Source organism: Streptopelia decaocto, assembly GCF_964273445.1.
Source record: "Streptopelia decaocto genome assembly, chromosome: 16".
Lineage (NCBI taxonomy): Eukaryota > Metazoa > Chordata > Aves > Columbiformes > Columbidae > Streptopelia > Streptopelia decaocto.
Window position 1 is genome coordinate 3,135,561 of NC_138671.1, and position 144,179 is coordinate 3,279,739.

At 41.3% G+C, this 144,179-nt stretch overlaps 3 protein-coding genes across 12 annotated transcripts in view; 1 reads left to right on the top strand and 2 right to left on the bottom strand.

Moving 5' to 3' along the window:
- Positions 1-1,577: 1,577 nt before the first annotated feature.
- Positions 1,578-74,865, bottom strand: HELZ (helicase with zinc finger). Of its 7 annotated transcripts, none has more exons than XM_082066922.1 (31): positions 74,358-74,377; positions 59,337-59,564; positions 57,639-57,675; positions 54,334-54,458; positions 51,134-51,190; positions 50,304-50,352; positions 49,808-49,883; positions 48,322-48,520; positions 47,447-47,554; positions 46,836-47,133; positions 43,573-43,840; positions 39,697-40,030; positions 34,954-35,084; positions 32,381-32,560; positions 31,742-31,846; positions 26,560-26,738; positions 24,927-25,045; positions 24,473-24,618; positions 22,762-22,909; positions 21,069-21,252; positions 19,912-20,140; positions 16,666-16,870; positions 15,130-15,181; positions 14,100-14,293; positions 11,573-11,783; positions 11,031-11,107; positions 10,337-10,904; positions 9,726-9,966; positions 8,070-8,583; positions 6,638-6,890; positions 1,578-3,152 (listed from the first exon to the last, which is right to left on the bottom strand). In XM_082066922.1, exons 2-31 carry the CDS (start codon positions 59,544-59,546, stop codon positions 2,827-2,829), a joined length of 5,823 nt encoding a protein of 1,940 aa, XP_081923048.1. In that variant the 5' UTR covers positions 59,547-59,564; positions 74,358-74,377; the 3' UTR covers positions 1,578-2,826. The 7 variants fall into 7 exon arrangements, with proteins under 7 accessions (XP_081923048.1, XP_081923049.1, XP_081923047.1 ...); XM_082066923.1 differs by lacking the exon at positions 74,358-74,377 and adding an exon at positions 70,687-70,730 and having other exon boundaries at positions 31,742-31,843; XM_082066921.1 differs by lacking the exon at positions 74,358-74,377 and adding an exon at positions 70,687-70,730.
- Positions 74,866-80,295: 5,430 nt separating this feature from the next.
- PSMD12 (proteasome 26S subunit, non-ATPase 12) lies at positions 80,296-89,179 on the bottom strand. Its single transcript, XM_082066702.1, has 11 exons — positions 89,022-89,179; positions 87,053-87,112; positions 86,716-86,844; positions 85,508-85,615; positions 84,629-84,733; positions 84,062-84,211; positions 83,763-83,897; positions 83,170-83,282; positions 82,643-82,817; positions 82,043-82,120; positions 80,296-80,738 (listed from the first exon to the last, which is right to left on the bottom strand). The coding sequence occupies exons 1-11, from the start codon at positions 89,127-89,129 to the stop codon at positions 80,529-80,531; spliced, it is 1,371 nt and encodes a 456-aa protein (XP_081922828.1). The 5' UTR covers positions 89,130-89,179; the 3' UTR covers positions 80,296-80,528.
- A 2,769-nt stretch (positions 89,180-91,948) lies between these two features.
- The window catches only part of PITPNC1 (phosphatidylinositol transfer protein cytoplasmic 1), a 64,363-nt gene continuing 12,132 nt past the window's right edge, over positions 91,949-144,179 (top strand). The window contains exons 1-6 of one of the 4 annotated variants that reach the window (XM_082067413.1): positions 91,953-93,081; positions 119,990-120,138; positions 120,946-121,034; positions 121,488-121,495; positions 130,163-130,234; positions 137,161-137,256. In XM_082067413.1, the coding sequence (XP_081923539.1) occupies positions 93,034-93,081; positions 119,990-120,138; positions 120,946-121,034; positions 121,488-121,495; positions 130,163-130,234; positions 137,161-137,256 (462 nt within the window). In that variant the 5' untranslated portion in view covers positions 91,953-93,033. Of the gene's footprint in view, positions 93,082-112,669; positions 112,778-119,989; positions 120,139-120,945; positions 121,035-121,487; positions 121,496-130,162; positions 130,235-137,160; positions 137,257-144,179 lie in introns of those variants that run through there. The other 3 variants (XM_082067412.1, XM_082067410.1, XM_082067411.1) reach the window with 3 other exon arrangements.

The following is a 144,179-nucleotide window of genomic DNA, read 5'->3' on the forward strand; positions in this document are numbered from 1 at the left end:
AATATTCCAATATGGTGAGCAGAATTAAAAGACTGCTCCATATAAACAAAAAGGTCTGAAATCCCAGCACCGACGGGGCGAGGCGCATTTGAGCCCTACCTGTGTCTGGCACAGATCCCTCATCTGGGAGCAGAGCCAGGAAAACCGGCCCATATCTACCGAAACCAAAAAACCCGGAGAACTTCCACGGCGCGCACACCTGGCCCTTGCAAATGAGGCTCCCACGGACTTATTTCTGCAGCCGTCAGCTCGGAAAAAACCCATTGGACAGTAGTTTTGCCCGATTCGAGGTCGCAGAATTTGGCCTCTGCTCGTTTGTGGGTCCTCTTGATTCGATGCCATATGCCAAGTGATCAGAGTAACTCGGCAGGGGCTTTTCCCTCCCCCAGAGGCTTTTGTTTGGTATAGACACTAAGAAATAAATTAACGAGTTATGTGTTTTTCTTTACAGCAAAAAGACAGAAGAGTTTCTTAGATGAGTTTCTGAATCATCAACCGGCAAAGGTTTAGAATAAAAAATGTATATGCAAACCGCTGCAGTGTACTGCGTTTAAATCAACCCGTTATCTAAAGACACCTTAAAACATGAAGTCAAATGCAAAATAAGAAGGAAAAACCTGATTGTGACCAGAGCAAAAATCTGATTGAATAGAGCAGCCACTGCTCATTGGTGCAGTGTCCCATGGACAGCTGGAGAAAGCTGAAATCACCCCCCCCCCAGCTCTATAATTTTAATTCTTGTGTGTAATAAGTGGAGGAAAACCGTAAATACCCCCAGCTCAGTCCCTGTAAAATATTTCACAGAATCCCAGAATGTCAGGGGTTGGAAGGGCCCTGGAAAGCTCATCCAGTGCAATCCCCCCATGGAGCAGGAACACCCAGATGAGGTTACACAGGAAGGTGTCCAGGCGGGTTGGAATGTCTGCACAGAAGGAGACTCCACAACCCCCCTGGGCAGCCTGGGCCAGGCTCTGCCACCCTCACCAGGAACAAGTTTCTTCTCAAATTTAAGTGGAACCTCTTGTGTTCCAGTTTGAACCCATTACCCCTTGTCCTATCACTGGTTGTCACCGAGAAGAGCCTGGCTCCATCCTCCTGACACCCACCCTTTATATATTGATAACCATGAATGAGTCCCCCCTCAGTCTCCTCTTGTCCAGCTCCAGAGCCCCAGCTCCCTCAGCCTTTCCTCACACGGGAGATGCTCCACTCCCTTCAGCATCTTTGTTGCCCTGCGCTGGACTCTCTGCAGCAGTTCCCTGTCCTGCTGGAACTGAGGGGCCACAACTGGACACAACATTCCAGGTGTGGTCTCCCCAGGGCAGAGGTTTAAAGCGATTTCTTCATGGAGAAACAACGCAAACGCCCCTCTCCATCTCCCCAGCTGCACGAGTGTGACCAGCGCACGAGACCAGAACACTTTATGGACAAAGTTTATCTTCTGAGTTTTCATCCACAGTTGTTTCTTTAATTGTTAAATATTCCTTTTTTTGTTTTTTAGTTTGTGTTCCTAAAAGGCCAGAAATAACCTGGTAACCGTTCTTATCCCCGAAAGATTTAGATGAATTTGGATACAGTTTTGACAAACATTAAATCTCTTCTTTAATGATGTTCCTCAAACAAAACAGTTAGCAAAATATCTGAATTTCCTTGTATAATGTCACATTTTAATGTAAACATCAAATAATGTACCAAAAGTTTTACCGGAGAGAAAAAAAAAGAAAAAAAAACAAACAAACCCCAAAGCGGCACAATTGTTTGATAGCACTGGAAAAGGGGAGAAGAGCCAGATTACAAACATTTACACATGCAGAGTGGAAAAAATTAAACAAACAAAAAAAGTCTTTTACTAAATCCACGCAGTTTTTTTTAAAATAGTTATTAAATCTACTAAGCACCAACATACCTAAAAATTTCTTTTCAGCTTCATGATTCATTTAAAAAACCTATCAAATTAACTTTTCAAACAAGCTTATATTACCAGCTTGTCCAAAAATAAAATGTAGAGGTTTTTTGGGTTTTTTTTTTGTGGTGTTTTGTTGGTTTTTTCCTTTTTTTTTTGCCTTTTTTTTTTTAATAGCTTATTTTACAGTATAGCAATACCTCTCATCTGAATGGTTCCACACAACGGCAGAGGTGGCTGCAGAGAACGCCGTGACTTTACCCTACGGTGGATGGAAAATACAATAGCACATCATACGGAATCTAAAGCTAGAAAAGGCTGAGGATGCAGCATCCCTTCACAGAAAAGCTGATCAAACTCAAAGTCTTTAGAAGATGCTGCACCTTTATTAAAAACAAAAAAGAAATTAAATGAATTTAAGCAGAAATAACATACATTTTTACATTAACTGGCCATTTCTGGTACAGAAACCCAGCATAGTATGCTAATGTTATTGAATAAATGTAAATGCTACTTACAATCTTCTTAAATACAATTTAGACAAACTTTTTTTTTTAAACTTTTTTTCTTTTTTCTTTTTTTTTTTTTTTTTTGCTTTTTTTCGAGTTGTCCCAATAAACTCGCAGCTGCTACTTTAATGCAACATATTAACATTACACTAATTAAAAATAAAGTGTGTGTGTTTTCCTACAGAAAAGCTTCCAAAAAACTGACCCACATCAAAAAAATGCAAAATAATGGAATATAATTAAAAAAAAACAAAACAAAAAGATTAGTTGCGAGTCTAGCAGCAAAGCAATTAAGTGAGGATATATTTACTAATATAAACAAAGGGAATATTTGCAACTACAGGTGAAGCCCCGACTATCTTAGACCTACCAACACAAATAAAAATTAAATTCTCTCTAAAAAAAATAATCTGGTTATTTAAAATAGGAGTAAAAGCCATTGCTACCTGATGAACTACCTAGGCTAAGTTCCTGAAACAAAGACAAAGGGTCGCTGTTCTTTTTCGCCTGCTCGGGGGGCGGTTTGGGCTTTGGCGGGGCCCGCAGGGCGCTGGCGTAGGACATGGCGGGTTTGCTGGCGCTGGGCGGGCCGGTGCCGCTGGACTCGGCCAACTGCTTGTTGGGCATGAGAGGAGGGAACTGGCCCAGGTGTTGGAGCACGTTGTAGTTGAAGGAGTTGGAGAGCGGGATGTTTTCGGCCTTCAGGTGTTCCTCGGGGGGCTTGACCGTCTTGGGCGGAGCTGCGGAGGAACCAGAGTTTGTCTTAGTGAAGAGAGGTGAGCGAGGAAATGGGTTTATAGTGATCCCAAAGCAGGCGCTGAGGGGCACCAACATGGAACCTTCCCCCTGACACCACCAGCTTTCTATGTTCAGTCACTCTTGGTCACGGAATCCCAGAGTGTCAGGGGTTGGAAGGGCCCTGGAAAGCTCACCCAGTGCAATCCCCCCATGGAGCAGGAACACCCAGATGAGGTTACACAGGAAGGTGTCCAGGCGGGTTGCAATGTCTGCACAGAAGGAGACTCCACAACCCCCTGGGCAGCCTGGGCCAGGCTCTGCCACCCTCATTGGGAAGAAGTTCCTTCTCATATTTAAGTGGAACCTCTTGTGTTCCAGTTTGAACCCATTACCTCTTGTCCTATCACTGGTTGTCACCGAGAAGAGCCTGGCTCCATCCTCCTGACACCCACCCTTTAGATATCTGTAAACATGAATGAGTCACCCCTCGGTCTCCTCTCCTCCAAGCTAAAGAGCCCCAGCTCCTCACTTCCAACTATTTCATCTTGTATTATCCTGTCAGCAACGCCAAGACCACCCATTATTAAACACATTCTCCACACACGTACCCGCAGCGTTTGTAACACCCAACCTGCAATTCCGCACGGGCGGATTTAGCAGATGTACTGAAGGTAAGCGGCTTTAGAATGGGATACACTAACTTAAACACATTATCCACTGAGACAGCACAAAGACTATTTCATTCTTCTTGCTCTATAGCTTAATAGGCTGAAATTAAAATTTACAGCACCATATATAATTCATTCTCAAACAGCAATTCAGAGTCCTGAACACCAACCAACTAATTATTGATATTTTAGTCTGAATGCCTTCCTGCTAATTGATATGTTCTTGCTCCATATTTAACAACTCCTGTAACTATCAGAAAAAATGGTGCTTTAAACCATAGATGTAAAAGTGGTTTCAAGTGAATTTTCTGAATTGTAATGAGGTCTCTTACTTTTATCTGGAGAATTCTGCTGTCTTATATAGCTAGAGAAACTCTACACTGAAATGCATTATATCTAAAACAGCCTAGGAGTTGGGTAACAGATTCATTTTGTAATTATTTCAACCTTTAAATGTATATGTTAGTTTTGAAGTCCACATACAAAAATGTACCATCAAATGAGTGCAATAGTATAAAAACATAAGTACATAGTTATGTGTCTGACTGGAAGAGTCACACACAGGCTTTTGGTCTTGATAAAGTACTCAAAAATAACACCCAATAAAACCAAACCCAACACGTAGAAGAAGGAATATGGAAAGAACATAAGCAAACCAGTTTTGCTGGGTTGCTATGGTTCCATAAAAGCCCCAGAACATAAGCAAAGAAACCTCCCCAAAATAACCAGAGCACTCAAGAGAAGACAAGTAATGACAAGCAGGGCCAGAGGTGAACGCTCCGTGTGCTGCAGGTGTCTAACAAAGGAAAAAAAAATGAAATAAACATGTTGAATAAGAACTTAAATCATTTTCTTTCTATCAACAGAAAAGGCAATGCCAATCAAGCTCTCCCATCACTATTTTGGGAAGTGCCTGCATATAACACCACCGAGCAATTCACGGCAGCTCTCCTCGCATTCCATAAATCCACGCCAATATAATGGAGCACCATTTCTGATGTACAGGAAATATAAGTCCTTGAACTTGTGTGAAGGTGTCACGACTGCTCGCTCTCAGGCGACAAATACAGGCCCGGGACTAGTTCCCAGCATCTCGTTCTCATGAATTTTTATTTCATGGATAGAAATCAATAGTAAGCAGAGACACTAAAGTTTCTGGTCATTAACCCCTAGCACCATAAAACACATTTAGATTTTAAATACGACCATCATGGTCAATGAGCTGTAAATGCAGGAAAGCAGAGCAGCCATAAAAACGGAGATTTGTTTGCATAAACTATTAGATACAGGGCAATGTTGCATCTACATTTATTTACAAAACAGAAACCATACTTAACTACAATAAAAAATATTTTCATAGCAAATGCGGATACTAATCAAAACTTGCCCCATGCGTTCAGGATTTATTATTTGACAGCGAATGCATGGATATGGTACTTTTTACATACGCATGTTTCCTCTGAGGATTTTACTCCCCAAAATGTTCTCAATCTTGATATTAAAGCAAAGGAATGTGGTATCGGCTGACACAATGTAATCCTGCAGGGTTCCTGAGCTCCTATTAGACCACCAGAGAGTTCGGGGCTCGACTTGAGCCGCAGATGACACCACTGTCATCCATCCGGCAACTCCATTTGCAGGAAAAATATAAATAGATGGAAGGAGGCGCCCTGAGCTTGAAGCTTTGAACTTAACACAGGAGATGCTGCCATCAAGATGGTTTTGTAAAACATTTTCACACTTTAGAAATGAAAGTGCACATTAGCAACTTAACTCGAGTGCTGTCACTGACACAAAGAGCTCTATTTCATTCAGTCTACACTGAATGCTTCAACTTCATAATTACTATATTATGAAATGACAAGATGTTTTAGGTTTATAAAATTTGACCAGAAGCAATTAGATATTTTAAGGGCAATAAAACCAGCTAATAAATATTTTTCCCCATTATTAAGTGTTTTTAATATTCACACTGGAAGTTCATATGTTTATTATTATTTTTTTAATTACTGTTGAAGATCCTTAAAGCAAAACCATGGAGGAGAAACTGAACCATCCTGGTAATTTTGTTTTTCACAAACATTAAAAATATGGAGACCAGCTGCACAGCTGCACTGCTCCAATTCCCCACTTGCAGCTGGTTAATCACTGAAAAGTTAATTTAGTTTCTCTCTGCTAAATCGATCAGCAGTGCTACAACCACCAGGGAAACCAGGTTCCAGTGTGATTCTTCCACAGTGAGAGTTTAAACTTCATCATTACTTTGATGGAGTACCAGAACTTACTAGGAAATACACTGAGATTGCTAATTCCATTGATGTTGTTTCTCCCCCAGACTGTAATATCAACAAGAAATATTATTGATTCTGGAAACAAATGATGAATCTTGCAAATAAAACCCACCAGTTACCTCAGCTCCTTTTAGCAACAACTCAGTTGCACCTGAAACCACTGTAGGAGAACAGTGGGTTTGCTAGAACTTCTGTGAGAAGATGAAGCAGCATCATGGCTTGTTGTAGATGAAGAATACTCAACAGTATTCTTCTTTAGACATCAACGACATATTGAAATGTTAACAACGAATGAAAATAGGATTTTTCTAAGCAAACCTTTAACTACTGAAACAATGAACACTTCAAAAATCTTTTCTTAAATTAGTTTTGGGGTTTGAAGAGATGGCAGAATACATTTTGTGGTTGAAAAAAAACCAAACCAACCCAACCCAACCCAACCCACCACCCTTCCATTTAGACCTGCTCACTCCAGGCTAAACAGTCTAATTAACGCAGCAAAGAAGCAAAGCTCGAGTGCGTACCCACCTAACAACTCCCGGGCTGGAACTGCTCTGCTGGCTCCGTTGCATGGAATGTTTGGGTACGGGGCAGATGAGGAGGAGTTCACCCACAACTCAGGAGGCGAATAGTTGAAAGATGACTGGTTACTGTGGTCCTGAAGCTCTTTACACTGACCAAGACTGTCTTGAGGAGTGCTTAATTCTTCAGAACAAGCCTGGACTGAACTAGAGGAAATTCTTCTTTGGTACAACGGCCTGCCTGGTCCTCTTGGTTCATACTGGGAACAAAAAACCAAAACATAAAAAGGTCTTTTCCTCCTTTTATTCAACTGCATGCATCAAATACCATTTTTCCATCCAATAAAAATCCCCTTTGTATTTAGAACACAAATCTAATAATTTTCAAGTGATATGTTGTATATTGTAGTCACTGATAACATATTTTAATCCCACAAAACAGACACGGAATGTTAAAGGAAGAGTAGAGTGTCAACTGAGACTCCCTAATTCTTATCAACCTTTACATCTTATACTCCTACGTGGGAGATGTAACTCACAGTGAAGAGGAAGATACTCAGCATTTACAAAGGAAGCACAGAAAGATACGAGGAGCAAACGTTCAATTACAATGTGGAGAGGCAAAAAAACGGCTTTTAGTTTCCAAAGGACAAATGAGTGTTATGTATAGCAGGATTTTGGAAAGCATGATGCATTTGTGTACTGGATTTTGTGCACCTACACACAAAACAGATGCTCAGGAGAAATAATGCAGAGTGAAATCACAAAACCCCATGTCTGCAAATCACACACTTCTTAGCACTCTGGATTCCAATAGGGATTAAAAACTCCTGTTCAAACCGTGACAGAGAGGGACAGAGCCAGCTGTGGTGTGGCAGCGTTCATGCAGCACAGCTGCATCTCTGCACTGATTTCCAGCCCTTTGAGCCCCCAAAATACACAGGGGTGGCTTTACGCAGAATTAGCTTGGGCCAGGTGGGATTCATTAAATCAGGTTTTTTTACGACACAAGTGTTCTGCTATGGTCTCAAGTTCGTATGAAAAGCAACTCAACCATATTCACAGGTTAATCCTGAGCCAACTGGCTGATTCAAGCTGACTTTCCAGAGAGTCATTTCATGAGTTTTCACCTGGGGTGTGGTTAAATTGCACTCCAGATAAATGACGTGCAGATAACTGAGCAATGATTGTGAAAAAAAATGAGTAACATTCAAAAAGCTGAGGCCTCCCGTTTCATAGAGAAAATGTTATACCTGCAGCGATGAGAACCACGAATACACACAAGGTGAACAGAGAAGACTCAGGAAAAAATGCTTCCTTCCCAGAAACTGCCAGTGTGAGCTTTTAATACACGAGGTATTTTGCACTCATGCCCTCTTCAAGGCATAATTTGATATTAAAGCGACACGACGATTGCATAAGCACACAAAACCGCCTACCTCTTCTAAGCTGTGGAGCGAAGAAGCAGATACTGCTCGAGAAGTGAGTGGATGAAATGGCTCCTGACCGACTGCGTGCTGATGGTTTGGGATTTGTATAAAAGGGTTCTGTTGCGACCGGTGGGGCAGCGGAGGTATGCCGTAATGAAAGCCCTGCCCCATGAGGTGATTCTGCGGTAGGTTAGCGTAAGTCCACGATCCATCAGGTTGTAGGTATTTCAAGGGAGATGGGGTTATATGTTCAGATGGCATTGAGAAAGGGGGGTTGTATATTTGGGGTAAATGCTGCTGAAATGCTGGGTTATTGGGGAGTTCAATGTCTCTGTTGTTTTCGGTGAAGGTGGGGAAGTGCCCGCTGTGGTTGGAGTTGCAGGAAGGAGACGGGAGTGCTGGTGGGCTCCTGGGCTGCACTTGTCTGTATTGCAACAGTCTGGACTGGGGGGGTGGCATTTCAGCTAAGTCCCGACTTTCGCTTTGATCACGGTGTGACAGTTCTCTCAGCAAATCCTGGAATCTGTATTGACAGAATAAATGTATCAAACAACAAAAAGTTTTGCTGAAATCCCACTCTTGTTGAGGTTAAAAGAACTCAAAGTATAAACCAGTGAATTTAAACATACTCATCAGTGAGCTTCCCGACCCTAACTTCAAAGGATGTGACTGTGAGCAAGCAGAAATTAGACACAAGAGGATTAATTGGATGAAATACCTACCTGGATCGTCTCAAAGTTTTAATAACTCTTGAGATTTCCTTTTCAGTCAGAAGAATCAATTTGTTGTTGTCTCTTAAGAGACAACTAAGGGAAAGATTTCCTGCTTTATTATACAAAGCCAAAAATTTCACATAGTTTAAGAAAATTTTAACCCCTTAAAAAGGCAAAAAACCCCAGAAGAATCAGGGATTCGCTTGCACCATGTACTTCCAAACTTCTTCAAAAGGTGAGTACTCAATTCAGCACTTCAGAGTCGGAGAAGAGAGTGTTTAGAGGCTTTACCATGGCTTTAACAAACCCGATGGAAAATAAAGCATAGTGGGAGATGACAGTAAACAGAGGCAATTTAAAAATCCAGCCTTTCCAATACACGTGATTAAAGCTGATGACCACTGGAACTGTTTTTCTGTTTATGTTCAACAGCTTCCTTTCTTCCTCCCTAATGCTCCATCTCAAATTTAAGCATTTTTTTAAATCCTGCTTTTAAAAGCAAAGGTTTTTTAAAAAAAATAAGAAAAATTTGGGTTTATTGAGGAGCTGTGTTTGGGGAGGGATCAGTTGGTTTGTTTTCAAGCACATCAATCTGAGACTGCTAATTCAATTAGAAGAATTTACAGCTTAAATAGGCCTCAACTACACTCAGACACCTCTTTAAAAACACGAGGTTGTTACTCTCTATCCATCCCTTATCCCATAAATACAGCACTGAAAAGCTCCATAAAAGTATTTTTCCACTACAGCTTTACTACCCAATATACTAACAGAATAAAGCATAACACATAATAAAAGCATCGTTGTAAATCAGCCTGCCAACTATTTTGACCTCCGTAAACACAGCAGCAAAATGCAATACCCTTAAGCGTCTCGCACTCGATCACCGTGTTACAGACAGGTGCCCACTGCTCAATTTTACACAAGCTCTGATGACTCGATAGACAAATACCTTGAATATGTTGCCTCTGTTTCATCTTCTGTATTACTGGCAAGTTTCCAGTTTGCCCTAACTTGCTGCTGCTGATGCAATCCAACTGGCTGCTGAGGAAGATGTGGTAGATGAGGATGGTGATGGTGTTGATATGGAATAGTGCCTTGACTGAGATAGGCATTATGTTCATTCCATTGCTGTAACCTGGCTTGTTGTTGCTGCCTTATTGTTTCCAAAGCTACATTTCCATGCATACGATCTACAAAAATAGTTTTAAAACAAAAATTTATCTAATGCCCCTTCTTAAAGATCTTTATGTCAGAAAAAAAAAAGATTACTTTTCATACAGTATATTCCAGGGCCTATTATATACTAACTGCATTGCAGTGTATAACCTGGTTATTTAAATCATATGGAAAATCATATAAACATGAATCTTCTAATAAAGTGCTGAATATTCAAACATGCCTCAAGCAGCAAATTATGCTCAATGACATTACTTATGGAAACTAACCCAACAATGACCCAATTCAGAGCAATATCCCTGAAAAAGTAAATACCTCCTTCATTTTCACTTCTATGTAGTTATAATTGCACACTCTGAATTTAAATAAAGAAAAGTCACCTACCTAAAGTGTCCCCTAAGGGCATTCCTGATGGATTCTCTTCAATGAAGTTGTTCAAGTGGGTTGGCAGGACAGGGTTGTGCTGTGCGATAGGCCTCAAAGGATTATTGATTTCTTGTAACATAGGTGGGGGGTGTTGTTCTGAAATCACAGCATCTACAGCAGGAGAATGTGGTCGGTGGGGAATTGAGTTATTAAAAAAAGACTGGCTGGGGCCTGCCTGGTAAGCAGGGGAAAGCTGCGAAGGTTGCGGAGGCTGCTGATTCAAATGATTATGCTGCTGAACTACCTGGCTTTGCTGGGGTGGCATTTGGTTTTGTTGTTCGGGCAAATGGTTTTGCTGTTGACTTAAAAGGTTTTGCTGCTGTTGCAGAGGATACGGCTGCCTTGGGATCTGGGAGAGGTGCTGGAAGTGGCGGTTGGGAACTGTGTACTGGGAGTGGGGGGGGGTGAGATGGAGGTTCAGCTGCCTGGGGTTCAGATTATCTTTGCGATGAAATTTAGCATTGGGGTACCCAACGCTGGAACGTGACTCTGGGCTTCTATTCTGAGAATTTGCTTCTAAGTCAACCTAGAAAAAGAGAATGAAAAAACTTTGAGAATTCACATTAAGGAAACAAACAAAAGCCATGTCAGTAATGCATAAATTCATTAAAAGAGGGAATGCTAAAAACAAACAAAACCAAGACAAACCCACCTGCTTGGATTCTACAGGTTTCTTCTCAGGTGTTCGAATTTTACTTATTTCAGGCCCAGCAGTGTTTTCACTTTTACCTAAAAGCATTAAAGAAATTAATTAGTTCCAATGCAAAAGTGATTATTTTGAGAGTTTTTTTCCAGACACAGGAAAATTTAGACTTATTAATATCGCATTTACAGCATCATAGACATTTGATATCATTTCCCCAACTAACATTTTCCCTTTAATCTCTGCACTTTGTTCATTAATCATCACTAAGTAGTTCTAACTTAACTGGAAGTAACATCAGCAGCAGTTACCACTCAACAGCAGGACAAACCCATTATACCTCCAACATACACACCCCCCAACTTTGATTACTTCCTCCCCTGAACCTCGTAATATTTTAGTTATTCTATTTGTAATGGCAAATCACAATTCATTCTCCCAAATCTGTAAATCCCTCAGTTTCACTTAAAAGAGAGAAAGAAAATATCCATAATACCCTACTTAAAGTACAAACCCCTGCAAAACAGAACTGCGACATTTCTACAACGAACCGTTTCGACTTTGCTCGTGTTGCTCCTTGTCTGGATGCTGAAGCTGCTGCTGTGGTCCTATGCTAACTGGGGAATGATGTCCCAGGCCATAAGGTATAGGAGACCCGCGCCCATGTGCCTGTAACAGGTTCATGTTATATGCCATAGCTGCTTGATGAGTAATGAGTCGAGGGTCAACTGCAAACCTACCCTGATACCCCGTCCATGGTACCTGTATCGGTAAAAATAAAAGAAGATGCCATCTGTTAAGGTACATTAAAGGACATGAAGTAACGTGCACTCTGATATTCCAGCAGCAGTAACGAGCAGTCTTCTGTGCATCAGATGACTCGACACACTAACTTAAGACTCCAGGTGGAGCAGTAAGGGCAGGACTAACACAGGGGCAAAAAAAATTGTATCAAAACCTATTCTTGCTTCAGTGGTTTCAAAACTCAGCGAGAAATGACTGATGGACAAATTAGACTTTAAAAAACCTGATATTCATCTCCTCTCTCAATAACCAGAAGCAGGTGAAGTTCAAGAAAACAAAAAGCCCTTTCTCCTGGTAGTTAGAGACATGAGGCTGTGTCACAGGGGAAAGAGAGAAGCCTCTAACATGAGGAATTCCTTACGGTCCTCTTAGCACCTGGTGTTGTACCTCGTAGGACAGAGTGGGTGGCCCAGTGGAGCTCTGCACCACAGACACACAGTGAAGGGAACAGGACTACCGGGAGAACCAAGAGACTGCCCGCACGTTAAGAACGGCAGGGCCGCTCCAATGTGTCTGCGCTATATGATATGTATTGCAGATCATCTTCCTAAATACTGGAAGTAAAATCCACCTCCTGAAAGCATGTAAAAAAAGTCAGGAATTTTCACAACATTTTAAATGTTATTCCTAAAAGGAATGCAAAGGAAGGCAGCGCTGGACCAAATTTGTTCAATCTCGCCCTGTAGGGAATTTATTAAAAGGAGGAAAGTGTCTAAATAAGAGGAGAGTGCAGGGAAAGTCATCACCACCACTCAGGCTGCCCAAGCATCCTGTACTGATTACAGCAGACAACCTCCTCGTGGTTCTACCTTGGGTACAGAAACTGCTTTAAACAGAGCAAAGAGATCATTTTATCTTACATGAACATAACCACATTTTACTTCAGTCCCTACTTGTTTTAACTGTAACAACGTCCATGCAATTCTTTTTCTTTTTAATTAGTATTTGCCCTTGAAATGTGCACTTTGAACTTTAGCTTTAGGCTACTACTGCATCTGTGCAATCTCAAATGATCTGCAATAAGCTTCTTTTCAAAAGCAGCTGTCTCATTAGTACCTCTGTCTTCCCACTTAATTATTTTTAAAAAATCCATCCTCAGGGAAGGTGAGCTCAAAATACTTATTTTTAGTGTATTTCTTTTGATTGGAAATACATAAAATATATTAACCTTGGAACAATACCACAGAATTTTTAAAATTATCTTGGTTTGATGTTAATATAATGTGAGCGAGCACGACAAAGGTACAGCTGCTGGCTGCCTGATTGCATTTCATTTTACCCAAATGTAGATTTCTAGTAAGCTAGGAAATATTCCTTGACCTAGCACCGAAAACCAATCTATAGCTGCCAGCTGATCTAAGACATGCTACAGAAACTCCAGTTTCAGTTGTAAGTCCCCTATAGAGCATCCATAACCTAAACTACAATAGAGGACTTATATAATGAAAAAACAAACTGTGTGCCCATGTTTTGCACTACAAATGGAGTTAAACAGATCTGCATGTGTGGGTTCCACATTCTTCCCATGGTGAGTTGTGAACACTGCACAGGTTACCCACAACATCACTCCTGCAGCCTTTGTTCCCTCCTTATTCTCCTCCTGGAATATTTGACTCTGGAGGTTAAAAATAAAGCAGGGGATGCTTCCTTAATTTGTGCAAGTTTTGGTGAGACAGTTTCATTTGCGATGCAAAATTCCATACGTAAACGTTGCCTAAAAGACCCGTTTAGGGATCTTCATTGTGTTCTCAAATGCCATTGAGGAAAGGGGAAACTGGTTCACCGTGAGCTTCTGCAAGGGGAAAACATTCCATTGTGTTTATTCTTCTTATCACTTCACTTCAGACACCTTGCTCTGCAGACATCCAGAGCCAGTAATTTAAACTGTACGAAGCCAATAAAGAGAAACAAGCTCTGTCTGAATTGCCTGTGTCTCTCCAATGATTAAGAACTGGACTGGGCAATTAATCCAGATGCAGGTGTCTCAAGTCAGATGAGACAGATCCCACTGCTGTGCCTAAGCCCAGAGCTGAGAAAATACAAAAATTACATGAACATGAAATTGCTTTTAAGCTGCCTGGAGTTATCTGTGGGCACGATGTTTTTAAGCCCTCATTTTCTGGTGGTTCTCTGCACAGCCACTCCCAGAGCCAGCTAAGCCCACATATTTGAAGTAAAGCACTGAAAAAGCTTGCAAAATTTTCACTAACTGATCTTGCCATTCATATTTGTACATACAATAATTGAGTGGGGAAGAAGAAAACTAATTCTTACGGGCAAAGGCACAGACATGACCATATTTCCTCCATAGACAGCAGGTACGTATAGAATACTTGTCCCAGTGTGTGGATCTATCCTTTGAACAGGACTTGGAGATTTCCCCAGATTGGGGTGAGGTCCCAGAGGAGGAGGGGGAGGAGTATATGCCCGGATAGGATTTCCGATTAGAACAGAAGGATTGGGCTGAACTGAAAAGAAAGGAAAAAAATAATATAAATATACATATATACACATTAAAAAACCTGATATATACACAAAAAGAATATGAAGACTGTTTCTTTTTTTCATTTTAATAGCATCCACCTTTATAAAGCATGTGTGCAACTCTAACAGCATAGGGCTGATACACCAAGAGAAAGCATTAATCAAATCCTGTATCCCGTTTCAAAAATGTGAAGAGGCAGAAAATACGAGTTGAGATGTAGAGAAACAGGGAGCTGGTAACTGCGTTAATGAAAGAATGTCCCAAACCAATTAAACACGCTGACAGTCAGAGCAGCTGTTAAACACTGCATCAAAACCTAGAACCACGCTCCTCTCTTGACCAGGGAAGACAAGCTTTAAATGATTGCGTTTGCAAATGAATAACAAATTATTAAGCTGTTGCATACTACCTTGCAAAATATATGATCAGTAATATCTGGATACATGACAGCAAAATTTAAGTGCAAAGTGCATCCTAAAACAGCACATCCAGTATAGTGTCCTAACTCCTCAAGTGCAAATACACTTGTACAATATTTTACATTGTGAATTCCAAACGCAGCCATTTCTAAGGGGCCAACAATGCTGTGTTAAGGCTTTAAAGCCAGTGTGCACAGTACCCATAAAGGGACAGCCTTGGAAATACCTAATGTCCACTTTACAGTCTATAACCTGTTTCCCAAATGCACACAAGAAGTAAATGGCTTTCAAATAGAGAACAGAGCAGATACTCAATTTATGTCAAATTACTATCGGCCTCTCTGAAGCCAAAGCAGCGTGAGCTCAGAGGAATTCCTGGAGCAACAGCAGAGCCACTCACCAATTCCATCGGGTGGGAAATGGTCATTCTGGTTGTGATGATGGACCTTGCCCTTTAAAGGGAAAAAGAAGAATTGTAATGCTTCGCGTTCCTGTGCAAACAAAGCTGGTTTATTTCAAGTGAACATTATAATTCGGGTAGTGAATGGGAGCGAGGCAGAGCTGTAAAATTCAGAGCATAATATGCTGTACTTTAAACTAGGTGGTTAAACATTGAGATCTTCAGCTGAAATTACAGCGCTGGCAGTTTGAAAGTGTCTCTTCTGATTTCTACAGCACAAGTGCTTAGTTTACTAACAAACCAGGACCAAAATAAACAGAACGGTCTATACACAAGACTCTCAATTCCCCCAACTCTCCCTGTTTATTTTTTTAATATAACAGCATTTTCAAATACTTTTATTTCATTTTAGGAAACAAAAAATATGATAGTGGTGTTCTATTATTAAAGAAAACATGTTGAAGGCTGAAGCACTCATGAGAAAAACGAGAGCGCAGCAATGACTTTTTAAAGACAATAATTTTCCAATTTAGGGTTTTCTGTAAGCCCCGTGTTTTGACACATGATGATGCTTCAGAAATCTGGTGTTTGTTTCAGCACGGAATGCATCTCGGTGAAGAAACCAAATGTTCTCGCTTACAAACTCTCATTTGGGAAGGGCTGCCAAAGGGAAGCGTTTCCTTTCTGTGCTGTTACAGTTAAAAAACCTGTCGTAAAAATTTCAGCTAAATGATACAGCCTGCAACAAAAATGCAAGGCTGTGGAAAAGACACACATCCCTTCCTTCTTGTACAACAGAAATCATCACTAAGGTGACAACCTGCCTTTTACTTGCATCTCTAAACACAATTTAATTAAATTATAACTCCAATGATCTTGAAATAAACTCCTAAGAACTGTTCAAATACAATTAATTACTAATATATCACCCTCATAAAAAGCTCCACAATTTAGTGTTACTCTCTCTCACCCTATGTATTCTCATCGCTTCTTCACCTGCTTTTATAAAACCAGCTGAGGGGTAATCTCCTCTCTGCCCTCTCGATGCTAATGAAATCTGGCCTTCTGAAGGACATTCTCAGCCAGCTAACCTAAGCCATATATACTGGTTTACAACATATCTTTGATTAAATCAAACCATTATCTTCCATAAGTCCCTGAATTTTCAATGCGATTTTTAGACCAAACCAAATCACTTTTGGCTGTTATTTTGTTGTTTCCTCGTGCTCCCCACCACAGCTGTATCGACCTGTTGTATCTCGGGGTTCAGTCAGAGCACAAGCTGCTTGGGATGGGGATTGTCTCCTGTTCAGAGGGTTTAATGTGGTTTATCTAAATACTGAGGCCAAGATCAACGACTGAAGTTCATCAGGGTCATTGCAACACAGTCCACAAGCATCTGAGAGTGACCCAAGGTGTAGATTTTATTGATGCCATTTTAAAACAACGGCTAGTTTGATAAACCTTTTACATCATTTCTCGCAAGGCATTTCAACATTCACTTTCCGACAATATTCATCGTCAGCAAAACTTTACCTTTGGTGGTGACTGCTGCTGTTTGGTGGCATTCGCTGAATGTTGATGCCGAAGAGCTCGGGGGATGAACTCAGGAGCCAGTGGATTCAAGACATAAGTTTTCTTTAACTCCAAAGCTTCCAGCTGAGCTTTGATCTGTTCAAACGTGATACCGTGGAGACTTTCATTCTCGTGACACAGGGCAATAAACCTTTCCCAAAATTTCCTATGGAAACAAGTTTTCAGAAACAACAAAAAGGAGTAAGACTCGATGGCTGTTGTTAAAATTGAAAGAGATTTAACATCACCGCGTGGCACTTTTCTTTCTCCTGGACGTTCATTTGACACACCAAGCATCCTGCAGCCTGATCCAGGCAGCTGAACCCTGCAGCATCAGGAAAAGCTCCCCAGTCATTTAAAGTGGACATATGAGTTTGTCCAATATATCACATCACAGCACTGGCTATGTATCACATTTAACAGTAATGACAGGGACAGGTCTAACTTGGATTTTTTTTCCGAGAAGACCAAAAACAACGCTTAAAATTCTGGAAAGCATGTGATTTATGGAATTTATTAAAGCTCAAAGAGTCACAGGGATTATACAAATTCTCAGACCCAAAAGATGCCAAAAAGATTCTACGAATTTAGGCAGATCATTCCATTGCAGTGTCGCAAATACCAAAGTTGAGATATACCCTCAAAACCACTGCTGTGAACAGTGCGGAGCCCCGTGAAGATTAGCACGGCAGGAGGGTCCAGAGGGCCTTTGAGATCCTCTGGTGAAAAACAAATGAAACCATACATTTTATTGCGTGTCAGGTATTTCTATAACATACAGAAGAAATTTCAAGGCAGAAAGAGAACGATTAGGTGACATATGACTTTCTCTATGAAAATTCTGTATTCAACTTTTTGCAGGGTGGAGGGGTTAGTTAAACCATGTAATAAAAAGAACATTCCTACCTGTCTTCTGCTTTCTCGTGACGTCTTTCTATTGCTTATTAAAAAATCTTTGCATTTTTAACATCCACAGCAGGATCTATCCAAAAATTTTACACTTATGGTATTTTTTTTTGACCTCAAAAGAACTTTGAGTGAAGTTACTTAAGCTTAAAATATATTTAAATAAGATCTCAAGACATCTCTGTTAAAAATGCCAAACCTGATTGAGCTGTTCTCTTTCAAAAAGATCCAAAGTAATTACAGTTACTGAAAAAGAGGATTAAAAAGACAATGATCTTAAAGGCGTGCTTGGCTACAACTCATTCCAGTCCACCCTTCGGTAATAAGGTCTGCGACTGTTATTTCGGTGTTGTCTCCCCAAAACCTGTAAAATGAGGTTGCTGCCCACTGATTTTAACAGCAGTGTCATATTTTGTTGAGTAGCTGCCCTTTGTGGAAAAGAATAAGTGTCTTTCTTGCAAGAATATTGTAAAGTTACTGATTATTTAAGAATTCTAAACAGTTTTCCCTACCAGAACATCTGCTCTGGTTTTATACAGGCAAAGAAACGCTCTTTCAAAATTCAGGATGCAAGATGGGCCTTTTTCTGCATTTCACTGTAAGGCAAATGTATCTTGCAAGGTTCTAAGCGAGGATTAAAAACCAAAATGAAATACTTCACCGGGGTGCTTTAACGATGGAACTCCCTCCAATTCATCAATTCAGTCACCAAACCCGCTGCCAAGTACCACAAACCCACTGAGGCTCCTCCGCTTTGCTGAAAAGGCCCCGAGCAGCCGTGCAGTGTAAGAACAGGCAATAAAACGCTGGCGGCTCTGCCCCAGCGGGTTCTGCGCTTCGGAGGGAGCGGCTGCCAAAGCAGCGCTGTCTGCTCCGATTGCGCCGCACGCACCGCGCTGATCACCCTGGGCACACTTCACAGAGTCGCTACAAGCGCCGCCGCAGAGCCCTGACTCATCTTGACAGGGATTAGAAGAGTTAGAAAATTCCAGCGCTCTCGAAACTTTTTTGAGGTCTGTTTTTCCTACCGAAATGTCACTTCTTTCTTTCAGACTTCCCTACTCCTGTTGTACTAAAAAAGAATCGCGCCTGAGCCCTCCAGCGCTGTTTTCAAACAGCGAACGTTCAATTATTCAGTGAAACAAGACAACGGTGTATTAAAGCGAAAGCTTGACGTACATCTCAATAAAGCTCCAGTGCTCCTTGTTTCTTAATTATCTTTTTGTTTTATAATTTGGAACAGCTATACATTATACAAACAGCTGCTGGCCTTCAAAACGCAAACTCAACTCCCAAGTGTCAAGACTATCTTACGTACCGTGCTGATAGGCTGTACTTTTATTTTACTAAGTTTTTGTAGGCCCTATTTCATATATTTTGAAGGAGCTGTACTTGAAGAAACTGCTGAGCCCCCACATTTGAAAACCTTTTGGGTTTTTGGGTATTTAATTTAAAACCTCAACATTCAGGTTTATGTGGAAACTCCAATCCTGCTGGGATTTAGAGACAATAAATGATGTGGTCATTCTCCAACGAAAACTGTATTTTGACAGATAGTTAGAGAACCAATACTGGTCCTAGGTGGTAATTGGACTAACTAGGGATTAACTAATTCTCCAACTTACTCTCCAGGTAACACTGCACATCCCAAATTGGGGTGTGTAGAAGCCTGTACAGATACTCCTGACATAATCCCAGCAGATAAGGGGTAAATTTAGGTTATATTTCATAAACAAAGGTTTGGTTCCTATTTGGGTTTTCAGTTCTAATCTTTGAAATCACATCCATTTTCAATACAGTAGAAGACGACTGCTCAGGAAAGCAGAATACAATGTAGATAGGACAACTGACTAATAGGTATTTTTAGCTGCATTATAATAATTTAGTCAGTGCAGTGTTTCCTCTCTTGGAGAAATAAGCCTCAGGGTTTATCTCTGATCATCTCAACATTTCAGCTCTTCCATCAGAAAAAAACAAACCTTTGAAGAACAAGAACTTGTTATCCTCAACATCAGTGTTTACATCACTCAGCATTTGCCACATTTCTTCATTTAGGTCTATAAAAAGTAAATTCACTCCAATCTTCATGAGTTTTTTCTTAGTGTCATGAAGACATACAAAAACACAAACAATGGTTTTCAAGTGTTCTACCTCCAAACGACTGCCATAATATTCAACTTAAAATGCTACATTACATCACAGCACCTCAAAGAACATCCAGAATTTTACTAAATCAGTCACGACTAAACACATTTTCTACTGTCCTTAGCCCTGATTAACTGAAGAATATATATAAAGTACCTGCATCTCCCAATGGAACATAAAGCAATAGGATCTCCCACCACAGCTACCAAGGATTGTGCTCTTGTAATGGCAGTGTTGAGAAGTTTGTAATTAGACAGAAAACCGTAATCCAAGTCTTCTGTGGAATCCTCCAGTAACTGCTCTTTCCTTTTAATTGGCGTTTGCTTATGTTTGCACGTATGCCGTGTTCGTACTGTGCTGAGAAACAACACTCTAAACTGTTTTCCTAAAAGGAAACAAAAAACCAAATGTCTGAGAGAAACGAAGCTATTTCTGCTTAGTAACACAATCAGAGCGCTGCACTTGCAGCCAGGCCGCACACCCGGATATTCTGAAGACCTGATGGGAACCCCTCACATGCAGAGCTTTATGCAAGAATAATAACATTTAAAAATTTTAAAAGATGCCCTATAAATAGCATATTCTATCACAAGAATATTTCCTCTTTAAAAAACTTATTTTTCATCTTGATTAATCACTCCAGAACTTTCTGAAATGCTAATTCTCTTTAGAGCTTTGCCAACCAGCCGATAACAAAACTTTTATTTTGTATTCAACCTTAAAGAAAGTAAGTTCTGGACATTCTTTATTTTCAATTGTCTCGAATATAGAAATATCTACCATGGAAAAACAGAACACACCACTCACTGTCACTAAGTTATTTAATTACTGACTGAAAGTGCAGCCTGGCAATGGGTTTTGCCTACACAACATTCCTGTTATCAATGTGATTCCAGGAACAAACACCTACATTTGTGGACTCCTTTTTACAGTCTATGCTACAGGTGCAAAAACCAGGCAAACATTTTGAAGCTAAAGCCTTGTTACATTTGTATTTGTAACTGGTTTTCCCCTTACAATAAAAATCCATCAGTTTTCACATTTTTTGCTCTATTTTTTAAAAAAGCTTGAACCTAATTTTGAAAAAAAGATAAACCTTACATCCATGAGTTTATTGCTTTGTTCAATGTTAGAATAACATCTAATCAGCATAATTACCCGTTTCATGTCGATACATCATTTTTTATGGGTTAAATCACAGCTCTCCATTTGTTCTGATCCCTTGAAGATTATTTTAGCAAGTCTTACTTGACTTCACCAGTCACATTTGTTACTTCCTTAGCGTATCTTTGAGACGTAGAACTATAACTTACCCTGAACGTTTAGCACTCGCTCCACACTGACATCAGAGAGTCTTTTTTTCCGAAGCTCAGCCCGAATTCTGAACACTTGATCGGCGTAAGGCGTCACGACCCCGATGCTGCCGTCGTCCAACTTGCCCCAAGCAACAGGCCATTTCCTTCTTAATTCTTCCACGCGCTCGACTACTTCAAACACCTGGAAAGAAAGTCAGAATTATTAAAAGTATGCTTCACTGAAGACCATTATTTGATATGGAAAGAGAATTTGAATTTTAAAGCTCTAAAACACTGATGTGGCACAGTATTGCATGGCCTTACTGAACATGCAATACTATTGTATTCTACAGTGATCCTCTAAACTACCGTGTATTAAAATAATGCATTTACTATGCAGTACCTTTTTTTAATCTTGAAATAAAAGTTTTCCCACAAAAATCTCACCTTTAAAGTATAAGCTGGGAAATTCTATTAATAACCTTCATTTTCACGCTTATGTTCTTGCAAAAATGTCAGGTGCAGCAGGACCTTTCTTATCATACTTCATCCAGTTTCCATACGTAACTATACTGCCTAAATAGGGATGATTTTATTCTGAATTGTATACATGTCACATTACACCCCGATACAAATGTCCATTAAGGGTCAAACAGAAAAGTCTCGCTCATCATCTTCATTTCAGTTTGTCATGGTGGTGCTTGAGCAGCTGTTGTCCTTCATTTCTGCCCGTAGCTACTAATGACCCACGATTTTCAGACAGTTACTTGGCCACTGAAAATATTTTTAGGTTTTTTCCAACTTTTTTAAATGGCAAAGCAGTCCAAGTAGATTAATCAAAGTAGGCAGGTGCCTGCCGTTTTTTTTTTCCAGTGATGTGTCCAGAAGTCATTGGAGCTTTTTATTTATAACAACAAAAAGGTTAAAAACTGTGCATTAGATGAGCTGCACCGGGATCAACAAGGGGAAACGCAGCTCTGCAGAGCTTCATAACAACAACGTTTTATAACTGTCACCCAACCTCCTGAAAAACTCCTCCTAAGCTGAAGAAAATTAGCGATATTTCTTTGTTTTTCTTTAAATGTCAAGGACAATTTTTTAAGACATCTTTTTGATGGGAATAAAAGGAGTTGGGTCAAGCTCTCCCTAACTTGTGACTGGAAAAAGGCACCTTCCACTGCTCAAAGTGTTACCAGGTTGGGGGAGGATGGAGAGATGAATACAGATAAATCTACATGAAACATATTAAGTTTTCACCTAAAAAAATCTCATCTGCACGTGATCAGTTAGACACTGATCCTAAACATATTAAAGCAAATATGAAACGCTACTCCAGAGCCCTCTTATCTGAGTGGGAACATTTCTACAACACTCAAAGAAATCTAAGTTTTACTTCAAATTGCAGTTACTCTCAGTTGCTAAGATACATCCATCAGAATGTCAGCAAAATGATCAGGAAAGACATCCTGAAGAAGGAGCCTGGGAGAACTATCAGCAGCTTGAAAATCACAAGGAAAAAAGGACGATAAATTAGTGGAAATGTTTACTACAATTGCAAGGTTCACTATTTCATGTTTAGCAAACTCCATGTTCCCCTCCCCTAGCAGAGGGGACAATTTACATCTTCCACCTACACTGAGCACAAAGCAATAAATCTGGGGGGAGGGAAGTTTCAAGCAAACAATCAAGAAAAAAGCCAAGGAAGAGTTACCTCTGCATTATTGTAAAAAGCTGTACTGTTTTTTTCTTGCACATCTTCTCCACGTGCTGTGAAGAACGTCAAAGGGTAGAAATCTTTGTGTGCTGGCTGCTTTCCACTTGCCATCAATTTGCCTTCGTAGAAAAGTTCAGATGTATAACTGGAACAAGGCAAAACACAATAAAATGCAGAGTCTACATATGAGCTCACTAATAAAACATGCAAATCTCACCGATAAAATATGCAATCACAAAATACTTCATAAGGAAGGCAGAACCACTGATTACTAATCGGTGTCTTCAAATGATTTCTCTGAACTCATATTTCCATATGGGAGATGGAGCAGAAGGCACTAAAAATATGCTTTTCCAACACTTTTTCTACAAAGGCAATATTTTCTTCTGATCTAAAGCTTGACAGAGTTACTAACATCCACACTCATGTTTCACTCAGTTCTGGTGGCTTGAACCTGGGCAGAAGGAAACTGGCTGTCTAGGACTGGTCCTTCCCTGGGTTTGCTGGACAACAATTAAGAGTTGTTGAACTCGGAAGATAAATTTACTAAATTTACTAAAGATTTCCTGCGTGCTGAGCACAACGCAGGCCAAGCGTTCAGTTTTCAAGCAAGCTTCTCCTCTGTGGCTTCTACTCAAGAGCAATCTATGTTGCGAGTGGGCAGAACCACAAAGAGAACACACTTTCTCTGCTGCCAACAGGCACTACAGACACCGGCTGATTGAAGAAAGAAATGAGGCAAGAACAACCTTCACGGTGAAAAGCAGGAGGGAAGGAGGCAAGTTAAATGCAACAAGACAAAAAGTCAACATGAAGAGTCATCTTTAACTAAAAGCTGAAATGATTGCTTTCCTTTCAGATTCTCCCTCATTTTGAACTTATAATTTCAAGAAATGTGTAAGAAATCACTCGCTCTGTAATTACAGAGTCCATCAAATGAAGACAGATCAAGCTGTGTAACAAAATATGTTACATTCTCACTTTGATTCCCCAGAGCACTTAAATATTTCTGCTTTTGCTTTGAACACAGTGATAACCTAATTAGTATGACTGGATACCAACATAATATTCCTCAGTACATATTTGAGCCAGGATTTAAACTTTAGCATTTTTCCCCATGATTGCACTTAATTCTTTCTAGCACAGCTCAGGGATGAGCTCATTATACTGGCAGCCGTTAGTTTATCACAGCATAAAAATGTAAACCCACTGATTAATGTGTCTTGAAAGAAGTAACAAAAGAAGGCAACAACAAACATGCCCAAAATTTGACCTATTTTTTTGTTTGTAGTCACATATCCATACATTCCCGACATTGCACACAGCTTACCGTTCCAAGATCATCCACCCCAGTAATTCTAGAATTAAAACAGTTCAAAGAAACACAGAGTCTGTATAATATAGTGTGTAATGGTTAGAAAGGGACAGCGAGCTCTTCTTTTGCTTAGTGTTCAAGTCTTGCAGCCAAAGCGTCCCCACTGGAATGAAGGGTCTGTAACTGCCTAACCCACCCCTTGGCGTCTGTTCTTGGAGACGGAATTTCAACCTAGTAACAACGAATTAATCTACTAATTAACACTGAAACAACTAAGACTCCATTACAGAAACAGGTAACTCTTCTCCACGCAGTTGTGCTTGGCTCGGAGTTGTTTTGTTTGCTCACACCGGTCAAAGAAAAGCGTGATACAGTGAAAAAGTTCACACCTACTTGATGATAGCTTCATGGGAGCGATAGTTCTCACACAGCAAGATCCTGCACGGAAATTCGGCAGGGTAGTGCTCATAGAGCCGGTCGAGCAAGGAAACGTGAAGGTTTCTTTCCCTGGCAAATTCACTGTAGACAAAAGGACTGAGCTGTAATAGACACACACATACAAAGAAAATGTAACTAAATGTGCAGACTTGGAATTTCATGCTCCTAACATACGTATTTTGCATTGCAACAAAAATGAAACCTTACTTTTACTGTACATTCATAGTTGGAAGATGCAGACCATGGCTATTCCAAACAAGCACCTATTCCTACTGTAAAAGTGACAAAAGACCCACATGCTCTTAAAGGAACAATAAGACATTTAGTAAAAGGAGAGACAAACCCTTAAATATATAAATACAAATATTATATGTATGTACTTTACATTCCAAAACTTAATAGCTCTTACCTGCATATGGTCTCCAGCCAAGACAATTCTTGTGTTTTTATTAGCTAATGCTAGAGGCATAATAGTTTCACACTCCATAGCTTGTGCAGCTTCATCTAACAGAATGTGTGTAAAAAAACCTGTAAAACAGAGAATCAGCCAATAAATGAAACTGGAAATATGATAAAATAAACAGCGATAACAATACAAGGCATTGTACTGAAAGTTCTGTACTCTGGCAGTAACCAAAACTAGAAAAAATCCCGTATGGCTTATACAAATTAATTTCTAGCAACTTGTAGAAGCGCACAAACAATTTTCAAAGCCATCAAACGACCAGCAGTGGTCACCTGGTGGCCAGTGACATTAGCAGCACACAGATCCGCCTCTTTCTGCCGCTATAGCTGAAGTGAAACGTGTTTTATTGGAGCTCTCCTTATAACGAGAGGAAATGTCACTGGCAGAGCTGCCTCCGCACACTTCTCAAATGTGACAATCTTTTCATCACCATGAGGCTTGAAGAGCTTTGGACAAGGAGCAGGATGCCTTCATGGACTTGAGTCCTATTAAATGTTTTATATACTAAATTTCCCATTAAAACTGCACTTATACCTGAGCATTTTGCTGGTTATGGGCTATAAGGAATGTTGGGGGCGGGGGAGGAAAGGAACAGAAGTTGAAGGAAAATTTAAATTCAATCTTACGATAATATCGGACCAAAAGGTTTGTTGAGTAGGGAATCTATGCACTTGAAAAAAACTGGGCCAAAGTAGACTCACATTTTATGAAAGGCAAAATCAGGATAGGTAGAGAAGTGGTTTTACACACGGATACATATTAAGGTTTAAAACACAGCATTAGAGGATTTAGTGTAACATCTAATTAAGATTATATACATAAAACTAGCAATTTTCTTTGGAAAACATGGATTTCATGCAGCTGCACACATGTTACTATGGCATGACTCTACACATCTCATTGCTAAACAAAGCAGTTACTTCCATTTCAAGCTCTCAAAATAATAACCATAAATTCCGTATTAGCTTTCTCTATTGCAAAAAATGCTTGAATGTAGCCATGAAAAATTAACCATAACAACTTCTGTAATGAAATTCCACCTTCTCCAAAAAGCAGATGGATTTCATTTGAAGATCAAGAAAGCAAAAAACCCTAAAACAGCCTCTGCCCCCTCCAAATCAGTCTAATAGTTTAGAAAAAAACCCTAGAAGTAGCAGATTAACATAGAATGTAGTGTGGGAGTTGTTTGCAAAGCTGAACAATTCACAAAACAAGAAAAAAAGCTCTCCGTGTGTATTTATGCTTCTGTGCTCCACTGAGTTATGACCTTAATGAGCAGCAGATTCAAAGTCAGAATCTCAAACAGAATTTTCCCTCTTGGATCTCGGAAAGCAGATCACAGATAGCACTGCTGCTTTCAGTAGTTATTTTTTAAATAAAGAAAAAACGGAATAAGCAAAAGGTTCATGTGAATGCCAGCAGCTTATGGCTTTGTAATAAACATTTATTCATTAAAGAAAAAGAGAAGACCATTTTAAGATGATCATTGTTCCCTTTATTAACAGTTCAAAGAACTGGGTAAGGAACTGACACCGGTGAGAAGATCATTGTCCAGCTTGGTTAGAAATGACCTTACCTGGTTCAAGATCCAGTTGACACAGATACTGTGATGTATTTAAAGTAACAACTACTACTCGCTGCTTAAGAATGTCTTCTTTCTGGGGCATCTGAAAGGTGGAATGTGTGCTTGAAATCAAACAGTACTGATGCACAACTGGGTGGACAGTCTTTACCCAGCGATTTCTGAAATATACCCTAGAAAAGAAAAAGGGGGGTTATTTTCTATACAGCTTGATCACACTGACAGCCTAACATTTCAAAGGCCAACATTCTGTTTTCTGGTAAATAAACATAACCTTCTGGAGGCAAAACATCACAGCTACGCAGAATTACATGCTAAAATATGCTAAAATGTCACAGATTTACCTTCCGCTATTTGCTGCAGTGTAATGCTACATCCATGAACAGTTACTGAGGATTAATTCACCTACAGAAATCTGTAAATGCTTCATATGTTTAAGTTCTGCCACCCTCACATCAATATTTATCTCATTTTAAAATATCAGTAAACTAATTTTAAGGAAATATTTCCTTGGCTGAAATATGAGTATAGCCCATAGTGTGGAAGTGGCGGAGCCGCAGTGACCTGCACGTTCCATCAGCTGCAGCCACAGGAGCTTACGGAATAATTTCAAAAGCCATTAATAAAATCCCGTTCTTCCTTTTACACGTTATACATCTGCCAAGTTCTGCGAACCAAACAGGAAGTATTGTCATCTTTTTATCACGCAGGGCCATAGTTATGATCCACAGTATAAAAGAACGAGAAAACGGTGCCAATATCAGTCACTGCCAGCAAAGAACTGGACTTGAAGTATCTTCCCATAACACTAAGGGAACTTTAATCACCGTGCCATGAGATAAATAATTTTTTTCTTTAAAAGTGATGAAATGTTACAGCTACATGGAAGAGGAAAAGGGAGGACACAAAGATTATGCCCTAGAACACAAATAACTGCAGCGGGGTATCTGGAAATACCCCAAACCCAACCAGCCAAGGGTTGGGATAGGACGTCAAAGGGCTTCTCCAAGGGCTGCTCCCCATCTGCACCAAGTAACTGAATCTAAAGTGGAACCTTTAAATGACAGGAAACTATTGTACAAATGTTAATTTTTAGAATTTAAATTCTTTTCTCTCCAAAGCAAATTAAGATGAAATGATTTAAACTCATGCCAGTTCTAAATATGGGGTTTAATGCCGCTTGCTTCATCTATTCATTATTTATTTTCTTCTGATTAATTTCTCCTGCGCTCATATTACAAACCCCAAATCATTAATAAAGTATTTGGAAAAGGGTAATTATGCACCCGAGTACAAAACATGATAGCACTGGCTGGATTTTGGGTATCACGTGTCCACCCACGTTGGAAAATTACAGCTCAGTTCCATATAACGTGAGAGAAGCAATTAGAAGGGCTATAATAAATTTAGTTTGTGAAAATCCAACGTCCGTTTTGGACAATAAGCACCAACTGAAATCGCACGGCAGGACCCTGAAGGGCTTTTTAAATCCAAAACCACAACCAAACGCGACCCTTGGTGAGCAAAGTAACTCCAGTGAATCCGGGGTCAGTGCAGGAGCAAACAACACACCCCGAGTCACTCCCAGAACAACCTTCCAATGTCACCCCAACAGACTTATTTATCAGCCAGCAAACTGATAAGCTTTATTTGATAAGCTGGTACTACATCAGCATAACAGCGCAAAGTCAGGGCCTAACAGCTAAAACAAGGTAGGAGGAGCAAGATAATCCCCGCTCTATTTATCCCGGCCATTCTGTCAGCTTTTATTTGATTGTTTCTCAATCTTAACTGAGGGGAATACTTACCTACCAGCTCACAGGAGCACGGGGAGGATTAATGAGTTTATTGTGAGTTTATATTTGTAAAGCACTTTGAGACTCTTGGATGAAAGGTGCTATTGAAATGCAAAATATTATGGTTATTAGACATTATTATACCATGCCCTGTCTTTTATTACAGAAATTCAACTGTGTGTGACTCACAGATGGGCTGACAGCATTTCAAACTGCATTGCTGCTTACCCGTTCATTTCTTTTATTTTGATGTGAGATCAAAAAGGTAACCCAGCACTATTATTCACCACTGGCACAAAAACACCTGACAAAAGTGACTACTTGAAAATGTCGTGATATAAGTGAGCTACACTGAATAAGGGATTTCGTTCTCAGGTGCAATTCAGGCTAATAAAATCTCCTGTAATTTCATTACTAGTTGTTTTTTTTCTTAAAGCTGGAGGAATCCATTATAAAAATAGGATTTACCAGCTTAACACGAATCATAACATTTCACCCCGCAACGTACCCTTAATTTCTGATTAAACAAGTGACTAACCTCCTAATCCTAATACTTGCATAAGCAAAGTACCTGAATGCAGGAGAGTCACGCAGTTACTAATCAAAATGTTCATTAGCACTTGCAGCACATTCCATTAGCGAGCAGCCCCAGGTATAAAAAGGAGCCAAAACTGCAGCTACAAAACCAAAACCCAGCCACAGCTCACTTGAGAAAGCTACCTCACATCTACCTTGACTTGAGTAAAGCATTTGACAGAGTCTCCCACAGCATCCTCGCAGCTAAACTGAGGGAGTGCGGTCTGGATGAGCGGGTGGTGAGGTGGACTGCGAACTGGCTGAAGGGAAGAAGCCAGAGAGTCGTGGTCAATGGGCAGAGTCCAGTTGAGGCCTGTATCTAGTGCAGTGCCTCAGGGGGCAGTGCTGGGGCCGGGATTATTCAATATATTCATCAATTATTTGGACGAGGGAATAGAGTGACTGTCAGCAAGTTTGCTGATGACACCAAGCTGGGAGGAGTGGTGACACTGGAAGCTGTGCTGCCATCAGAGACCTGGACAGGCTGGAGAGCTGGGCAGGGAAAAATGTAATGAAATAGAACAAGGGCAGGTGTAGAGTCTTGAATCTGGGCAGGAACAACCCCAGGTTCCAGTGTAAGTTGGGGAATGACCTATTAGAGAGCAGCGTAGGGGAAAGGGACCTGGGGGTCCTGGGGACAGCAGGGTGACCATGAGCCAGCACTGGGCCCTTGTGGCCAGGAAGCCAATGGTACCTGGGGTGGGTTAGAAGGGGGTGGTCAGTAGGTCAGAGAGGTTCTCCTGCCCCTCTGCTCTGCCTTGGGGAGACCACACCTGGAATCTTGTGTCCAGCTGTGGCCCCTCAGTTCCAGCAGGACAGGGAACTGCTGCAGAGAGTCCAGCGCAGGGCAACAAAGATGCTGAAGGGAGTGGAGCATCTCCCGTGTGAGGAAAGGCTGAGGGAGCTGGGGCTCTGGAGCTGGACAAGAGGACACTGAGGGGGGACTCATTCATGTTTACAGATAGATAAAGGGGGAGTGTCAGGAGGATGGAGCCAGGCTCTTCTCGGTGACAACCAACGATAGGACAAGGGGTAATGGGTTCAAACTGGAACACAAAAGGTTCCACTTAAATTTGAGAAGAAACTTCTTCCTGGTGAGGGTGCCAGAGCCTGGCCCAGGCTGCCCAGGGAGGTTGTGGAGTCTCCTTCTCTGCAGACATTCCAACCCGCCTGGACACCTTCCTGTGTAACCTCAGCTGGGTGTTCCTGCTCCATGGGGGGATTGCACTGGATGAGCTTTCCAGGGCCCTTCCAACCCCTGACATTCTGGGATTCTGTGAAATACATAGAGAACCACCTTGAAATGGAAATCCCAGGAGATTCTAGCTTAGGGACCCAATCTTCTGCAAACAAAAGCACTGAATATATCCACTGTCCTTACTAACGCTGGGTTAGCATGCACAGAACCTGAATTTCATACAGAAATTCATGTCACCTTTATTTCTACGTGTGGCATCTGGATATCTACAACAAAAGCCTTTATTTCTGGGGACCTCCAGCTAATGTGCCAAAGAACAGAACAAAGTGTCAGCTAATCTGTGTCTCCATCCATTACACCGAAAAAGAAAATGGCCCAAATATTTCCATTAAATTGAGTATTTCCTAATTTTTTGTGAAACTGGACTACCTAGTGGATGACAGCACATAAAAGAGGGCAGCAAAAGCCTTGCAACCACAATAAAACTGTATTTAACTCCGTGCTCTGTTAAATCCCACTTCAATATTCCCCAAAGTGTCAATTACACACATTACTTTCCCCACTACAAAATTAACGCACCACAATGATTTCATCACAAAGTGCTTTACAAATCATCTGAAGGCAATCTGTGTTAAAATACAACCAGATCGAAGGTAACTTTTCAAACCCAAGCTGCCTTCTCGTCCTTGGCCGGATCCTCAGTGTCTGTAAAAGGTCCCGAGGCACCCAAAGCCAGCAAACCTCGGAGAATTTACACCTGTTGTAAATCTAGCCCTTTCACATAACTTCACTGGCTATACTGACATTGCATAAAATATAAGTCCAGGACGGCTTTTAATAGCTAGCAAAGAAACACAGAGTCATTTTCTTAGTAATATAATAAACTCACACACTGGCATTCAGAAAATGATGCCCATAATTTTAAAAATATATATCAAGCTAGCAGTATAGAGCGTATATTGTCATTACTGCATCAAATATTCCCAGGAGCAGGTTTGTGCCCATTAATCAATCCTCCTTCACTATTTCTCTGCAAGTTTACCCTCGTTGCTCCTAAAATTTCCACCTCTTCTTCCTTTTTTCCCCTTAACTAATCTCCCCAAAATACCCACAGTAAGTACATTTAACCACATATACAATGATTTCAAACTGATTTATCAGAAGAGGCCAAACTACTTTCACATGATTCTCTAAATACGTAGCTCCTATGACATCAAATATTTATCCAAAAAGCGGGGTGGTTAGCCCGAGTTTCCAAAATAACATTTTAAGTGTGAGTCAAAGGTTTCTGGAATTAAAATACAATTAAAGTTCATTCTATTTTATCATAGTAGCTTTTAGAGGAGCATATCAAAAGTTTGCTCATTAGGAAAGACACATTCATCAATATAATAATAAAAGCTTAAAAAAGGATGTCTTTATTTTTATTTAACAAATGACCCAAATTATGTTGACAATATTTCACGTTCCTTTTAGTCGGTGTTTTTAAAAGCACTGCTGGTAACGCCAATATGCTTTTATGTTTTAAAAGTTCTTTAACCTCTTTTATAGACACCTTTTCTTAAGAATAGTATTTTATAGATACATAATAAGCCTTAAAAAATACCTGAGAGGTCTTGCCTGGGGATTGCCTGCTTCTACATATGGATGTAAATAATCCTTTATGTAGAGATCAGCAGCACTATTAGAATGGGTGCAAATGAGAATCCTGCTGGAATAAATGGTGCAAATAAAAAAGCAATGAAGAAACAGAAAACAATTCAAAGCAGTAGAATACAAAAGAAAGGAAACAGTGGCCATCTTCCTGCACATTTGTCTTAATGAAACTAGTCACCAACCTACCATAGTTAGCATGATTCAGCTCTCTAAATCTTTTAATAACGGAAGGATTTGAGTTTAAAGTTCAAACAGCTTTTCAATCATTATTTTCTGATTATTAATCTAGTCTCAATTTTAAGTAAGGAACAGCTTTTATTATCTAGCATACCACACAACTTCCCATGTTGAGCAAATCACAGTCATTTTACATGTTGTCAACTTTGATTAGTTTGGTTCTAAACGGAAAATACAGGCTAAGACTATAAAATTACTTGGTCATTCCCAAGAATGACGGATGGCTTGGGTTTTGTTCGGTTTCGAGCTGGATGCAAATTCCACATTTCTACTTTTCACTTAAATTCAAGTAAAAAAAATGACATCTTCTCTGCTAATGGCGTATCGCTCTACGTTTAGTGCCCCATCTCACCTGGTATCCTGCTGTTGGAGTATGTGCTTGACTGCCTGAGCCAGAGTGAAGGTTTTTCCTGTCCCATAGGGACCGATGATAAGAACGGGGGGCAGTTGTATGGAGAGCGGGGTGGTGATGGCCAGAACAGCCTCTTTCTGCTTCGCGTTCAGCCGAGGGTCCAACTGCTCATCCCATTGTCTGCACAAAAGGAGGCAACGCAGTTTAAAACCAGGAGCTGGGATAATCCACTGTCCGTCAGCAATGAAACGAGACAAGATTTCAAAAGCTTTAAAGAAATTAAAAGGCCTTTATGCTCCTGTATGTGTATGCACACAAACGGATCAACAGATCTAGAGAAATGATCACATGCTTTAATCAGAAAAAACTGATAACATTTGCAATAAATCAGTTGTGTTTTGGTTCTGTTGGCGTAGTTTTGAAACAAACTACCTTCTCAACTTACTTTATCCCACCTAACAATAATTAACCCGCACAGTACACATTTTAGGAAAAAGTATATGCTGCACCATCTCCTGATAACAAAAGCAAGTAGACATACAAGGATTTTCTACTATTACTATGCAAAATGTAACATTCGTTCTGCTGCTTCCCTGCAGTATTTACATTGTCAACTTGAAAAGTCAACTGCTACACAACCCCAGGGCTCGGTAGAAGTTACCTACAATGAAATTAAAGAAGAATTTAAAAATTAATGGCTACCAATTAACTACAAGCGTGGTTTTTTTGAGATCATTAAGGCACATACCTCTAATGGGAAAGCAGTCTAAAAAAGGAGTTTTGCTGGAAGCAGCTAGTGATACCAGCATTAAGAGGAAGATGCTTCCAGAAAATTCCAATGAACTTAAGAGGTTAAAGATTTGGAGACGCAGTTTTTAATATTCCCACTGACAGATTTAAAAGTAGACACGCGTAGTAAAAACCACCTGTCGCTGCTGCACATATGGCCATACTTCAGTAACGTGATCTGCTTTGCTACAAGCACTTTGCTTCTTACAGACCGGGAAAGTTTCTATTCAGTAGCATGAGCAACAGGGAGTAAAACCAAGAGGGAATCCACTGAATTTCCAGCTTTTAAGACAGCTATGAACAACAACCTGGCAGAAGACTCTAAGAAATACTGGAATTAATAGGGATGTAAAACAAAAATAGAAGAAAAACCAGTTTTGAGACAGAAAAAGACAGTTTTGAGTCTGTCAGAAGAACTGATTCTCAAGGTAGGGCAAACCAAGCCACCAGATGGAAAAAAACCCCGTGCTTATTACACTGACTTAAATTATAGATATAATGGTTGTAGTTCAGCTTATGTACATAAGAAATATAGAACATTATACAAATAAATATCAACTATAACCAATATGTAAATTTCTCTAAGTATACATTTCCTGACATAAACCAGAGCAGATAAAGTTGTAGCTTACTCGACTTACCTTCTTCTTATTGAAATCACTACTGACTTCCAAACTATTCTTAAACGCAGTTTCCTTGTAAGACTCGCTCAAAGTTAAGTCAGTGACCAATTGCCATTGCCCTCCATTTGCTCTGTAGTACAATTCTATACAAAAATCTCTTCCCTTCTTTCTGCCCGTTCTGTCACAGCTTTGATGCACAAACACCCTCCCCAGGACGCTGCTCCCACCCTTTTATCCTCTCTGTTCTTCCTGCACTTCCAAACACAAACTTGAATTCTTCCAGTCATCTTTGTCTTGAATTATCTCACCATCTCAGGTTTCTGGCTAGATCCCTTTCCTTTTAATCCTCGAGCTATCTTCTGATTTGTCCTGTATCACAATCGCACTCGCAATTCTCACCTTGGAGACGCCACACGGCTCCTCACATGCTGCCCAGGCTATCGGTTCCACATTCCGCTCATTTTCCTGGTTTCTAAGAACAGAAACCTCATGCCTCTTTTCTCTCTCCCTATGCAGCAAGAATACTGCCCGTATTCCCCGAGCAACACAGCCTCACATTTCTCTTTCCTCTTTGAGACCAACTATTTTCACCGCATCAGCCTTAAGTTTCCTTCACAGTATTTATATTACACGGGGGTTTATAATTTCATAAAGGAAACTGTAAGACATGTATACAAGGAATCTCAGGACTGCTTGCATGTGCAATGCTGGTCCTTCCATAACTCATTCCCACACTTTTCCTACTCATTCCCTTCAGTGATTTGTCCAAATTTGGCCTCAATGCATCAAACTCCAAAAGTCCTACTGGATTGCTCCTTGCACTCTGGAATCTTGCCCAGCAAACTCCTTGGAACTGGTATTTCCATTCCTATAAAGTATGATGCGTAACTTCAGTGAAGAGCAGAATGGCAAATAACAATATTAGATTTGTCTTCCACAGCTACAACCCAAGTGCAATGCCTATAAAACCACAGCTCAACCGCAGGAAAACCCATCAACAGGTTCTGCTCCTCGGAGGATCACTCCTCTTGTTTTATTTAGAACGTGGTTAACGAAGAGCGGGGCACGTTGCTTGTTCTAGGGCAGATTTCAGCCGCCTGTTATGAGAAATTCGGTGCAGCATCATCAATCTTGGCTACTAAAGCGTTTGTATGGCGGTACCTGTTGGGACTCCAGGGGATGGTGGGAGTCATGCTGACATCGGGAAACAAAATACTGTTGTCCTTGATCCTGTCCAAGGCATAATGCATTTCACAGAGGGGCAAGCGATTCAACTGGAACTGGAGCTCAACCTGCAGGACAAAATGAATGAATAAATGAAGAGGTGAAACAAAAAAGCAAAGATTAATTTAGAAAACATTCATTAGACTTTGCTGCAAATGATACATTTTTATCTTCCTGCAAATGACTGACTCTCAGAAGAAAACAGCAAACGTCATGCAGTCAAATGATTTGCAATAAAATTAACTTGCACGTTTTTATTTTGAAGGAAAGATAAATAGAGCATTTTCTCTAATGGGATTTCATTGTTTGACTTTTAAGATTAGATTCCGCTGAACTTTGAGAAGAAAAGTAAAGAGAATACATTCTTGGAAAACATTATTGTCCTAAACCACTGATGTTACAAATGTGAGCTTCCAGCTTCCATCCCTTATCATAAGAACAACTACCAAAAAGTGACAGGCCAGAATTTTTATGGCTCAACAGATGACACAATTCAAATGTGTGAGCAGCAGAGGTAAACCCCAAACATCATTTATTTCTAGTCAAATATTCTGCAATAATCTAACTTGTCGTTTACGTTCAATTATTAGCACTCTCCAAAAGTTAATTTCTAACAGTTAGTTGCTTATCAATACATACATTTTTTTGTTCTCTCAATGACTTGTGTTTTAATGCTAGTAAATAAAAGATAACGCCAACAAAATTCTGGTACAAAGCCAGAAACAACATGAAGAGCATGTTTGTTAACATCCCTGATTAAATTCAGAACACAATGCAGAGTGAAATTAGTTTATACACAGATATACTAAAAGAGCAAGGAGAAAATGACATTCTAAATTTGAACACAGGATAAAAACAACTCGTGGGGAAACAATTCATTGAAGCAGTTCACTCAGATTAGCATTTACACATATTTAAGTTTGCAGTTAGTATCTCCAAAACCAAATCAACCTGACCAAAAGAACTAGATGTTAACATCCCACACAGAAGCCTGTGTACAAAATTCGACACATTTGCACTAACATAAAACAGCATAAAAACCTCATTCGAAGCCATATAAACTTCCCTTATGAAGCTTCTCCTGCGGAGGAGAATTCCTCCTATGGAGGAATAATTCAGGTTTCTAGATTTAACAGCTTGTTGGGGCTGACGTTCCTTTATGGGCCCACAAAGTCGCTTCCTACCATCAGGATCACACCTGTGAAAACCCTTTTGTGCACCAGTGACCTTTACTATGCGAAGATTATCTCCTTCAAAAGGATTTGCAAAACATAGCTCTTAGCATTTTTTTTTAGTATAGTCAAATATTACACTGTGCATATTATTATGTAGCATGTAAAAGCACTTTGTTTGCTCGTATGAGTGCAGAATGCAGCCATTAACTTTCAGTCTGTGGCAGATACGAAGACATTAACTGTTCATCTTGACTATCACAGTTTTACAGCAGGATGTACAACCGTAATGCTGAAGAAAAGGGCAGTGGCCAATCTGTCCAGCGGTAGGTATAGAGTTCACTAAAGGGGCTGTAACTGCTCCGAAAAGGAGACCTTTTGCCTTTTTCTCCTTGCTAGGAGAACAGGAGGCTGAGGAGAGACCTTCTCACTGTCTACAACTACCTGAAAGGTTGCAGCATGGAGCGTGTTGGTCTCTTCTCCCAAGTAGCAAGTGATGGGATGAGAGGAAACAGCCTCAAGTTGTGCCAGGGGAGGTTTAGATTGGATATTAGGAAAAAATTCTTCATGGAAAGGGCTGTGGGGCATTGGAACAGGCTGCCCAGGGCAGTGGTGGAGTCACCATCCCTGGAGGGGTTTGAAGATGAGGTTCTCAGGGACATAGGTTAGTACTAGAGTTAGGTTATGGTTGGACTCGATGATCCTGAGGGTCTCTTCCAACTAAAATGATTCCATCCTAACTTTTTTTAAACAGGACATACGAACTTGTAAGAAATTTTGTTTCCCACTGTTCCACCTCGTAGTTTATGCCCATCCCCTGCCCAAGTACACACCCTGGTCCCCAAAAGCTGGGGTTCCACACTTATCTCGAGTGACGGAGCCACCTCGCCTGCCCAGCTCTGTCCCACCCACCTCCACCTGCTGACGATTTGTCCACCCAACATCATCCTGCGGATGTTTGGAAAAGCCTTGTGCAAAAATGGCGAGGTCCCACCCCCCACAGTTTGATCTAGAGGGGAAAAATACCTTTCCTCAGACAGATCCAAGGCTAACAAAGACCACCCAGTATAACAATGAAACTCTGATGCTCATCTGGGCGATGCTTTAACAGCTCCCAAGCAAGGAGCGTGGCATGAAATACCTCCTGTTATCTACCTGCATTCACCGCTTTCTTTAACAGCTTGGAATTTGCTTTGTTTTTAATCCAGTTTGGACTGAATTGAACAGTTACATTTGCTGTTCCAGAGTACTGAACGAGGCCATCTGTGAAGGAGAGCCATGTAACCTGCTTTAATATACATTCCACACTAAGAAAACAGTGGGAAAGGAAGTTAATCCATTGCCAGTTTCAGGGAAGAGGACACAGAGTAATCACTCCAAAAATAAAACAGTCGCATGTTAGTTTGGTCACCAAAAAGAGCAGCCAAAGGGGTTTAAAGCACCTGTTCATCACATCCCACCCTCATGAATGGTGCCCTTGAGAGCGGCAGAATTGTGTAATTATTAGACTTAAGCCAGGACAACAGGTAAATGAGTGATCAGCAAATTTCTGAGATGAATTATTAAAATAGGAAAGGAAATAAACCACCTAATTTAGCCAAAACCTACAGAAATAAAAGCAATTTTGTCAATATTTAAGAATCACATAGGGAATACTAACACCACTGAAGACAGCTGCAAAATTTCCAGCATCTTTCATAAAAATGCTATACATCCAAATTATAATATCCTCCGTTCTAAGCTAAGGATCTCCTTCCCAATTTTCAGTCAATACTTAATCAGAAAAAATTTCCTCACCATTAGAAATCATTAAAATTTAAGTAACACTTTAAGGATTTTAGCACCAGTTCACGGACCAAATGATTTTACAAATCACTTCAGGGCCCAGTTTTCAATGCAGAATAGATCTGATGCCTCTGACAAAGTTTTTAAGACAAAGACAAATAAGCCAGTTCCTGGAGGCCCCGCTCATTTTGCATTCCAGCGGAGCTTCTGATAGAATCAATTACTAAGTTTAATTATTGTTTTAAGAAAACAAACACAAACCAAGAGGCCACAATAACGTACATCTTCCTAAACCAATTATCCCTGTTAAATTAAGACATTAGGATTCTTGCATATTTTTCCCCCAAAACAAAACCAACGGGAAGAATTAACCCTTTGGTGAAAAAGCATTCACTTCATGCAGTTCCAGTGCCCATAATTAGAGCCTATTTCTATTTGGTAACGAGACCAGTCACAAGGTCCACAGAGACACACACTGGGACAGGGTGAGGAGTTTTAACTTCACTTGAGCTTTGTCTTCCATTACAGGCATTTAAACCTACTGCACCATCTTGTTTCACCCATTTCATGTTAACTGCAGAGTAAACAAAAGCATGACCTTCTGCCAACACAATTTTCCCCAGCGAAAATGCGATAAGTCCTCATTTTGTGACCAAATGCCTCAGAGACGGATAAATATCTGTCTTGGGTATAAGCGTCAGGGGAGTGAAAGCCATGGAGGCAAGTATTAGCATTCTGAAACACGGGACATGTATAATACAAGTATTTATCCACCTTCCATCTACCAACCCTCATCATCACCAAGGAAATACCGTAAGCTGAAGACCTTTCCACTGAAGGACAATATTCCTTTTGTTCTGATACAGGCTCAGAAAGCAGCACAAGGCCCATTCAAAACCTCAGCAGACCTTATTAAAAACTAACCCACAATTACAAAAAGAATGAGAAGATACAAAACGAATGGGAAGACACAAAATAAAGAATCTAAGATGCCGGTTATCAAAGACTGAGTTCTAGCTGGCTATGTCAAGAGCAGCAGATATATCTATCTATATATCTATATTTTTTTTCGCAGAAACACCACAGGAATAGAAAACTCCCTCATTGGAGTTAATTAAGAGAAGGTTCCTGAGGTGTCTGGTGAGAACAGCTATAATGGACAGAACGATGGAAGCCACATCAGAGAGATTACACTGGAGAGAAGTTTTAGAATGAGAGGGGTGAGGGTGGGTAGGTCTGGTGGAAGGAAACCCCTGAACTATTCACAAACAGCCACCTGCAGGAAAATAAAACTAACACAAAGCTTCCCTTTGCAAGTCCATAGAGAGAGAAAGGGCTTTGTGTAATATCTGAACCAGTGATGTAAAAAACAATGTCCAAGGCAGCTTACAAATCGCACTCTGAAAACCATGAGATACACAAGCAAAAATCCGCAAGCAGTTCCCAATCACCTTAGAAGAATTTTGCCAGAAATTAAATTCATTAAAATGCATTTTTACTCTGTGACCCTTCTAAAATTTTAATTTCTTTTCCAAATAATAAGACTCATACATACATAGGATATATTTCACCTATACGAAATACTCATCTGTGCTCTGCTTTCTGTGTCTGACAATGAATAACCAAATTCCTTTTCATATCTTCAAGCAATTATTTTGGGGGAAGCCAAACCAGCCACAACGCCAACAACTCTCATCCCGAAACCGCTTCCGCTCACACTCACCTGCATTTCACAGTCTGCCCGAAGGTTCAGTTCCTCACAGCATTCCCTGGATACCCTCAAGAAGATATAATCCTTCGTTTTCTCCTCGATAGCTGCTTCATAAACCTTCTCTTTGGTTCCTTGGATCTGTGCTGACTTCTCTTTAGTGACAGGCAATAAATAAACAGCATTGACTTTGGTCATCACCAGCCGTCCAGCTAAAGTGTCTTCCGAAAGCGTTTCAGTGAGCTTAAAGCGGCCAAAAAGTTGTCCGTTTTGGGCGTACTTTGCACCTCCAGAAACACCGGTGAGCATGAAGCTTGCTACAATCTGCAATTGCACTTTAATGTTGAACCTGGGTGGGAAAGCACGGAGTCAGTGTGGAAAATGCTCTGGGATTCAGGAATTTCATGTATTCACACTGCCCTGCATTTTGAACGTATAAATTTGGACCGTAAACACATATGGCCAAACTGGCCCTTCCCCGTCAAATGTTTAGACATTTGCTTTTGGTTATAGCCCACGAAACATCTATTCAAAAGAACCGAGGTCTAAGGAGCTTAAATGAACCTGCACAAGAGAGAATCAAACCCCACGTTTTCTGCGATAAAAATGAGTTTAGGGTGAATTAGAGTTGCTGTGCATGTCCCAAGGAACTAAAAATTTCTATTTAAATAGCTTGTAAGCGTATATCAGGCATTCAAGGAGAGCCATGCAGGCGAAGAACAGAGGGAGATTCCTATTTATTTCATGTATCTTTTCCAAGCTGCACATCAAAGACAGTAATCTACATCTTAACAGGTAAATGGTATTATACCTATAATGCAGAGGGACTGATTAAAATGCCTCCAAAAAAAAAATAAAATCAGAATGTAGGCATTAAAATGAGATAATTTTAATGGAAATAAGGGAACGGCCTCACAGGCTCAGCCATATAAACCATCTATCCACACAATTCCTATTAGCAGCCAGTTCCTCCTATAATCAGACACATAACAAATTCGTTCTTTATAGTGACCATTTTCTAGAAGTCACATGCATAACACATTAAAGTGACTTATTAGCGCATTCTGTTGACCCCTCACCAATACACGCTGATCTCCTCCTATAAACAGATTGCTTCAACCTTTTTTTAGAACGAACAGAAGTGGGAAAGGTCTGTCACGTGAACAATATTCAGTTCTCAGCAGCAGCTTTTTCCTGAATTCGCAACAAATCACAGAAAAAAAAAAAAAGCAAAACCCCATTTTTCTCACAAATGAAGGAAAAACTCTCGGGAAAAAAAATCTCATTTTCTCATAATACTTTTTATCCTTATACTGGGTTTATCTGATCTGTTCTTCTTACAATTTTTTATTTCACCTAATAAACTGGTAATTTATTGTTTAAGCCCTGTAGCATCAATAATCATCAGCCCGTAACAATAAAACCCAACATTTTAGCTTGCTTGGCAATTAAACACGTACCAAACCAAGCAAATATATATTTTTTTCATATCATAAATCATGAGTCTTGCACAAAAGCTCCAAGTTTGCCCCCTTGTGGCAGTAGTTGCTTCTTTACATAACACGGGCATTAAGTCAGATCCGAATTTCACATTCCTGCACCCTCAAAAAGCAAGAGATGTTTTCTTCCTGACCGTGATTTGTTCAGTTCATCAGCAACACAAATGTTACCGCACAAGCTCCAGTTAAAGCAATCGCTCAAACCCACAACTAAACCAACTCATATCTCATTCAGATGATGGTTAAAATACTATATAAAACATTTAACATGGTAACCAAGAGCTCAGCGGTATTACTAAGATACAATCACATGCTACCGTTAATTTATTTTCTTAAAACTTCTATAAAGTTGAATCCCTATGCTACTGAATGTGCCTCAGCTCATTCACAAATTCAGATTTATCAGAATGCACTGGAAAACAGTATTACTGCCATTCTGAAACAAGGCGCAAGTTCATGTCTTTCTAAGTGACTAAACTGGACCTGCTGTGCTAAAGCGAATCTGAAGATCAGAGATTATCAAGCAATTTTCTGTTGAGTAAACTGACACCTTCTGGCAAACTGGTAAACTGCAAAATCCCCTAAGGATCAGGTTTGAAAAATCCAGAGTTGTTTCTTCCATCCATTCCTCACTTGGCAGGTTCATCCTGTCATGCTGACACCATTGGAACAAACTAAACCTCACGGTTTCTCCTAAACTCCGCAAAATCCCAGCCTAAAGCGCAATGTTAACAAAACGAGCTACAGAAAAGCCTGCTGTTTGGTTGTCACCGAGAAGAGCCTGGCTCCATCCTCCTGACACTCACCCTTTATCTATCTGTAAACATGAATGAGGTCACCCCTCAGTGTCCTCTTGTCCAGCTCCAGAGCCCCAGCTCCCTCAGCCTTTCCTCACACGGGAGATGCTCCACTCCCTTCAGCATCTTGGTTGCCCTGCGCTGGACTCTCTCCAGCAGTTCCCTGTCCTGCTGGAACTGAGGGGCCACAACTGGACACAAGATTCCAGGTGGGTCTCCCCAGGGCAGAGCAGAGGGGCAGGAGAACCTCTCTGACCTACTGACCACCCCCTTCTAACCCACCCCAGGTCCCATTGGCTTCCTGGCCACAAGGGCCCAGTGCTGGCTCATGGTCACCCTGCTGTCCCCAGGACCCCCAGGTCCCTTTCCCCTACGCTGCTCTCTAATAGGTCATTCCCCAACTTATACTGGAACCTGGGGTTGTTCCAGATTCAAGACTCTACGCTTGCCCTTGTCCTATTTAATTAAATTTTTCCCTGCCCAACTCTCCAGCCTGTCCAGGTCTCTGATGGCAGCACAGCTTCCAGTGTCACCACTCCTCCCAGCTTGGTGTCACCAGCAAACCTGCTGACAGTCACTCTATTCCCTCGGCCAAATCATCAATGAATATATTGAATAATCCCGGCCCCAGTACTGCCCCCTGAGGCACTGCACTGGATACAGGCCTCAACTGGACTCTGCCCATTGACCACGACTCTCTGGCTTCTTCCCTTCAGCCAGTTCGCAGTCACCTCACTACCTGCTCATCCAGACCGCACTCCCTCAGTTCAGCTGTGAGGATGCTGTGGGAGACTCTGTCAAATGACTCAAGTCAAGGTAGATCACGTCCACCGCTCTGCCATCATCCATCCATCTTGTTATGTCCTCATAAAAGTCAATGAGGTTGGTCAAGCACGACTTCCCCTTGGAGAAGCCATAGGAAACTCTTATATTTTTCCTAACTCTATTCATGCAGCTAATCCAGTTGGGTAAAATGTACATAATACCTAAAGATACTACAGAACAAAACAAGCAAAAAAAGGCATACTGTCTGCCTTTTATTCACAAGTTGGTTTTCAGCCTGTTTAGAGAATAAATATAATAAAGTCAGCTGCCACACCATCATGAGACCAGATTTTGATCCACCCACAATTCAACCTTTGTCTCAAGAAAAAAAAATTGGTTTACACTCCCCCAAGGCCTTTTATACAAAGATTTCATATATTACTTTGCTATAATTCACTTTCACCAAGGAACAACATAGGATTCCTACTATTAATATCTTTTTGTATCAAGAGCAAAAAAACTATAAACAAAAATAATTATTATCCAGACGTTAAGAAAACATTGTACAAGAGCTGTTTTGTGCCTCCAACTGTAAGCATAGACTGATACACACAATTTTGTTTAAATAAGTTATCAGTAAATCACATTTGTTGAGCGCCAGTGACCTTTATCAAAAGTTTCTATTTCCAGATTCACATTCAACTTCATTTCCAAGAAACGGGAAGACTGAGTATCATAATCATGTAGCGTTAATGAAAAAAGTTGCATCCTCATTTTAATAGAACAGCAAGAAATACCTAAGAAGTGTTTTTCCTAAAGGTATCACTTACTTGCTGACTTCCTTATACTGTGCTATTTCCTCTATATAAAGGAGGTCGTGTAGCCGTGACTGATAGTTGGTCTTGGTCAATGATTTGTCCAGGACAGATTGTGTGAATAGCTGGTCAGCAGAGAGAGGGATTTGGTATCTGGTAAGAAGGCTCTTCTCCAATTCAGTAGTTTCATTAGGCTCAAATTCGACAATAGTCTTAGAAGTGGAATCCCAACGCTTAGCTGTGGTTAGGAGCTGTTGCCGTGCGTGCATCAGGTATTCAAGATCTGGACGTAGATACATAAGCAGGAAAGGAAATAAGTTCAAGTTCCATATGTGTCTGGTTTTTATTTAAAAAAACCCAAACCCTATTTAAAATAACCCCATTAGAGATAACCAATTAAATGTGGGTGAGTCTCCTCTGCCTACAACAGCTTTACTAAGTTCACTGCCAGTAACTACCATCCCTACTTTTCAGGTGTACAGAGAGAATAAGCAGGCTACGAAACAATACCAGAAAATACAATATTCTACGGATAGCAAATAGAATGAATACAGACGAACAAGGAATGGGCTTTTAATAATTGCAAGCAACTTTGGAGGCCTTGGCATCACAATATGCTTTCAAAGCCTAACTGCTTTCATCTCATTTCAAAAATATCAAGTAGGGAAGAACCTTAAAATATAGACTATAAAATTAAGAAGGTAATAAATACAAGTTGATAAGCTAGCTCGTAAGAAATCGTTAAATTTGCAACATGGTGAAGGGCTTTAAAAAAATTGTGCAATACTGTAAGATGTGTATTCTGCAGAGCTGCATTATAGAGGCAGTTGCCAGGCACAACCTAATGTAAACTAACATGAGATAAAGTTAGAAAATGAAAAGGAAATTGATTTTTCAGTATACCCCAATTTCAGGGACCACATAGCTTAAATGAGATACAGAAGGCCAAGCACTGTCTGGAGCCACACAAAATCCATCCATTACCACCACAAAACCACTATGACAACAATGCATCAGCCAACAGAACTGCAGCTAAATTGCAGAGCTGAAAGTATTTGGCATTTATAGGGAAGCTATGATATCTTAATGTATTATCTCTGAGGAAGATTTAAGATAGGTATCCAGGATATCACACCAACGCTGGGAAATGTGTGAAAAAGACAGTTTCAAATTCAAGTCAAATGCTTGACATCATCTTGACTGCCTCTATTCTAAATAGCAGAAAAACAGCTTTTCAGCAGAAGAAACCTCAGTTCAGCTTGGCTATGACTACAGGAACACAGCTTGTTTTGCTCGCTAATCTCATCAGCACGTGTTCACTAAGACAAAGTCAAATATCTACCTCAAGCCTGAACCGTGTTACAAGCTACAGTTGTACGGCAAGAAAAAATGCGTGTTTGTGTGGTTTCTGTGTTCGAAATCATAGATGAAGCTTTCCCTGGTATCTAACCATACTTCAGATCACAAAATCTCAGGAATTATGCTGGGATTAAGTCCTTGTTTGCTGGGAAGACAACTCCCAGGACTAGAGAGGCCTGACTTAACCAGTCCTGGCACAGGTTGCACATGCAGTGCATAGAAACTTCTCTTAGTTCTATTTTTCCATAACAAATTCAGATTTCTCAATGCATAACAGAGGCTCTTCCATTAAAATATGTTAATGCTGACCTTTCTTTCCTGCCTAGAACCCTAGACAGGGCCCTGAATCACATGCAAATGTAGAGACGTCGGGCAGCTTTCTGTTGGAAAAGCACTTCCATGAGACCCCAATCCATGCAGACCAAAAGTAGAACAACACAGACAAGCAACATGTGCAAAGGAAATACCAGTAACTCATGCCAGAGACTGCTACCTCAATTCACCCAGCGCTTCCACGTGGACCTGAACTGCCTGTTTCTTGTATCACTTGGCTTAGTTGGTAGTTTAAGCCAACAAGACCATAGACTGGTCTGACAGTAACTCTGACTTATTTGCAAATAAGTTATGGCTCGGTCTTCTTGATCTTAAACAGGTTTACAATAAAAGGACACCCATTCTCCACAAACAGAACATCTTCGGAAGCTGTGGTTCCCCACACTGTTCCATGGGGATCATTTCACAGCTCCTGAAAAGCCGGCGGCCTTCCTTCTAAGCACAGTTTCTGGCTCACAATGCAATATTCTCTGATTCAAGAGACATTCCAACTTGTAGTCTTCCTGCTCTTGGCTACGAGTACTTGGGTCATCTGGAAAGAACAGTTCATGATCTTTGGTATTTGCTATTTGCAGTTGCTTTTTGTTAATGTTGCAAATATTAACCTGTTGTATGAAGATAAAGGCCAGGAATAGAAAACTGCTGTTTTCTTAGTTTCATCTTTTTTCCTTCTTTTTTCTTTCTCTTCTTCTTCCTGTTTACATCCCAGTGCTACAATTCTGTTTCTTTGGTGTCTGCATCTCTCAGATTTTCATTAAAAATTACCATACTCTATCCCACCCCTTTGTTTGCTGCCAAGTGACAGAGTGACCTATATTCAGCACTCATAATCTTTTACCATGAATCAAAGTGCTTCCTTCTCTCTGGCACTTCTTCAAACATCTTCCCATTTGTTGACACATTTCTGATAATGGAGCTATTTCAGGTTTGAACTGAGAGGCACAGATCAATTTCATAAACAAAATACAAGCTTTACAGCAACATGTAGTTGTTTGGTATTTACTGGAACACACACACAAAAATACAGCTACACTTTCTTCACCTGTTCAAAATTCACATCAACAGCAATTTATTGAGTTACAAGCCTATGCTTTGCCTCCTGCCTTTGACAACCCTAGTCAGTTATTGCAAGGGAAAAAACAAACACACACAAACTTCTCATATAGTCTGTTTTAATTCATTAATGAATTACCAGGTCTATTCTTATACAGAAACACATAATCTCTCTACTGACCTTTTTCTACACGTTTAACATTTTCATCAATACATGAAGGATTATAAAAACATAAGCATACTTCAACTTGCAGTGCTGCCTTCAGACACGCACCAAACCAGAAATTCCTAGCGTTTTGATAAGATTTAGGAGCCGTGCCCCAACACAGAGTAACAGTCATACTCCAATTATCTGCCTTATTTAGACCATCTGAAGCTTTCGTCCACTATATATACTTGTACACATGATGAACATACCATACAGTAAAAGACGTTCACTAGCTGTTAATACACAAGTTGTTCTGCCCAGAAATGTGAAAAGGAAAGAGCATGAAAGATTTCCACTATTCCAAAGAAAAATGTTAATACATTACCTTCAGTTGAAGCAGCATCAATCATTACTCGTTGCATGAGGACCGGTTCTAATCCAAAATCAAACACAACAGTTTGGCGAAAAGTTCCAAAGATTTCTGTGTTAAAGGCTATACTGACTTTGTATACATAGTGATCTAGTCCATTCTGGACCATCTTTCCTCCTATCCATTCCTGACAGTTTTCTGGAACTTCTTGTGATACCTGGGTAGTGCTGTCTCCAGCAGATATTGCAACGATACTAAAATGTGGACGATGGGCATCATAAAGCAATGCCACTCGATACAGCATTCTTGCAGGCTATAAAAGAAATGCAAAGGTTGAAATGACTGAAAATTGAATTTATTTCAGGAATATCTTCACTTGCAATCAGATAATAAGAGCTTATAAGAACTCTCAGCTTCACAGAGCAGGTACAAGTCCTGCCCACTTTCCAGCAATCTGGGCAGTTGATACAGAATCGCCAGAGCTGCTGGGAAAAGAGAGAGAGGGGATGGTGCGAGGAAGCCTCTCTATTTTAAGAAGAGTTATGCAATTGAAATCTTAATGGCAAAAGGTTATGGGCTGCATTCTGGTTCTTACTGACTCACTTTTAAAAGATAAGTAGTCCTACCTTGCAAGTGAGAGCAAACGTCCATGTCTGATGAGACTTTTTGGTGGTGACAGTTACCGATAGCTCAGGATTATGTTCTACTCTCACTCCTTCTACACATTCACTAAGCTAGATAAAAAGAAAGAGAAGTTAACATTAAACTTCTACAAATAGTATCCAAATAAAAACACTCAGGAAAAGGGAGTATTTTGGAAACAGGAAGTGGAAACAATGGTTTGCGAGACTGTGCAGGATTGATCTAAGTCCTGTGTAAGAAGTAATGAAAATACGTGCTAGTTCAGAGACACAAGAAGGCACATCTACCACATCAAAGAACGTAATCATTGCAGGACAATTAACCATGGGGCTTGATTTTCAAAAACCAACCTAATATTAAATGTTTAAAGTAGAATATGATTTCATTTGGAAAGAAGAACCTGACACAACGAGGCCCAAAGACAGCACTTCCAGGAGACCCCAGATCCCACTGACGGCAATGAGACCATTAGAGACACCAGGAAACTACAATCAGGCTTTCTACTCATTAATGTGTTTTGCAGAGACTCCACTCTTCCAGATGTTAACAAACAACAGATTTCTTGGTAAGGAATAATTCAACCAGCTCTAAAAGTAAGGGCCAAAACCAGGCTCATCTGTTAGTTTTAAATAAGGGGAGCAAACTGGTTGGACCATTTCTTGGTAAGGAGTAATTTGACCAGCTCTAATAGTAAGGGCCAAAACCAGGCTCATCAGTTAGTTTTAAATAAGGGGAGCAAACTGGTTGGACCATTTCTTGGTAAGGAGTAATTCGACCAGCTCTAATAGTAAAGGCCAAAATCAGGCTCATCTGTTAGTTTTAAATATGAACACATAGGGAAGTAGTGTATTTTCCTTACCACTTTCTCAGGAGATAATGAGTTCATCCATTTCTCAATCAAGGTTTCCATATAACTGCCCGAACACTGTTTGTTTTCCTTCTGCTGTTTCAGGCGGATCAGGCGGGAGGCGTAGCGCTTCTGCCATTCTGTCAGCTCCTCCTGGGAATGCGCTGAAGTGCACTGCGCGCCGTACCTGCAGATCCCTTGCTCTAAAAACCTGCATACAACAGGAAAAACAATTGTGCGTTGAACTTCTCTGTGTCCAATTAGAAAAAGAAACTCATCAAAACTTTACTTTTTGAAGCCAGGACATTCTTCTAAGGCACTTTAGTCCACGTGAACTGATTTGGATATATATACAGCTGCACAGCATTTCATAGGACAGGCAGCAGCCTTTCTTACTGCAAGGTCCAGAAAAGCCTATCAACTTTCTTTGAAACAAAAGGGGACACAAGTCTTCTTAAGAAATTTCCAGTTTCAAAGAAGAATCAAGTGTTTTCACAGCAATTAACACAATGAGATCGTGGATTATCCCTGAAACAACTAGGCACTGTATTAATATGAATAAAACACTGTAAATCAGGGCAAAAAGATGATATAGCAAACTTCTTCCCATAGCTACAGTATGAGCTGATGAAGACTCATCCAGCAGTTTTTCCTGAAGCAACAGTGACATCACATGGTCCTTCCTACTAAATACACTCCACAGAAATCACCTTGCAAGGCAAAGGATTAATCCCCTTCTTTGTAAAGGGTCTATGGGTCTAAAAGGAGCTACTTTTGTAGAGGTTAAGGATTTGTTTAAGCACACGTTTCATTTAATATCATTAATTTTGATGCATTGGCACATGACACTCCAAATACTGGTATACAATTTAAGCATTCTAGTTTTCAGACTTTATTGCAAGTCTGGGCAAATGCCTGTATAACTTGAGAACTATTTTTTATATTTAAACTTTCTATTAAAATTATAAAGCGGGGCAGTAGCTGCGCCTTTATCTCTTCAAAACTGAAGCACTTATATAGATGACAAAATGAAGAATAAAGGGGGAAGAAGGGTAGATTCTGAAGGTATTAAGAAAGTATTGGATATACAGAATAAACGCCAGGCTGATGTGTTTGTTTTGCATAAGCAGAATATAAAAAGTAAATGTAAGCATCACATTTATGATAAATAAAGCCAGGCAGGCTGATCTCTGTCAAGACATTAAGTTTACAACAACTCCGTCAACTTAACTATATTTGAATTTAATATGGACACCTATGTATGTACCTGTCACTAGAAAAATGATCTTCAAACCACCCTCCTATGAAAATGGAGCTAGTTATTCCCTTTTATAAGCTGAAGTGCTTCCGGATAAACTGACTCTTCCAAAAATCTGTGAGCGAATCAACGCCCGTTGTAACAAGTACCTTAGTTTTCCTGACCTCTTAATCAGCAGCTAAATAAGAGAAGACACGTTATGATCCCTCGGAGAACGTTGATATAAAGCAATAACTTTACCTTTTACATAGCGTGTATTCTTCACTGCTCGTGACTCCCCGGGGCGGGGGGCGGAACTGCCAACCGTCCCGGGACCCTGCAGAGGAGTCAAAACTTACGTTACTTTCTAATGGGCCAGTGGTTTTGAGTTGAGTACTAACGGTCCAGGGAACCTTATCTTTAAACCTCAACCCAAAGTGCATTTGTACACAAGCAAAATTATCCACCAAAAATTAATCTTCAATCCCTAACAAATTCATTTAAAACAAAGGTCTAAAGGCTATAAGGGCAAGTTACAAACAGTTTGCAGAATGGAGTAGGTTCTAATAAAGCACTCTGATCAATAAATAGAAACTTCTGCCTCCAAACCCAGTGAGTGATGGGGTAATTCCACCTTGGTCCCCAGGGCTCATCACCGTGGTCATGCCCACTTTCTGCTTTTTGACCACAAGGCAGTGCTGAGCATTCAGCAGAATCCACGTCTTCCCACCGCAAAATGAAGAACAGAGTTACCTACCTTCTTCTAAATCTTCTACATGATATCCCGATGGTACTTTACCAGCTGCCTACAATTATATAAAAAAACCAACAGTTATAAGGGAGCGCAAAAAATTTCACCAAGAACTTCTTTGCTGTCAAAACGTGTTTTAGAACAACAAATACAAAAATATTAATCAGGAGTCTGAAATCACTTCCAGTCACAAACAGGAATTTCATATTAACCGGATTGCAGACGCTGATCAAAGGAATTCTGACAGGAATGCTGAGTCCACTCGTTGTTAGAGGAAAATTTGAGAGATTTTACAAGGCCAAATTCTACCCTGTGATCATTTTACTGTGGGCTCCAGTAAGGTTTCTGAAAGGCCAAAAGCCTAAACTATACTGAAGTGTCTTTCAGCTTTGAATCTACATTAAAAATCAAGCCCAGATCAACCACAAAGCATACGAAGAAACAAAACGAGTGGCAATTCAATCAACAGACGTGACGTATTAAATTCATACACAAGAAAGGGTGACTGAGAGGACATTTATATTTGTTGACCAATATCTTAAGTCATGTTTATTACTTCAGAATGATTACTGAGAAAAATGCAATCAATAAATCAATAAATAAAATATCTAAATGCTTTGAATTCTTCAAGAGAGTCAACAACCTATTAGCACCTTTTTCTGTTTTCTCATACGTCACGCAAGGTTGTGATCAAAGGTTCCTGAACGGGCAGGTGGGAAGAAGCGACAAACCACTGGAAACAAGCACGTTTGAAGCAGTTTGTTCACGGTGAGCCCACACCTCCTGGGACACACGAAAACTGCTCGTTATTTCCCCAATACTGTGCTCATTATTACCTCTGTTTCAGCAAGAAGTGTTTTCAGTCGTGTCAGATCTTTAGTTACCATCCCGTTCTGGGGGGAGAAAGAACATTAATACATCAAACACATAAAACTTCACTTGCATTAAACCACAGCAACAAAGTTCATTTCCCCCTGCAACAGCACCCAGGAGAAGGGCAAGAAGGAAAAATGAGTTTCACTTACAGTGCATTATTTTAAATGAGGTACTATGTAACAATGAGCAAATATTATGGTGAAAATGGGCATATTACGCTGGCCAAAACCAGCACTGGACTTACAGCAAGTCCCAATGCAGGACAATGTGGGAGAGTGGGGGAAAAAAGAGCACAGAGCACTTTGTGAGCGGCTGCTGGAAAGCACCACACATGAGCCATATGCTGAATTGCTGTTGCAGTGATGGATTAGTTTCTTCTTAAGGATCTGCTTTACAGATTGCTAACTTCTACAGTTTCATAACTCCTCCTGCACTGCTGGAGAAAGTCTATGTAATATTTGGAGTTTTCACTAAAAAGCAAAGATTAGCCACGTACCTAAAAATAACTGCATATTCAAGTACAACTGGGGCGGAGTCCAGTTGAGGCCTGTATCCAGTGCAGTGCCTCAGGGGGCAGTACTGGGGCCGGTATTATTCAATATATTCATCAATGATTTGGACGAGGGAACAGAGTGACTGTCAGCAAGTTTGCTGATGACACCAAGCTGGGAGGAGTGGCTGACACGCCAGAGGCTGTGCTGCCATCAGAGACCTGGACAGGCTGGAGAGCTGGGCAGGGAAACATTTAATGAAATAGAACAAGGGCAAGTGTAGAGTCTTGAATCTGGGCAGGAACAACCCCAGGTTCCAGCATAAGTTGGGGAATGACCTATTAGAGAGCAGTGTAGGGGAAAGGGACCTGGGGGTCCTGGGGACAGCAGGGTGACCATGAGCCAGCACTGGGCCCTTGTGGCCAGGAAGCCAATGGTACCTGGGGTGGGTTAGAAGGGGGTGGTCAGTAGGTCAGAGAGGTTCTCCTGCCCCTCTGCTCTGCCCTGGGGAGACCACACCTGGAATCTTGTGTCCAGTTGTGGCCCCTCAGTTCCAGCAGGACAGGGAACTGCTGGAGAGAGTCCAGCGCAGGGCAACAAAGATGCTGAAGGGAGTGGAGCATCTCCCGTGTGAGGAAAGGCTGAGGGAGCTGGGGCTCTGGAGCTGGACAAGAGGAGACTGAGGGGGGACCTCATTCATGTTTACAGATAGATAAAGGGTGAGTGTCAGGAGGATGGAGCCAGGCTCTTCTCGGTGACAACCAATGATAGGACAAGGGGTAATGGGTTCAAACTGGAACACAAGAGGTTCCACTTCAATATGAGAAGGAACTACTTCTCAGTGAGGGTGGCAGAGCCTGGCCCAGGCTGCCCAGGGGGGTTGTGGAGTCTCCTTCTCTGCAGACATTCCAACCCGCCTGGACACCTTCCTGTGTAACCTCATCTGGGTGTTCCTGCTCCATGGGGGGATTGCGCTGGGTGAGCTTTCCAGGGCCCTTCCAACCCCTGACATTCTGTGATCCTGTGATTCTTAAATAAAAAAAATTTCAAAATTGAATTGATCTGGAATATAGCTAAGTGTAACAATTTCACACTCAGCCAAGCCAAAACTTTGATTAAAGCAAGCCAGACCTGTGGTTTTTATTTCAATAATCTCTTGGAGAAATTTAATTAAGTGCTACTACATCTGTTAGAATTCTCCCCATTCTGCCTGTGCTACTGAGCAGCAGCAATTACTCTCTCTGCTGAAAACTTACGCACTCATGAATTCTCACATTTAGGCTTTTTTCAAACTGATTTTTCACTTCTTTCAGCAGAAAGGCTGTAAATCGAACCTGTTGAGCTTCAACATATTAGAGCATTAACATTTACCCAGAATTGTTGTCTTAATTCACTGGGGAGGAAACGGAGTGGATTCCAGCTCTCCAAAAAATTCATTCTAAAACTTGGTTTCATTTCTCCTCTCAGACAACGGCAGAAGTCAATAAATCAGTTGCTGGTTTTAATATTCCTACTGAAAACAACTGTGTCTAACAACTTAAAGCTTGTAAAACCCTTTTAAATCCTGCTTTGGGAAAACGCTCAGGAATTATCTATGAAACTACCTTTATCTGCACAACAACCGCTCAAAACAAGGGCACTGTATATTTCCTGCCATAAGGAGCTATTGGCTATTTCACTCATTTTTTTCTGAAAGGACATTTCCTTTGACCTTATCAGGATTTTTTCAATGAAAGCTTTTTTCTTTTTATTTTTCCTCATTAGAAAACACCAGCTAAACAAAGAGCAAAACCTTCTCTTTATGTAAAAATAGCCAATGGCGGGGGGGTGGTGAAGGGAATTCAGGATATGGACCAGACAGACAAACAAAAATGAGCCACTGATTAAGTTAAGCACTAAGATATGGGAGCCATGATCCAATTTCCAGGTACCAGGCTCTCCCGCAGCAGCCTCTGATGGCACCTCCACGTTCCTCCCGGGCTGACCGGAGCTGCTCTGCTCTGCTCTATGACCCTATTGCTGGCTTTAGCATCACCAGCAGTTCGGGGTGATGAATTGCATGCTATTTAATCTAGATTACAGCAATCAAAAGGACACTATGCTACATGAGTAGTCACATAAGACTCAGAACATATAATACTTATATGTAAGGGGTTAAAAGCATCTTTACATGTTTTGACATTTCACGGGTAAAACAGAACTCGGAATTCACACCTTGCAAAGCTTTGCAAGGCTCTTTTTTTCCCCCTGAAAGTCTTTTCATGGTGTCTTGAAACTTATTGTGGGGCAGTTATTTAAAAGTCCTATGAAAATGTTGCTGCTTTAATGGTTAAACTTCCTGAAGCGCCTACAAAAAGTAAGCAAAAGTTTGAGATTTACATTATTCTATTCAATTGCACAAGTATGCAAATTCTTTCACATTCCCTGAAGATTCAGACCCAACAACGACAAAAACTTCCCAAAATCATAACTACTCTGAAACAGTGGTAATGCAACAACCTAAGTAAACACCCTGATTATATACGTGTGCCCGTATACATATATTTGTCTTTTCCATACAAATCATTCTTGTTGCAACCTGCCAGTTATACGTTCAGAAGTTCACATTCTAAAAAAAGGAAATGCAAAACTGCTTTTTAAGGTATAGAGATTGCAGCAAACCCACTTACCAGTGATTCACCCATCAGTGATTTGGAAAGAACATTAGACACAATTTGCAGGTTCCCGTTAAGATGCAAGCAGCAGAGCACGGCACGGAAAGATCCATCGCCCTGGGCCAGCCCCTCTCCCAGCACTGCAACACAAACCAGCAGCTATGAGCTTCACCTCAACACGCAGCTACATCAATTATAGCCAGTTTTCCTTCACCTTTAACAGGAAAATCAAGTCTGAAAGCTGGGGTGGATCCATGGCTTCTTGGGAAGACAAGTCTTGGATGGAAAGGAATTATGACTTGCTCTTGTCTAGTGTTAACTTGTCTCCCATCATCTAAGAAATGCTGTGCATGAGCTCAAAAAAGGTTGTAATGTTTACATGCTAAAAATTAAACATGGGAAGGGTAAATTCAAATATCCGACATAGACACAAAGGGCCTCCTCTTCACAGAAAGGGGGAAAAAAACCCACAGCAACCAACAAGCTCTCAGTAACACAAACATGCTCAGGAAGATCCATTCATGCCCGCAGAAAGCCGGCTCTGGCGTTTCCAAATATAGCTGAACCTCCTCGTGCTCAGCTCCTGCGCCTTTAAAAGGGCTTTTATTCACTTACGCTGTAAAGTGCAGGATATAGGAACGATTGTTTGAGGCCAGGAATTTACAGGCTCCGGGTAACAGAAAACTTTCCTAATGCTTTCTAGCGCTGGATCAGGTCGCTGGCCAAACAGACACTGGCATTGACACTTCCAAGAGTGAAAGGATTTATTTCATGATATAGATGTGCTCCACACAAGCAGAAATAACGCTTAATTATATGTATTACTTGTCCAGGAAACAAAACGCCAGAGTGACTAGAAAGCTAGTAAGCTAAGCATTTGAGTCGAAAAGAAGGCTGGACAGTTGTTTGAAATTACGGAATTATAATATATATTACTGTCATTGCAGGCAACATCCACATTTGTGTTTACACTGCTACTCATGCAGATGCAAACAGCTCCTGTTAGTGCCAACGGGAATTTTACATTCACCACAACTTCAGGATTACATTTGGGAATAATAAATCCAAACTTCTCACTCAACAGATGCTCACATCGTTAACAGAAACGGCATGAAAGACTAAAGGAAAATAATAATAGTCCCGCACAACATTTACATAAAAAGAACTAGACACCTCTTCAAAATGAAATGGTAACTAAATTCTGTTCATAAAGTGCCTCAAAGATTAGTCTGAATTCACCACTCTGATGATACTGACCACACGTCCAAAAATAGAGCTTACTTCCCAAATTAGAAGCAGCAGCGCCAGGAATAGCTTTAACATGTCTGTCAGTGTGCTATTTTAACCTCCACGATTACATGTCCAATTATGATCTTTCACGGCATTAACTGCATAGTATTACCAAGCTAAAACATACAGTTGCATATAAAGGTTACAGTGCATTAACCAGCATCTTTTGTTAAAGATTCTAAGTTATCGTCGTTCCTCGTAACAGCGCAAGCAGCAGCAGCAGGTTTATTTTTGCAGCTATTCCGAAATGTACTTATCATTCCAGTTAAAATAAAACTGTCATAGGAATGCAACATGTCAAGTCTTGTAAAAAGACAGAACAGCAGCCTGAGGAAAACTTTGTCTATTATAAAAAATAGTGAGTATGAAGAAGTGTGAGTGTCAGGGAGTCCACACGAAGGTTGTTTCCTCCCAAGGATATTTCAAGCATAAAACTAAGACCTTTTAGGATGACAAATGCGGATACTCTAAACTATCAGAAGCTGAGCTGCCATTGATAACTGCACATCATAGGGAATCATTCATAAAAATACGACATGTGTATACAAATACATATATACACATGCCATTTTTATATCCGTAAATATGGCATTAGTAGGTTGGAAAACGTCCTCCGATTCAGATCTAGAAAAAATATTTGCAGGCATGAATTAAGGAAATTAACATTAAAGTGGATGCTATTTATTTGTTACGAATATATATTTGAAAGCTTTTTTCTCTACTTAATTTAAAAAAGCAGAGACCAGTGCTTGTGTTGCAGCCACTTCTATACCCGGCCAGTGAGAGAAGAAAACAGGGAACACGCCGGTTCCTTTGAGATACTGACAAGTGACACACACGCCAGGAAAAGCTTCAGAGATGAATGTCACCCATCACCCCACACAAACCACCGGCTGCACATTGCACAGCATCCTCCCTCCCACCTCCTTTAACCATCATTCATCTCTCCTTATGTCTCTCTCTCGCTTTTATTCAAAGATAACTGTGAGGTTAGTCAGAATATTACACTCTTGCCATATCTCAACAGTTAAAAGCAGCAGCTCTAAAAGAAAAATCCAGACTATTTTAAGAATGGTACTGATTAAGCGATGTTCAGCCTTGGAAAACTTTAATTTTACACCTATAGGAAGCAATTTTATGTCTCTTAGTTATGTTCTTGTGGACCTTCCCAAATGGGCTGGGGATCCCACAGTTCCCCACACTATGACTTGAGTATCAATGAAGATAAAAGCAACACCACCCAACTCCAGAGAGGAACAATTTAAAGGTTATCTTTGCTAGCACAGGAATTTCGGAATAGTACATCACAGTCTGTGTAACGAAACTGTGCTTTGAGAAAATGTCCTTTGAAATTCAAGAGCAGCTGAGGAGCTACAAACGGAAAGGGGGGGATCTACCCGCCTTCTCCTGCCAAATCTAAGTGATCAACTCCGATCCAGTGCCCACCGAACTCAGAGTTCTCAGTGGGTTTTGAATCACTTGCATTATACATGAATAACAGAACATTAGCAGGGATGGTGAATTCCTTTAAAAATACCTTCCAGAACAAGGCAGCGAAACATGAAAGGCTCGACTTCACCATGACACACGCACATTCAGAAGCTTTAACAAATAGGAATAAATACAAGTACATCATCTGGATTTTCTCTAAGTCCCCAAATGCAAACCAAAATATCCACGAGGAAGGAAGAGGGAAAGAGCAGGCATCTGTATCTTCACAAGGTTCCTAACGCGATCAATTCACCCGACATTTGGGTACCAAACTCTCTATTAGCCAAACAGCAGCGCTGTGCCAAAGACATGCATTCCAGTTCTGGTATGGAACACTGGCTACAAAACAGCGAGATATCTCAAAAAATAATTAAAAAAAAAAGAAGCAGAAAAAGTATTATAAAGCAGATATGTCATTTTAACTAGGAAAAAAGCCCAACATTGCCAGCAAACTAAGAAATCTGGGCATCAGTTTTAAAAATTCAGACAACTGACTGCAATTTATAATATTACGTAATAAAACAAAGAAATGAGCATACCATGCCTACAGTCTTCATCTGCTTGCCCATACTTTTTCTGAAAGGTAAAACATGAAAAGTTTAAAAATAGCATTATTCCGGTGAGCACAAACAACTACAAGTTCAAGAATCCATTACTTCATCTTTTCCTGGGTGGAACACATAAAGAACATCAGTCACATGTCAAATATCATATCACTCATTCTTAGAATGCTGACTTTTTCTCAAATGCTCAGCAAATGGACATTTTAAAAGAGAAACATGAAAAGGCAAAGGTATATGTATGTGTTTGTAGGTGGCTCACAACACAAGGGAAAAAATACAACTTGGTGCTGCTGAAATGTGCAAGGTACGTAGATTTCACTTTACTCCTTTAGTGAAACAAGAAGGAAAATTTGGATTTCTTTTTTTTAGCTTATAAACCTTCAAGTATCTATTTAATCCAAGTCTTCAACAGGAAGGTTTTGATTACAAGCCCCTGAAGACTTCCTGCCATTATTTTCGCTATGATGAACACCCGGATAGGTGCCTCACAGGATTTGCATCAGGTCAGAAATGTATTCAATACTTCTAAACATCTATCCACTTATTGGCCTATGTAAATCATTTTGAGAAGTCAAGTCTGTACTAACACAACTTCCACTAATAAAATATATATATATATATATATATTAGTTATTTCAGAACATCTTCCCCTGAGGAGCCATAAAACAGATCACATCTTAATTTAAGAAGTTTCCCAATTCTTGTTTTGCACGCTGAACAGTCCAAGTCAGCTCTTTATTTAACGAATGCTTAAAAACGTTCCCTAATCAGATGGGCAAGATTTATCTTAAAGCTGCCCCGCAAGGCCTGAGAACTTGGCCAAACCTTTTCCACTTGGGATGAAACTGTTTCTACCCAATACATGGAGATTTGGGGTGGACAACACCCCTGTCAATCTGTCATAATACTTCTAGAACAGAAAAGTATGGAAAAATGTAGGTTAATCAAGCAGGTTGTAGGTTTATTCTTAAGCGCTGTAATGTCCTTTCCTGTAAGGAACTGGAGGTCTCTGCTGCTTTAAAGGAAGGACACAAATTTGGCAATAGGATAACCTACAATTCAGCATTTACACACCTTTACAAAGACCCCAGTTTTCACATTTCCGTTAGAGATCTGCCAGAGCCTAAAAGTTACACCTTTCACCACCTGTGCTCTAGCCTAGCAATGGAAAACTAGTACATGAGCAAGTATTAAAAGCTGAATCTTAGGCCTGTGCAAAGGGATCTGAATTAGGTGTGAATCAACTACCCGAATCCCAGCATTTCTTCACTTCGTTTTTTGAGTGTTTCGATTTGCAACCTGAATTTCATGCTCTTTAAAGATAAGGTAATTTGGTATGTAACTCAGCATCACTGTACAAATGCAATATCCTAAACCCAGATATTTTGCCTTCCTGGAATATATTTTTTAATTTTGTTTTTTATTATGAAGTATCTTTTTCATTCTTTTCGAGAACTGTGATGCAGACCCAATTCAGATCCCAATCCTGACAAATAACCAGATGACGGAAAACTACACGACAGAAGCCTCATATACGCTTTAGCAAGAGGGATTCTGTGGCAAACCAACACGCCAAGCACAGGAAACACTCCGCATTTGACTTCCATCTTGCCACTACGAGGTATTTGATCGCTCTTCCCAGTTCACTAGATACTATTAAAGAGTGACACTCACAAGTTGTAAAAAGGAAGCAATTCTATACAGAAGAGTCTCGATTTTGATGCGGTCGACCTGCGCCTGGCAAGGCTCCGGGAGCTGAGCGGGGGGGCAGTGGCTGAGGGCGAGCAGAGCGTCTGTGCAATGCTTCACCGCCACTTCATAATCCTGCCGCTTAAGGGATTCACATGCTTGTTCACATGCCTTCTCTGGTCTTCTGTCTGCCATGACTCAGGGACAGAAATCCTAGAGCGGGGGCAGAGGGGATGATAAAACGTTGGTTAGCTGGGTGATGGCACTGCCGACTTGCCAACCAACTTCCAGTCCCGTCTCGAGGTGGCGTCTCGCACCCCCTTCGCATTTCACTCATTTCACTAACTCTTCCCAGCCTTTTCTCCATCGCTCCCGGCTCTCCGTTTTGATTCTAATTCAAAAAAGGTATTTAAGCCCGTGAGTGATTTTAAGAACATAAGCAGTGGTTTCAAATGTTCAAGTCAGCCCTGTGCTGCACAGAGGCTGTTGGGTCTTCACTGGCAACACCATCTTTGCTTTGCAACTCATCAGCTGCTCTTACCTCCAGCTATTTATTCCAAGACACCTTTGTCTTCAAAGCACTTCTCACCTACTCTCAGGGGAAGGAGCCCCTGGCTGGGCTGGGAAAAGCACAATGGGGATGGCCAAGGATGAATGAGAAAGGAGAGGAGATCAACAGGAAACCGCTTGTCTCTCCCTTCAGCCGCTTCATTTCCATTGATGTCTGAGCAAGTCTACATACCCACACCAACACCTTTGTGCAGGACTTCTTGGATAATTGCTAAGTAAATATTGTTTGGGGAGGAAAACTTGAAACAGTCATGATAAAAAAATCTGTATACAAGACAGACATCATTAGTTGCCAATAAACTGAGACAAATGGTTGTCCAGGATCTAAACCACCAGCAGAAAAGCAAAGCACTGCTGTAATCCCTGTCTACATTCTCCCGTCCTTGACATAATATTTAAACACGACAGACACCCCTAGAGACATTGTACTTCAAAGCTGACTCGACAAAAATGTGTTCTGATAACTGAAAGGGGAAAAAAATGGAGCCCTCATTTTCATTTTTAGCAAGCAGCAGACTATCAATATTTGTGATGATGTATCAGCTACTGTGATTGTCTAAAATAACTATCTCCAGCCCACTTTAAATGGTCACTGCCAGAAACTTCCTTTACGTTTTACGTTTGTAGGTTTTTAACCAATCTAAAACAAAGTAACTTCAAGAAGTCAACCTGAGGGTCAAATAAATGCATTTTTCTTATAAGAAAACTCATTCACTATTGCACTTTTCTCATTAACACATCTAAGCCGACATGCAGTGGAACTGTAAACAAGTTGTTTCATATATTATGTGACAGAGTGTTCCACGTGTTCCCTGCCATTCTTAACATTTTATTTGCTGTATCCATATAGAAACACTAAAAGGAACATTGATTTTTCAAGACAATTTTGACTTAAACCACCTTCCCTTTTCCAACATCTACATACAAATTTCTTACGTACAACAATGTATCTTCCCAAGGATGAAAGAAGACAAGCACCAATATTCTGCAGTTATCCTCATCCAAATCTGTGACATATGCTTCTGGCTTAACAACGACCTTGCAAAATATTCTCATTCGTGCAGATATTTATTTTTCTGCTAAAAGTAAATGCCCATTTTCAGTCAGAATAGGAACAGGCATTTCCATACGTGAGTCAATTCATTCATGGAGTAATTCTATTAACATTAAAGACACTCAGCTGGATCACTTAAACAGGCACATATTTCCAATTATATAAATGTTAGGTATTCTTAGGCTGTTTATGCAAGGATCCTTTGTAGACAGAACTAAAAATTAAATTGATTTCCATTTTACTAACATTTTAGGCCACTGTGAATTTCACAAATCTGGGATTTGCTTCAGTAGCCACACAATAGTTAATTGATGTTTTTCTCATGTACGTTCTGTTTTCCTCCTCAGGGACTGAAAAGAGAGGATTTCATGAACCCTGCTGTACTTTTGATTTCCTCACTTCCTGGCTGACATACAACCAAAATTCCTGTGACCAAAAGCCTGAGCAGAGCTTCTGTGTGTTTATTCCCCAAGAACTGTTTGTACCCAGACCCCATCTGAACCGACCCCACCAGAGCTACCCAGCCCTTCTTCTCCAACACAGCACCACGCGAAAGAAAACAACTTTATTTATCTGTTGTCTTAGGCTGGCTGGTTTACTAAATATTAAACTAGTCTGAGAGAAGCCGGGTTTTAATAAACCAGCGTCCTACTCTCCTGCAAAGGCCACACAAATTCTTTGGTCAACTGGACACAACAGACCCCAAGCAAAAACCTCTGGATTAAGTTAAGTGGAGCCCAGAGAAGTCAGGACCAGGCTGTTCGGATAACTGGCTAAACTGAGTCACGCTATCAGTATTTCAGAGTGTAATTAAAAAAAACAACACTGAAGTCACAGTGCATGGAACACAGCGCTAGATAAGGAGCCGCTGCGGTGTAATTTGTTTTTTAAAAACGAAACTATTCAGAACAAAGAAAACCCACACATGGACAATATATGGAAAATAATACACTAAGGCTCTCAGATTTCATTTCAAGTCCATTTATGTCTGTACATGTAGTCACAAACATGCACATTTACTGGGTATTGCACCATCTCCTCCAGGCTCCAACCCGGGTGCTCTGACTGTTCTTGGAGACACTCGGCTCTTCAAAAACCTACACTCCTAGTTTTGGTGCCCTGAGCTGCGCCTAAACTAGCAACTGAGACTAGATTACATGAATGTGAACTACAGCCATGCTTTCTTAAAACCTAGTCTAACCTACCCGTCTTTAAAATTATTACAGTTAATATTCTGAGAGCCAAGAATGGAGGTGCTTGTCCAAGGAAATCTGAGTTTGATAAATGTTTATTTTCAAAAATTTCAAATGTCAAACTGTAACTTCTACATTAACTCCAAGAGTAGAAATGATTACAGATTAGAATTGTAAGGTAAGTGTCACAAGGTCTGTGCTATATTCCCAATTCTCCTTCCAAAACTGAGCAAATTACTTACGCACTTCACTTTTTCTGCCTGTAAAACTGAGATTAAGATACTAGGCATGTAACAGCACAAATGTCAGGATTATTCATTCTCTCAAAATGGCCTGGAGAACTGCGTGCCAGAAGAGCTCTACATGCAAATGCGAGTAACAATTTATTCTAATAGCAAAGTTTAATACATCCTCAACATTTTGAGACAACATTAAACAGGCATATTCCTCACTAGCTAACGTAACATCTAGGTGGGACCTACCTTGGAAATACAGGCACAATGTTTTACATGAATTAGTTATCAGCGGTCAATCCAAAGCCTTTCTTAGCTTTGGCTCAGCTCACAGCAGCCCCGCTGCCTACAGAAAGGCTCCTGATTCATGTACTCAGGTAAAATATTGAAATGCAGCAGCAGTGAATTCCAGCTGATCCGCCAACAAGCGTCACGTTGACTGGAGCACAGACAGGAGTTCACCCAGCTCCTCCTCACTGGCCCATCCAGAAACCCATCCCCAGTGTTGTACTTCATACCTCCAAAAAACTCCTGACTTTAAGTAGAACTTATCTCACATTACTTTAAAGGCCAAGTTGCGCTCAGCTTAGTTTCCACAAAATACCATCTAAAAGATCTGTTTAGTTCCAACCGGTGTAACTTAAACCTTGGTGTTTTTTTCAGTGAACTGCGAGGGATTTTTGTCTTTTCCCTCCTAAAACTAAATGATTTTCAGGCTCAATATTGCTAATAAGTATCTTGCCTTCTTTCCAAAGGGTTTTTGTAAACAAACAAATCTAATCTCCAAATAAAACTGCCCATTTCCCCTGCAGAACTGCAGAGGGCCGGGCCCGGCAAAGGGACGGCCTGAGGAGGCCGAGCGATACACAACGGCATCTCCACAACCATTTATTTTCAAGTAAACACCACGTCTGCTTGGTGCACAGGAGGCTTTTGAAGAATTACCCCACAGTCTGATGAGTCCAACTTCAAACTAAAAATCAACGCAGGAGGAGAGAACATTGCAAACTAAAGTTTAGTGTTTCGCAGCAGTTTAACTGTGCACTTCCATGCTTCACAGCTCACCCAAGTATTTTATGGAAGCAAAGGGTCCATACATGAAGATAATTGTAAGTTAAAGCATGTGACCGTTCCTAAAAAACTTCAGACAGATGCTTTTTCAATTGACTGTAGAGCATCTAGCCAGATAACTCTCGCCGTACTTCATAAACAAACAGATTAGAGGGCACAATGCTGTTCCTATTAATGTTATTGGCAAAATTCCCAATGTCTGCCAAGACAGAAGGATCAGCTCCAAGGTCCCGCATGCCAAGCTGACAAACAGTAGACAAGTCAGTAAATATTTGCATATTTTAACTAGACATTAACATCTCTTGTAAAGATTTACGCTAAAGCAATGATGTTCAACTTGCAGTCCAGAGATGGGCAGGAATTTACTGTCAATTGAATTGACTTCAAGAGCCACATCCCGGGATTCGCAAACTGGAGCAAACAAATGAGACGCAAGAAGAGCTCGGCTGGAGCAAATTCGAGATGCAAGGAAAGATCTACTAGATTCAGCTTTGAGGCTGCTTGCTCTGCCCTTCCCCAGTAACTTTTGAACTTCAAGTCAATTTGAAGTGAACTTCACAGAAGTCTAAAGGGTCCCAAAGACGCTGCAAGTTCTATGAAAAATGTGTAATGAGACAGACAGAGACCCAGGTTTTTAAACCGACCCAGGGAAAGGAGAGGTTATAATTCAGCCTCTTATTGATACCAAGAGGTCAGTTACCATCAATCACTGCCATGTGCCCCCATTTACCCAGCAAGAGAGACAGCACTGTACCAAAACATCACTCATCTCTAAAAGAACAATCTTAGTTCGTTTTCTTGCCCATAATAATAAAAGCGATAAAGAGCAATTGTTAGCTTAACTGCTCAAGGATCCATCAAGTAGTTTCCAGGTTTCACTAAAGCAGCTCCCAAAATTTTCAGACTAGCACTAGCAGTTCACATTGCAAAGCGTTCCTGGTACAGATGAGATTAAAGCCATTCACATGTGAAGGCCTCAAACATGTTGCTTCCACCATACAGAAAAGTAATATTTGGGACATCAGAAAATTGGGACAGACACAACACAGCTGCGCAAAATACAGAAGCCACTTACAGACACACATAGAATAAAATGCACTTTCCTAGTGTCATGGCGTATACATTATAAATAATCCCACACTCATAAATCATTTAATAAAATGAGAGTAGACAATGACAGTGCACCACACCAATGTGAAAGACTGAACAGAGCGGAGAGAAAAAGGATGGCACGTTTTTCATGCGCAGGTGCAGAAAAGGAGAATATAAAAGGTGCTTTTGCTTTTTTTAAGAAAAATACAATAGCATAGAACTTCTGCACTCCTTCACTGCTGTTTTGGTTGAAGTCAGTAATATTAGTTGTACACAGTACTCAGCAATGTACTGCACACCTTACAGAACAAACACGAGTCTCCACCCTTGAGAGAGGACAATCTAATCAGTTTTCTGAAATAACTGAATTACTCTGGTTAATGTTATACAACTCCAGGCAAAATGACCCTACTTTAAATTCCAAAAATTATGTTAAATCTGAAATGGAGCATACAGAATAAGGAAAGCTCATTTCAAGGTTTTATTATATAGCATAATAGCAGCAAGAGCTTCTGCTACGTGGCCTCTAAGGAACACAATATGCTGGATTTCGGGACAGGAAAATAAAAGAAATTAAGAGGTTCACGATGCCCCCTACCACTAAATACTCTGATTATCCTCACACATTGAAAACCAAAGAGAGCACCATAAATCAGGAGGACAAGTCATCTCTGGCCACATAAATGGAGCCTTGAGTCTGATCCTGTAAATTTAATGTATAGAATAAACACACGCATATTTACTGAAAAATGAAGATGTGCCTGTGGGTGGTTTAACGTTCACATAACAACAGAAACAAAACTAAAGCAGCAATTGAGATGAAGAGCAAACGTTTTCCACATCTGCAGCCTCTGTGTTCTTTGAATCACTTTACATACATCGCAGATAGCAACGAGTTAGATTTTACTGTATGCCAGTTGCAACTTCAGTACAGACATTTTACTAAGTGATTATTAACACTTTATTACCTTGGCGAATCTCTTCTGTTTTCATTTTGGAAGCAGCAGCAGAAAGGACCATCTATACAGGCAGTGGCAGCGCCATTTCCCCATGGACAACCTGGGCGTCTTTGGCTCAGAATATGAAACAACTCATGGCCTCAGCACTTGTAACCACCTCATCCACCACATAAGTACCCCTAATATCTTCATGTCCCGCCTTTAAAAAACCCGTTTTGCACACAGCTGCCTGAGAACACCACCGATCTTGATGAAAATAAGTCAAATCCGTGGCAATTCAAAGCACAACATCTACCCGGCGTGTGCTCGCGTTGTCTGAAAGCCACGACTGACAAATACAAGACTCCTACTTACGTAAAGCAAATACATATGGATGGTGCATTCATTAAAATGACAGTACAAATACTAGGTTGTAAAGTTCAATACTCAAATAATGACAGAAGTACCTGTGGCTGTATTAGTCCCATCCCATGTTTCCCAAGGGTTTCCCGGCGGAACGAGCGGGCAGAGCCAACACCGCTCGCTTAACGAACATCGAGTTAAACTCTCCAGCACAGGGCCCAAGGCTTTAATTACTGCATGCAAATCCAGCTCTCAAGACTGCATTATAATGTTGTCACTAACTTCTCAATAATGCTTACAAATGCTGTGAACCAGCACTTCACAAGCATTAAGAAAATATCTTTATCCTTCTGACATTATTCCCCTTTTACAAAGAACTGAGGCAATAAAACACATTAAAGCCAAAAGTTTCTGTAAACTTCTTATGTTCAGGCTGAGCCAACTAAGTTCTTTTCGCCATTATGCTCTGCCCTGGACTGTGCAGCCCTTTAGATGATCAAAGCAGAGTGACGTACGAGTATTCAGCATTTCTCCACGTCACAACATGGGAGTGTTCGTTACAAACACAGAAAACGAAGCGCAGCAAAGACAGGGCTTAAGTATCATTTGCCTCTTTCTTTTTTCTTTGCGCTACTCCCTACTCTACTTCTTAAACACTTTCTAATTTATGCAAATAGTGAAACTGTATTCCAACAAACAACTGTATTAGCATTATAAAATAAATTATATATGTATCCACACAGCAGAACCTCCCTTCTATTTCTTTCTAACACTGTTTTCCAATCTCAATCGCCTTGGTCAGCCATCTACACATTTATTCTATATATAGGACTTAAGATTTCTTTTTCCTACTTCATTGTGAACCTAAGAATAGGTTTTTTGCCCGATTTCCAGCAAAGCCTGAACTGTTGTGGCAGATCGTGACTCCCCCTCCACTGCAGCCCAAGAACCAGCCTGGGACAGACACCTACCATGGGAAACTTCAACCCGAATAATTAAAATCTGGCAAGTAATAACCAACTGAAATGAGGAGTATGTCATAGTAACCACCGGGTAACATAATAATAGGTGGTGCTTCTGCCCCACCTAAAGTTCTTTTGGCTCTTTCATAGAAAACCTTCATGTCAACAATCTTTCATAATAACTGGTTAACAGCAGCAGTTTGTATTCCAAGTACCTATTTGTTCTTACTGCTGTTCGAGAGGAGAGTTTCTCACACTTACCCAAGATGAGGGCATTTTAATTGAAATATTGCCCCATGGCTACTGTTTTATCCCCATAACAACATCACCGATTACTTACTTGAAAAAAAAAAATGCATTAGAAAAGTAATCTAATCTTTTCTTCTCTTAATGAAATTTGCCAGAGGAAAACAAAGGGAAAAATGAGCCCGACAGGCCCAGCCGGCTCTTCATGGAGCGGCACCAACCCGCGAGTCCTAAACTCAAACATGGTTTCCAGAAGAACACAATATTCCTATTCTAAAAGCTATTTTAAACATCATAATCCACAACTTTTAAAGCTATCCTGTGGCAGAACCTTTCTTTTAAGCGCTTGAATAACATGAGTCTGTCTGCACATTTCACAATATCATGTTTAGTAATAATTTTGACTAAAAAAAAGTGAACACCATTAATCTTAAGGACTTCCACTGTCATGCAATTACCAAAATTTTTCTTCACTGAGTCATAAGATATTGCCAAAAGTCTTTTTTTGAGAAATGTCTGCTTTATCATCCATAGGTACATCTGTGTATATGTGACTAAACATCTGTCACTTCATTTTCAAAATGCCAAGCAAGTACAAAATGGTGTTCCCAAGGAATGCAAAGGGGAGTCAAAGAGGATTCCCAAGCATCGTTTCAACACAAAACAAACAGCAGGATATTTATAAATGTATTTCAGAAGTTTAAATGCAAAAACATATGTCACAGAGTTTTGCACAATGCTCAGTGAAGCTGCTTCTCGTGCAGCAGCTTTGCCTTCGGAGAGCACTTGACCACAGTTCATTTGCCAAAGTTTACCGATCTAATCAGCGTCTCGTGCTCAATTCGCAGCCTCCTCTAACACAGCCACATTTGGATTTCAGCAAGAAGAATGGTTTTTGAATTAGGAGATTATTTATCACAACATATCGCCTTTTGGAAAACCTCACGCAAACTCTTTTTCCTGCCCAGCAGTTCAGCAGCTCCAAAGCTCAGTGGTTCAATCCACATTTCCTCTTGTTAACGGGATTATTGCAGCGATGCTGGAAACCGTCTTCCCTCAAATGCCAAACTGTTGTTCTCATCCCAGACCTTTCTCCGCTCCGGCACTGCAAACAGCACAGCCCCACGGCCAGAGATCCACTGAAGAACAGGCCTTGATCACCAGCACAAATGCAGACACTACAGGTAAATACCATGACTTTCCACTTGTACAGAACAAGAAAAAAAGCCCAGGTTCATTTCCTGTTTAAGATGCAAAATATGAATCACTCTCAATCCATTCAAGAGGCAAAGTCAAAAATCTTCATGCTGAATATCAGTTGTATTGCACAGTTCCAGTGCACAGTTCAGAAACCGAGCACAGAAACGAGCCAGAAAGTTATGACACAAAACTGGAGAATTTTCTTGCAATGTTCCTCAGTCTTCACTGCAGCATTATAATGAACTTAAATTTATTACAGAAGTGAATAATACTGTGACGGAGTTTTTGTTATGCATTTATACAGTGCTTAGCACAAAAGGGTCCTACCATAAGATTTAATAACACAATCATGCCACCCACAGATCCTCCAAACACATCTTTCCCAAAACCATTCCTATTATGTAACCGTATATGATATTTTTGTGTGCTGTTTCGAAAGTTCAAAGCAATAACTAACCTCCACCACTAAAAAATGCTATCTTTATTGTAAATAACCTTTGAAATTCATTTGTTACGAGACTGTGCGTCAAATAGGTTGGCATAATATAGCTAAGTCTGGTTTGGGAAGTTGTTTTCTAACTCTGTATTTTAATGAAGTTAAGCCTTCTGCACCTGGATGATGTTTTTTAACACCCCTGTTTGCTCTCCTCGAATGCAGAAACATGTTACTACCAACAGTGTCAATTTTTAGACCTCTCCAGAGAACAGAATATGGATTCATAAGTTCTCCTTGCCCAGCAAACCCTATGGGCAATACCCAAAATAAAACACAGGGTACCCAATGGCATTCACCCTACTCATTCCTTTTGAAATGATCATTAGAGATTCAGTCACGTATCTGAAACCCCACTCAAAGAACAGACATCAGCAGGAATGAGTAACGATCCTGCTGTGGTTAATGGCATCATTCTCACAAAACTTCGGAAGAAAAAAGAGCGGCGTGCAGCCCGGCCAAACAAACACAACCACAACCACAGCCAAGTCCTATCGGTCAGTTCCAACGACCAAATAAGCGTCGGCCACCATTCCAAACGTGTGAGTGTCTTGAGATACGGCCAGAGAACAGTTACCTCAAAGCCATTAGCACAACAGCTATAATCAAAACCATCACTTCAATAAAAACACCCACAGCATTCGGGTACAACCCGGCGTGAGAAGTGAGAAGATATATAAGGAATAAGTATTATTTTATACGCTGCCAAAACCACTATGCTTTTCATTCGCGGCATTCTCCATTTATTATGTCCACACAGATTTGCTACTTTCTTGGTTTGTTGAACCATTAAATATTTTCCAGCAAATTAACTACTCGCGCCACATTATTAGCAACCGAGATTCTCAAAACCAGCTCTTGTTGTCTGACATATTTCCCTTTCGCCATGGGGTCAGAAGGGCTCTGAAAGACCTTCTCAGCACATTGAAGCAGCAGAATTTTTAGCGTTTTGATGAATGCAGTATTTTTGCTATATGTAACTATTAAAAAAAACGCCACCTCTGTGAAATTCAAAGACTGGAAAACCAGCTCAGATGAGTCCACATGCTGCTCACATTTCCACCCTTCGCTTCCTGCCGCTCCAACAATCGAAATTTCGTACCTAACATAAATCTACTCATCTTTTTCTCCCAATGTTTAGTCATTACAGCTCCAAGAAACATGAGCTTTCCTACTACCTACGAACAAGAGAGATCACGACATGTATTTCCCCAGACCACACATAAGGCAAAGTTTAACAACACCCATCTCGGTCACTTCGTTCTTCATGCGAGTGGTACTTCCTGAGACCAACAGAAACAAATCGCATCACAGTTTAGAGTAAGATCTCCAAAACATCTCTTTGCATAAAATAACTTACAAAAACTCTTGCTGCCGGCTCAGCAGCACCGTGAACCTCCTGCTCCTCAGAAAAGCTCTATAGTCTGGTGTTGTTAATGCCAAATTACCTTCTTGCTGAAGTACAAGGCTTCCAGCATCTGATGAAGACTCCGTGCCACTGAGAAAATGTGGTAGTATGTACATTCAGAAGTAGGATGGAGCGATAGCAACCACTCAAACTTTTTAGTCATGAAATGGCACCTCTCAGTGTAGTAAAGTTACATTTAAGGAAGAAAAAGATTGAAACCCACAATTTCTTATCTGGCTTTCCTGTCCTAAGTCTGCAACTTGACGTTTCGGAGGACTCTAAGAAAACACTGGGTAAATAACGAGTGCATTTCTATTAAATTTATTATAATGAATTTGCATATAAAATTGTAGAGAAATGTTTGTATTTTATGTTATAGCCACAGTAAGTATCCTTTACCCTCAACTAGCAGTGCAATGGAAATGCCACCAAAAAACTAATTCTCACCCTTGGCTAATTGCAACCTCCCTCCTTAAATCCCTAAGCACTTCTTGTCCTACAGTGATACTCACTTTTCTGTGTTTCTCAGAAATGAGTGATTGTTTCTGCTTGAAGCCTCATGTTGTAAACAGTTATGCAAAGAGAAGATGAAAGCTCAGTAAGCAAGACAGGTTTTGAATAAGGAACCTGAGTTACATATCAATAGCCCCATAATGAAATCACCACAAGCTGGCTGGTTCTGTGGAACTGTCTGACCTTGCAGACTCCTAATTTCACTATCTATAAAGTTTAGTTATTTTCTTCCTCCTCCCAAAATAAATACAAGTGTTTGCTTTCCCAGTCAAAACCTCCAGAAGACCAAGCATTCCTTCAGCTTTTTTATTCTATACCAATGCTGTGTGCAAAGTTCTGAAACAGCAGCCTGTCTTTCAATACTCTCTTTGCTTCCTTGCTGGGAGAAGAATGACAATCACACAAGTCTACCAAAGGGACTAAGAAATCAAACATACAAGTATGACGCCTTTAAATGTGTCATTGATATACATAAACACAAGTGCTGACTGCTGCCAAAAGCCACAGAAGAAATAGCAGGACAAACAAGAACAAAAAAAGGAAGGTCTTGTTTGTTCTGATGATCTAACCCACAGTACTTCCACTTAAAGAGGAAAAATACGTATATCATGCAGTGATAACAGGATCTTGCCTCAGGACCTCCACAAAAGAAGTGAGAAATTATTAAACAGCAATGATAGGTGAGCAAGAGGGGAGACCAGGAAAACCAAATTTGCTAGAGCAGAATTACACCATCCTTCCTCCTCCCTCTCCCACGGCTTTCCCTAGTTCTCCAGTGTGTACACAGCATCTAAACGATTACAAAAGACTTGTCTAATTTAGATTTCACTCCTGCTACCAGACCTATAGGTACCACCGACCTCAGGAGGGAACGCCAGCGAGGTGAAACATTCAAGGGCTTTCAACTAATAAGTTGAATCGCTCCAGCAATTGCTTCTGCCATTACTAAAATGAAAACACCGAGAATAAAGTGCAGCAACAAATGGAAGATGGGAGTAAACAACAAATAAAACTAAAAAAGCACACTGGAAGTCAGAAAGAATATCCAGCTATAATTGCAAAGAGGATGTTAGTAACGAAAATAATTGCCAATGTTGGAGAAAATATTTCATCAGACTAGTAAATTAACAGAGTTGGAAAACATTAGTAATAATACTGCCCAGCTCTTACACAGCCTCTTTCATCCATAGGCGTCAAGACTCTTCACAAGTTGGAAAGATTCACTATTGCAATTTTAAATTCCTTCAAAAAGAAGCGTAACAGGGTAAAGTGATTTGCATCCAGCTTCCAGGTCTCTCAAGCATCAGGCCCGTGCCATTTCCACTTGGAAATATTACCCGGTCCAGCTTTCTAGACACTGTCACTTGCATTTTTCAGGATGGGAATTTCCCCATGAATCTAACCTTTGAGCAGAAGTTCTCCCCAAATTACAGCCCTTCTCCTGCACCCAGATCTGCTAACACAGACCCCAAAGCCCAGGAGCAACTCCTCTGAAATCAATGAGACTTCACAAAGGAAAAGGATCCTCCATGACAGACCAAGAAGCAGAACTGTGACAAATTACAAATGAAGGTGCTGCCTCCTCATCTCCCTTTGCCTTTTAGTCTGCTGGGGAGAAACAAAAACACTTCCCAAGAAAACCCAAACAAACAAACCCACACCACCAGCTTTTACAATCCTTCAAGTCCTAGAGCCACCACTTTCATAAGCTTCCTTCATAGAAAAGTTCCTCTGGCTCGCTTAAAAAGGCAAATACTCTGTACATTCCATGAGTCAAAAAATTCACAGGGGTGAGGAGCGATAATAGAAATGTGATTGCAGCTGGGGGGGAGGGAAAGTAATTTCTGCTTTCCTAACGAATTACAGAGAACTCAATTTTATCAGTAATAACACATAAAATGTTCCTTCACTTACCAATGAAGAAAAACTGCTCTGCTAATTAAAGTTCAACAAAAAAAGCTTAACTCGGCTTTCACCGCTCGCAATTTATACGCTGTAAAAGCTGAGCCTACTAAAGTCTGATTCATCTCAGGGTGAATCCCTCGGTTTGCATCCGAGGAGGTGGAGGGAGGGTCGTGGTCACTTGTACCCTCTCCCCTCATCTAAATTTCGAGGCAGGGTCAGCATGAGCCCTTCCCTCCATCGGACCCGCCGGGGCCCAGCACCCCCGCCTGTCCCAACCCAACCAGCTTTGCCGTTTAAAAACCCCAGAGCTCTCGTTCGCAACCTGCGATGACTCAAAAGGATGGAAACAATGGAATTTCAAACACGGTATTTTAAGACCTCCTCGTTCTACCAATCAGTCTGGGAAAATAATGCAAACTTGACAAATATCCTTGAACTTGTTTTTTTCATTTTTACAAAGGAATGTGTCTTTTCTTAAAATAAATGAGGAGCGGGGGGGATATCTTATCCTTTGCCTTGCTTCAATTACGCTATTTATTAAGGATAACATTAGAAGACCCCAACAATTCAAACCATCCCAACAAGACTAGTCCTGATGCACTCAATAACAATTTTTATGACATTTTTGTGTCTTACAACTGAATTATTTTATTTCTTCAACAAAAAGGAAAATATGTCTGTTTTAAACTTCATCTCAAGCTCATTGTACCCGATAATGCAAAAATCCTATTACCTTATTATCTCTTACTCATTTTGTCACTAATTGGAAAGCAACCTCGCAACCGTCTCCCTGCAGTTATTTCTTGATTTCCATCAATGGTATGTTTAAGCATGTTGCTATAATCAAACAACAGTGTGACTAACAACGCGTTGAAGCCAAACAACTTCACCCATTTGGAAACTAATAAGAGGCCGTGTCCCCCTCCAGGAGGGGTAACGTCTGTGCTTTCCTTGCTTGGGCATTTGCCCCCAAAATATCAATATGCGCAGTGTGTGTTGGGAGGACTCTATCACAACCTGCAGCACAAACTCTCCTATTTTCAGTTTCACAACAGTCGCGTTATATGAAAGGTGATCTCAGACCTCCCAACTTGTAGCCACTGGGCCCTGACAAAGCCATTCCTGCAGAAAACAAAAATATAAGCTTATCTGCCAAGCCTGCACTGCTCTGAGGGCTCATTTCACAACAGCCGTTAAATTCTTTCAATTTATTTTTCCACCCTTCAACAAACCCTACCTAAACCTTTTTTTTTTTTTTTAAAACTTCTATTTTATTATTGTTATTTCCTGGCTGCCGCTGGCCGCCCCCTCCCGCCCCGCCCGCTACAAAAACAAAGCTGCCCCCCGCCCCTCCGCATCCCCCACCGCCCGCCCTGCCTGGACCGGACCGGGGGAGCCCGGCTGTGCGAGCACCCCCGGCTCTCCAGCCCGGCCCCTCCGCCCGCTGCCGCCGCGCCGGGCTCAGGGCCGCGCCGACCCGCCCGCCGGCGGCCGCGGGTCCCCGGGAGAGCGCGGTGGCTCCCGGGGCTCCGGCCGAGCCCGCCCGTAAACAGCCCCCGAGCGGCTGCCGCTGCAGGCCCCTCCGCAGACACAGGGCCCTCTCCAGCCGGCACCGCTCAGCCTCCGGCCCGGCCGCCGGCCCTCGCTCGGCCGCTCGGCTCGCTGCGGGGCACCGAGGATCTCCCGGGGCCTCCCGGAACTCTCTCCGGCCGGGCCCGGCCGCCCCCGGCCCCCGCGGGGGGCGAATGGGGAAGTCCTGACTTACCTGTCATTACTTTCTACGCCATCTTGGATCCACTTGTCAACGTCCCCACAAAGCATTGTGGGAAAGCCCTCCCCCGCCCTCCTGCGGCCCGGCGGCCAGCGCGGGGCGGCCGAGGGCGGGACGGGGACCGGCCAGGGACCCGCGCCGGGACCGCACGGGCACCGCGGCCCGTTCCGCGGCCCGTTCCGGGGGCCGGCGGGGGCCGCAGCTCTTCCCTCACGCAGCGGCTGGAGGCGGCGCGGCCGCGCTGGCAACCGGCAACCCCGGTTTTCTTCGTTGTTTTCGTGTTTGTTTGGGGTGATTTTTTCCCACTTTTCTCCTTTTTCTCTCTTTTTCTCGCCCCCAGCCCTTTCCTGCCAAGGCCGAGGGCCCTTCCGGAGCGCTGCGGATCGTCCTCCGTGAGGCGGTATGAGGGAAGGGACGAGGTCCACCCGTGCTGGAGAAGTTGGGGTTTTCCTCGCGGTTATTCTCCTGTTGTGGTTTGGTTGGGTTTTTTGTTTGGTTTTCTTTTTCGGTTGTTTACGTTTTTTGGGCTTTTTAGGAAAAAAAATAATAGTTATTGCCCTTAAAGAAACTTGCAGAGCCCCAAAGGCAGCAGCTGGGTGATGGAACAAGCTTGGCGTTGTACATCGCGCTTTAAACCCACCTGCTTGTGCCAAGGGACGGCTGGTGCCGCGCTTCTGGCTGCCCTGGAATCCCAGAAATGGCTTTGCGTAACAGTTTTATTTCCACGCAGGGATCCTCCCGCTTAGCTGCGTTCTCAAAAGCTTTGGCGATCAATTCTGGTTTGCAGAACGGCTTTCTCGAGGCGTTCCCGGCTTGGGTGCCCGTCGCCGTGTATTGGCCATGGTGGTCAAGAAACCAAGGGAAAGCAGCTTACTTCAGGATCTTAATAAAAATTTTAACAGGATTTTTTTTAAAAACAACCTTTTCCTTCTACTTTAATTAAAATAATTAGAAGATCCAGATCATTTTAGTATTGGATTTTCCTAAATACGTTTATATTTAAATTTACATGTAACGCCTCCTAACTCTTTGAAGAATAACCACCAGCCAAGCCTCTGATGCATTGCCACTGCAAGAAGATACTTGCGCCCAAGAATATTTTCAATATTCATCAGCAATGCATTTATAAGGGGAGAGCTCCTTGCAAAAATGTAAATGCAGAAGGAAATAAATTTAAAGAAATCCTTTGCATTTGCAGCCTCAGACTTAAATCAGTGCACTTTTTAATTCAACTTTCTAAGTACGGTTAGGAGGGTAGTTAACTGTTTCTGCGCCTTGCCAGAGGGTTGTCCCAGCCCCAACCAGGTGTTGTTTCAGGAGGACAAAGGCTCCTGGGGAGGTTTCCCTGGGCCATCAACCTCATCCCAGGGAGCTGAAGCACAAACTGTAACTCCTAAAGATGTTTTCCATGGGCACCGTGCAAGGAACATCTGAATCAGATAAAGGCAAAACCATTTTGAGGATCTAACTTTGCGTCTCGTGCAGTCCAGGTTGTTGCAGTGGAACGAGTCCTTTTATTCTGGTTGTGTTTGGTTTTTAGTGACTTTTTTGGATTACTGATAGTTTTTTTTCTGTTAGAAAATGCGAGGAAGGTTTTCTTGAAAATAAATTATATTTCTTTTTAAGTGGAAAATCACTACAGCGGAAGAGACTTCTGTGGCTTTATTGATATGTTTCAATACAGTATTAAAGGATAATTTAAGGAAATAAGCTTATGATATTAGCTGCTAGTTTGGGAGGGACTCCAAGAGATGTCTCTGTCTGTCTCCTTCATGTGTATTACCCCAGTGGCAGCTGCTATTTTGGCTTCCAAGCCCATCATTCCCAGCTCCACAGGCTGGGTTGACAAGCCAGGTCGTCCCTCAGCATGTGCTGGGCACGGAGCAGATGTGTGACGTGCTGACTACTGGCTGGCTTGTTCAGAATCGCTCCAGTTCCTGGGATCGCCGTGTGCTGTGCTCACCGATGGGATTTCATGACAAGAGGAGAGCTCGCGGTGCTGGGCTTCTGCTGCGGAATGTGGGGCTTGCGCTGGTTGCAGCACATACGCTGCTTCTTCTGCCCAAGGAGACCAGGAGCAGCCGGTCACACGCGGTCTGGGAGCAGAAGAAAAGCCAACAGTGTATGTTGCACGTGTGAGAAATGCCAAAGGCACAACAGGGAGGCATGAGATAGGAACAAAATTAATCTCCGCTCAATATCAGACTTGACAGGACTCAGATCCTCGCAAGCCTAATAGTGATATTTCTAGGGACTCGTTACAATGGTAAGATTAAAACAAAAAGCAAAACAAGCAAAAACTCAAATGCAGCCGTACCAAATTCAATTCCATTTTTATAAGATTTCCAAACCTTTCAGATCTGAAAATTGTTATTTCCTGCTGGAAGTTTAGAAAGCCCAGCCTCCCGGGGACTGTAACTGCAAGGAAACCCTGCACAGAAGGCGCTAACACCGTCCAACTGCCCGTCTCCCCACCCTGCAGTCAGGATTCTGCATTATGACTGTTCTGAGAAGCCAGGAGCCGTGCCCAGGTCCTTAGAAAATCCAGACTCCTTGCCAAAAAGCAGGAGTTTGAGAAGCTGGGGCCGGTGCGGGCTGCTGGGCGCCCCGCCACGCAGCCGAGATCTGAGCAGAGCTGCGCCAGGTGTGGCAGAGATTCTGAAGAGCTGGGAACTCTGGAACCCTCACTCGCTTCGGGGTTCATGGAGCTGGGAGCCAAAAAGCCCTGGAGCGCTGGCGCGCTCGCGAGCTGTGCGCTTGGAACCACAGCCAGAGCCTGGCTTCTACGTTTTCAAAACAAAACTAGTTTAATTATTTAAAACTTACACTACTGCTTTTTTTTTTTCCTTTCTGCTCAGACTTTTGTTTACACGGGAAAATCAGTTTCTGTTCTATGATAAAGTTCACTGCAGTTTCTGGGAAATGGCATTTCTTGAATTCCAATACAGAAAGCACAGTTGTCAGTCAGCTCCACTCATGATGTCTAACTTCAGAATACGGGAAAAAACATTACAATTAACGTGTCAAAGTAATAAGCATTCAACGTTCAGCGCCGACTTGCCTCCCTGACCCTGCAGCCTAACATCCCAGCAGGAATCCTGAGGAGTTTTCACCTCCAAGAAACGAAACACCAGGAGCCTTTCTCAACAGAAGTTCCAGACTGATCGCAGTAATAGCAGTGATGGTTTTATTGTCTTGACACACTGGACCTGTATAAATTTTTGAACTCACTCAGAAGCAGCAATCACAGGGACTAACACAAGTTAAGTGGTTTACCCTCTGCCACAATCTAGTCAGCGGTAGAGCTGAGGTCAGATAGCAAGTCATTCTTGGTCTTTCTAAACAATAAAGCAAACTGTTTCTAGGCAGCCATTAATGTTTGATTATTAGGCTGATGAGTAACTTGATTTTCCAGCATGAAAATTCCCCTGGAATTCCTCCAGAGCCCTCTAATGAACAGATGATCTCAACTTTCATCTTACTCCATAATTATCCAAGGACAACGTTTCTTCAACGTGGACTCTTCAAGCACATACGATTTCTAGAGCAAGTAATATTCAAACTAATTCCTTTTTCCTTTGATCCCCAAAATGAGAGTGTTGAGAAGCAAGCAGCAATAAGGGGATGTTGAGGGTACATTGAGGAGATAGAACTACAAAGTTCAGATTGTTGTGGTGGTTTGATCCCACACTGTCAAGATCAAAGATCTTCAATCTCAGAGCATTTTTTCAGAATGCCTTTATGTTGACCTTTAAATTGCCCATGGAGGAGTTATATCTGACATGTATCTGCATTCTTTGAGGTTAGCTAGCACCAGAGGGTTACAGCTTGTCTTTTTGCCTAGCAACCTGAATGTGGCAACCTGTTCCAGAGAGACTCAAGATACACTCCTTTCATTGCCATTAATAGTCATCGGCTAAAATGAAACAAACACCCAAACTAACTAACTCCAGGCTAAATTAATAGATTCTTTTCCACTCCCTTGGGCTTACCATACAGCCTAATAATTCTACAATTTTCTTTTAAAACTCCTCTTTTAACCTTGCGATGAAGATGGAAACCCTGAGGGATTATTGTGGCACCAAGTACTCAACACAACAGCATCTCCCGCTGAGGACAGGCAGGCAGGGAGTTGGCCTTGGGCTCTGTGTGGTCAAACCAAGATGAAGATGATGTGAGTGAACTCAGGACGAAAATCTATTTTGACCAAAAGGCAAAAAGCTTGATCATTGTGGGTCTTTGCTAGGAATACAGACCATGAAAGTGAACCCTGATAATCCTTCTGAATTGAGTTTCAAGGAGGTGTTGAAAGACAAGAATGCTTCCAGGTTCTTTCCAGTGCTGACAGCAAAAGGTAGTTCTGAGGGGAGAGAAACCATCTCCTCTCTCCAACAAGCTCATGTTCTAAACGCAAACAAGGGCAGCAGAGCGGGACAGAACTTGTCCGGAGAGCAGGATCTGCAAGAACCCCAGGATGTAGGGCCAGGGAACCCCTGAACTGTTCCACTGGAGGATAAAAAGGAAAAGGTTGGCTGGGAAAAGAGGTCCAGCATCTCTCATCTGGTATGTCAGAGTCCATAAGCTTAAATGCTTGAGCTTGAAGATTCCAGACCAGATTTGCAAATGAAATTAAAAGGTTTATGATGGGAGAGGCAAGTTGCCACTTCCCCTGATGACCCGTTGTTCCCTTTTCTGACACCTCTTGCCTGACTTTCCACTAGATCCATCCTTTTTTTTTTCAATTGACAAGGTCAAGACAGAAGTTACTTTGCTCCTTATCCTGGCAACAGGCAGTTTTGCTTGTGCTGCTAAGGCTGGCCTTGCAAGGACCAGTACACCCCATTCTCAGACATGGCTGTGACCACATTCTACACAACTCATACAATTTGGATTATAATACAATTTAGGAAGTTCAATGGTAAGTGTTCTGTGCCTTCTGAATAGTCTGCTCCTTTTTCTCCCTTCCCTCACTGATAGTTGTTTTTCTGTTGCTTAAATGCTGCAGCTGGATGAGTATGGCTTGATAAAGCTACTTGCCTCCAAAATCCCTTTCCCAAGTTTCCCTTAAACTGTGTCTAAAGTCTACATTTCAGATGCAAATCACTGCTTCAAAGCTTCCATCTTTTCCTGCCCCTTCACAGACTTCCCTCACTCAAAATCACTGTCTGAAGTTTCCTGACTTGCTGTGTATTCATATGATAATTACCTGTGCTAAGAATGTTGGTGTGAATGAAGATCAGTGTGCTTTTGAAGAGACGGGATTTATATCCATCTCAATACATCAATTACAATTATAGCCCATACCTAATTAATTATGAATACTTACTTATGGCTAGCATTAAAAAATCATTAAAAACCAGAGCAATTTCAATAGAAGTTCCATTGATTCTTACTAAACTATACTTGTTACTATTTTACTTTCTTAAAGTCCACAACTTCCCTCCATTACAAGTAGGTTAAAGCAAGTACCGGGAGATTATCTTCTCAGAATATAACACGTTCAATTATGAGAAGCGTAGCTTTGAACTACTGTCTTAGCTAACTGCATAATTGCTGTTGTAGCCATTACAAACTGTGATGACAAAACAGTGAAAATTAAGTGACTTGCACCAAGTACAAGTGAACAGTCGAGATTCAGGTAGGTTTTTCAATCAGTTCAGAATTACTTAATAAAGTCTATCTGTAGTCCCAAATCACAAGAAATAGCATTAAGCATGAGCATCCAGAATTTTGTTCAAACGATATCTTGACATAACATCACAAAACTATCGTTATGTTACCTCAGTGCACGCTACTGTAAAACCCTAGGATTTTATTATTTACAGTACATCCTCTCAATCACAGCCTCAAAAATAGCCCTGTAATGAAATAACCACAGAATTATATGTTAGATAAAGGTATACATGGAAAAGAAGAAATCACAAGACTACAATTATACAGGCAATACAGTTTTATTTTCTTTCACCAATTGTAGCAAAAGCATTTAACAACTGAATGAATAACCAAGGAAACTTAATTGTCAACAGGAATTTCAGAATTATGTTCTAAATTTTAGACCAGGAAGGCTTGACAGGGAAAAAAAAAAAACATATACACACTGTAATAATAGTCTCTATTATGAAGATTTAATGCCTTCTTTAAAAGCACTGAGATTATTGAGGCACCTTACTGCAGGTTATGTATCATCTCCTCTTTGGCAATGAGATGTGTGGTTTTGTTAACTAGGGCCATTAGTGAGTTGAGCTTGTGAGACCAGTCATTGAGTAAATTGTTTGGGTCCTTAGGCCTCTGAAAATTGATAATTCCTGCCAGCCTGTCTACTTTAGCAAAGATGGTCTTATTAACTACGAGGTTGGACAGGAACTCCTCCGATTCCTGCAAAGACAAACAGCACTAAGTCAAGAAACCAGCATTTTTATCAACAAAGCATCGCTATTCCTCCCAAACAGCACTGAACCACAGGGAATAAGGTTTTCTTTATACTTAACAGAAATACCGCTGTAGTAATTCTGTACTTTACAAAGAGCAGAATACTTTAATATTACACATGTTGACACTACTAGTACCATCAACTCAAAAACTTTTTTATTTCATTTGACCTATAGACGATTATCTTTCATGAAATTAAAGTTTAATCTGCTACACCAACACATTTTTACACCTTGGAGTACTTGGATACAGAGAGATCAGAACACGTGAGGCATAGGAAAATCCACATAAATTACTGACCTCCGTCAAAGAAGGTTTATTTAGAGATTGTGGAGAAGAGCAGATTTAATTACAAGACAGTTGGGTAAAACTTTTAATTTGCACTGGAAATACCAATATGCCACGATGCACGAATCTCTTTGGAAAGCTCTTGAGAACACAAAGGGGTATGACAGGGAGACTCCTCCACCCCGTGTTCCCAAAGTGCAACCATCTCTAAACAGGGACATTTAAAGGTGAGAAACCTTGCATGTTCGGTCAGATTTAATCACCCATTGACAAGAGCTTTTTAACATTGAAACACAAGAAGCTCCAGCATTTAAATGAGACCTTGAATACAAATGAATTTTTAAGCAGTTTTTGCCTTATGGGCACATGTACCACAACATGGGAGTTCTGGCTGGATTAAAAGCATAGCTTTCTAACTCCCATAAAGGCAAGAAAATACACTCTTTGTATTGACTAGTAAAGTGAGAAATATTTGGGATTAATGCTATTAATCCCAACAGACTTTTACACTCCTTTTCATAAAAATAACGCAGTGAACTCAAGTTCTCCCAACGCTCCCTGTCCATCCCTGGCACACACTGCGTTCTTCCCATGGGAGCTGAAAAGCACCCATAACACCAACAAGGGAACTTCTGAGGATGAAGGTACAGGAGCTCCAAGGATAATACAGAGACAGATATATAGAGGTACAACAACAGATACTAAATCCGTGAACATTCAGAAACACACAAGTGTAAACCCTGAGAATTTGGTCCCAAGCAGCGTAACGCTCTTTCTGCACGGCCTCTAAAACAAGGCGATGATGGTCTATGGCATCACTTACAGAGCTTATTGGGCTAAAAAGAGAACTCAAATTCAAAGAGAACATCACTCTGCTGAATACTTACATTTTTGGCACAAACACGTGCAAACATACACTTCCACACCCTTTAAGAAAGAAGGATATGCAAAGCAACACTTACATCAACAGACAGATCCAGGAGCTGTGCCATTCTCTTCATTGTAATTCTGGTATAATATTTAGCCATTATTCTAATATTCTGGAATAAAAGTGTTCAGAGTAGAGGGTTATGTGCAAAAAATAACTGTAGCGGGCTGCAAAAATATAAAAGTCAATGTTAAAAGCAGATTAGGAGCTGTAGTGCTCTAACAGCAGTCCAGCAGAAGGTACAAGGGAGTTGTGAACAAACTGTTTGCTTGTAAAAGGTATGAAAGTCTCTACAGGACAGATTTTTACGTTATTAAATAATTCATCAACTAATGATGAATTTGACATAAAGCAAGACTTTCAAGTTTCTGCTCCATTGAAATGTGAATGCTAAATCTCACAATTTGAGTGCAATATGCTCTTTTTTTTCTGGCAATTGTGCCAAACACCTTCCTTTATTAAAGATATACGAGCAAATAAAACGTTGAAAACATAACACGATGGAAAAGGCTTTTTATCTGCTGCTTTACTACACATTTTTTTGTTTCTCTTTGTAACTAAAATATGGCAAGCAAAAAGCATTTTAGTTGAGGCACTGAATACATTGCTAATGCTTTAAGACAGCCATACTTACATGTTCCACAACTCTGTTCTTTAGATCTTTCCATCTCTTTTCACCTTCCTCTGTACAGCCAAAAACATCTGTTGCAGGACTGTCCAGGGATCCTTCTCTCAATTCTTTCCCATATTCTTCGACCAGAGCAGTCCATCGCATCAGCTCCATGGTGGTAAACAGTTTGAGGAGGTCTCTAAACGGTTTAGCAAAGGTGATTTACAATCCTGTATTAGTAACGTTCATTTCATACTTAAACAGATCGAATAAATAACTTTAAATCTTTTCACTACTATTAATATTCATTGTTCTTCATTAATATACTCTGTAATACTTCATGCTATCAGGGGCAGCTCAAGTCAGACTGTTTCTAATAAAGATCTTTCTCTTCTAAAGAGACATTTATTTTAATGTAGAACTTGCACAACCATGGAAATTTTGCAGTATTTTTCATACAACATTAAATTCATAAACAGGTTTCACTTGCACAGCCAGTTTGAGAGAGACATTCTTTACCCTAAGAATTGTTTATTAGAAAGAATACTTACTTATACTTTGGGATTTCTTCTAGCTTTTTGTCACTACTAATTCTATGCACCAAATCAGATTGTTCATTGTCGTAAGGTGAAAGAATAACATAAAGAACAACGCTCTTCAGTGCCTGTTTAAAAGGAAAGAGTGTGGGGTTTATGCCATCATTAAGCAGAGGAATTAAAAACATTGCCCACAGAGCTTAGAATTTAACATGTAAAGGCTTAAATCCAGCCTATTAAGAAGTTAAGGTGAAACTGATGTAATCTTGCAGAAATTCACCCTCATTCACAGTGATAAATTTACTCAGGTTAACTAAAATTCTACTATTTAAAATAAATACGAGAAAGAAATATTTTCAAATACATAACATTTGTAGTGCATGCACAACAGATTTCAAAGACAATATAATGAAGATGTTAGTTATAAATAGTCATTTGAAATCAATCAACTTTCTGACATCTGTTCTCAATCCATTTGTTAATATTAGTCATTAAAAAAAAAGAACAACAGATTGATGAGCTCTTTGACCTGCTGTGAATCAATCTGGTAATGAAATAGGTGTTTGCCACATGAAAATACAGACGCTTTGCGTGTGACGTTTTATTACCTGCTGCCACTTCTCACTTTCAGCCTGGATACAGGGAGTATCGTAAATGGCTCTGTAGTGCTTGCAGATGGAGAGGTAGGAGCCTTCGTGTTGATCCAGCTGGATCATTAAGTTGTAGTATTTCAACTTTAGTTTCTGAAACAGCATCAAACAGTAAAATTAATACAAGTCCATGAATCACATAAATGAAATCCAGCTGGGTCCCATAAAAGAGGGATTCAAATATGCTTGGACCTGAAGAGAGACACATCAGATTAAAATTAGGATGGACGGGGGAAAGAAATCTTGCAATGACTTACTTCTGTATTTTCTTCTTGAAAAAATTTTGTGTTAATTTTTTTGCTGATAATTTGAGTCCGAATATAGTCTTTTACAGCTAGACAGAGTCTCATCTGCTCCAAGATAAATTCTACACGTTCCTTCTTTTCCATTGAACCATAGGTTTCCACCTAAAATGAAAATGTCACAGTTCAACACTGTCAAAGTCAAATCAAGTGAAGACTTAACTGTGCAAGAAGAGTGGGAGGTTGTCAGGAGGGAAACACAAAGTAACAGAAAAAACGCCTATTCCAGAGCAAGTGAAGGTTATTCAATTTTGAATTATAGTGCCCACTTACGCCAGAAGAATCCACCAACACTAAACTCAATGCACTACCCAGAGAACTGAAATCTGTTTTCCAAATGGGAAGTATTGTATGTAACCTAACCGTGGGACAGTTAAAACTGAATTACACTTTCACTAATAACACTTAATCTCATTCCAGGCTTTTTGCAGACATATATGACTAAGTTTCTAAACAATAACGTAAGAGCAGTCAGAATTAATTTTAATTGCTGACGCAATTTTGAGTTACACAGTGTGTTACCTGCAGTTCCTGCAAAATGGAGGCAGCCTCTTTCACTTCACCATTCTGTTCTTTTATTGTTGCAAGTGTCTTTGTCAGGCGAGCACGTTCAATTTCCACATATATCTGAAATCAGAAGTAGTAGTTTAAACACCGGAATTTTCTAAAGAGTTCAAACTCGGAGACCACAACCCCTCTAGGACATCTATTTGATGTTTTCATGCAAGCAGTTAATTCCTTGTGTATCCATACTCTATACCAGTACTATCCACAACATACACAGATAAAATACGGTGGATAGTTGACACACAAGACCATATTTGCCTAAATTTGTCTACCGTTCTTTAAGGAAACACAAAAGCATGTGCACTGTGAACAAAGTACTGTGAATGAAGCATGAGATACTCTATCGCCTAAAATATACTGAAACAGATAAGAAGACTTTAATGGTTAATGTACTAACTGCTAGCATTTGCATTATTTCACTCACTCCTAACCAGCCATAAGTCGACGATACTTGATTCCTAACAATTTAGACTAACTCTGCACAAGCAAAAGCTGTAACATTAATACAAATTTGCCTTAATCCAGAATTGTTTATTTTGTTCAAGCAAAAAGTGTATTATGTAAATAAATAACTTGGTATAATGCTTTGATATCACCTTCTGGTTACCACAACTGTACATAACACCTTCCTAAGCGCAGCAGAAATTAAACTAAACCTGCTCATTCCTCTAACAAGTTCAAATACATAACATTTTTTTGAAGCATATTACTAATTATATACTTTTGCTCTTATTTGAACAAGATAAAAAAATAATGTTAAGAAGCTATGCTTTTAAAGAAGGTGAACATTTTTATTCTACCTTTTAGACATTCAGTCTTAAAACAAAATCTTACTTTTCCTTCTGTAACCGTACGCAATGTGTCAATTAAGCGCAGTTTTACTGGTAAGTCTGTGATGTCTTCAACGTAAGTGCAGCACTGCTGGACCATTTTAGCAACTGCCTAGTAGAATAACAGAAAAGAAAAACATACCATGTTTTTATATTTCTCAAATACTTTCAAACTATAACACTCAGAAGTATTACATAGTTTCATATCAAACGAAAGAGACTCATTTCAATAAAAAGCATGCAAGACATATCTAATCCCTTTGATTCACAAAAACGCATAAAAGCATTCTAGTGACTGATCCTGGAAGCCAAATGCGATGCTGTTCTGTCATTTCTTTCAACTCAGTTTTTCTCCAACAGGCCCTAGTAAGCTGGTATCCCTCAGCACCAAGCACAGGTACTGGGATATGTTCTTCTGCTGGCAAAGCTGTTACAATTATTATTCAAATACCTAATTATTAAAAAAAAAGCAACTTCTGGAAACTTCTTCCTCAAGAAGAAAATTCAGCTGAAATGATCCAAGTCTTAAGGCACAGGTTGTCCAAGGTAGAGAGCCAAACTGTACTCTACTTTTATACAAACTCCTAATGTTTCTGCATGTTAAAAAGTAGGCAACCTTTTTCTTCCTAAACGAATGATGCCATTAAAATTACCCATTGCTGACTTCCAATGAAGTCACGCTAAACAGAGTGCAATAAACTTTGTACCTTCTTAAATGCAAGCGCTTTCAGCTATCCTGACAGCTGATTTCCCAGACAGAACTGGGAAAAATTCCAGAGTATGTGAGCCCCAAAAGCAAGCATGTAAGATATACACCTTACGTGATCACAGTAAGTTGCAATAACTCTGTTTAATGTGCACCTCCTGCAAACATGAAAAATCAAGAATGTGTCTACAATATAGAGTGCAGAAGAGTGTAAAGATGAACCACCGCCTAAAAGCGCTGCCACACATAGAAAGCAGAAGTCACAGCTGTGGTGCTGAGAACACCGAGCTGGACCACACAGAGCCCAGGCACAAGGTGAAGGCTCATTCCAGACACCAGTTTAATTATTTGCTTTCATATGTCCATCAATAAATGTCAGCAGAAGCTAATAACATCTTCAGGCAGGTGCTACAGAGTCAGGAAAGTCCCTACACACAAGGGGGAATCATATACATAATACAGCTCCAAATCTAATTTTATTTTTTGTTTCAAAGAATGAAATTCACCTGTTTTAGCTGACTTCTTCTCTTTGACAGGAGAATAATATTTTCATTAAGAGCATCCCAGTCTTTAGCTTCGTAACACATTTTCACTATAGCAACTAAGATACGGGATGTGGAGACCATGTCAGATGCCTGTAACAAACAAACAACATATGAGTGATGAGAGAAACAACCTGCAGACCTCTGTCACTTGCACTTCTATTACTCGAAGGAAAATATATATATATCTAGCCTCACTGATTTTCTTTTTAAATAAAAGAACAACAGAAGAGAAAAACTGATATACAAGGGGGTGTGTAAGAGAACCCAGCACAAATGTTGCACACTATATGCTACTTACCGTCCGTGTTTGTTTTTCCAAGGAGAGAAGGTTTTCAATTACTTCTTGCAATCTTCCTTCCTGTTGCAAGAGGGAAAGAATTATCACCATGAGTGAAGAATACAATTCAGTTTAAATTGAGAGTAGCTCTAATTCTCATGTAAGTGAAAACCACAAAATAGACTGTACATTCATTTTTAGGTATTTTATTTCTTAAAATAAGAAAAATACACAGCAGTAAATATACAGTTCTACACACAGATTAAACTGGAAAGCTACTAGTTCCATTTTTGCCCAACACATGCTATAAGTCATCTGTGTCAAGCAAGAAACCCAACACGTTTCAGACAGGTCTGGTGAGCTCACGCTCACGCGCACTCAGCCAGATGGCAGACTGATTTCTCTCCCAGCCAAAACAAAGCCCTACGTGTAGAACAGATATCCTACTAGATACCTTGGCCAAAAAGTTTGTTTGCTATTACTTTCATGCACATTCTTCATATCTTAACTACAGCTTATTAGGAAAAGCATAAGCTACATGGTTTACAGTCCAAGCAAGGAATTATAATAGTCCCGGGTTTGGGGTTTGAGAACTATATTTGACTTTGTTTAGAGGAGTTAAAGACACTGCAATGTACTTTTAGTCCTCAGTTGTCATTTCTAGCAAATATCTTGTAAATAAATGTTAACATAGGAGAATTTGTAACAGCCCAGGGCAACTGCGGGCCTGCAAAAAAAAGGGTCAGAAACTAGAAAATTACAAAAAAGAAAAAATGAATTTTGTTTCCAAAACGTACGTACCCAACTGAAATAATTTAAACCCTATACAATGGTTTGTCCATGACGTGCTCTTATTACCACATAATTTACATGCTATGCAGCAGTGAAACATGGTCACGGTGCCCACACCTATGCAGATCCCACCTGTGCGTGTGGGATCAAACACCTGTGCCTGCTCTCCATACAATACAGTCTTAGGACAGCGTAAGATGCAAGTTACTTATCTTAAGGCTCCTGCTTTCAGAATCCTACAACATGCTATACAGTGCAACGTGTCTACCACAAGACACATGGATCAAGCGGAGCATTTGCAGCCTATAAAGAATTAGGTGCTATCCTATCGGGAAAGAACAAAACAGCAAATCCAACCTGTCTGTCCTGAGGTCTGAGATGTGTAGGAAACTCTATGCTACAGAACAAATCCATAAAAAAAACCCTTAAGATGCACCATATGTGTGATTACCACTACAAAGCCATCATTGAGACTTCATTAATGTTTATCAGTATGAAAAGGGTGAGTGTCAGGAGGATGGAGCCAGGCTCTTCTTGGTGACAACCAACGGTAGGACAAGGGGTAATGGGTACAAACTGGAACACAGGAGGTTACACTGAAATATGAGAAAAAACTTCTTCCCGGTGAGGGTGGCAGAGCCTGGCCCAGGCTGCCCGGGGGGTTGTGGAGTCTCCTTCTGTGCAGACATTCCAACCCGCCTGGACACCTTCCTGTGTAACCTCATCTGGGTGTTCCTGCTCCATGGGGGGATTGCACTGGATGAGCTTTCCAGGGCCCTTCCTACCCCTGACACTCTGTGACTGCGTGGTCGCCTGTGCCTGGTTGCACAGACACGTTTGCTCAGCACGTAGGCACCCTATAGCCGGCCATTGCTCTCGCCGTCCATCCCAGTATTTTGGGGCAGGTACACAACCAAGTTAGAAGGACGCAAAGCGTGGCCTGTGCGACCTGGCACAGGATCAATGACACAGCCCTGCCCGCCCTCCCAACGACACGCCAGAGCAGCCCCTACTTGTCCCCTGCCCCAGCACGGCCCGGGAGGCTCCGAGACCCGGCCCCCTCAGCACCGGCCCGTGTGACAAGATGCGGCCACACGTCGCGCCGCCCGCCCGCCCCTCACGGGGCCGCGTCCCGAGCGCGGCCTAGAGCGCCATGACTCAGCCCATCCGCACCGCCGGGCTCTGCCCCCCGCCTCACCTGCGCCAGCCGCTCGCACTCGGGCAGCCGCTGATCCACCGTCGCGCTGTAATCCACCTCCATTTTCACGATCCGGCCGTCGGCCCGCTCCGCGCCGCCCTCCGCCATCTCCCCGGCCCCGCGTCCCCCCGCCAACACACACCGGAAGCAGACAGGCTCTGCGCGCAGGCGCGGCCGGGGCAGCCCCGCTGAAAGGCCCCCGCACTGCGCCAAACAGGCGCTGCTGAGGCGCCTCCAGCCTCCTGAGGGCCCAGGGCGGGGCCCGTGTGGGGGGAACCGGGGCCCGTGTGGGGGGAACCGGGGCCCGTGTGAGGGGAACCGGGGCCCCCTGGCACCTAGGAAGGTGGTGCTAGACACGCTAGGCTTCTCATGGAGTCTAGTCCCAGCCACCTGCTTGCCCTCTGGCCTCACAGGGACACGGGGTTTCGGTGCAGTTGCGATGGTGACGGTGCCACTCGTAACTTTTGTGTCAAGAGTTTTGAGAGCTTGATATGGCCATAGGGTGGGAGGGGATGAGCCAGTAGAATGGTGGTTTTGAAAGCACCGTGCCATGTTGGCCTGGCGGCTCACACCATGGTATGGCTGCAATGGACTCCAAGTGTGGTTCCTGATGACTTCACTGGGGATTTCAATGTATCTCACATCCCAGCCTGGAGTCACTTATCCTGCTTTGCGGGATACGTGGGGAAGAGGTAGGAGACGCTGATTTTTAAGAGCACAAGGATGGTGATTTTAGACAGCGGTGCACCAGCAATGCGTTGGGATAGTTGTCATGAGATGGTGCAACACTTGGGGTTGTAGGTTGCTGTCATCTCCCATTCCAATGCAGAATTTCATACACCACAGAAGTTTCATTCACTGGAGAAATTCAGAAAAACTTACTCATGTTTGCAAGTAAACAACTCAGAAGTATTGATCAGTGAACGCGTGTGTCTTTGAATGCAATTTACAATTCCCAGAAAAAAAGAGTTACCGTGAAATTACATGTTGTGTTAGTTTATGACCATGCTGCATATGTAACAACACGTTCATGTGGCAAAGGGGTATTTGAGATAACTCTTTTAAATTATCTGTTTATAGAATTAAGACTGAGTTGCTGCATCTGCTACACTGGTGTAAATTAAGAGTAATGCAATTAAGTGAATTCAGAGCTATAATAGTGCATTTTGCAGTTGTGCCTGATACACACTTTCTGGTTAGCACAGCACAGACTGTGGACTTCGAGTCACTTTCTGTTTGAACTCAAACTTGATTTATAAAGCCCAGTAACAATTTTTTTTCTGTTATTATTAATCAATTTTAGTTATTAATTGACCTGAAAATAGATGCATGTATCACAGAGTGTATGAGTTGTTCTTACCTAACTTGGGCCATTTACAAATTTTTACGGATCTTTGACGACTTATTTTGAATTGCAAAATCTCATTCTTTTAGCTCATCGTAACGTTAGCATAATTTTACAGTTGATGGATGGGGAGCGATGGCTTTCAAGAAGGTTAAAAGTCAGATACTAATCTAATTGAATATATCCCCATACACAGTAATTTTGGTTCAGATAAAAGAAGAAAATTAATGCATAATGCAACTGTTATGTTCCATATGTGTATGCTGGGAGACACGGAGGCAGCTTTGCCTCCAGTGTGGACTTCCCAAATGGCTCAAAACCCCTGAAGTCTTATTCAAAAGTCCTTAGTAAAATAGCTGAAGAAATAGCTTGACTTCTACTGTCTCTTATTATGAAGTGACATTTTGCTGACAAGACCATCTGGAGTTAATGTTCAGCATGATTTAACATATGGGTTTTTTTTTCGCCCCAGGTCAAAAATGAAAGATGAGTGAAAACTGTCTTATTTTTACAAGTCATCATGGAGAACGTGTTACAGAGGTAAGAGTAATGGTTTCTGACAATTCAAAGAAAACAAAGAAGCAAAATTCAGGGAGTTGTAAAGGATATTGTTAGGGTCACTGTGTTTTTTTCCTCTGTGCAGACAGCAGAAGACTGACCTGTGCCTGTGGCAATAAGTGTGGGGTGGCTGAAGAATGTTTTGCTGTGGGTATGAGAAGCAATTTTGGTTTTGAGTTTACGTAGCTTCTGGATTTGACATCCTACTTTCTGCAGATCTGCATATTTGGTTACTTTAAACAGAGCTGTAAGGTTTGGTTTATGTTGGAAGGACATAACAGGTGATAAACTATTTTGCATAGAAGTTTCAGGAACATACACTACCAACATTCTGAATTAGAGCTACAGTTTGGATATTTATAAATGGCTGTTGTCAGATTTGACATAGAAGCCTCATTAACCACATTGTTCAGACCTCAGCTGAAAACCCAGATTATTAACAGAGATGCCAGATTTTGTGTTTCTTTGTGTAGGTGTTTGCACTTCACTGGAAAGGCAGAGCGCGTGAAATATTGTGCCATTATTGCAAGGGAATGGCAAAGTTATGTTGTCAGCTCCAGGAGATGGCACTGTGTCCTCTCTGGGCTACAAATTATATGCATAGCTTGGAGATGTACATTCAGAACCAATGAAAATCTGAGCTTTTTTTGCTCTTTTGTTATGAAACACATTTCATTTTAGACCTAAATGCATTTTTAACTGTCCCAAATATATGTAATTGCTTTTATTTTTGCAAATTATTTATATTTAAACACAGATGTATATTTTACCATTATCTGTACAGTGCCTTGTATTTTCCTCTTCTGTCACAGTGCTTCCCTGTGTGTGACACTCGCTTTGTAGCCGTTTGGAAGACAGGAGACACAGCAATGGGAACATTTTATGATTTACCTGAGGTTTGGGGTTCTCAGCTAGTTTCAGATTTGGCTTCCTGTTCATATCATGTTGTAACTTAATAGTGCATAAATTTCAGTGAAAAACACAAACCCCAAGTATATAAAAAAACGATTTAATTAACAAATTGCCTACTAAGTAGGGGGAAAAAAATGAAAAGACGCCCTACTAAACCGGTTCTGGCTTTATTGTTCAGCGGGCAAGGACGCACTTTTTCACCGAACTTTCTGTGTGGCATTTCAAAGTAACGAACCAATACAAAAAAAAAAAAAAAAAAAAAAAAAGAAGAAAGGTTTTATTTGTGTTGCAAAACCCGGTGTCTGATAACGCGGAGCTGGCCGAGGGGAAATGGGTGAGGCCTCCACATCCTGCGGGGTGCGGGGCCCCGGGGCCGCCGGGCTCACCCGCTCCCCTCCCTTCCCCGGCTTGGGAACGCTCTGCAAGGTGCGTTGTCACCTTCCCCCAAAGCCAAACGTCTGCGCGGTTCAATTCATTTAAACCGGGAAGCACCGCCGGGCTCCGCGGGCCGGCCCCGCCGTTCCGGTTGCAGCCGCCGGTGGGGGCTGCCCGCCCCCCGCCCCCTCCCCGCGCTCCCCCCGCCGGGGCCGCCGCTCCGCGCCCGCGGCTGCGCCGGGGAAGCCGCGGCCGCCGGATCCCCGCGCTGCGCCCCCCGCTCCGCCCGCCCCCCGGCACAGCGGGAGCGGCCGCAGCCGCGTTGCGGTGGGAGGCGGGAGCCGCGTTTGGCACCGCTCTAGGAAGGCTTTGTTTTGGAAATCAGCATCTCCGCTTTCCTGCCGCCCGACGTGCTGCCGGCGCTGGGGAAAAGCCACATTTTCGGCTCGTTTGTTCTTTTGGGCGCCCCAGGCATGTCTTGGCGGAGCTGCGAGAGGCTGCCGTGCACTTCCGACGGATGTCTCCGGCTGTAGCGATAGCGGTCGGGCTTTGAGACTTGGGAGCGTATATCGGTGCGAGCGGGTGTGAAATTCCCGTGATCGCAGGCTGAAGGAGGAAGAACTGGAAGAAAGGAGCAGTTGTGTTGGTTTTTCCTTCTTGCTGGCTCAGCCTTCCTGGATGGTTGCGTTACTCTCTTGTGGACACATTACACAGAGAAAGAGGCTTGATTATTTTTTCCCGTGACTGGTTTTCGTCGTGATCATCGTGCAGAAAGAACCACTTTTCTCGCAGTTTGCTGGTCCGCACTGAGGCAGCAGGAATATGCTCATGAAGGAGTACCGGATCTGTATGCCTTTGACAGTTGAAGAGGTAAGAGCCGCCACTGGGAACGCTGAGGCTGTTCCTGACCGAGGGGTTTCTCTTTCAAGGCGAGTTGAGGTTGTATTTGTTTTACTGAGTATTTTTTCTTCGTGTGATGAACGTAGTCGGAGATGATTTGGTTAGAGAAGAATGTTTTTATTGGAATATAAGGGAATCCTACAGGAATGAAAGTAACTGAAGTGTACCAAAAGCATTGTGGTCAAAGTATATAAAGATTTTCCAGCCAGACTTTTAAGAAGAATCTTATCCATATTTGCAAGGGAGTGCTTTGTGCTGAAATCCTCTATCTGATAAAGCGTTTGTCCAAAACCCAGATTCTAAATATATCTTCACCTTTGCCTAAAATACCCTTGCAGATGACAATGGCCTGAAAGTCTAGCACAGGTAGGGTAGATAGGTGATAATTTATTAGGAAAACTTTTTGTCGTTTAAGGAAATGATTGAAAGTCAAACTGTCGATGTTCTAAACTCTGTGTTAGGAACATTATGTTTTTATTTATCTGCAAACATCCCACCCGTTTATTGCTTCACGGTAGTAATACCTACGTGTAATACACGTGCGGTGGAGTTCCTTGTGCATATAAATAGTGCTCGTTTCTAGGTGCAAAATGCCCGATGTAAATGAGGTGGTGCTTCTGCTTTACGGTGTCTCACACCTCTAGGAAGGGTCGGTGTTGGTTTAATTGGCCACATTGCGGGGGGGAACCAGCCCCTCCTGACCGCGCACCCCACGCCACGCTCCGACTTGATGTTATCCTGCGGGCGGGGCCGCCAGGGGGCGCTTTCCTCCCGGCCGCCAGGGGGCGCGCTGCCCGACGCCCGCACGCTGCCCCGGGGGGCGGAGCCTCGGGCTCGGGGGGCGGGGCTGGGGCGGGGGCTGCACCGGCCCGAGGTGGGGGGAATGTGCCCCTTCCCCAGCCCTCTCCCCCAAGGTTAGAGGAAAATACATTCCCTTTGCAAGTTAATTTACACGGGGTTTTGTTTAAATCTATCCAGGTGAGTGTTTTGCTGCACAGTTTTAGTTTTTGCAATATGTGTGGAGGAGTCTGCACGACTATGAGAGGGTAGTCGTTTCAATAGTCTTTTTGTGTGTATCTTCAGGTTTGGCAAATTAATGGTAGCCTAAAACTGAGAATTTAAACTGCCCAGTATTTACTTCAGGCTGCTCAGGAATTTCCTTCTTCTGGGAGCAGGACCTAAACCCACCACATATGTGTAGGTAAATAGGCATGGTTTTTAATTCTAGCATTTTCCAACCAAGTTATAAAGTATACTGTGATATTGCAGGGCATTATTCTTTCAATACATAATTCTATTTGTTTATTGTGTTATCCTAATGTAGACAACATTTTATCCAAGCCAGTTCCCGATGTCCTTAGACTACCACACTTAGTTAATAACAGTTCATTATGTCATCAGAAGACAGCAAATCTGATTTATTTTGAAAAATTATTGTTAAATGAGATTTTCAGATAAAGTTCCAAAATCTCCCAAAACAGGAACGGCTGATACATGGTGAGGCAGAAGACGACGTTGGAAGTGTCTTGCTCTCTAGAATGTTAACAGAATTAGTAAAGGCACTCATGTGTCTTGTAATATTCTCTTATGTTGGCACATCCATTATCTAATCCAAGAGCTGCAGCTGAGATGCCTTAATGAGGGACCTAGAACATGTCTGATATTTAGCATTAATTTCTTTTTTTTAATTGTAAAATGAACTAGGACAAAATTGTGAAATAAGCAGATATCTGATTTTCATTATGCTATTTTCAAGCTAAAATTGTCCTGCACTGTATTTCTCATCGACGTTCATCTTTGTGATGTTTCCTACAGTCTGTGAAGGTGGTGTTATCTTGTTTACCTTTATTTGCACATTAACTACCAATGACGGATTATATTTTTGGCATCTGTGTAGAGTAAGAAGGTGATGCATTATGCAGTCAGTAGAACATCATGAGGCAATGCTCGCTCTTCAAAAACCAAAGCAATTTGGTTCCAAGAGGCCCAAAGTGCCTTCTGCAAGGTCCAGGTCACTGAAGTTCAGTGGGTTTTGATGGAAATGGAATTTCTGAAGGATCTGTGGTTTCTCACAGGATTGGGATGTCGGGCCCCGTTCCGTGATGGCACTTGGGTACCTCACTGCATTGATGTTACGGGGAGTTAAGCACCTGAGTATGTGAGGCTGTAGGTTTGTGAAAAATGCCGTTGTTGTTACACAGCTGCATGGCTTCCCTTTCTGTGCTCTGTTCCTTACCTAGACTTTACCACTCTGTTTTTTCTGCTGTTTGAAAGTTCTGGCTTTCAGCCTGTGTACTTTACACCTACATTCAAAAGCATTTCCTTGACCAGTTTTCTTTTTTAGCGCTGACTTACCAGTTATCCATACATAGAAGTCTGACAACATGAATGAGGAAGAATTCCATCTTGAGTCTGTGGTGTTGTCACCAAATCCAGAGTGGCTTCCCATGTCACTCCTGTGAAAATAATTAGGCACAGGAGGCAAAATGAAATGAAATTATGTCAACTAAGCACTTGTACCTGATCTTCTGACATCGGGTTTTGTGTGTAATGTGAAAAAATGTGCATTAAAATGTTGTGTAATATCCAGTCGAGGAACTAGAGGTTATTACTTCTGCATGAAAATAATTATGCACCCAGCAGTATAGCAGTTAGTACTACACTGGCTGACTATTAGGACCTAAATGTATCTCCAGAGAAGAGTTAAATTAAAACTGATACTGTCTCCAGGTTTGAAGAGTTTCTGCCATTGTAGGAGATTGTGCAGAGCTGCTCTTCAGTGGGTGCTGCAGGTGCTGCTCCTGAGGGCTCTTTCATTGGTTCCACATTAGATAAGCTGCCCAAATACTTATGGGACTTTTGTTTGCATACCTGTCAGCTTGGAGGCCAAATGCTTTCTTGCAAATAAAACATTTCCTGAGAAATGTTGATTGCTATGGACTTCACTGTTTTTGTATATGTCGAGCGAGGTTACAGGAGCCAGAGGTTCATCTTTGTTCCTTGTCCAAAGCACCAGGAAACCGGATTGTTCCAAGAGATGCTGCGACACCGCACTGCAGTTCTTCTTCAAGGCTGAGCTCAACTCATTAAACTGAATTTCTCTTTAGAGTTATTTAGGATGGTTACATGAATATTGTTGCAAGGCGCCTGATCAGCCTGAAAATAATTTAAGAAAGGAAATATCATGTTAACTTCTAAGCAAAATAATAACAAGTTCTGGAAGAACTTTACAAACGAGGTCAGTATGTAGCTGTTGGTTGATGAAGCCAATATGACTGCCAATTAGAAGTCATTCTGTACGTTATTTGTGGTACTTTGGGGAGGCATGCACACAAATTCAGTCCTTTTGTTAACACCAAGACCTTATAAATTAGAAAAAGCCATTTCTTTTCATTAATACATAAAGCAAGTAAACTCTGTTGCAGCAATCACCTGGGATACGTTACCAGTCTTCATCCCAGCTGCAATTAATAAACGAGCCTGCCTCTTGCTTATTTTTCCCACTGCATTTTCACGTGTTAGTTTATTCTTACAAATAGTTTGTTACATCATATGACAGAATGTTACAATAGGCTGGGTTGTGTTTATTTAAAATATCATCGGTTAAAATCCCACATTCCTAAGCACGTGAAAAGAACACCGAGTGACTGCAAAGAGTGGAGATGCTAAAAAACTCTTACACTTAGGTCTCATTGCAAATCACAGTGGAGGATTTCATGGGTTTGTGTGTTTGAGATGCATTTATCTGAAAATGTGCAACAAACGTGATAGGTAAGCGTGTTACTGAACTTTTATTTTGGAAGAGGCAAAGTACTGTGAAGTTTATGATTTGCATGGAAGGGGATTGTTCTTTAGGGGAAGAGGTGGAGAGACATTTTTCCTCTTGAAAATGGAGTTGTTATTGCTGTAAAATGCTAATAAAGATATGAAGCTAGGTTGTATATATTTAAAAAGTGATCATCAAATAAAATACCGTAGTCATCATAGCGTTTTTTCCCTTGGAAACAGGGATGACCATTAACACTTCTAGTTCTGAACTGTACGTGTATGGCCAGTATCTAAAGTCCAGATGGGTTTTTCTCTCCTTTGTTCTTTATTTCATCCAAGATCCCTCTGCCGAGCTTGGTGGAACTGGAACCAAAGCTGGTGTGGTGTGTGGGCAGCGCTGCCTGCGCGGGGTGTGCAGGGACGGCTGCGTTGGCCCCACTACAAACAAGCAGAGACCTGCAAAACCTCCCTAAATGCACATCATGATTTTTCAACAAAAAGTCCTTTCAACATGAACAAATTCTGTTTTTAGAGGTGTTGCTGCTTGCTCCTTTAGAAAAGCATCCGGTGTTTCGCTCTTGTTTCAAACATTATGAATTCTCCCAGTGCGGATTATTTACATAAAATGATTTCAACATAAGTGGAAACAGTATTTGTATTCTCTGAATCTTGTGTACATTTCTTCTTTAAAAGATTTCATAGTCTACTGTTTCATGTACAAAGGGTTCTTGTTGGAACATGTTTTATTCAGAGAGAATTAAAGCTCAATGAAGGCATTTGAGAAAGTGTTTTTACGCCCCGAGAGTGAGCAGTTATGATATTTGGACATAACTATATGCATGCAGAACAAAAAAGCCTTCAGTAGGGTGTAAAGTGAACTACAGTCATCTCCTGCAGGCCAAACTACATATTCTCATCATGCAATTAATACAGATAGATTAAATAATGATTGATTAAGTATGGGGGGTTTATTTCCCAATTATAATCACAGAACATGTTTTGAGGAATATGTAGAAGTATGGAACATTTGGAAAAAAGCAGGATGTTGGTTGTAAACAAGAGGACTATGAGCAAACGTAAGGTGAAGTCAGCTTTGCAAATTTAATTTGATTTAATTACCTGTAAATAAAATAATAGTTGGACCATGTCATGACCATGACCCCTGCAGATAAAGTTTATCTGGCAGTTTTGAGCTGAAGTTGTCCAGCAAAATGGAGCCTTATTGTGCAATTTCAGTTTAAACTCTCAACAGCCATAATGCATCCATAGTTTTACAGTGATTCCTTTATAAGATACTGAAGTTCTAGGAGACGTAAAGCACTTTTTACTGCAGTTAATCATTCTTTCTGGACATGCCTTAGGAGAACATCACCAGCTTTACTGTTTTGCAGTTGATACTCTGGAGGCGCTGATTCACTTGTCTGAGGAGTATTCAGAGTTAATTATTGATCTAGAAAAGCCCTTTACACCATTATGAACATCTTTTAACTCTTCAAAAGAAATAATTGTGTAGGACTCTCGTTAGCAAACAGATCTGAGCTGGTCTTTTGTTGAGGGTCATGTCTGCTCACATCACGGGGCCTTCGTGACCTTAAATTCACCTTCAAGCTTGTGGACTGAGAAGAATCATTGTATTGATATAACAGATAAAAAAGGTGAGAGAAAGCACCAGCGGTTAACTTTCAGTACGAAACAAGAACGGCTATGTAATTTTCTTCTGATGCACCATCTGGTTGTAAGAACGAACAGATAAAAGTGGGAGTCGTGTCTTGCTATGGGAAGCAAATAAATCCCTTGCTCTAGCTGGACCTTCCTGTGCTGCTTGGAGTCACCTGGAGAGCTGTAAAGGCAAAGCAGCTCTCAAATCTTTGGTGAACTCCATTGCAAATAAAGACCAAAACCATCCAATTTTCTCCTTTGCTCCTGTTTGCACGGTTCTGTGACAGAAAGACAACCTTTGTTCTTTAAGTTTCAGTGTAAATCATTAAAAAAATCTTTCAGTGGAAAGGATTAGATATTATGCAAGGAACTGCAGACTCTGACGTACATCTCTCTTCATCTCTCTTGCTCTGTCTCTCCCTGTCAACACTTATTTTCTTCGAGGTATATATATAGCAAATAATACTCCACATTTGATTTAAAAGCTTCATTGGCAAAATATAGGGCCCGGTTTTGCATTTCCCGTAAAAGAAAGTGCAGCTTTTCAGTGGTTTAGGACATTTTCCAGCTAAAGCTCTCTACAGAGCTTTGATGCTGTCAAGAACCCCATGAAGTGTGTTTGTCTTTGAAGCATAATGTCGCTTTGGAAACAAAAGAACAGGGAGAGAAAGACACAGGATGTCAATACTGGCTTTTAACACTTAGCACTTGCTTTTTTTATTCTTTGAATGAACTCAAGCTGCTGTGAGCCTGAAGCTCTTGCAAGAGTTGATGTGAACACGAGATGATCAGCACTTGTGAAATTGTGGCCACTTTTGTTTATGTATGTAATAATGAATGTAGATGCCTATATTGGCACCATGAAGTTTGATAACTCTGACATTTTCCCTTAGTCCAGTCTGTTGAATTTCCTCATCTGTTTAAGGTTAGAAATAACATTGTTATGCTGGTCTTCATGTGCTTTTTGCCTGACTGCATGTTTAAAAAAAAGGTCATTTATAGCCCTTGAAGTATATAAAGCCCTTTAGATTATAGGAAGAAAAAGAGTTCTGTAATAACTAGGGCAGGTTTAAAATTATATTTTCCTCCATGAGTATTCAGTTTAGTCTGATAGGCATTTGTATTGTTACAATCTGTTAGAGATCATGTTCTTTTGTATAAAAGACTGCCTAGGCAGGTAATGGAAAGCCCATAGTAGGTAACAATGATTCATTCATGATATTCTTCTTTATGACTAGTGAGCTGACAAATATTTCCCCAGGCTGTTCTTATAGAAACGAGTCAGTTGTGAATGCTGAAATACATGCAGGCTTTTCATCTTGAATGCCAAACCTAACACACATGCAACCATTAAATACTGTGAGGGTGGAAATAGAAAAAACACCCGTGCAAACAATTGAAATATACTCAATAATTGTGGGTGGGGGACAATTCTTGTATCCTTGCTCATGAGAAACTTACTTGTCATTTAATTTTTTTTTCAAATAATTATACTTTTCCATATGTTTTAGAATCGTAGAGTCGTTTAGGTTGGAAAAGACCTTTAAGATCATCAAGCCCAACCGTTATCATATGTCTACCACTAAACCGTAGAATCGTAGAATATCAGGTTGGACGGGACCACAAGCATCAACTGGCCCAACCCTTTGCACAAGCACTGTCTAGACAGGATGGCCCAGCACCCTGTCCAGCCGAAGCCTAAATGTGTCCAATGGTGGGGAATCCACCACTTCCGTGGGAGACTGTTCTGATGGTGGATTGTTCTCATGATGAGAAACGTCCCACTTGTGTCCAGTTGGAATCTCCTTGAGAGTAACTTGTACCCATCGCCCCTCGTCTTTTCCACGTGACCCCTTGCACGAAGGGAGTTTCCATCTGCTTTGAAGCCGCCTTTACATCCTGGCCCATGGTGGTGGGGTCTCCCCTGAGCCTCCTTTCCTCAAGGCTGAACAAACCCGGTTCTCTCAGCCGCTCCTCGTCCATTAGAGGATGGGGAGACGCGGTGCTCAGTGTCGTGGTTCAGCGGTGGACTTGGCAGTGCCAGGCTGACTTCTGGCGCTTTCTCTCACCTGTTTTATCTGTTAGATCCTTATCCTTCTCATTTATCATGAAAAACAGTATAATTTGTAAGGCTTGATACCTCGACACAGAAAGAAAGCAAACAGTGCCATTTCATGCAGATTTGCTCTGCTAGCCCCCCAGCGCAGCCCGGAGAGCTTGCGTGGGCGCATTGTGTATTTCAGTGAAATTACCGCAGTCTGCGTGCATCTAGACAGCCAGAGGAAAGGTGCTCTCCAGGATTATTGACTAGGTTGAAAAAGGAGTGAGGAAAAGGTAATTTAGATTTCAAGCTGGGTTAAAAGATGGGTTTACAGTGTGTAGGTGGGGAAACTAGACTTGAGCTTAACCTGTGTTTATATGTAATGCTTCTAGTCTAGCCTTAGTAATGTTTATCTCCTCCTCACTTCATCGTTTCTTCCCAATTTTGGTTATAAGCGATCAGCCTATTTCTAATCCTTGGATAAGTATGAAAATCCTATTTTTATTTTTCTGAAGTACAATGCAGGGTGCTAAATTGTAGCAATGACATTTTAATGGCCTTTCTTGGAGAAAAAAAGAAGTATCTTACATATTTTTGCTGTTTGTGGTCAGAAAATGCTGAAGCAGTTTTGGATGCTGTTAGTTTTGTACTTTTGCAGTTCAAAAGCTGATTTTACAGCGCACACTCCCAGCTTTTGCATGCACTTAACTTGCACACATATTTAATTTATAGCACACATAGTCACATGTCCTGAGTCACATGCGTAAATGTTTGTAGACTGGGTTTAATAAAAGACTTGTTCATATGCTCCCTGGTGAAACCATGGTCTCTATTCAGGAGTTTTTATGTGTCTGTTCTAAGATTAGTCTTGCCTAAATGATTTAGGAATACTTCGCTTCTGTGGGAATTGTTTTTTGCAAGCATGCTGAGTGTGCCTTATTTTCCATTTCATCATACTAAATGTCATAGTAGGTTTAGTGTGTGCCCAATTAATGACTACGTTTAATTTGTTTTCAGTAAAAATATTATCACAATGCATGATGCAATAACTATGTGATAAAGACACTCCGGTGTAACACACACTGTTGCTCAATTGCTTGATTAACAGTCACTCACTGGTGACAGTCAGAAATACAACTCATTGGTGAATATGTTTTCAGCTTTTTGCACTCATTTTATATAAAATTTATTTTAAAAAATATAGAAATAACCTTTTGTGCCAGCGTCACCATGTTACTTGGAAGGTTACCCAAGTGCCAGTCCACTGTGAACCGATAAAATGGTCTTTATCAGAAAGATAAAGTATATTGTAATTCCACTGATAGGCATGAAGTTCTTACACATGCCAAGCTGGTATTTCTCCTGGTCATACAGAGATTTTTTTTAAGTAGTTTTGCTTGTTAGACCCACTGAATATACTGGTCCTGGTACATATCATTTTATCTTCTGAAAGATGCCTGACAGATTTAGCCAGTTATTGATGCAATTTTGTCAGGTTTTCTTTGAAAGTGTAAATAACTTGACCTGAAAGTAATCTTTTCATTTAATAAATTAGTTGTGCGGTGACTTGACATAAGCCAAATGAAACATAAGAAATGTACACGTGATTACAGGCTTAGGTGACCTGGAGGCTTCTTTTGTCACGTAGACTTGGTATAAAATGTATTCAAATCTTCAGTGGAATCTTTCTCTGTGTGAAACGAAAATAATTCAGTGGAATTTAGACCACAGTAATGCCAATGAGCTCTGTCACCGATGTCAGAGACACTGAGATTTCACCAAATATGTACGACAAATCACAGCATATTTTTAGACTAGAAATGTTGGGAATTTAAATTCCGTTTTAGTTGCATGGTGTAAATCTGAAAGAATTCCATTGACCTCAGTAGATACATTCCAGATTTCTATCAGCCTAATCAACAGTAGGCTTTAACCAATGGCTGTAAATGAAAAGAAAATGTAAATTTCTTAAATCTCTTGTTCTCAACAAGAAGGAAACCAAGCTGACGTCTCTAAATCTTTAGCTTTCTTGTTTAACCTAAAAGACATTTTCACATGGTTCAATGAAGGCCCTGGATTTGTGCAGACCTGTGAGAACATCTTGGAGCCTACACAGAACCAAACCATTGCCACCTTCACACCGCAGAACTTGGCGGTCGCCTCTTCGCTCTCAATTTGCAGTCCTAACTTTGTAGAAACTCTGATTCTCTTTTTCTTTCTCCCACTTTTGAGTCCTTGGTCCCGCTCCCAAAAAGGCAGCGGAGCCAACCCCGGCAGGCGCGGGGCCAGCTGGAAAACCGCACTCGGAGCAACCGCGGCGAACCGGGGGCTGCGCGGCGCGGCCAAGCACCGCGGGATTCGGCTCCTCCGAGCACGGGCGCGGGTCTCCGTATTCCCTCGGTTACCATGGATCTCTGCACCCGGGCTGCAGCTGAGGAGAGCACTGAGTTCCGAAACCTCAGCAATGTTTTAGAGGGTTTATTTGCAATTCCAAGCTGTTTACGACTCAGTTAAGCCCGATTTTTTTTCTTTCCATTTTTTTTCTTCCCTCAGGGAGGCTGCACTATAAAAACATGTTTCCGTATATTAAGAGGTCTCCGTTATACATTTGGCATAGGTCGTTGGTTAGTTGTTTTTCCCGTTAACTTCCATAGAAGCAGAATAAAGCCAACCATGGGGATTTTTTTTCCCCTGCTGTTTTGCTGTAGCTTCTTTCCTCCACTCTGTTTTTTCTCATGTATGAACATGAACTCACTCAGAGTCAAGTGATGCCCAGCTCCTAAATCTATTCTGAGTAGGTCTGAGATGAGGCAAACAACATTTTAGTGGAAATGTTATGTCATAGTAACAAATGCCTATGGATTAGTTAGTTTATTTTCAGGACCTCATGGGCTATACATTGCTATTTATAATTTAAGTTTCTCAAGTAGCCAGGACTGTGTTTATGTTACCATGGTGTTACTTGCCATACTTGAGGGTGGATAGTAAGTGCTGTAATTGAAAATAGATACTCCCACTGAAATAAGTGTAACAGGTGGTTATGTTTTTATTTAATCATGCTGCAAGCCTAATACAAGTGAAATGTGGATACCTCTCACCCGGACTTTTCCCTCAGACGTTTCCAGACGTGCCAGTTTGTCTTTAGTGGTCAGAACTGAAGTAAACAACGTGAGTGGTTTGTCTTGTGACAGTCCAAGGAATGTCGGTGGCAATCAGTGAGGATCTCGGCTTCAGAGAGCAAATGTTCGTACGCAGGAGGGAAGGAGCTGGATGCTCTGATGCGGGGGGAGGTCGGATCTCTTCCTTCTTTTGGGGACCATACCTTGGAGAAAGCTCCAGTTCCTTAAGAGCGTCTGAGAAACAGTGATTGCTTTTTCCTTGTGATTTCCTCATATTAGTTCTCTTACCTCATCTCTTAATTTCCTTCAATTGTCCACCGTAAGGAATTACCCATCTGCTTTCAGGTCTGCCCTATTTTAATATTCTGTGGCTCAGTTCACTGTTGGCTTACGTGCACCTACCTGCTGCTGGCAAAACTGCCCCAACCATCCCCCTCTCACAACCGTAAGAATAGCTTTTGATTAAATGTTATCAACGCCCATAAAGTCACTTAAACGTTACATATATAATAATACATAATACACAAATCACATAATGTATAAATCTAGATTTTATATATGAATGCATACGTATTATTCCATTCTTCAGAGTAAAAGGCCATAAACGTGGGTGTTATCCTCAATCCTCCTAAATATTTAGGCAGGGGAAAAAAAGGATTGTAGATTTTTCTCTCAGAAATATTCTAAAATGTGAAAATTAAATAATCCAAAATAGCACTATTGTTTCACACTCTCTACTTACTGCAAAAAGTCATATGCCCAAGAGTATTAGGTAACCAAGGACGAACACTTCAGTCAGGATAGTACGGTTATTATCAAAGTCATGTGTAAAGTACATTGTAATAGAACCATACAAAAGATACTTAATTGGTGCGATTGTGTGAGCAATCAAGTGCAAGGCAGAGGTTCTCGCCTGCGTTCTGCACAACCGTCTCCTGGTGAGGATTTCTATAGCTGTTTCAGAAGTAGCTGTCAGGCTTCTGTCTTACTCTGTTGAGTTTTGTATCAGCCAAAGGCTAATTGGGTTCTCCAATTTTTCATATAGCTGTAGGACAGAAAATGTATTTTCATCAGCAGGAGATGAAGAGTGCATACATAGATTTTTCTCTTGAGCTTTGTTCAAGGTTGTTCCTCAGTTTTTCTGTTGTGTTTTGCCCACTGAATAAAGCAAAGCCAAAAAAAACCCAGTGGTTCAGAAGGCGGTATGATTTTTCATATTTTGGTTCTAAGCTGGTTTATATTGGCTTGAAGTATTAATGTTATTTAAACCAGTATCTCTTCCTGCGCGCAAAAGGCTGAGAGTCAGAGCTGACGTCCCGAAGCTTTGCGAGCTGGTCCTCGAGGCCCTTTCCGAGCTGCTGGCCCTTGCATTCCCCTCCACGGGCTCTTACACTGAACATCTGTGTTTGGAGGCCTTTTCCACTTTTAACAGTTCTGGAAGTTAGACTTGCAGATGAATTGAGCTGCTTGAGCTTTCTGGGCTCACCCAATAGGTAGCAGTTGACTGAGTTTATTGTTACAGAAAAGCTGAGGACATTCCCTAGGGCCACTAACAAACTTCAGTGTAACAGCAAGTATGCGGTAAAGCATTCGTCTTTGAAGTGTTCATGAATATTTAATGGTAAGAAAAGAAGAAGAAAACTCAGCATTTGTAGCCAGTCCAAACCTTTGACAAGAACAGCAAGCTCAGGAAAGAAGCATTGAGTTTGCAAGATGCTTTTGATCAAATGAAATAAAAGTGCAGTACTGAAGGTGATTAATGTAGATTAGTGGATCGTGTCTGTTACAATTTGTGTCATAGATCACGCATCCAAAGGGAAGCTCGCTGTCAAGCTTGGGTTCTGCCTGTCCTTGTGCAAACCTCTGGTGCCTGGAGCTGCCTAAACCTCATCTGTAATAGACGGTTGATCTGGGAAATAACTAACTAGGAATTCCGACCAGTGTAGCCCATGTGAAGTTAAACCTCAGTATGTCAGCTATAGATGTGGTCCCTTGCGTGGTTTCCATAGCAAAGTCGTGCACTGTATCTGCTTGTGATATTCTAGAAAGCAGGGAAAGAAAAATGATATTATCGAAGTTTAAAACATGTGGAGCAGCAGTAGACTTTTTTTTTTACCATTTCTTGTACCTGCATGTTGACACTGGTTTAGAAGTATTTTTTAGGCTTCAAATAGTTGATCCATCTAATGAAGGCGCAGAGGAGGTTCACATTGGGGAGCTGCTGTCCTGAACATGCGGAGACTTAGGAGTGTCATAAAGCCATTCTAACGTACTGAATATGGGATTGTTTTCACGCAGAATCTAAACAACTTTACAAATTTTCATTGGTGATCTGTTCCCCCTGTCATGTGCTGAGCTGACCCTGTGGTGAATTTGGGCTGAAGAACTGGAAGCTGGTGTTGCAGGTGTCATTGCACTTGGGTCAAGGAGATAAAGTTACTCAGTTTGCTTGTATCGGAGAGTTGCAGGCTGAGCGTTGCTGCGATCGCTGGCTCTTTCTACCCTCTGCTCTGTTCTCTCCTTTTTTCACTTTGTACTCTCTATAACACGCCTCCCACTCCCTCTTTGAAATCCTTTTTGTAGGAGGTTAATTACACAAATGTAGCTTTTCATCCTTGTTGTGTTCAAGTTATCGCCTGTTCTTTTTATATATTGTTCACTGGGGATTTTGTTTAGTAAGTTGTGGATGAGTGTGTTACCATCATTAACAAGTACGTTGACCATTTCAAGACCCAGTCAAATTCCCCTGGGACTTCACTGGTGTCCTCTTGGCAGTGATAAAAATGACTTGTCTATTTCGTTTACTTTTTCATTGTATTTTTTAATATAATGATTTATTCATGTAAGGATCTTTCTTCTTATGTTGCAGCAAATTTGTTTCTTGTAGAACATCTGGGAGTGATGTTGGAAAAATGGGCTTTTGATACCAAATTGGCCCAAATCAGCTGGGTCTTCTCTGACTGCAAACCCGTTGACCCCTTCAGAGACAAATTAAGACAAGACTTCATTAGGGCTGTGTTAACTTTTCCCTTTATAGTTATGTGTCCAAGCTGTACTATTCACACTTTAATTTCTTGCTTGAGTAATAGGAATCATCCTCAGTTTTCTGTTCAATACATTGAACTGATGATAGCAAATGAAAAGCATATGAAAAGCAAATTTATCCAACTCTTGTCCTACTTGGTGAAAGTATAGGATTTTAATGCCAATACAATATATTGAATTAATTGTAAGTGAAAAGAAACAGAATCCCTGTTAGAGTACCAGCTGATATTTGTTTCAGCATGTCTACCTGCTTTAGTGCATTTAAGCGCAAAACTTCAGTATTGTTGATTGCTTCTTTTTTTGAATGCTTATTCATTGAAATCATCAACTATTTGGGGACTGCTCCTTAAAGAGAATCAGAGAGGTAGCAATAATGATAACAATTAGGATTTCAGGGGGGTTATTAATATTTTTGGCAAGCAATATTTGCTAGCGGCGTGCAACAGTATTTCCGTATTATAAGTTGTTTTGCCAAGTGCTGGTTGGCAGGATGTCATGTTCCTGAGTTTCCATTTGGAGCTGAGTACTCTTCTGCTCGTTTTCTCTCCGCATTGAATTAGCGTTGGCTTTATTTTAGATACCAGCTCTTGTAGGATGCATATCATTTCAACTAATAGGATGCTGTATTACCAGGCATGGTGCTTTTGTTTGGCCAGGCGAGCAAACATCGCTGTGCTGTCGTTCATCGCCGCGGTCCCGGTTCCTGCCCAATGCACACAGGACGGGCAGCCTTGAAAACACAGATAAATTTCCCTGTGCATGCTTAACTTTGATTTGTTCTTACACTTTTGCTCTAACCTCCTCCCACTGACTGTAAATCAGTAAGGGAAAAGCACACCATGTCCACTCTCTGCAGCCAAGCAGTTGATATGGTTGTAATTAATTGACAGCATTCCTATAGTGTGCTGATAAGCAAGATTAGTGCCCTTCTCAGGTCCGCTTCTACTCCCAGAGAAGTCAGTGGGAGTTTCCCTTCTTTTCCATTACGATTGAAAAAACCTGATCATAAGAGAGAATTTGTTGAGTTGAGAGCTGTGCATGAAATACAAGACAAATTCTGCACTGAACTGCACTCCATAGAGCTCCGTTGGCTTCAGGTAAAGCGGAAGGAAATCCAGTAATTTATCTATCAGTGGGAAATAAGGATATGTCTGCAGACTTGTGAATTTTGAGTTAAAGATTTACCTCAATTGTGGTGTCTTTGGATTGTAATAATATATTCAATCAGTTTGCAATATAATCAATGGAATGAGTTAATACCAACTACGTTAGTTAGTATGGTAGTTTTGTAGGAAGAACATACTAACTCGAAGATAAATTTTCTGAGGTTAAGATCTAACATAAAAAAGGAACTAAATGACCAATTACTGTCACGTCATAATCTCGTGGTCTTGGAAAAGCAAATACATCATTGCAAAACTTCAGCGTCTTTCCATCTTTCACACTTATACCGGAGATATATCAGTTGGGTATGATGGTCAAAAGGGTCAGGAAAAAATGAAAGCGCATGATCAAATGTTGATGGCAACATAACAGCTGAGCAGCGTTTGAGCAGAGCATGAAGTTTGCCTTGAGAAGGTTGGCTTTTAGGTTGCACATACTTGTATTTTGTTCCTGGAATGCTGAAGAACTCCCCGTTACTATTGGTATAACATAATGCCAGAAAAAATCACACCTAGTTTCCTGCTTCAAGCAAGTGCTCTTTGTCTCGCTCTCCCACAAAGTACTACAAGTCATTTTTGCACATGACATTCACATTTGAGTCCTTTAACTCTGCTCTATCAGGGAACCAAATTACATTAGAAAATTCCAACTGTTTCCAATGGATTTTTAATAAAATTGTGGAACAGATGCTTTGATGAATGATACATAATGTGGCCAAAATGGCACCGGTGAAGCAAATTTTAATCTGGTGAGTAGGTTCCTAGGAGAGAAGAGCCTGGCTTGGTGAGCATAACATTTTTCTTCTCTGGCGTTTGTTACTTTGCTGCTTCATCTTTAACAAGCGAGTTAATTTAAGAAAAAAGCATTCTTTATGGGGACCTCTGTTCTGGAACTTGGGCAACTTCATTGTCTTCTGTTGATATAAAATCTTAACACGTGTCCTCTTCAGGAGAAAAGCTGGTTTCCTTGTAAGAAAATAAGCATTCCCTGCAGGATCCCAGCAGTCTGAGCTCCGTTCCACGTTCAGATGAGAGTGACATCAGTACATGTTGGGACCTTTTTGTTTTGCTGGTCACGCTCTTGTGGTGGCCACAGTCCTGAAGCTGGTGGCCCTGGCTTCCCTGTCAGCCACATACCATTCTGAATCAGCTTTTCTAAGGCGTCCCTGTAGTCTGAGACAGAATCACAAGCCACGAAAAGATGCAAATGAAGTTTGTGTGACAGAGTGAGGGTGTCGCGGTGTTTAAATAGGGCATTACTCAAAATAGTACAATTCCCGCTTTCCATGGGAAAGTACTTTCTGTTCAGCGAGATGTTTTCTTTCTCTACCTACTCATCAAAACCACCATCAGTCCCATTTCCAGTGAGGCAGCTTCTGCGGAATGTGACGTTTGTTATTTCCCTTACCTGATAAGAGCCGTGCACCTGGATTTGTACAGAATGTAACACACGCTGTTTTAAAAAGAACATTATTACGGCCACACAGCTCTCAGGTGAAATTTCAGAATTCATGTATTACAGAAATAGAATGTCCTGTGCGTGTTATAATCACGCTACCAATTTATCGAATGTTTTTGGTGAGGTTGCCAATGTAAAATTAAAGTCTGCATGGGCTATAAACATATTCAACCAGCTACTCTCTTGGCTCTTCAGGCTCCGTCTTCTTTTCTCTATATGCATGGAGTTTGTACAGGCATCAAGAATTTCTTACTAATGCATAGAACTGACGGTCAAACAAGATCCAGTGAACAGAGGTGATGATACTTTCCCCCCTCTTTTGATACCTTGTACCGAGTTTAAGTAGTTCGCCTATCTGATATACTATTATAGTGGTGCCCGCTAGTGCTGCCGTAATTATGGGCCTGTCAGCATTTCCATTACAAACCCCTATATTACAGCTGAAAATATCACTCCAGGATGAAGTTTTGTACAAAGGCTTTCAGCCTTGAACGAAGCAGCTTGCAAAATTAATTTTGCTGCTTCTCCAATTTGAAAAATGAAGTTTTGCTGTTGCTGACTCTATCCTGTATTAACGTCTCATTTTCAGGAAAAAAAAAACCCACAGGGTCAAAATACTACATCCATAAGATAAGAATTGAAAGCTGAACGCTTTTATTTAACCACCAAAAAAAAAAAGTAGGCTGCACAAGGAGGAATTATCATCAATATTATCATCAATATTATCATCAGAGTGGGAACCTCGAGATGCTTCTGCACTTGAGGTAATGGATCAAATAATCATTTAAAATGTACATGATAACATATGGTAGAAGAGAATAAGCGATAGAAGAAAATGTGATAATGTACAAGGAAAACATAGGTCCTATATATAGTAGGATCTGTGAGAGGCTTGAGAGTGTGCAGTAAGCATATAATATTTTGGTAATTCATCTGGAGAGCTCTGAAAAGCTTCTGTTGAGAATATGGAACTGTATTTGCAAAGGCCTACGTTTAAAGGTTTATATTTAGCCAACTGGCTAAATATGAATAGATTTTCATATGAACAGCCTAAGATAGGTGTTTATGCAAAGACTCTGTCTGTTGAATTTCAAGTCCCTCTTCTGGATCATTCCAGCCATGAGAGACTTCCAAAGGAAAAAAATTACATTGATTTCTAACACAATGAATCTTTTTAGTTTTATTATTATTATTAGCAACTGAAACATTCCTGAGCCATTTCGATTGCAGCTTTCTGAGCCTGAAGTAGACCCAGTAAAATATCCATGCAACTAAGATTTAGCAGAGTTCTTACCAGCAAGAGAAAGGTCTCTTCTAATGGGAGTTGTCAGAGATTGAATGATAGGTAACCTGTTACTTTCTCTCTTTATACTTTAAATAGGTATCTCTTCAATATGAGTGGTTTGTTTTCGTGTTACTATTAGTGATGGCATACATTTTAAATACAATTCTGTTAACAGAAAAATAGTGCTACTTATTTACACAATATACTGCCCGTGTCAATGCTGAAGTAAATAGTCGATGGTAACATCAGCTCGTGTTTTACTGAACTGGCAATGACCTGCTACAGTGTCAACATTGTTGTTGGCGACATAAACAGTACAGCTGGTAAATACACAACACGGGCACTAAACCGGCTTCATTGCAATTACTGTTCATGGCTTTGTGCTCTTGCAGGGACAATTGCAATTTTAGGAATTTCCACGAGGTTCTCGTGACATCTAGAAAATGATTTTGAAGCCTGAGAATTCGCTTAATGTCACTTTTTCTTTCTGGTGTCACCGGAAGGAGCGAAGTCAGTGAGGCGGCTTTAATGAAACATTTGATGCACGGCTGAGTGGAGAGGGGAGCGTGTCTCTGCAGGATCCCGTCGGGATCGCTGCCGTTTCTGTACGTGAGGAAGTTGTTGTTCCCCGAATGGATGTTTCTTCACGAAGATGAGACACTGAAGCCGCAGTGCCATCTTCCAGTAAATCACGTGGCGAGCGCTGTAACGTGGAAAACGGTTTCATGCTGACTTTACAAGCACCCTGGCTGCCAAGAGAACAGCACCCATTCTGGAGGGGTTGATAGTGTTGTGATATAAATCTCACCATTAGATAGAAAGGGAAAGAAGATAATAAAAAATGGAATGGCAAAGAATAGGATAGGATTTCAGCCCCGCATGGCTACCTTTAATATTAGGTGGAAAAGTACATTAGACTAAAATTTGATGACTGACCAACCTGTGAGACCAGTTTGGACATGGACAGTTTCAGTGAGATTCATTCCTGTTTTTATCTTTTCTTTCACCCTTTTCCTTAATTATACCTTTTTCTGTTTCCTGAGGAATAATTTACACCCACATATTTATCAACTTTTCCGCTTTCTTAATTTTTATAAAAAGTACTAAATTTATCAAACAAGCAGACGATGAACTAGAGGAACGTCAAGTTACCTCGGCCTGCGACGTTTCTGTGTTCTTGCTCTCTGTGCTTTCTGCGTGTTACACAAAACCAAAAACGCATCAGACAAAGACTTTTCGTTGGGTTGTGGCTGCTACAGCCGCCACTTCCCCTCCATCAGTTTGACCCGGTGACGTGTTGGCAGTTTGTTGTTCACACAGCAGAAGGCCGTGGAGAAGCAGGAAAGGAAGCAGTGATATATTTTTAGCTGTATTTCTAGGCTATGGTGAGGGTTTTTTTGTTTAGCGCACGTGTGTGTGTGGTTTTGTTTTTTCAATTATTGAGGTCTACATCCATCAGAACACTCCAGATTAATTCACTGACTTTTTTACAAACCCAGCTTTTTCTAATGCGTATGCATTTGAAGTCTTTGAGCTATAAGTTTTCCATTTTAAACACGTCTTTGACAGCAGATTAGAACTTGCAGAAACCGTAATCGCGTGACTATCGCTGAGCACCGTGCTGTGGTCTGAAGGGCTGGAGGAGGAAAACCAGGTTCTCAGTAAAGAGATCGTCTTATCTATTTATACACGTTGTTGTTATGGTTTGCAGCTTTATTCCCTGGTGCTACTGTGCACCATGAACTCTTCTACCCAGAGGATCCATTCCAAATGACGCAGCTGGCTCCGACTCCTCAGGAAGTGGTTAACTGGGGAGTAGAAAGTGCAGAAAAGCTGTTTATTCACTTACATACAGAGTTCTCCAGAGTCAACAAGCGAATCTTTCCACTGAACTCCGTTCCAGCTTAAGTGGCCTTTTGGAAACTTCTCTGCAGCAGAAAGTTTGAACACCAGAGAAAATTCTTTGCGGTAGAAAGAAAGTTATTCCCACGTATTGAGAAATTGTTTTGTCTGTTCCTTGTGGGACACAAGCTGCTTCGGGAGAGTGCACAGCGCAGCACACAGCCGGGAGCTGCTCCTTCTGCTGGCGCTGGGGATCATCGCTGCTGCTGCTGGTACCCAGCAGAGGTAGGGCAGCAATACCCTGTTTCCCCGAAAATAAGACAGGGCCTTATATTAATTTTTGCTCCAAAACTTATTACTTTTTTACATGAATAGCTGCCTGGACACTATTTAAATCGCTTTTTTTCATGTACTGTAGCTAGCACTTATTTTTGAAGTAGGGCTTATATTTTGAGCATCCTCAAAGATCCTGAAAAATCATGCTAGGGCTGATTTTCGGGGAAACAAGGTAGCTGTCCTAGGAGAGTTTTTAGTTCTCTGAGATATTGGTGAGGTTCCATTTGTAGCACTGGATTCTCTTACATGCTGCATATTTTCACTGATAAATCGGCAGCTATGACTTGCAGCTCCTATATAACTAGACCGTAGGTATCTGCAGAATATCAGGATATTTATTTGCTGTGTAACCTTGAGAAATTATATCCCATTTAACCCAAGTATTGTCACTTTGTCTTGTTAGTGTGGGTAACTTCCTTAGAGAAAGGTTGTTACCTTTCAGTGTGTAAGCTTGTAATGACTTATTTTGACCATGTGAAGTTTTGAGGGATTACGTTTGGACCCTTCTAAATTTTTGAGTGTTTCATGGAATTGTTGTAAGTTGGTCTGGACTCCTTCAATGTACTGGATTCATCAGAACAATTATGTTGTATTTTTAATAATACATTATGGCAGGCAGCATGCATTATTTTGATATCAGCTTTAAAATTTTCAGTGGCCTTTTGCACATACGATAATTAAAAGTGCACCTGAAAGAATATTGCATTTGAGATTTTGGTAGCAGGATTTTTAAAATTCATGCACTATAAAGATACAACATGTTTTAAAAGGTTTTATTTCTCTAATATCCGTAAGTAGGATGAACCTGTGTAATTCTTCCGCGTTGGTTAAAATGTGCAGTTTTGTTGTAGTTTTCTGTACCGTCTCCCAGGTCTGGTCCAGGGGAGATGCTGGTTGTGTTTGTGATGTTCTAGACTTGCTTACAGGATTTGTTTGGCCTTCCACACCGGGCAGTAAAACCAGCTAAGCTCTGGTAGAACGCTTAATGCTGCGGCACCATCTGTCAAAAACATCTGGAGACCATGTAGCTTCACATTTCTGGATTACAATAAAATTGATTTAAGCCTGTAGAGTCCCTTGGCAGTAATTTTTTTGCCTTCATTCTCCCGTTATTCCATATGTGGTATTGAAAGAATGTCTGATGTGGAAGCTTTGGAGTCCGTCAGGAATGTCCTTCCTGGAAATTTTCCTCGTGCTTATGTAGGAGCTTCTGTTCTCTGTTGTGTTGGAGAGCAGCAATTCTGCTTGTCTCTGTATTGCAAAAGCGCTTGCACGTTCCAGGTGGAAAGGTTTCAAATGCAAAGTCGTGTATTCAGCGAGCAGAGCACTCGCTGTCCCGGCATCCTCGCTCCTCGCCTGGCTCCGTCACCTCGCCTGCTGCACCGAACTTCAGCTTTCTTGCCCAAGAGTTTATTTGCCTGCAGTTTGGGTTTTCCATAACTCAACAGCAAGCAAACGGATTTCTCCCTTACTTACTACATTTTTTTCTAGAGATTTTATGCATGTAAAAAAAGCAGCAGTGCAAAAGTAGGAAGTTGCTGCTCTAGTGACTTGGTTCAACATGGGTTTTTCTGTCACTTGCAGATTTATAAATACTCAATTTATAAATGTTTGCTCTAATGAACTAAAATGGAAAAATTGTGTATTCTGTTGGTATTAGTTTTGAGATTGCAACGTATCTTATAAATCTAGGAATGAGAGGGAAAGTACGGCTTCATTTCCTTTTATGTAATTCAAGTCTTGCTCCCCTATATTCCCCTTAGATAACCGCAGTGTCTTCAGCACCCCCATCTCCAGCTTAGACACGGGGATGCAGGAGAGACCTCAGCTATTTGCAGGCACCGAGTTGTATCTATCATGACTTTTATGTTCAGGATGCAGGCGTAAAATGAGTGCATTTTAAAAATCAAATTGAGGTCAGTTTTATTTTAGAAGACCAGAAAGATGAAGTATTTGTGATAACCAAATGAAATACTCTGGACTGCGACTGTTTCATTGGAAGTAGCAAACAAATGTTCATGTTCTGCTGAATAAGGCAGAAGGCAGGTTGGATTTGTCTTGTTCATCTTGTAAATAGTAAGTACCAAATTCTCATGCTCAGTTTTTTTCATTTTATGTTGTGCCTACTAAGAAAGGTCTTTTTTTTCATATTTATAAGTAGGATTCTTTTGCCTAAAATGCATCGTAAGGAACTTGCTTGCCAAAAAATGTAATTGCAGAATTATTCCCCTCTGTGACTGACAAACTTTATGGGATCCTTTGTAGTCCCGTTGGTGCTTCTAAACCCAAAGTTTACAGACAAAAAAATCTGAAAGTACCAAATTCTCTGTACTTGAAAGGTGATGGGTTTGGTAGGAGAGAGATTTTAACAAGTCACAAAAATGAGTAATTACTGAAGAAGTGTAATTAGAGGAAAGTGCCCTGAGGGCAAAGAAGTTCTACTTAAACATTTAGCAAATACCATGCAGAAAGAGAAAAATAATCTCTAAAAGTATGAATAGATGCACATGTGTGTGGTCCATTTAGAGTTAAAGATAAACCAGCCTCCCACGTCCATTTCTATTGAATTCTGAAAGGGTCACAGGATGTAGGCAGCTCTGAATTCTCCCGCTTACACTGAGCTGAATTCAAAGAAATAGATCTTTTAAAACTCCTGCGCATGAGAGAAGCGAATCGTGTGTCCAACCCCGGCCCGGTGGCTCAGGCCCCGGGTGCGTCACGTTGTCTGCCTTGCCCACAGCGTTTCCCTTCTCCAGAAGCAGAAATGTGCTGAATATGCATGGCACGTGAGTTTAGTTAATTCTTTTTCAGCCTTGAATGTGACTACAATCGCATGAATGAATTGTGGTTAGCAACTAAGATATGCTTTTGTACTGACTTAGAAAAAACATCAATAGTGTTCGATAGTTGTCAAACCAGTTTTACACTGTAAGGTAGAAGTGAATTGTGCCTGAAAAACAATAAGCTGCAATTAAGGCAGGACAGATTTGTGGCTTAATCAGAGGCGGGTGCCCATCAATAGGGAACAGAAGATGTGAAGGGTGTTTCGGTGGCGTTAATGACAAACTGGTGACAAGTGGTTAAAGAGACATAGTGAGTCCCTTTTAGCTGTTCTTCCTGGTTTGTGGATACGGGACATTTTAGACAGCATCCTGAAAACATATATACATCCTTTGTAGGAAATGTATGCGTCTTCATAAATCTAAATCATGGAATATTATTGATATTGATGTAAAAATACATGGTGTAAACAGTGCTTCTGAACATCCCAGATGTTGTTGCCGAACTGTTCATAGGAATTGAAACAGATGAAGTTCCTTAGGGCTGTGATTTCTTTCTTGTCCCGGCAAAGCAAGCGCAGGAGCAGGAAGAATTGCACTTCCAGCATGCAAACGTCGGCTGTTCCTGCTGCAACCGTTTGTTTGTGGGGCTGCAAAAGCACATTCCCATGATTTAGGCAATGCTGAAGGTGCAGGTCAGCTTGTGAATCACCGATGCATGCAGGAATTAATTGGAAGAAAAAAATTAAGTTCGACTCTAAGCTGTAACTAGTCAGATTCTTTACCTGGTGCTACAGTAAGTGACGTTTGTACCACTAAATGTACAGTTTTCTAGGCCCTCAAATCACATATGCATCATATTTACATTCAAATTTCAGGCCCTAGATGTTTATGGTTGTTATTGTAGCCTTCCTGCTAAAGCTTTCCCTAGACCTTGTTCATCTGGCTGTTTCTTTAAATGAAATTACTTTAAACCGTTCATTGTGTTAGCATACATGGAAAGCACTGTTGCCTTCCTGACAGCTCATTCTGTGCTTTCCTGTCTTAGCTTTAATTTAGTCTAAGGACTATTTGACAGGGAAATTACTGCGCAGGCAAGGTCGGGTCCCTCATTTCTGCTGTGAGGGAGCCGTGGTCGTCCTGTAACAGCAACAGCGTTTTACCAGAAATTTAATCTTTACGGTTCAGTTGGTGTTGGAAGATTTACAGATATTCCTGTCCTGAGCAGTAATGGCATTAATCACATAAAATCATCTATAGACAAAATAGCCCTTTGAAATATTTAACACTAATTCTCTTTTATCTATGATTTCTCACGCTGGTTGTCAGTGAATGTCTTGATTTCTCACATGGTGTCTCTTTCTTCCGTGCCCATTTTTCTCATTGCTGGGTTTTCCCATGTTGGCTCGTTGTTCAGTTCAGACGCTTCCTACAACTGATGTTCCAGACAAACGACACATGTAATATGTTTCAACCCAAAGACAGAACGACGCTTGGAAATATGTCACTCACTCAGCTGTGGCATCCCACTATTAGTCTATAATTGGCTCAGGTCAGCGGTGGAGATTTTTGGTGGTGTTCCTTCTTGGAACGAGTCAGTCTTCTGTTGGTTAAACAAGAGAGATGTTAACTGCTATGTTTGCAAAGTAGTAGCTCTGAGAGCCAGAAGTCCAATAGAAACAAAACCAAACCAAACAAAATCCTAATTTGAAAAGCAAGCCCACTAGGAGCCAACGCAAACCCACCAGTACCCGAAACATCAAATACCGGCACATTGCGCATTCCTCTATGCTAGTTAAAACCAATCGAGGCATGTTAATAACAGGGGAGATAAATCACCTTGGCAGAACCTGGAGCCTGTGTCATGGAAAAGATTCTTCTTAAGTGACTCTTAATAGCGGTGAATCATCACCTGCCCAGGTGGGATGAGCGGCACGATCCCGCAGCCCCGTGAGCGTTGGGTGCGTCGGGCTTCGCCCGTTCCAGAATGCAGGCAGAATAATGTCTAATAACAACAATAATATGAAGGATTTATGGTTAGCGAGTGAGATAAGAGAAACCACTTCTATTTAAGTAATTACTGTTTAGAATTTAGAAAAAATTAGAGGTGTGTCTTGTGGTAAAAGCACTGAGCTGGAAATCATTAGACTGAGGTTAAATTCCCCGTTCTATCACAGACATCTTTTTTAAGGCTGAGGTTTTAATTTGATTTCTGTTTCAATTAATCAAACATAAAATAACAATAACGTTTTCTTTGCCTGTCTTTGGTTCCTGACTGTAAACTTGTTGTATTTACGGCGTTGTGGGGCTTGGGGCTTGGTGGACACGTGAAAACAGTGCTTTCTAACACCAAAACAGAACACACAGCAGGAAACTTCAGCGTATCCTTCTAAACAAAACTAGTTACTCAAGCAAGTACATCTTCAAACGAGTTATTCAGGCATAAAATATCTCTGTAAAACTGCTAAGAGTTGGCTTGGAGTGACAGGCCTTGCGTGTTTGGACAAGTCACTCACGTGGGGATCACCGAGCTTGTCTCATGGTGGTGCTTCCTTCTGTCCTGGCTGTCTTTCTGTCTGTCTTTCCCTGTCCTGTCTCAAGAACATCGAAGAAGTGATTCTGCTCTCACTTATAATTTTAAACAAAGTCAGATTGACCATCATTCTGCTGTTGCTGCCATAAACCTTGTTTCTGGTGTGACTAAGCTCCAGTAGGCAAACACCATCTGCCTGTTGGGGTAGGAGAGGAGTCACCACCGAGACGGCGTCTGACTCAGTACATTCGATGTTTCTCAGTCCCTACTACAAAAGCTACGTAGCAACAGCCTTAGAAATCTCCAACTCCACGTTCAGGGCACGTGTTTGTCGTCCTTTGATATTGAAGATATTTGAGGCAGTTTTAGTACTTTGGAATTATCAGCTGAAAAGCACTTTTTTGGATCGGAGTCACTTGTTCCCTGTTGTGGTGTGCGGGGTCCATCCAGCCTCGCAGACGGGGAAATCCTGTCCCCTGAGCCAGTGATCCTGCAGGATCCAAGCTTGGAATTTCTTACCTTCTGGTGGCTCTGCCTGCGGTGGGGGATGAAATGGGGATTTGTGGGATTTAAAGACCTTCTGTTGGGAGCCCTCAATGATCATGTTCCTCCTCGTTTTGTTTAGTGAGACCGTCTTGTTGGCACTTGCTAATAAGGTCTGTGATGGTTTGTTTTTTTTTTTCCCAGCTAATTGCTCATTTGATTTGGGCTTTTAAAAGTCCGTGATAGGGTTGCCGTTTCTAATATTCAATAACCACACGAATCTCCTCGAGTTTTCTGAGGTCAGACTGTCACTGTGCTTTTGTTTGCTTATGCTGAGCTGGTACTTGGCAGCTTGCGTGGTAGCTCAGCCATTCTCTGAATTAACAGGTTGTTCTTTGTATGTGAAATGATTGGTGTGCTTGAAGTGATTAGCATGTATGTGCCTACATCAATTACTTTAGGGGAGAGAGGGATCCAAATGGAGAAAATTGGATGGGTCCCAAGGCCAGTTTGGTTTAAGAACCATTCAAGAATGTGGAAGGGACTTCAGTGAGAATAAAGTCTAAGACCAGAAAAATAGATGGGAAAGATCAATTATGCTCTAAAGTCTTCGCTAATGAAGGTTCAGGGATTTGTTGTGTTATATTTCTCTGGAGACAAAGCCCTGGTGCAGGTGCAGACATACTGAGAAATATATCAGTTGCTGGTACAACAATTTCTTTTTCTGTGATAGCAGCGTTGGGTCAACCCTCCCGGATTTGGGCCTCCTAAGTAACTCGAGAGTCTATAGAAGAAGGATCATTGTGAGTGCTTAAATTCATTTTAATAATACTGCCAAATCACTCATCTCAAACTTCTTTATCCAAGGTCATAGAGTCTACATGGGTTTTTTCTTAAGAGCTGGTGCTCCCATGTTGGTCAATCAGCAATAGTTCTCCTGGATCTTTTCGCAGGGCTTCATTATTTGGCATCACATTGGCATGAGACAAGAATGATGTGTCCCATGGAATTTTCAGAGTTCACCTGCTGGTTAAAACCCCCTTGCGTGTCAGCATATGGGAGCAGTACAGCAATTGTTTAGTTGTGCTTAACTTATATACTTAGGAATACAGTCTGAAAATAAAGGACTGGCCTGATTCTTCACATCTGTATACACACAGTTTTTGTTATTTTATTCCACGTGTGATGCCCTGGACTTAATAAGGTAATGGGAGGACCCTGACTCAGAAATGAAGCTGCAAAATACTGGGTTTGGCCCTTGAACTCTGTTTCGTTTGCACGTGGTGCTGTATCACTGTGTGCCGTTGGGTTTGAGCGCGCGTGTGTTGCTCAGAGCTGACGGTGGCTCTCGGTTTTGCTCGGCAGTACCGCATCGGGCAGCTCTACATGATCAGCAAGCACAGCCATGAGCAGAGCGACCGCGGCGAAGGGGTGGAGGTGGTGCAGAACGAGCCCTACGAGGATCCAAACCACGGCAACGGGCAGCTCACGGAAAAACGCGTCTATCTCAACAGGCAAGTGCAACGAGGCCGTTTCTCTTGGCGCGGGCTCTGATCAAAATTCGCAAGGAATATCTTTCCATGTGCTGTATCCACATCTTTCATTTCTAGTTCTGCTGTTCTACCACCGCGCTGATACGTTCTCTTGACAGCTCGAGCTCCGAGCTGTGACATCAGTTCCATTAATTCTCTTTTGCCATTTACTTTTCCCATCAGCAAAATGGAACTGATACCCACCAGCCTCCCAGAGGTGTTTTAAGTGATTTGTTAATTTTAATAGAAAAGCCTGAGAGTCGGTGTTGGTCGTGTGGGAAGAAGCGTGCGCTGGGTGAGCTGAACTAAGGGTTTGTGTGCCGGCAGAGAACATGGAGGAAGAAGAAATAATCTTGAAGAAGAAACAATGGAATCGGGCTCAAAGTGGATCCAAATCATGTCTCTAGTGCTGAGCTCCTGTTAGACTGAGGTGCTGGCACAGACACTCCTTGTGTCGCCAAACCTGCCGAGCTCGGCCATGGCCAAAGGTTTGAGGCCATAGATTCTTCACAACTGCAGTAACCTCAATTTAAACCTGATGGGAGGTTATTGCAGCGGCACCACGGTGCTCGCTGGGAGAGGGAATAAACACACTTGGTTTCATAGATGGTTGTGGAGAAAACGGAGACCAAATGTATTGACATGAGAAGAAAATACTGTCGTGAATCTGGCGTTGCTGTATCCCGCGCGATACCTGTGAAATGATGAGCGTGTTTGGAAGTATCTTCTTTTCTACAAAACCCACAAGTCAGAACATATTCTAATTTTGTATTTTCTTTTTCTTTTCAGCAAACTGCCCAGCTGGGCCAGAGCAGTTGTTCCCAAAATCTTTTATGTCACAGAGAAGGCTTGGAATTATTATCCTTACACAATCACAGGTAAGGAATAAATCCAAATAAAGCAGAGATGATTGTTGACTTTACCTTTTGGATAGTTTAGTTTGTCTTGAGAAGCTCCAAGTTACATGTTGAGCCACAGATGCCAAGTTACTTTAACAGCTCCTGATGAAGTGCATATATTTTTCCATCTTATATCAACCGATACCAGGAAACAAAGATTATAGCCTATGGATAGGTAAAAACTGGAGTATTGTATATAGGCAATTTCCTCCTTGCAAAGAAAACATCAGGTGCTTAGATCCTGTGCTGAGTTGTACCCTTTATTGTCCCATAGGCTTTACTCAAATATAAATCAGATTACCTGACACATTTTTATTATTATTATTAATGGGTTTTTACTGTAAGGATCTTGCATCATTGCTTTATTTCTCATTTCTTTTTTTTTTTCTTTCCCCTCATCATTCTATTTACAAATGGACAATTGGAAATCAGAGTACACAGTAAGTTTTTCTTCCTCTTTTTATTGTAAAAATAGAATAGAATACTTATGTGAAATACAGTAGTGGAATCCGAACTGATTCCTTCTTTGTAGAACCAATAGATAATGCATTCAGTAGTGGAACTTTACTTGAGCTATTTGTTTAAGAAATTTAGGGTGAAATTTAAAGGGTTTCTGTGGGGATCTTATAAATTATTTACCCTATTTTTTATTACTTCAAAATAATTTGATATAGTTTTAGTCACTGACTGTAACAAAGAGAAGCTTCTATAAAACAGGGCAAGGCTTTTAAGGTTCCAGTACTTCTGTGGAGACACAAGAACAGATTTTATTTTATTTATTGTTTTATTAACTTATAAAATGCTCATCCCTGGTATAGTATCTGGGAAATTGTACAATCTGTAGACAAAATTAAACATCATCTGGGCACGGTGCCCAGGAAAATCAGCTCTTCCCTCTAGCAGAGCTGAGGCAAAATACAGCGCATAAATCATGAGAAACGTGGTTTGAAAGGTGCTGGACTCGATAACGTGCGGAAGTTCTGAGCGGCCTTTGCGGAGGGTGAGGAAGCTCCAGCCGAAGGGACCTGGTCCAGAAACTCCGCCTTGGTTTAGCTGGAACTTCCCACTGTAGACAAGACATAATCCACTGATCTTTTTGAACTCTGCAGTGCTCAAAATGTTCATAGGTTTTTTTTAAACCACCAAAGAATACAGAGGAAAAACATTTTAATGTAATAAATGTGAAAGAGGAAAGAAAAATAAAGGGATTTAAAGGCTCAGATCTGAAAGCTGGAGACTTAGAGTTGAAACTTTGATGACCGGGTTTGAAAATCCAAAGTAGCAAACTGTGCTTTTCGACGTGTGCTGTAGATACTTCTCACATATTCTGCTTTCTTTTATGTTTAAACTTCATTTGGTTGTCAGAGGAAACCCAGATGTCCCACGATGGGCAGCGGTGATGAGGGGACAGATCCTCTCTTTATCTAATCTGATGAGACGACACCTGCAACACATTTTGGTGAAGGTGTGTGGGATGTATAGAGCCACAGAATGCTCAGGAGCATCCGCAAAAATGGTTGCAGGGCTGAAGAGACTGGTAAAGAAAAATTGAATCGAGCTACAAATGTAGAAGGCAGGCGAAACAGTCACTAAGTGACAGTCTAACTGCTTGTGGGAGCTGGGGGCTAATTACTCACCCTGCTGCAAGGAAACAGAACCAGAAATATTCGGATGAGATTAAGGAAACTGCACTGCAGACAGAAATCTCAAATATGTTTTAATGGAGCTGATAGACGATGAAATTATCTTCAAAGGAAATCGAGAAAGTGCTTTTGTCTCAAACTGTTGAATCTAGAATAAAAGTGTTAAATATGCCACTGGGAATAATTCCTGTCCTCGTCTGGAACGTTTCTCTGTATTTCCATCGTCTGTATTCATCAGAGAGTTCTGAAAAGAAGAAAAACCCACTGACATTGTCCAGAATATGTAAGATAACTCGGAAACCCTCTTCTTAAAGATGGTAAATTCCCTCCAAAGGGTCTGCGGGACGTCCCGAGAATTAATTGAACCTCATTTCAAGGAAAACTGATTCTAAAGTGAGCTAAAAATGGGATAAATAAAGCATAATGACATAGAGTCAAGTACGTACTGCTATGTAGTAAGGTCACACCTTCCTTAACCTCCTAAGTTCCACTCTAAATAAAGAGCAAGGACCTTAAAGTTATTTCAGTGTCTGTCAGTGGTTTGGAAGAGGATGTGAACATCAGACTGAATCTTGCTCATGGGCCTGAGGTTCTTCACTTGTAAAATTTGAAGGCAGTTGGGAAATTGCATTAAGTGCATACACTGGCATTCAGAGAGCCAGTGCAGAGTCATTTCAGCAGTCTGGCTTTCCTGTGAAATATTACGGATTTCATAAATATGACCTTCTTAAAGACTTGAAATTGTGACGTCTCTAAGGAAGAAAGCTCAGCAGGCGTTGAAAATCATTTCCAGAATATTGTTCTCTGCCGTAGTCGTATAAAAAGCCAAGAGTGATTGGATACATGAAAACAGGGATGGAAATAGAGTGTCATGATGTCAGTTCTCTATAATCTGGGTCCAGTCAGGCTGGCATCTGCTTTCAGGAATGGTATTTGTGACACAGCAAACCCCTGAATTTGACAGCAAGCAGCAGGAGTCTCGACAACCGTGTTAATAATATGTAAAGCAAATGACACACTTAAGATAAAGATCTTAACTATTGCACAAGTGATGCTTTTGTGGTGCATAGCATGTGAAATACCGTAGTGCCAGAAGAGCGTTTGGGAGCGTGCACTGAGCTGTTTGGGGGGGAGGCCGCGGTGCAGCTGCAGGACAAAAGATTTCCTGTCGGGAAGATGAGACATGGGTGATGTCCCACGAAATGCTGTATCAGAGCTGGAGCTCATCCTCGCAGGCTTCCTGCTGACATCGAGAGCAGGAACTGGAAAAAGTACTTCCCGAGTTGAAGGCAAAGGAAGCCGTCCCGATTTGGGGGTGCTGGTTGGAGAATAAGATACTCCTGTGGAGTTCCAACCCTTGTTTCAGTGTTACTCTAGAACTGCATGTGAGAACGTTCTTTAAACTCACAACAGGAGTTGTTTTGGTTTTGATCTTGTAATTAAAAACCTGACGAGATAATATCTTGCTAAAATAAATGCTGGAGTTCGTTTAGTGTTGTGGTTTGTGCCGCTGTGTTTGGGATGCAGCGGGAAGGGAGCCCTGGACGGGTGACTCCTGGGGACTCTGCCCTCTGAGCGCGCCCCGGTGCTGGTGGGAAGGGCTGTTGCCAGGGGTTGATTTTGGGAAGGATTCCTTTGCTGGAGCCTTTTTCACTTGGAGGAAAGATGCCGTGCAGCTCTCAACAAGCCCTTGTGTGCCAGCCTCTCCCAGCATTTGCAAATACCTGTTTTCAGTGTAAAATATTTATGCTGTTCTTAGATACGTGGACAAGAATGCCTGAGCTCTCAGAAGGCTGGCTTTGTTTTTTCCTATCTGAGGTTGTCCAGCTAGATTAGAAATTATTAACTAGGAAGCAAAGCTGTCTCTATCACAAACCGAACGAGAAAGGATTGCATAGAACTAAGTTTCTGTACCTGCACCGGGATATTGTTAGAGCACGAGCAGCACAGAGCAAATATCCATTGAGATTGCGGACAGAAAGAGGAGCCTCGGGCAGCCGGGTCATCAGGTCCCGAATGTCTGGTGAGTCAAGCAGGGTGCAGAGAATGCACCTGATCAAAGTGCAGGGCAACGGGCCCAACGCGGTTCAGCTGTCGCGTTAGAGCACAGAGAGGTCGGGAAAACGCAAACAGAATTTAAGCAAACTCTTCTGAGTTTGAAAGGGCAGTTCAGGTGTTTACCGGGGTAATTTCAAATGGTTTTGCTGGCTGATGTGAACAGCTCCAGTGTCGTTAGCAATATTTCAATACGGGGGCTGAAATTTAAAAACAGCTGGATGATTTTTTTATGCATAATCTATTGCCAATTGTTAGTTTCACAATTACACGTATATAAACCAAATTAAACATTTAAAACAGCGTGTTTTACTCTCTGCGGGGAGGAAGAGCATTCTTTCAACCTGCCAGTGTCTCAAATTAACTTAGGAATAGGATCTCAATCAGAATATTGATGAAAACCAGTTCTGGAACAGAAAGCAGGAGACAGCGATTCCTTTGATGATATATCACAATGACACTAATTCTTCTACAGCCAATGACTGAGACAAACATAATTATTTCATCTGGTATGTGTCAAGGCTCCAGAGTGATAGTTGCTAAATGTTCCATTACTGACCTGCTGGTTTCTGATGACTTTTGAGAACAGGCGTTTCGTGCTCCGCTCAGCTGCCAGTGTGGCCACGAAGTAAATTAGCTGGAAGGAATGTTTTTGTAATTGTTATTTTTATAATCAGCTGACTTGAGAAGGGGGAAAAGAAGGAATTGTTTCAGATAAACACTGTAGAGGTTTTTTCCTGTGTTCTCCGTCTGATTACCGGTGCTTGAAGTTTGGATGTAACCCATCAGTCTTTTCTCCAGCTTGAGTATGCGAAGAATCTGCAGCAAAAATGCAACAGAGTCGGTATTGCAGGATTAGAGCCTACGACAAACTTACTGCCAAAATTCTGCCCTCTCACCCCCAGTCTAGAAGACAGGCTGACATGGTAAAACACAGACTGGGTTCCTTCAGAGATTCTGGCGAGAGGAAGGATCCCTGTAGGATTTATAACAATATATTTACTGCTTCTGGGTGTCGGAGAAGGGAGATCCCAAGGGAAGGCAAAACCAGAGGGAAGTGCCAGATTTCATAGCGGTTAATTGTCTGTTTCTTCTTCAGGTTACTGTACGTGATACAAACAGCGGTTTTCTTCCTGAGCTGCTTTATGAGAGATTAACTCCCTTGCTTGTCTTCAAGCCTTTTCTTTTGCATTCTCACTCTTTCCACCCCACAGCACTTTCTCTGCTCTCTGCCACCTTCCCTGCTTACGTTCCTGTCTACATTCCCCTCCCTCTGAGTCACATCTTCCCGGTTCTGCCATCGCCTGCCCGGCCCTTTCCGGCCATTCTCTTCTGCCATCCCGGCGGTGCCGCTTTGTGCCGCGGTAACCGGGGCTGTTCTGAAACGGGGGCATTTCCCACAAAACTGGGAATGTTCAGTAAAGAAACTGTCTTTACAATATTTACTTACAGAAAGAATAATTTGAAATATGCAAAATATGCGGCATCAAAAAGTTACCCTATTAAAACAATAATCTAATTTTGCCTTGGCCAGTATGGTCTCGTAGTAGCAGTGAGTGTGTTCTTTAGCTCTGGGCTCTGTGGAGGTTGCTCTGTAAAGCATCCAGTCCCACCTGTCATGCCAAAATAATGTATATGTGACCATATAACAAGAGAAAATTCAGTCTGAAAAGTGATGGGAGATGAGAGAGAACATTTCCATGAGATGTCTGCCTCGCCAGGCTTTGCTGTGAAGATTTAGGGGGATATGCTTCTGCTGCTTAAAAGAAAAAAAAGGATTAATTTTTACCGTACAAAAATAACTCCCAAGAATTGCGGATTAACATTCACACGGAGCAGGAGCAGCGAAGTGCAATGCTGAGGTCTCAAGCAGTTCTTTGAACATTCTGTGGAGAGAAACCAAATGGCAAATGGAACCGTGCGAAGCGGCGTTGATGAAATAGCAAAGCGTGTTGGCGAGGGCAGGAGCCCTCCCCAGTGACCCCCCAGCGCCTTTGCTGGCAGCCCCAGCAGTGCCGGCGGCCACCGGGGCTCTCATTGCTGGGCAAAGGTGATGGATGTTTCCAGCCCTCTCCGCGTTCACCCCCCAGACGTGTGGCGCTGTCTCTTTAAGACTTTGCCAAGTGTTTTGGCATCCTCAGGCTCTACCCTGTTCTTCTAAGTGTTGCTTATTGCTATGGCAACGCTAATCAATCATCGTGCTAAAAATAGGCCTTTCATGTTTCAAGAGGTTATCTGTCGTGAATTGAAAATGCGACTGCGGGCTGTGTTTGCCGGTGCTGCTTTCGTTTCAGTTGGTGAGTCTGGAAATACCCGCCTCGTGTGCCGTGGTGACTCCTCCAGACTCTGCTGGTGTCACCCGTTACTCTCTTGAGCTTTAAATCTCTCCTGGTTCTTCCAAAAGGGGAGGGGGGGCAAATACAGAGAGTTTAAAAACAACCAACCAACCCACCCAGAATATTCTCCTTGTTTGTTTCTGCGTGTCACCAGTGTACTGGATTATAATAAATTTTTAAGGAGTTTATAACACATCTAAAAAAATCCGGAGGTGCCAATATAAAAGATGCCTCCTTTGAGAGCTTTACACAAAGAAACCTCATCACTGAAGACAGTAGGACCCTGAAGACTTTCTCCTATTATGTAGAATCGAAGTCTAATTTCAAGTTAAAGATTCAGTTTGCCACTGTTTCTTTCACCAAGGAGCCTCGCGAGCTGTGGAGATGCAATGGAGCGGGAGCAGCGCCCTGCGCGTCCCGCGTTCCATCGGTCCGGGCCGTGCTGCACAACAGCCGCCCCGGAGCCCCAGCAGATCTGCTGCTTCCAAACACGTTTATTACCTCCCGTTCGCTCTCAAATTTGCTTCTGACTGTTGCATAACACGTGTAATCCCTGGCTAAGTGAATACGCGGCCGCTTGAGGAGAGGGGGGAACAAAAACAACGGCAACTTTTTTGTGCGATGAATAATAAACTCTTTTGAGCGATGCATAAACAATTTTCTGGTTCTGCCAGAGCCCTCTGCCAATTAGTCAGAGTGCAGCTGATGAATCATGAGCCACATTCTGTGAAACGTTCACAAATTTGGACCCTGCAAAGTGTTCCTGAAAGCCGGTGAGACCCCTGACAGCTGCCCAAACAGCGGGTGCCAGTCGGTTTGGTTTCGGAGAGATACATTTGCAGGGGTGTACTTGGTGAATTTCAGTTTTCATTTGGGGTGGATTCAGGTTACCATTTACTCCAGTGAGATTGTTCTAGGTGAATGTTCGTTTTCATTTGGGGTGGGTTCAGGTTACCATTTACAATCTCCAGTTGGGTTGTTATAGTCCTTGCCTTTCCGCGCAACACACAGGGAGGTTGACTTTGGATGGCTTTGTGCACAAAATAACTTCATGCTCTCTAAAGAGGTGGCTTGGGGTAAATGGCACTTAAAATTCTTCTTCTGTAACACTTGAAGATCCTTCGTCTTTTCGTAATTTTTTTTTTAAGCACAGGACTCAAGATCTGCTTTTAATTACAGTTTAGATTCTGGTCACAGGGAACAACAACTAGATTCAAGCAGTGTCTTGCTGAAGTGCTCCAGGCGGCCTAATGCAGCCTTGAGTTCAGTGTATGAAGTGGCTGTATTTCTGAGTGTCGTGATCTGAGTCACTGCTGGTGAACTCTAGACAGTGGTTGAGATTTTTGATAGCGAGGTAAAAAGGAAATCTGGCATTTGGCTTTATTCCAAATTTCCTTTGGAACTGTAGCCGTGCTTCAAATCAACAGCACAAAGCTTTTTCATACTTTGCCTTTTTATCCATCTCTGTACCTGAAACTGGGTCCTAAAAGCAGACAGACAGACTGTTGAGAAACATTGTATATTTTCAGCTGGCACTTCCTGAGATGTATGTATATAGGAAATGTTTAGTTGCCCATAAAGTGTGGGTAATAGGAGTGAGCAGATCTGCACATCCTGCACTCCACATACTTCTGGGTTTGGTTTTTTTGGTTTGTGTGGGGAGGGTTGGTTGGTTGTTTTTTCTCCCCTATATTCACTCAAGGAACAAGTTGCAGAGCGGCGAGCCGAACACTTCAGATTGGATTGAAATTCACAATGTGCTACTCCACAGAATCTTTACAAAAGACAAAACATGGAGCAGATGAGAAGCCTGGGTGCTCTGTCCATCTGCAGCACCAGCAGTTCCAGGGAATGTCTCCTATTCATGAGCCGTTTGACCAGGAGCCTCCGTGGCACCAGAACCTTATTCTGGCAAAACCCTCTCATGCTTTTTTCACCAAGGGTTGATTCCAGGTGCGCCCATTGAATCTCCTGTGATCAAAAGAAGATGGAGCAGTGACTTGTTGGGTGATATCCATGGAATCAGGAATAGATTTTCTGGCTTCTCATTCCAGTTGTGTTGCGCTGCAGCTGACCTTCTAAATCACCTCCTTTCGTAGTCAGCAGCCTCTCCCTTTGAAGAACTCTCCAAATTTTACCAAGCCCAAGCTCGGCCCAAGAGGGATGTGAACGCTATATCGTTGTATAATGTGCGTGTTCAGCCCATGAGGTCGTCACAGTCTTCACAAGGACACTTTGCCACGGGGCATCAGTGACGCGACACACGAGGAACCGGCACTTGGGTTTCACTGGCAGCTTATGCAAGAAAGGACTTGATGACTGACGGAAAGATGCTGAGCCAGCGTCCTCTGGAGTGTTCTAGACATCGACTCTGTTTGCCGATCTGGAAAGTTAATTCAAAAGAAGAACCGTGAAATGTTCAAGATATATTCCCATGTTAAATACGGAATTATTAACTTTAGTAGAAAAACATTTGTGCGTTCTTAATTTTATCGCATTATTATGTAAAGATTGATTTTGGTTTGGTATAAAGGAATTTCTATAGCAGCTTGTAATCCATCTTAATTTCATTAATAGGAAATTATGCTAAAATTTATTTCTCACTGAAAATTCAAAAGCCCTTGGACATCAAAGCACCGTTGTGTGTTTGGGCCAGACCTGCAGCTGCTGGAGGGTTCCTGGATTAGTTTATATGGGGAACAGATTTATCTGTGGTGACGAATATGTAGTTGTTCTTGAGGTCTTAGTGAACCGAATTTATAACAAGACGATTAGAAAATCCGTACTGTTACGCAGAGTGAGTGTGAAAGCTGTTGCATAATACCTAGTTATTCCCAAGTACTTATACTAATGTATTTATGCCTTCATTATAGCATTCAGCTTTTAGAGGGAATCTTTGCTTCTCTCCAGAATCATAAAAAGCTTTGCTTTTATGTGCTGTGTACATTTACTCTTTTTCTTGAAATAATCTGAAAAAAATAAGCAAGCTGACAGCAAAGAGGATGCACTGAACACGTCAGCTGGTGAAGCAAGGCCTCTTGTTTATGGCAAACATCTTTTTCTTTCGTTGCAGTGCTCATTTTTGCCTAAATTCTCCATTCATATAGAGACAAAATACGAGGACAACAAGGGAAGCAATGACAGTGTAAGTATGATGGCTTTTGCTGACTTTCATTTAATCCTTGTAGTGAGTTTTGGTCAATGTTCTCTCAGTGAAGGGGGCACAGGAGCTGCCAGGACCAGCAAACAGGCAACTAAACAATGCTCAGAGATGGGAGATCTGGTGAAGCCCTTAGGGGAACAGTGGCTGAGTGCTGCTGCTTTTGGCAGTCACCAAAAGTTACCAAGTTCTCCAGATGAGAAGGGTAATTAATGGTGAGAAGGGTAATTAACTGTGCAAATCGTCTCTGGAGGGAGCAACCGCTGACCCAGAGATGCTCAGGACCAGGAGGTGACAGGGAGCAAAGCAGAGTTGCACAACTTGCAAGAAAAGAACAACGTTGGATAAAGCCAGGCATGGAAAGCTTCAGGCCATGGATGAAGACACAAATATGTTTCTATATATTTAATTTTTGGTGTGCTTCAAACAGCCATTTGTTGCAGAGTTACAGGAAGAGGTTTCTTATAGGTGTGAAATACAAGTTGAAGTGTCTGGAAACTTTACCTGTAATACAGAGGCGTCATGAAGGAGCGTTTAAACACATTCTTGAGAAAGAGGCGGCAGCAAAATAGATTTAGAAGGGGTCTGGGCCACAGAGCGTTCCGGTTTGCAGGAGCGACCCCACTGAAGGTCGGGGCGTTCTGTTCTGCAGACGGGAGCTGCGTTTCCCAACCCGCCATGGGCCTGCGTGTAAATCAGCCCGACAGCTGTTGCGCTGCTTGTGGCAGAATAATTACACAGAAAAGAACAAGGTATAATTCTGAATAATGCTTTTGGCATACGGGCACCTTCCCAAAGGGAACATGACAGAGATCATGTATGAGCCACCAGATAGCAACAACTTTCAGTCACTGCGAGCCTCAGCCAGATCCAGATCAGTGAGGGAGGCACAAAAAGCAGTGGATTGCATTACCTGGGTGTAATTTATGCACTTCTGAATGTTCCCTTCTGCCTTTTGGCAGCGCTTTAATTCCGAGCAAGCCCACACCTTTGGTTGCGGGAGGGTGTGACTGGTTTTGTGACATTATAATATCAGCAGCGAGGAGACACGGTCTGTACTGATGCCTCACAGAGGAGGAAACGCCGCTGTTTTATCAGTGAATTGTCTTTTCTTTTCCTGTATGTCAACTTTGTGGCTAAAATACTGTGAATCAAGCCCGAAATAGTGCCCAATAGTGCTTACGCGCCGCCGGTTTTGTTGTATCACATCTACATGTTCACGTGGCAACTCTCTCCTTAGGAAAACAGAATCAGTGCTGGATGAGCATTTCAGCACATCAAATATTGTCGCTGTCACTTTGCAGCTTTATGGCTTCATTAACAGGGTCAGACGCCAATGAGTCAGGCCAGTCACTGCTGTCTTCAAACAGTCAGCTTCCTAGTGTAAAGAGAAAATTTATTTTACTTTTACTATTTATTTATCACAAAATGACATGCAAGCTCTTAAAATAGCGTAGTCATTCCTTTTGTTAAAGGGCCGTGATATTTATTAGCAAGAATAACTTCATTCTTAAGCGTAATGAAGTTGCGGAGTAAAGATTTTGAGGTAGAGTTACATTTCAAGGTGACAAAGTGTGGGTGTCATTGGGCACGTTTTGGTACGTGCATGTGTCAGTAATGCTGATAAAGTCATCACAGCTACAGCGCTAATTCTTGTCAATCAAGAGAAAAATACATTATCGGCGTGTTTCTTACCTTTCCAACATAGTGTTGAAAATGCCTGTCTCAGAACGACCATTTGCCAAATGAAAACAAGAGGTAGTTCTGCAATTCACACTTCTAAATTAACACCAGCATCATTTGACACATGAAGAGCTTGTTCGGGCTAAAACCAGGCAGCTAATAGCAGGTATCCTTTGATGTGCAACCCCTGTAAATTGCAGCGCCATCATTTCACCTTAGAAAATCCTTTCCCGACAGCGAGTTCTGATTCTGCAGCCCGGCAGGTGACCCGGTGTTGGCTCACTCATCCGGCTTCATCCTTAGTGGGTGTTTCTGAAGTATCGGGTGTGAAACATTCGACTACAGTAAAACCCATTTTAGGTATGGCCAGCTAAGGAGAAAAGCCATTTCTAGTTTTGCTCTTTTTAGAGTGGTGGGTTTTTTTCCCCTATTTTTGTCTCCTCGCTTAGTAACATGAAACGAGGTTCTAACAAACTTCCATATAGCACATGTAAATGAAATGTAAATTCAGTATTTAAGGAAAGTGCCGTGAAACACTGACTTCAGCTGGAATGGATTCAGCTGTGCCCCGGCTTAGCCTCGCCACAATACAGGATATTTGTGGTGTAAATTGTCTAAAGGGTTGCCAGGCATCACTGCAAAATATGTCCAAATCAAAGCTTGGGTCACTTTTAGAGGGGATTTTATTTGCACCTGGACTTTTTCTGTATGATGGTATTTGAGTATCTGTTTGTCTCCTGTATAATTTGCAATGAAAAACCTTGATTTTGTGAAGCTTTCCCCCTCTAGTAAGCCTCAAAAAATCCAGGCAAACAAGTGGAGAGGTTGGCCTGAAATTCCTCCTGTGGGAAGAGCTCCCTTTTGGTGGGACGTAACTACAAATAAAATGCCCCAAGCACACGTGGCTATCACAGAACGGTAAGATAAGGCCCATACTGACAGAGAGACAAGTAATACAGTTGTGCCTCTTCTTTTTGATCCAGTATTATTAATTATTATTATGGTCTTGGAAGCACAGCTACTGTGATGTAATCCCATCAAAACACGTTTCTCTGTTCAGAAAGCACGAATCTAAATGAGATGTTTTATAAGAGATGGAATAAGAGAGGAGTCGTGATGTGGAGATGAAAGGACCCAGGGCTGTAAATGCGAGCGGCCGCGGTGGCTCCGCTCTGCAGAGCAGGATGGTCACCGCTCCGCGCTCCAGACTCAGTCTTTTTCCATAGAATTGCTCCCAATTATATGTGTCCACATAAATAGTTTTAGCCAGTGGACAGGTTGAAATTGGTCAATTCCTGTAATCATCGCCCAAGTAAATTAACAGGTTTTGGGGGTAACTGAGGTTGGAACACGAATTACAGAATAAAACTCCAGAGATGAAGTTCTGAGTAGGTTTCCTTTTATTTTAGACCAAATTTTCCTTCAGAAAAATGAGACTTGAAGTGGCCCAGATGACACAACCTGCGAAAAGATGCTGTGATATTAAATTGGACAGCAGCCAGCGGGTCTGACAATGGCAGCCCAAGGAGATCAGAATTGCGGGTTGGAGAGGAGGTTTTGTGCCAGCTTATTCCTGTGGTCCTTACTGCACTTATACCTCTAACTTTCACATACTGTGACATATAGATTTAAACAATCCTCCAAATGATGGACACAGACGTATTCTACTCGCACAAAGCGCTCGACATTGTACAAATTGCTCAATACCTGCAAATTGCATAATTAGACTGCATTTCAGGGATGATGAGAGAAAATACAGAGAAAACCCAAAAGCTTAACATGAAATATCAATATTCAAATTAAAAAGGAGCATTTCTGTTGATGTCATCTTGTGATGTCCAGCTCCTGCAAAGTCGAGGTTTAACTTTGTTGGCAGGGGAGGCAGAGAGGGAAGAGCGACACTTTCAGGCATAGATAGTAACTCCAAGAAGGATTTAATAGAAGAGGAAATTTGATTTATAATAGAAATTCTCATCTCAATAAATTACATTTACGCATTGTATATTAAACAATGTCATTTTGGCGTAAGTTTGTAGATGGGCACAGGTGTCGGATTGCTTAGCACCTGGGATGAGAATCACGTCTGCTCCTGTATTACCTGCCTGTAATTAATTCAGGAGCGCTTTGCTGTTCTAGAAGAAAGTCTTTTAGCTGTTCTGTGTCTCATTTCTCTGCCTGAGCTGCATTTCCAGCAGTGGCTGCTGCCTGGATCTGACGTAACGAGTGAGACAAACAGAGATCTCACCCAAAGCCTCACAAGGGATGGAAAAAATACCTTCTAGAAAAAAAACACACCCACCTTCCAGTTTGCTTGTTTACAGCATAGAATTCTCAGTATAGTTTCCCTTATCGCTTCCATCTTTAGCAACTTGTCTGTGTTTCGAAGTTGCCCCGTTATCTGTTGCCACAGGAAGCTTTATGTCCCGTGTGTATTAGTGTTCAGAAGGCGAATTAGCTGCCTCGTTACAGCTTGCGAGCACAGACTCCCTGTATCTAGGCTGGTAAAACAAACAGTGTGCGGTGGAGACAGACACAAACAGCTTTCCAGCTGTAATCCCTGGGACACCTTCTTTGCTCTTGATAGCAAACAGAATCCCAGGAATCATGGACTGTGGAGCAGAGGTATCGAAAGCAGCAGATCTGCCCCGCGGGCTCCTCGTGCTGCAGCTGAGCCGGGACTTTGCCACTGGGGAACCAGTGATGGATTCAGCTTTATCCTATTTCTGTCCAAACCAGGTTAGTTGTGGCGATTGGCCATTAAAGTTACATTTTGAATGAGGTTGAAGCCATCAAAATAGCCTGAAGATAGAAGAAAAAGGGGAAAGAAGCTTGTAGAAAAAAAAGCTATTAAATTTGTTGTTGACTTGCCACCGTCTCATTGCCCAACATTCTGTTTTGGCTTTGGTTACAAGTTAAAGAGAATTCAGCAGCAAAGTGTGGGCTGGGCCTGGCACTGTAGGGCATGTGGAAACGGGAGGAAAGACATTTAAAGACACGAGCACTTAAATTTGTGCAGTATCTTCTATCATCTTTCTTTTCTGAGGTACCGGAATCATCTGCCAGGGTGGGGTTTTTGTAAATCTTCCCCAAAAGAAACTATTGACAACTTTAAAGATGTCCCAGTTAAACCTTTCTTCCACTTTTTGTCATTCTGCAGGTGAATTAGTCTAAATAATGATGAGCTTTCATTTCTCTTAGAAAGTGGAAAAACCCCAAACCCACAGCAAAAAGGACACTCGGGCCTGGATGTTGTTCTTTGTTTTCCATTTGATTGTGTGTTTCAATCTCAATTAATTACTTGGCTTCCAAATGTAAAGCCTGTCCAGTTCTTTCCAATATAATATTTAATAGTCTGCCTTTCTGCATCATCCTCTTAGGGATACAGATTGTTCTCACCATTCATTCTCTGCACATTTGCAAATACAGTTGCACAGATTGGGAGCCTTATGTTCCTTTCCGTGGCCTTTAATCTCTTCCTCTAAAACTTTTACATTTCTGTAGTCACTGTGATCACAAACACAATAAACCCGTCCTCCCTACAGGTTTTAAGACAATCCCAGTTTACGTGGCTAGGAGAGGCAATAAGAGAATTAGAGCTAAGAAAGAAATCAGTCGTGTTCTCTAATGACTTCTTATTTTCTGCTGCTGATAGAATGAGAAGATTAAACCTCTATCTGCAAATCTTGTGAGGACAATCTAAGAAGGGGAGAAGCGTAAATGATTAGACAACAACTTCTGGCAGCAAAGAGAAATGCAGATGTCATTCAGCAAACATTGGGAACGGAGGAAATGGTCAGAGGGCGGCAAATAAGGCAGAGTTGAAATGGTTGAAGAATTCCTCCTGGTTTTGGCAGATTGGCAAAGGCATCTGTCATCCCCACTTCCGTCAGAGCATCTTAAAGAGAGAAAAGAGTTTAAAACCACAAAGACTTCGAGGTACAACGTGTGGATCAAGCTGTGACAGAGCAGGGCACATTTCTTCAAAGATGTTGGGTAATAGTCCCAATTTAGGTCTTTGCAGTCGTGCAGAGATGTACACGTGCTTAAAGTTATTTGGCTTGTACTTAAACCGTACACTGACCCAGAGTCTCCGCTGACCTGGGAACGTCCATTGAAGAGAAATCTCCATTATTTTATTTAAAGCTCAGAGATTATGCTGAAATGCATCTTGTTCAACTGATTTCATCAGGGGACTGCTCTGTATATCTGAATTTGTTTAGGAAAAAAGCAAACGCGGAAGCCTATAAAAAGTGACCCATATTATATATATAAAGCATAACAGTTATTTTTTTAAATGTCCCCCTGTTCTGAGAAAGAGCACTCCAGGGGCTGAACCTCTCCGCTCCAATTTGTTCAAATAATCAACATGATAAAAAAAAAAAATGTATTTGTAACTGTTCCCCCAGGATGAAATTAAATTAATTTACAAGAAAACAAAAATATTTATGCTTCCTGGAAATGTTCACTATAGAACATTGTGGCCCAAAGGAGAAAACACATCGTTAGCTTGTTACTGATCTTGACAGTGTGTGCACAACTTCCCTGAATGTTACAGCAATTCCTGATAAGCCTTTTAACTGGGCCCTATTTCCAAGTCCCAGAAGCATGAGCAGAGATGTATTGGCAGACATAGGTTCACTGAGATGCCTAAATAATTAACTGATGGGCACAGGCACACAAACGTGCTGCGCTGCAGATGCCGGTGACCTGCATTTTCAAAATACACCCGGCATTTGCCTTGCACAGAACAAGAGACTCAGTGCTCAAAGCCAGGGCCTAAAGGATGGAAGTGCAGACAAGCTCTTTGTGGGCACAAATGGTGAGAGTGGAAGTTTCCAGCTTCAACCACGATTTGGATTCTCAGTGGAGTGTGACTGGAGTATGGCGGTACAGTCCCTAGAATGAAAAGTTTGGAAACACCCGAAGTCTAGAATGTCAGGTTATTTATGCAGAGAAGGAATCTAGTTCCAAGATTAGAGAACACAATAAATCCAATCCTAGATGTTGGCTTTACTCCTTGTGCCGACGTCTCTGATCCAGAAGGTGTGAGGAGGAGCAGTGGGGTGAGCAGCGAGTGCTGAACGTTCTTACACCAGAAGCTGTTCAGGCACAAGCCTGAAATACAAAACGTTGCACAAGTCATTGAGATCGCTTGTCACCGTTACTCCAGGTGGATTTTGTAAGGATGTTCTTCTGTTGCAGTGTTGAATTTCTTTTAACTCTTGCAGATTTTTGACAAAGAAGCTAAAGATCTGGAGCGAGAAGTCTGCTTTATTGATATCGCCAGTGATGAGATTCCTGAGCGCTATTACAAAGAATCAGAGGTAAGAGACAACTCGCTGGGAAATGGTGAAGAAACGTGAGGGGCTTGGTAGGACTAGAAGTTTCTAGAAACTGCAGGACCTTGGTAGGACTCGAAACAGTTTTATTTTTGTATGAAATCTTGCTGGTCAGTCATATCTAAAAAGCTTTCAATTAGAGGGGAAGCAGATAGCAACCTCTGTCTAGATTGCCTGATGCTTTCCTTTGCAGATGATTCCTCCTGCCTTTTGAAATGCTTTCATGCCCCTATCAGAACACGTCCTGTACCCTTGATATTCAGCTGAATTCATTCAAAGTAGAAAAGGACTTGTCTTTGAATCATGAAGCTCAGTTAAACGTTTGCAGGTCTGAGCGGTTTCAGAATTCCTGTTGCCCTTATTCGCATCCCATCCCGCTGGATCAGTCCTGAGCGCCGGCACAGCCCGACGTGCGGCGCTGGAGCGGGGCTGCTGCTCGGGGGCGACCGTGACACCAGAATCGCTCCATCGTGACACCAGAATTGCTCCATCGTCTGTTTGATAGCACACGTCTCTGGAGAGCGTGTTCCTTTTAGCTCAGTTCTGAAATCAGCAACCACCGTGCAAATAAAGATGAGGTCTCAGACGTGAAAAATGATGGTTCGCAAGAAGTGGTTCAAGAAGAATGATCGGCTCTATGCTTGCATTTAATTTTGGAGATACGATTTGCCTCTGGAGCCAAGGATATATTCATAGCTGGCAATGAGTGTGGCAGCTGTTTGGCTGTACAAAACGGGACTACATCATCATTTTTAGGATAGAAAATGAAGACTTGCCAATGAATATATTTCTTTAGCACAGGAGGCATGATCTTCAGACTAAAAAAGTCAGGTACTTGTTATCTTCCATTTATAGATCCTATTTCAAATTTTACATGTGGGTCATAAACCAAAATTACATCTACAGTAGAATGGAAAGTAATTTTATTAGTTTCCATAGAGAACGAAACCCATCTGGTTTATATTGTATAACACCCCGAGAAGCATCATATCGGTCTCATCATCTTATTGGAACCACACGGCCTTCTGGTCCCATGGAGGGATGAGATCTGCTGGTGAACGGGTCAGCGTTTGACTGTAGTTTAGAGAAACCCTGTAAGATTTTTCATCGCAGTGTGTACACTTCCAAAAAACGTCAACATGAAGGTAACATCGAGCTTTCCAGCTTTCCTTCCCATTTTTAATAGCCAACTATTAAGCATCATTTCCATGTGATTAATCTTACGACAGAGAAAACCAGCCTTATGTTAAGTGAGAAAAGAACTGCAGTGTTTTTGTGTTGTTATTTCAAAGGCAAATCTAGAGACCTGATTACAAGCAAAATGGAATTTTATATGGGTTTAAACAACAAAAATAGCCCAGCATCTGTTGTTTTTTTTCTGTACCGATGGATGATTTGTATGTCGGCTACCAAATTCTGTTGCAGAATTCATACAAAATGGTAAGGACACCTGAGCATTTAACTGTGCACGTACTGTAATTGATAGCAAGTTAACAATAATTGAATTCAATACCTTCCAAAGTTTACAGACTATGGGGTTTTTATGCTACTGTATGATGAATATGAAGCCAAATTCTCATTTCTGTTGAGGCCTCTTACATAATTTAGGGACTATAAAAAGACTTTTACTGTTGGTACATGTCATTTCTGTCTGTTTTCAATCAGAACAGCATGAAGAAGTAACTATGTAAATGAGAAACGGTCCGTGTTTTCCAAATCACAGTTTCAGAGAGAACTCAAAACCATTTACTGTAAGCGTTTGAAAGGTATTTCAGTTACACTAATAACAACAATTTGGCTGCTTTATCATTTAATCTCAACTGATACCGAGTTTAAAGATTAAAAGTGAAGTACAATCCTCAGGATTTAAGAATTAGATCCCACATGATAAGTGTTCTGACTCTGGTCCAGACAGAGCACTGAGAATGGTGTTGGCTCCAGGCATGTTACTAATCTCTTCATTTCAGTGGATCTTTCATGTGCTTAAAATGAAGCAAGTTCTGTATCAGGGTCAGCGTACTTAGCTGCTTCTAGAAATGAGCTTTAAACTTCTTTTATATCCTGACAAAAGTGTATCCCTTTTCACTTAAAAATATGCTTTAGTTTTTAACAGCAAATTTCATTATTTAGTTGCATTACTGTACATTAGAGAGGTGGCTTCAATCATTTAAACCTTTCACACGTGACTCGAACTGCTTGTCTTTGGTAGCGCGTCTGGTATGATCAGACGTGGTTGCTATTGAGCCAGGATTTGTGATTTCCGTTATTTTCAGCTTTAAAGTGCTCAGTTCTAAGCTGTTTGGATCAATACCGTAAGTTTTTCAGAGTGTTCTATATGAAAAGGCCCTTTCTACAGTTTGACTGTGACTTTTCTTAGAGTAAGTGCATGAAATAACTCATTGATGATAACGGAATGAACCACAGCAGCTGGCAAGGTGGTTTTCTCACGTGCAGAAGCAGAAGGTGTGGTTGTGTCTGTATTCCACCGATAGCATCACTGGTATTATAATAATATTGTAGTTACCACAGGAGGCTTCAGGAAATACCCACGGGACCCACAGCATCAGGCTCAGCGCTGAGCAGTTAAGCAGCCGTTCTCTGCTTCCCAGCACCTATCATCTAAAAACCTATTTTCCACTTGCCCTGACATGAGTATTATAAACCGATCCCTTTTCTTCCTTCCATTGAACTTACGTAATAATGATTCACACATAAAAAGACAAAATGTATAAAACATCTTCTTACGTGTAAGACTCCATTTGAATTGCATAGCTCATTTTGACTCGTGCTGGTACTGATGAGAAAGTGTTCCATGAAAATGCTGTGATGGTTGAAGGAAAAATGATGAAATTCAACTGGGTACATCTCTGCTTTTTCTCCCCTCTATACATTAACCAAAATTGAAAAAGAAAAAATACAGTTAGCTGGAGGCTTAGGGAGAGTTGCGGTTTCACTGAGGAACACTTTAAAGGAACCTCTGCTGATAATACTGAGATCTCTTGACCAGGATCATCCAAGTGATATGAATTCCTGTAACAGCAGAGGGTTTATCTGTCAGTGTGTGCACAGAGGGGCTGAAATCACCAAGTAAAGTGGGAATCAGAAGGCAGTTCTGTAGCTGGTACAGACATCCCAGAGCCCAGCTCTGTGCTCCACTGGTGGCCACTGCCAAGAGTCGACCTTGCCGGACACTGGAGGGGTCAAACTGCAGCAGTTCTAAACATCCCAAAGCAGTTGACCTAATTTTAACTTAATGACCATCTACAAACTTCATTGTGAAGCAGCCACCAGAGTACTTACCAGTGCTGCCACGTCTTAAATACAGCTTTTTTTTACAAGCACGGACCTGAAAATACTTAGACTTTTATAGATGTTTAAATGCGAAGTGCCACATTGCGAAAGCTTCAATCTCGATCCAAGTGAACAGGTTTGCCTCTTTCCCTGTAAGGAGTCACATATGTTTCCAAATCTGAATGTACGTATTGCACTGAATACAGAATTTTATAATTCTGTATAAAGAACGTACAAGCCTACAGGTAAGAGAAGTCGTACATTTTGTAAAGTCATTTCCTACTGACTTTACTGTCGGTGAATATGTATCACCAGCCATCATGTATTCCCTGTATAGACATATATTTATCAGAATTATAAAAAAAGAGTAAAACTGAGCTATGCTGAAGAGCGATGGCCTCAAGTGAATCATTCATTGAAATGAAACATTTACTAAGATGTGAGCTACTGAGCAAAATGTTCTTTGCCACCATATTCAAGTTCTCCAAATTAACAGTGTTTCATTTCCTGTTTATAACAAAGCGGTTGAGAGTTGAACAAAGGGAACAAACTTTTTCGGTTACCTCCAAACAGAAAGATTTTGCGCGGCTGCTGCAATGTTCTTCTGCAATTGCTGACTTTTCCAACTTGAGCACAGCTGCAGGGTAATAGGTCCAGCTTACTGCTGTCCAGGTGCTTTCGGAATAACAAAGCGTCTGTCACATTTCAGAGCCAGAAAATGATGGTAGTTGAAATAATAAAGCTGCCGCAGCCCCCCCGGTGAACGTGTACAACAAGTCAGTGCAGGGCACAGAAAAGCAGATGAAAATTCCCTTTTCCTTACTGACTCCAGTCGTGAGCTCACATAAAGCCTGCCTGGATTATCATATTTTAACACCTCATCACTGTCCCAGTATTTACAGTTCTGAAGTATTTAGCTGGCTCTTCCAGAAAATACATTTTAATGGAAAATCCAAAAAGAGAGGAAAAAAAAAGTCTTTAAAAAATGACTCCATATATCTCTCTATAGCGGTGGTTTTACATCAACAAATCTTTGCAGAGCCGTAGCTATATAAGCTGAAATCCAAAACGGAGCAGGTCCAGCTGAAATGCCAGATCACATGTATTCACACCATGAAGGATTGGTTCTGAAATTCAAGATCAAACAAAATGGTCTTCAGCTTAAAGGGGGAAAAATCTGACTGCACTTCAAAAGGCCAGTGGTGGAATAGATGGCAATGGGAGTCTGAAAAAACAAATCCATGGGAAGGAAGGAAGGAATGAACAAATGAACCTTGGGGATCTTTATAGTGGGGGATCTTCCAGTCATGCCCGATACCATGGCAGAGCTAAGGTAAGGCATGCACATTCCGATTTGGAAGTTTTCTGTAAATAATGAGTGTATTTTATTATTTACCCTTAAAAAATACCATCTCAGAATTAAACCTGAAAAGGCACTGCAACAGCCCAGTGCCATATTGTCAACGTGGTGCTGTTTGCCTCCTGGAAAGGGGCTTACAGTTCCGCATCTGATGCCCGTGACGTCTGCGGTCCAGGAGGAAGGTTAAGTAAATAAAAGCTAAACACTAAATAATAGAATCTCTAACAATAAGCTTGCTAAGCCGGGAACCGCCAGACGTGGCCTAAGTAAGAAACACTGGGAGAGTGCTGTGTTTGAAACCGTGTCCATCACACTGTGGCTTGTGTTTTAGTTTATTGTAATTTTACATTTTACTCTCAAATAAGCCCAGCTCGTGGGTAGTGACGTTTCTGCTGTGTTAGCAGAAGGGCTATTTTTAAACCACTCTGCACCTGGCAGTAATGCATTGCAAATACAGAGTAGGTTTTCCTCCTCTGTAGCAAAAGGATTTGCCAGATGGGCCCTCCTAATAAATTGTGTCTGATAAAAGGACAAGAAGGTTGTTCAAACAAAAAGATTTTAGCTATGCCATTACATTTAAAACAGATTGAGGATTTTGCCAGTAGATAAATTAAGGGGAAAATAGTGAATAGACACGGTATTCTTTGGATGATGACTCCTCTAGAAAGGAAGGCATGGGTGGTTAGAAACAAAAATAAGGCACACACAAAATTAACCATCTAAATCACATAAAAATGAGGTCAGACCAAAGATCAGCTGGGGCTGATCTGCTCTACCCGACTGACCTCTGCAGTGAGCTACAGCGCCCGAGCCTGTTCCTCTGAATTCTTTCTGGTTCCTGGCTGCAACTCCTCGGTCTGCAGTTTTATAGCATCAATATGTGAACGTTTGCAGCAAGGCAGGAATTTCCATAAAAGCTATTACAGACAGGTTGCCCAAAGTGTCCGTCATTGCCTGGCTCCTTGCTTGAAACTGTCCAGCCAATTTGGGACTAAACATTGTGTCCTTCAGCAGAACGGCCGCGATTGAGGGAGCCAAAGGTGCCACCTCCGGGCGCTGGGAGGGGATTTTACAGCCAGGACGGATGTCGTGGCTGAATTGCATCGCAGTAGCGAGATTATTTGTGGGCCACCAATGTGGGAACAGTTGCCACCGTGAATCCCCTTGTGTGCTGGGTTAACCACACACCAAACCGCACCGTTTCCACAAGATCTAGAGGCTTCTGGCAGTTCGAGCGAGACACGAGTTTTCTGCATGGCTGAGCAGTCACACGGGGTAGCTGTTCATTCTTTAATTTTTATTTATAAATTCTGAATACTTGACACTGGCTCAAATTCATTACATTAAATCCCTTTGGACTGCAGTGGAGTTGTTCCATTATAGATCTGGTTATCGCTGAAGGGATAGAACGTATCTCTGCATAACACTCAGGTTTATTAAAGTGTGTGTTTGCAATGCTGAGTCAATGGCCCCATCGCGCTGGCCCCGTACGTGTCTGAGGAGCAGCAGCCCCTTCCTTACACTGGACTAATTTCCTTTATTTTCCTTTTTTTTTCCTTTCTGAATATTATGTATTAGTTCTTCCCTTTTTATTATTATCATATTGATTGCTTTGGGCAATATTCAGTTCTAAACCAGCTCTTTCAACCAGGAAATATCTAGATCATTCTGAGGTCAAGCTTTTTTGGGTGGGAAGATTGGCAACAGCGTGTGCCGATGAGTTGTGAAATAGAGCAGTATGTTGCTCTGATATATGATGACGCTGAACTGTTTCTTATGGTGATTTAACATTGAAACCTTATTATACAGCGAGCTTAAGGTTTCTATTTAGAAAATAATATGTCAGCAATAAAAGCAATGACTTTCTCAGAGGAGGAAGACTGTCACCTCATTAAAGAAGCTTTAAAGACAGAGCTTCATTTTATAGATAAAATCAGAAGCTAAGTCAGAAGGCAGCTGTAAACATCAGAAAAAAGGAACACAGAATGATATATAAGCTCATGCTGAATGAAAGAAAATTACGGTCAGAGGAGTCTTACCAATTTGTTAGGTTTTCTCCTGATTGTCTTCCATTTAGTACGTAATTTAGGCACATACTTAAATACGTGTTTAACTGCTTTTCTACCAAAGGATGGATTTAAAAGATCTTCCCAGATCTCGGCTTTGGGGAAGGTAACGCAGGTGAGCACTGCGGGTTATTCTTGAAGACAGATTATAGAAGCGCCGCTGTGAAGTTACTGAAACCACATTCTTTTCA

Excerpts from the sequence above, each read along its gene's own strand:
- HELZ (XM_082066922.1), bottom strand. The coding sequence starts at position 59,546 with ATGGCAGACAGAAGACCAGAGAAGGCATGTGAACAAGCATGTGAATCC. Across the intron at positions 48,521-49,807 it reads GAATACACGCTATGTAAAAG|GTTTTTAGAGCAAGGGATCT; the intron begins GTAAAGTTATTG and ends TGTTGTATGCAG. Across the intron at positions 20,141-21,068 it reads GCGAGTGCTAAACGTTCAGG|GAAAACAGTTTAGAGTGTTG; the intron begins GTAAGTTATAGT and ends GTTTCCTTTTAG.
- PSMD12 (XM_082066702.1), bottom strand. The coding sequence starts at position 89,129 with ATGGCGGAGGGCGGCGCGGAGCGGGCCGACGGCCGGATCGTGAAAATG. Across the intron at positions 82,818-83,169 it reads GAAGAAATCCCAAAGTATAA|AGACCTCCTCAAACTGTTTA; the intron begins GTAAGTATTCTT and ends TAAACCGTTTAG. Across the intron at positions 80,739-82,042 it reads TCCTGGATCTGTCTGTTGAT|GAATCGGAGGAGTTCCTGTC; the intron begins GTAAGTGTTGCT and ends TTGTCTTTGCAG.